This window comes from Perca flavescens, chromosome 9 (assembly GCF_004354835.1).
Source record: "Perca flavescens isolate YP-PL-M2 chromosome 9, PFLA_1.0, whole genome shotgun sequence".
Taxonomy (NCBI): Eukaryota; Metazoa; Chordata; class Actinopteri; order Perciformes; family Percidae; genus Perca; species Perca flavescens.
Window position 1 is genome coordinate 33020366 of NC_041339.1, and position 143976 is coordinate 33164341.

Here is a 143976-nt window from a genome sequence, read left to right on the forward strand (position 1 = left end):
CTGCTGTAAGGTCGTGTCAGAGGAAAAGGTTTTGGGGTAAACAAACACACACATTTTGCATAAACACAGAATGTAAAAAGAAAATTTGTGTTGCTCCTCAAAAACCACACTGATGGGGAGAATTGGGGGAAAATGATTAAAGGGTCAGTTCACTCGAATTACAAAGAAACATTATTCACACATACTTCAAGCAGTGTCTCGCCTTGTCTTTGAGATTTCTGCCTCTCAATGCAATGGAAGGGAATTTTTTAAGCAGTGCTCCCAGAATTGATAAATGTCATTAAAAAAATGTGCAGCGATTTTCTTTTTTCAGAAACAGTGACCTTGTTAGATAACCAAAAGAACATGCTGTTAAAAGTTTTAAAGGGGCCCTGTGGAGTTTTGTGGCAAACAAAGAAAAGCCAAGTGTTATATACAGTGTATACAAATGTATATAAATGTGTTGAAAGCGTTTCCTGCAGCAGATTTTTTTTATATTTTAAATCCTGCATTGTTTACATCCTTGTTTGCCAGCTTGCACTCTGGTTGTTCCTTCCCATATGTTAGCGCATTGCTGCGCTTCTTTAAGCGTAACTTCCACCAGGAGCGTGCCTATGTTCCCACAGCCCTATGGTCCCACAGCCCTATGTTCCCACAGCCCTATGTTCCCACAGCCCCATGGTCCCACAGCCCTATGTTCCCACAGCCCCATGGTCCCACAACCCTATGTTCCCACAGCCCCATGGTCCCACAGCCCTATGGTCCCACAGCCCTATGTTCCCACAGCCCCATGGTCCCACAGCCCTATGTTCCCACAGCCCTATGTTCCCACAGCCCCATGGTCCCGCAGCCCAATGTTCCCACAGCCCTATGTTCCCACAGCCCCATGGTCCCACAGCCCTATGTTCCCACAGCCCCATGGTCCCACAGCCCTATGTTCCCACAGCCCTATGTTCCCACATTCTTTTCAGAATTAGGCCCTATGTTCCCACAGTTCCCACATTTCTATGATTTTTTTTCCCAAAATTAGGCCCTAAGTTCCCACATTTCCTTTTTCATAAATTTGTATCAGATTTTATCCCCTTTCCCAATTTGGTAGCCACTTACACCCAACCTATTATCCAGTAGCAATGGACTACAGATGGAATGTAACCCTAACCCTAACCCTAAAATGTGGGAACATAGGGCTGTGGGACCATTGGGCTGTGGGAACATAGGGCTCTGAGACCATTGGGCTGTGGGACCATTGGGCTTGTGGGAACATAGGGCTGACCCCCTTCCACCAACTGTCAGTGGAACAGCATGAAACCAGCGGCAGGACTGTGTATTGCCTCACCTGTATGCAAGAGCAACCTCGTGTGTGTTCATCATACATAAATACAAACCAGGGACACATTTGTAAAAACATTGTTCTGTTACACAACTAGTGGTCAAAAACTCCACAGGGCTCTTTTAAAGGGATACGCCACCGTTTGTTGAAATAGGGCTTATCACGGTCTCCCCTAGCTATGATAGGTGGGCCAACGCATTTTTTTGTACATGCATTGTTTTGGTCCAGTGCAACACCATCAGCACCACCGCTAGTTAGCTTAGCGTAGTGAATGGAATCCTATGTTGCCGGTTAGCATGTTGCGAGTAAAAGTGAGCCAACAAAAGACAAAAAAACAACCTAATAACTTGAACTGAGACAAAAAATGCGTTGGCCCACCTATCGACAGCTAGGGGAGACCATGATAAGCCCTATTTCAACAATGACGTATTCCTTTAACTGTCAATGAAAGCTGTGGATTGTGTTCTGTGAATTATCTTGATTAAAGGTACGATGAAACATCCTTCCATCTAACAAAACTGCCTCCATAGGATGTCCTGATTCAGATGTGGGTAATAAATACATATTGAGCAGATTGGTCACAAGCTGTAAGAGCAATGCTGCACTTTGTAATCTGGTACAGTAATATTTTACCAAACAAATGCGCAAATTCACAGTTCAGAATTGAACAAAGCAGTTGAACAAGGAAGCACATCTTTGACATCATCAATCATGTACGCTTCGATAGGAGATGAAGCTAATATTTGCAGAATCTGGCATTAGTGTGACTGCAACTTGAGGCCCAATGTGTTGCTCATAGGTCACCATTTTTTTGTTTGACAGGTAGGGTTGGGCATCGTTTGGATATTAACGATTCTGATTCCAATTCCAATTCTTCTTTTCGATTCCGGTTCTTATCGATTCTCGATTCCGATTCTTTGAGGGGTGGAGTTGCTTATTTCACAAATAAGAGGAAAGTTTTATTTTGATTCAAAGGTGGGTTGCAGTTTGACGTGGCTTTTTCCAATGTAAAATAAAGCCACACTACAGCGCCGCTTACTGTGCTCCATGGCTGCAACACAACAAGCGCATGGCCGCTACAGAAACCAAAACTTGCGCATGTTAAATTTGGAACCCATGATCAGATTTGAAACCAAATCCTCCAAAAGATTCAAAACGATTCCAATAAAGAAACGATTCTGATGGAATCGTAATTTTTGAAACAATTCCAAGTAGGAATCGGTTCTCGATACCCAACCCTATTGACAGGTGATCTGCAGTGCGGCTCCTCAGAAGTTGAACCATTTTCAGATTTTTTTCAGGTGGACACCACAAAAAGACATATGTCCGCGTCACCACTCTCTCTCTCTCTCTCTCTCTCTCTCTCTCTCTCTCTCTCTCTCTCTCTCTCTCTCTCTCTCTCTCTCTCTCACTAAAATACATTACAATCAAAAGCCTTTCTTCTTCGTGACGTCTATCTGTTTGAACAGATCATAACGGGGATAGTGTTTCTGGAAAGAGATGTTGAATTTTCGAAGTTGGTCAGCACCAAAAACAATATGACAATCACCTCCATTGTATTGGGGTGGGTGCAGAAATCCTAGTGACAGATATCTCAAAAAGCTGCATAAATTAAACCAAAACTATTTGCATGGTTAGATACCACGAGAAGTAAATGCGAAAATATCATTTTGTAATGTGGGTGAACCAAGTCTTTAAATCGTATTGATTCCCAACCTCCAAGGAGGACATAAAAAGAAACAGACAAGGATTTATAAGCTTTGAAACATGAGATTTGAATCATATAAAAGATGCTGCAACCTAATATCAACAAGAAGCTTCTAATATTTAGCTCATTCAGAGTGTACACAACTGCACACAGTAGTTTTTGTTGTTGGAGTGCAACAATGCGCTCAGTCATTATAAGAAGGATGAAACTTTAATGATCCCCATGGGGGGAATTGGGGGAAATCATATTGTAAATATGAAAGGATGTTTTTCCGAGTTTATGAGGGTGCATCATGGCCGCGACATAAAGAGCAAGTTTTCCAGCCTTTGTCATTTTAATATGGCACAGCGGTGTGTAGGGGTTCGGAGTTTTTAGAACAAATTTCACTCCTTGTCCTCGCTGTTGTCTGTTTCCCCTCTCGCTGCTCCGTCGCCGGTGACTTCTGTTTATGCAGAGGTGGCGGCTCGGCTTCATCTGCATCCCTCACAAAGAAGAGCAGCTTGTATCGTTCTCTATGTTAATGGCCCCCTCTTTGTACGTGTGCTGCACATGTCGATAACTCCCCAGCTTTAATCCAAGCCAGTGTCTTGTGAGTGGCACAATCCCGGTGGCGTGCGTGCAAGGATTATCTGCAAGGGTCGCTGTAACGGTGTCTAATCTACAGCAAGCCTGTTCTTCAGTGACTCGCTGCTTTGAGTGCATCTGTATAGCACACACAATAAGGGCGCCAGACATCCTCGCTTTGCATATGCACGGCTTTATTACCTCTCACAATAAAGGGCAGGTTTTTGAGTGGCATGTAGCTTGTCGTGCATTTCCCAGAAACCAGCAGGTGTTTGCGTGTATCTCGCACAGTTAGCTGCATGTGTTCAGATGCTTTCTGGACTGCTGAGTGAGATATCAAATAAGTTTATTACATAATGTTTATCTGCGCAAACAATCCCTTGGTGACTGGGGTTCAGTGATATAATTAAACATTATAACACATTCTCCCACTAACAACAGCTAAGGTCAGCCCCCTTGTGTTCGCAGCAACACGCAGCCCTGAGTACAGATACACTTCATATAAGCAGTGGGTGTTACCTCCAGCCTTTGTTTACCCAGTCACTCAAACACTTCCAGGTTAAGTGGAGGTACATGTTAGTTTTGGTGCCCTGATCCCCCCCCTTTATTGACTGATCGACCCAGGACCAGAAGTTCACAGCTCCCCTGTCCTGCAGGTGAACCATGAGAGCTGCTCTTGTATAAGGGTGTTTTACATTGAGATATTAGGTGTGTCTGAGGGCATCTGGAGTGCAACAAACCTCAGACTGACAGATGGAGAAAGACAATATGACAGAACACGTCGTACCAAACCTTGTTTAGATCGGTAGTTCAGCAGGTTCATCCTTTACCCTCAGGCCCAGAGTGTGCCAAAACATGGAGGTCAAGAGAGCAGAGGAAGGACAGCAGGATCAGGAATGGAAAATTAAAATGCTTTGTTAATGCGTTGAAACATATGAATCGGTTTTGGAACGTTCTCAATTCCTTTTTTCCAAGTAGAAGTAGCAAGATTACTGTGAAAAAAGTACTCCCAATGATCAAATGTAACCACATATATTTACTCAAGTACTGTAAAGGAACTGAATATTTTCATTTTAAGGTTTGTACATCCTTGTACTTTTTACTACGTTTGTTTCACAGCTGGTGTCACTTGTTACTTTGCAGGCCAGGATTCAAATGAAGACGTCTTGCTTTTTTACTTGACTGTCTGAGAAATAGTCAGCAACCAAAATTTTCCGTTTTCTATAATAGAAGTCTGAAGAGTAGCAGCGAATCCTCAAATTTGAGAAACGAGTGAATTTTGGGCATTCAAAAATCCTCTATCTGTCAAACTAATCAACTGATCATTTGGGCTTGAATTGTGGTACTTTAATTTAAGTAAAGGATAGTTTTCTGCCAGCTATAACAAAAAGATTATATGAAATGAAATGACAGTATAAGAAGGAAATAAAGAACGTTGTGTTATAAAATCTTATCTAATGTTGAATGTAAAACCTGAAAGTTCCAAATCTGTCTGATACTGTGGTGGAGTAAAAGCAGAACGTTGAAAAAAAAAAATGGAAATAGTCAAGTAAAGTAATACTATGTAAGGTAGTATTACTTTGGAGATGGAGATTGAAAATAGAACAATGGAGGTAAACAGAGACACAGACAAGCTGGAGGGCAGGGACGGAGTAAAAACGAGTAGAGAGAGGTTTTCGACACCTCTTCAGCAGCTGGCTCTGCCAGACATGCCATCCTGCGTGGGTTTACTGACAGCCATTACTTCACCTCCCCTGTGGTTCCCCAGCCAGAGACCAAAAACACACACACACACACACACACACACACACACACACACACACACACACATGCATGGTAACACTTACAATAAGATACACCAAAATGTAGGTAGTGACTAAGGAACGAATGAGGAACTAACCTGTCCTCATTCATTAATACAGTAACTACTGGTCTGTTTACCAGTAACTACTCATTAGGCTCAGCCATGACGATAGTGTGAAAAACTCCATCGCTACCTTGATCTTATAGCGAGCCGGTTCCTGGATGGAGGGCGTGTACGTGTGCAGTGCCGTGAAGCAATTCGTTACATCGCGAGACCTGATATTGCGTGGTACTTCCTGACGCTGAGGCCGCCGGCAAGGGTGGTTTTTCGCCGACAAGGGTGGTTTTTCCGCTCACAGACCCTAGGGGGAAGCGAGACGACCACCATTCAACCCGAAAAAAAAGTCACATAACCATTCCAATGACTCCGAAGCTGTTCAGTTAAGGTAAAGCTTTGAATGTGACGACAGTCTTAAACAAAACATTGTGTCCACAAACTAAATTTGACAGGTTTGCTCCCCCATCACCTTGCACCATTTGGATTTCATGCTGGACTCTGTGATTGTAAATTAGCTTCATTTTATTTAATTAAAATGTTCTGTCGAGTTTAAATGCCTTCCAGAAGCAAAGCAGGTTTGTTACTAGTATCGTTAAAAGAAGCTTGAAAACACAAATTAGAAATGTGACATATCACATCAATTTAGGGCATTAACGTTCTTAAAATTCTTTATCTAGAAATGTTTCTAAATCTAACATGCTTCTAGTTGTGTAATGAATTAATTGCAACAACATGACACATTAATGGTTAGTTTATAAGTTTTTTGGAAACCTGACAATTTCAGTTCAGGGTTTTATTTTCATGTCCAAAAAAGCACTTAATTTTTTTTTTTGCCACAATGTCTCCCATGACCATACAGAAAAAAATGCATGCAGTTAACACACGTACAACAAAATATCAAATGAACTAACAGATTAAAATGTTTATTTTGTGACTGATTGATTTGAATTGAAATTGCATTACATAAATTTTTTGTTATGTGATGCCTGTTGGCTTTGTGGGGAAAGTGACAAAAATAGAAATGGTTATTTCACAGGTGAAGGCCTGAGGACATGTGGCAGTTATACAATATACAGACACACATACGCTCTCAGGAGACATTACAAACAAAGACAGCCTATGGGAACATGACAGTTTCACAAACCAGCTTCTGAGTGACTTCTGAGGTGTCTGTTACATGTCCTATTGTGAACACGGTTATATAAATTATCCACCATTACATAACAAGTAGAGTCAGTGTCATGTTTATCCTGTTCACATTTCTACCACAAACACTAGATTGGTAGTATACAGTAGGTGTCTGTCATGGAGATCACAAGGTTACAAACTGTGAAGTAACTGTATGTAATGTATTGACTTCAGGCCTTTGCAAACTTATGTCAAATAAGGTTTTTATGCTCCTGCTCTGAAACTGGCATCCATCATAAGGAATAAACAGTAGTTGTAGGAGTTTTTTTTTTATTTTAATTTTAAGATAATGTTTCTCCAACACGCAGTGTTGGCTGTGAATGTGCTTGTGTGTCTGTCATACTTCCAGCTGCTGTTTTGGATCAAGTAAGTCAAAATCAGTCCGGTTATTTTTGATGTGAGCTTCCAGCGTTTTCAGTCGTGTCAAAATGGTGTCCCGGCATCACACAGAAGATCTAAGATAAGATTAACATGTATTATCCCCATAGGGAGATTCAGGTATCATAGCAGTATCAGCTGAGTGACGAAATGCTTTACCGCTCCATTTTATTTTGTAATATGATTCTCTTTCTCAAACTCCCCCAAAAAAAAGTCATACTTGGTGTGCAAAACCTTTAAGGTGGTACGAGTTAAGGGTGTAGCATGCTTCTTCGTTTCAGGACCTTTTCTACCATAAATGCAACCAGATGATTGCGCGATAATATAAGCTGACTACTGTGTTTTTACCTTACATCTATAGGCTACCCTGTGTCCTTAGCTGCACTCCCAGTGTGTATCTGGCATCTGGGTGTAAACCAGTAAATGGGGAATTCCTCCAGCAGAAATATCATATAATGGGTGTGTGGCCTTAGGGTTAGGAGTAACCTTGGGAAAAAAAAGCCACAGCCGATACTGTGTAGGCTATCCACGCCTAAACATTGATGTGCATACAACGTGAATCTGATAAATAACAGGGTATGCAAGCCTATAGTATCCATCTGTCGATGCAGATACAATGAACAGTTATGTACATCCTAAAAACAGAGTGGTAAACACAGAACCGAGTTGTATTCGGGTTGGTATGTTCTATTGAGATCTTTGTGATTAATACAACACAGTTTGTGATCTGTGATAGATATAATTGTCATATGTTGCATGCTAAAAGCCTATTTGCAATACTACTTGTGTGTCTGAACAACTTTTACAAGTTACAGTGTATTTTGGGTATTTCTTAAGCTCTATGCTATGCCAGTTTTATTTGGGCAGTCAGTTAGCATTTTTTGATATATTAATGCAGAATAGACTTACATGCTCACTTTGATTGAATTGTACTTTACTTAAATCTAAATTTAATTGCCCTTCTAAATGTGTTAGGTTAGTCCAAACTCTAAATTTACAGTTTAAAAGTTGAACTTAGAGCCTTTTAATCAGCTGAGCTATATATATATATATAATTTGTTTTTCTTTCTTCATATTCTTTATTGAGTTACAGAGAATAATTACTGTATATGTGGATTTCAGAGGAGACAGTACACAAGTTAAATCTTGTGCATCTGCATGTATATCTAGGTGTGACTATGAGTCAAAAACAAGTCTTGTTTTTTGTTTCGTTAAGAATAGACACAAACGTAAGAGTTACAGACCAAATCCCTAAAAATAGTTGCCTTTTAAATTCCATCCATACCTGCTTATAACCTATGACAACATGCTTTGAGCAAGGCGTGGTACGTCCTGGAAAGGGCCCAAGTTAGCAAGGGGGTTTTTAAATTAGGATTATTTAAACACCTTGTCAAAAACTGAGGGGAAAATTCTTTGTTTGCTGAGGTTTAAAAGGTAAAATATAACAACTAAGGTGCACATAACTACCAAAGAACTAAGTTAAACAGGAACCCAACCAACAAATCTTGCTCTTACAAATGGTCAATCAATTATGACAGTTACACTTTGAATAGATATTCTTGTGAATATGCAAAGTACAGAGTTAAAAACACCTTAATGTAACACAGGAAAAAATTCTGTTTACTCCACGAATTCTAAATAAAATTCATAAACGATATCCTTGCATTCAGAAAATACACGTGAGTTTACTTCATTTGACATATTACAATGTTACAGTATTACAGTAGTGCAGTTATTTCTTTGTCCTATTTCATCATCTGTCAACATGTGATCATTACGGCTTATTTAAAATCTTTGCTCCTGGTAATTACATCTATTGGAATTGAGTTTTTTTTAATAAGTTTACAGAAGCAAAGACAAATTGAAAGCCCTCCGAAACAGAAGTGGGACCACTGAACGATGGTATTCAGTGTTTTTCTGGATAGCGTGACTGCAGACTACACAAGTGCTTTGACTGTAAACTGAGGTCATCATCTGTGTTCAAGGACCTGGGCTTTTCGCCAAGTAGTGGAGAATTCGGCAATACCTGTGGCCAACGGCGTTCGGGGCCATTAGCGCAGGGTGTGTCTGCGCACTGTCCAATTTTCTGCCTTGTGTGAATGACTAAGCATTCACATTAACCCAAATGAGATGACAGCTTTATGGCTGTTGAATGGAGAATAAAATATTGATGTAACGTGGCCAATAGGTAAAGAGTGACTTGGGTGAAATAGATGTGAGGAGACGTTCCAAAGATCACTCTTTTTTTGTTTGCTGTCATGAAGAACATAGCAAAGTATGAAGTTCTACAAAGAGTCATATTGCACAAGACTCTGATACTGAAACTGTATATGTATGTTGGTAAGGATTTGCTTTGAGATTTCTCAGGTTCCCCCCAATCTTTTATAACACAATGCAGAAAATAGTTTATATGTGCACATAGTTTGAGAGAACAATGGCAGCTAAGCTTTGGAGCAGTGTTGTTTCTTGTTTCTAGGTGTGAACATGCCGGCCTATCAACAATCCGAACTGTTTAAACGAGATAAAGCGAGTCCATTACCAGCTCAGGTGTGTAACCATTCAAAACCGAGGCTTTTGAGCAACACCTGTACTGATAAGTAGCTCAAATGTTTACCTACTAAAATCTTCAGACAAAGACTGAGAACCGATGAATATGACGTTCTTATCAGCATGTGAATTGACGGCCATTTTATTCCAGAGGCAGTTGATACAGTCTTTTCAATACAACCAGCCTTCTTTAAATCACCCCTTTGACCCTGACTAATGACTGCAGTACAGTTTTATCATTGCTTTGTTCCTACTGTATGGTTGCACATTTTAAAAGCTATTTACATTCCTTCCTTTTTACTTGACGTGCAGGGTAAGTGTGCGCTATATAGATCAAATAAGGACATGTCTCATTTAGGAATCAAGTATGCATATTTGTCTGTCCCCCCCAGACTGTCAGGGCCGTTACTAATTACACCCGTGTGTCATCTCATCAATCAACTTCTAGTTTCATTAACTCTGCGAGTTCATCTATGGTGAGGTGAACTTTTTACCTGGCAGTTGGCCGCAGTAAGCGTACGATTACTCATTTGTATACGATGCACACAAGCCCACTGTTCATGTCAGGCTTGTATTATCAGCACCAGACATCTCATTTTTACATAAAACAGTAAAAGCAGTTAGAAATTAATACAAAATTAAAAACAGATAGAATACAGGAATATAATTCACAATGCAGTACATTGAATTTAAAAAAGGCAACGTCAAAAACATAGCTCTTCGGCCTTGATTTAAAAGAGCTGAGAGTTGTTGCGGAGAGTTTGTTCCAGATATGTGGAACATAAAAACTGAACGCTGCTTCCCCCTTTTTGGTTCTGATTCTGGGGACAGCTAGCAGACCTGTCCCAGACGATCTGAGAGGTCTGGGTGTTTCATAGTTTACAAGCAGATCCGATATGTATTTAGGCCCTAAACCGTTTAGTGATTCATAAACCAGCAGAAGTATTTTGAAATCTATTCTTTGAGGCACAGGAAGCCAGTGTAAAGACATAAGAACTGGAGTGATATGAATCACTTTCTTGGTGTTAGTGAGGACTCGAGCAGCTGCATTTTGAATCAGCTGCAATTGATCTTTTAGGGAGACCTGTAAAGACACCGTTACAGTAGTAAAAGTACTAATACCTGACTGTGAAAACACACCACACAATGTAAAATGTCTGCATAAAAATGTCGATAAATGACCAGACCTGTGTTCTATGTTTGAGTTGTGTACTTGCATTATCCCAAATGTTCCCAACAATGTTCGAAACCCAGAGAAATCTGTCATTGTAATCAACAACACGGAGCGTGTCGTTTGGTCGCCTGTCAATGCCGTCTTAACCAGATGATTCGGTCGAGAGTATTTGTGTCATACAACGTCAGAGAATTATCCTCAGTAGCAGTAGTACAGTGTTTGCTCTGCCAGCATAATTTTTTATTAACCCTCTGAGGACAAAAGATGCACCGGCGAGTCCAAGCGATGCTTGACAACAGTCCTACTCAAAAAGCAATATGACAAAATTTCATTTTAAGACATTTATTTACAATTTTATTCATATAACATTATTACGCTACTTTTGTGAACCCAAGACTTTTGTAAACTCATTTCAAGCCATAAAACAATTGAGTTTAGGTTTGTTTTCACAAGAGATTTGAGAAATTTCAAAAAGCAAATCTCAACTTTTCACCTGTCGGGCCAAATTATCTCTTTACACATCGCTCTGGAACACATTTGGGCCTCACATTACAGAAAGCTGAGCTTGTTCTGAACATTTTGATATGAAACACACGTGTATCCGGTTATATGCAAACTTAAAATGGGAATTTAAAAAGAACATTACCTTAGAGGGTTAATTAAATGCCACTTAACACAGTAATACAGTAGAGATCTAATTTATTAATATGATATTTTCATATTGATCCAGCTTACTACAACGCGCTGCGCTGACAAGTGGCTCATGCTAATGCTTGGTGGCTAAACCGTATGCTCAACACGTTCATAAAGTTTTCCAGATGAGCTTTTTAAATACAAAAATTGTCTCAACACTTCATCCTTTAGCTAATCAGAAACACTTGAAATGAACAAATCTGGTCATAAATGCTCCAGACCACCATTTGTTCCCATGGCGAGGCCGTCATGTGTTTATGTTTGGCGGCGTGAAGAGATAATTGTGTGGGGAACAAAGTACTTCTGAAAATAGCAAGAAAAATAGCTGAAGAGGAGCTGTGTGCAGTGAAGAAGAGGGATGGACTCTGTCAGAAGAGAAACTGAAAAAAAAAAAAAAAAAAGTGGGCGTGCTGCTCTGTGCTGCGTGTTCGCGTTGTATTGAGAGACACAAGCGTTGCCGAGTGTGCCCGTGCATGCTGCTATGAGCCACTGTATTGGAATGCTGGCCCCGGGCACTCAGCAGCTCACAGCTTTAACTTCTGTAAACAAACTAATAGCAGGAGACTGGAGGACCACACAGCCTCTGCTGCCTGTCCTCCTACACTGCTGCTGCTGTGGACACAGACACCGATTTACATTACTGAAGGAGGCCTTGAGTGCTGGCTATAATTATACATCAGTTCAATACTTACATTTTAATACAAAGAGTAGAATCTGCTACCTGTTAATTTGTGCAACACTTCAATCCGTCATGGATCTTTGTCACAAAGTAAGTCAAAGGCAATCGGTATCTATTTTTAGAACCTAGACATACTCTTTGCTAGCCTGACATGGTCCTACTCAGATTCTATTCAGAATCTGAGTCAGATACTGCTCCTTTGGGCGGTGATTATGGGGCGTGTTTCAACCGAACCAGGAAAGAAAATGCCTCTGCACTCAATTACATAGACCTACCAATCCGAGCAACGGATAGACCTACAACCAATCAGTGCGCCCCATCTTCTTAGCGACCGTCAGGGCCAGCTGATAAATTAAACTTTTGCCGAATCCCGTAGGAAGGACGGCAAAAACATCTTTCCGATCGACAAATGCCTTGTTCTGGTTCTCTGTTCCTCTTTTAAAATGAATGCACTGTCGATATCTTCTACAACAGACGCGATGGCGGCCGTCTTTGTCGTAAACACATTCAACCCAAGCTCTCTTTGGTGTCGTGGTAGATTAGGTTACTGTTCATCATCTGTCCATCATCGTATAAAGCCCACCCTGACAATTTGATTGGTCCGAACAGCTCTTTTTCGAGCATAGTTGCTCCACAACGGATCAAGTCCAGACCGATCTTCCCGACCTCAAATGTTGTGGGTGGGGCTAAGTTCGGCTGGCATCCAGGCTAACTCTGTGCAAGTATGCAAGTGGAAATATTCCTGGTCTATCTAGTTGAACATATTCACTGTGCATGTATGTACTTGTGGAGATGATAAAGTCATGGGGTCAATATCAGAGCCTTTGCTTGCAAGGCAGGGTTGTTAACCAAGTAAGCAAACCAAAAGCATGCATGTATTTAGAGAACTGCATACAGTCTTCCAAGATTGCGCCTCAATCATTCCAGTGAAAGTGGCTCATCGGCCGCATATGCCAGGAAGAGAGCAAGCATCAGTGTCGTACTCTGTCTCAGCTCGCTGGTTTTCCTGCTGGCTCCCCACTAAGATGACCAGCACTGATATCATTTACTGATTTTCAATGTTTATTAGACACAATGGCTCAAATTGTGATAATACAAAGTCATGTTGGAGTGTTTGAGATGCCCAGAAAAAAGGATTCATCGATTCTTTTGTAATGATTGTACTTAGGGGAAAGTCTTCAGAGCCAGTTGGTTTTGCATGACTTACAGTTCTGACTGTGGCCAAAATCACCTCCCAGCCCGCCCGGTGCTGTTCCTGAAGGCTTGAGGTCAGCTTTGTCTTGATGTTTCATACTATAGCATCCCTATATCCAACTTCAGGACTGCAGCTCATGCTTGAGATGACCCATTATAAAACACAGCAAAGAGTAAATTTGAGCTCAGCTTGCTCTAAGAATCTATGTTTTTATTGTTCCATTGATTATGGTCAAGCCCTTCAAGGTAATTGGCTGTGACTTAAAGTGCTCATATTGTACTCATTTTCAGGTTCATAATTGTATTTAGAGGTTATATCAGAATAGGTTTACATGGTTTAATTTTCAAAAAGCGCCATATTTTTGTTGTACTGCACATTGCTACAGCTCCTCTTTTCACCCTGTGTGTTGAGCTCTCTGTTTTAGCTACAGAGTGAGGCATCTCACTTTTGTTCCATCTTTGTTGGGAGTCTCACATGCGCAGTACCTAGGTTAGGACTGCTAGCCAGTCAGAAGCAGAGTACGAGGGCGTGCCCCGCTAGCAGCTAGGCAAGTGTTACGAAGTGACGCACGTTTGTCTCTGAAGTAAAGGCTGGACTACAATAGAGCTGATTGGAGCAGTTGGTGAACAGTGTTTTCTGTTGGAGATGGTAAGTCCCTTTGGGGTGGACTTTGGGCTTTTTCACTTTGTAAACCTATAACGTGCACAAAAACGATATATAACACACTAAAGGAAAGGGAAAACGCCAAAACGCACTTTAAGTCAACCACAAGTTCATTAGCTACAAGTAGTGGAAACTATTTAAAAAACTCAATCAATTTTAAAGTATATCATGATCATATATTATGAACCATCATCAGGTAAACCCCCTTGGGAAAAATTGTTAAAAAGCATCAATGAAATAATAAGTTCAATCAAATGATACAGAAATCACCAGTTCTGGTTGTTGCCATTCAGCAGCAAACTCCAAAAAAGATACATCTGGAGGAACATATTAGAACAAACTGATACCAGACAACAACAAGCAAAAGAAACAAGGGAACCACATCACAAATATCTTTGCATGCGGAGAACCCTGTAAATTCCCCCTCCTCCCAGCTCACCCACCAGGCTTGAACCACTGGTCCACCAGTATAACAACAAAAGAGTAAGTGAGGATACCAGTTTCCATTTTTATAACCATCATTTTCAAAATAACAACAGCAGCAAACACATGTTGTAGCTTCTACTCCACTCACCATGGACTACACACGGTGGCATGCAGGTGTTCACATACGTTGGAGGTGGAATGTTGTATCGCCACAGCAAGACAAAGAAAATAAATGGAATGTTCATAGTGCGTTTAGACGTAAGTGTCAGGTATTTTAGATAAATGTGAAAATGAAACAATTACCGTTTGTGTGTTTTAGATAGATTAGTTTCAGTAACAATATCACTATGATCCTGTGTGTCTAAATAAGACAAGACATGATAAAATGATGAATGATAAAATGGGCATACTGGTACATGCCCATCAACCGACATTTAGATATGTATGTATTGTATGGCTGTTTCTGTATAATAGTATTTTGCATACAGTTTGTTAAATGTTGCGTTTAAATGATGTGCCTTAATCCCCCAGGTCAATGAGCAGCCCACTGAGGTGTCAGCCTGTCTCTATCCTGCCTTTGTTTGACTCCCTGATAACAATCCAACTGTCACCTCATTATGAGCTGAAACAGGTTGGATGACAGGTTAAACATCCAAGAAACCTCCCTGTGCACTCGCCTTCTGCACAGCAGTCACACGCGATGGGCAACCCTTGGCTGCAACATCGCTCTGCCTCTGCGTCACCGTGAGTGTGTGTGTGTGTGCGTAGGTGTGTTTGTGTAAACCAAATGACAGTTAGGCCTACGCAAAACAACGGAATTCTCCATCCCAGTTTCTAAATACTAACTTAACGTGTTTGATACGCGCATGTGCATGTAGAGCTTGAGCATTGTCTGCTGGCTGTAGACCCCGCATGACGGATGGGCGTTGAGGAAATCATTAATCTTTAATGATACTCTGAGTGTAATGCTTATGAAATGTATTAACCAATGCAAATACCTCGCATTCCATTTCCTGCTGCACACAAGTGGGTTGGGGGGGGGGGGGGGGGGGGGTGGGTTGTGTAGGGGAGCTGGAGGTAATTAGATATGGAGTGGGAGATTGGATTTTGGCGTTTCCTACCTTTCTTGTCCCATCTTACGGACACTTAAGTAGATATGAGTTTTCAAGGGTCTTGTTGGGCTCGGCATACATTGCAAAGCATCAAAGGATAGGAGCCTGCAAGTGAAGGAATGTATTCTACAATCTTGAAGTACTGCTTTACTTTAGTAGCACTGTTTATTCTACTTTGTACATCAATTCCATTACATTCGTATGGAAATATTGTACTTTTTACTCCACTGCATAATTATCATCATAACAAGATTGCTTTATATTGCATTTTTGTAAATATAGTGACAAAGTTTACAATTTAACAAACAGAGACAAACAGTAAAAACATGATGAGGTAAAACTGAGGAAAATTGATAGATTTAAAATATATATAAATATATATAAAGAACCCAGTAGAATTAGAAAAAATACCTTCCAGTAAAATGGATTTTAAGAAGTGAGTTAAAAGCATAGACTGTAACAAATATAGTCATTGGTTAAAATATAGCACTGATTTGGCTTGCTTGAGATGATCAGGCAAGTGAGTTTAAAAGCTGAGGGGAGTGAATAGGGGCTAGTCATCTGAGATTTGTTGGTATATGTCAAAATGTCTTCTGTGGAAAGGCCTATCAGTGTAATACATTCTCTTAGCCTGAATTGTATCCTGGAGGCCACAATTGAAGCATCTGAGAATTGCTGCAGTCTACATGAAAGAGAGGGAAAAACATGGAGTTTCTCAAGAGTTAGTTATAGTCTTTGTTACTTTGTAGATTAAGACTTTACAAGACTTTTCAAAGCTGATCATCTTATAAAATATGATACATTGTTGTAGATTTAAATGCCCAAACAGTATAAATATACTGTAAAGTCGATACAGTTGCCCAGCTCGTGTGTTAATGCATAATAAAATAAGTCTCTGACGGGCATTTCTGCATCTTCATGAGTACATTTTATTGACACATTTCCGTACTCATAAAATACAATTTAGAATGCATGACTTAAACTTGTAATGGAGTATTTTTCCAGTGATGTTTTATTCTTTAAAATACTTCTTACACTAAAGGATAACTGGCAACCTGTACGGTATGCACAACATCACAAACACCTGTAAATAACAACCTATTTCCTGTAAGTTTTAGGCTTGTGCCGTGCACTAATCCATTATAGAAGAACCTGTTTCTCAGTTCATTGAATAAGGTGCTTTTTCTGGCTGCGGTAAAGTTGTCAGGGATGATTAGTTTAGAAAGCCAGAGAGATCCCCAGCTGCTGGGACTTGTTTTATTATGCAATGTAGCCGGTGATTCCATCCGCATGCTAAGAAGCAAGATGTTTGAATGAAAAGGGTAATTCGTCAGTGGTTGTTGTTGTTGTTGTTGTTGTTGTTGTTGTTGTTGTTGTTGTTGTTGTTGTTGTGTTTCTCTTTAGGGCATATAATCATTTGGGTGTGAGATGTCAACCTGCCTATCAATCAAGGTTTAGCTCTATATTAGCAACCCTGTAAACCGCTCAGAACTATAAATCTTATTTGCTTTTGATTGTCATAATTGGATTGTTTATGCAAAGGTTAGTCATGCATAGTGATGGAAGCTTTTTCAAAATTGCATTCCTGTTGTGCATGTTTTCGTACCGTATGTGAGTCATCCTTACCTTGTGGATTTGTATTGTTATATAACCAGGTAATCTAACATCTGTTATGGTATTTACAAAGTTATCTTATGCATCCTCTTCTCAAAGGCTCTGTCACCAACACATTGTGAAGTTGATGTGAAGATACAACACACACACAGGGTCAAAGGGTTCAGGCTGAATGGGTGCCAGGTCAGTTCATTTATTACCACAATGTCACATTGCTGCAGATTATCTCTCAAGATTTGGTTGGAGCTCCGTTTTATTTTCACAGACATCATTTGCATCCTCCCACTTCTCTAATAGACCTCCACGCTAGCACGCACACTTCCCAGACTGTCCTAAAATGTTACTGTAGGTCTTCTTTTTTTATTCCGATCTGGACTTCTTTATTTCCAGAGGACTGTTTTCCTTGTTTACTCATTTGCAAGCTCTACTCTGTCAAGAACAAATAAATGAAGAACATACAGGACATTTATGTTCTACTGGTCCGACGTCAAACACAGGAAAGTGGCCCTCTATTAATCCTCTTTGATCCTGGGTTCTATTGTATTTGGACTTATAGTTCCATCCTGTCATTTATGTTCCATATGTGTGTGTTCTTCCAGTGTGAAGAAACACTTTGAAGTATTTCTGCTTCAGAGCATAAAGGTGACAACAAGGAGAGAACACAAAATCAAGAATGACAACAAGCAAAATGAAGATAAGGTGAGAGCTTGACCATTTGTCACAACTTATTCACCAAGTTGAAGGTATCCTGTGGAGTGTTTGACTACCAGTAGCACTTTTTGGGGGATTATTAGGCCTTTATTATGACAGGACAGCTTAGACATGAAAGGGAATGACATGCAACAAAGGACCGCAGGTCGGAGTGGAGCCTGCGGCCGCTGGGTCGAGGACTGAGCCTCTGTATATGGGCACGTGCTCTACCAGGTGAGCTACCTGGGGTCCCAATAGGTTTTTGTTTATAACTTGTCTGATTATCTGACTGCTTCTTGCCATGTTGGTTTTTGTGATGCTCCCGTGTTGCCTGATCTCATAGTTTCGCTTGGTGAGAACAATGTTATCGTAACCGATAGAAATTATGCTCAAAACCACAGACATAAGGCCCAATTTGTAATAAACTGAAATTATCCATTAATCAACCAGAATTCCCATAAAAATAATCCCACTGCCTGACTGGAAGCTGCTGCAATGAACCAAGGCATCCTCAATATGTTCACGCAAAGTTTTACATCACATTAGTCACACAGCGAGTCAAGTCCAAACACCAAAATCCCATTAAGTAATTATTTTTTGATCACACGCACAGCGATTGACATGAACTCGGATGCTTTTGCACCGGATTGTACACACAAGGCCCCACACACACACATGCAAACAGCGGATCGCTCCAGGCTTCGGGTCTGCTGTCTGACAGGTCGTGGGAGGATCAAAGTTCAGATTTTGAATGCACTGTAAAGGAAAACAACAGAAGGGAGGGAGGCATGGAAGAACAGATAGAGAGACAAAGCATTGATAAAGCCCATCAGGATTTATATTAGCAGGAAAAGAGGGGCTGAGTTACAGAACAGCGTGGGCGAGGACGCGAGTTATAGGCAGAGGAGAGGCGAAACAGATGAAAATAAAAGATTATCGGTGTAATAGAGGAAACAGTTTGTGCTGCATCAAGCCATATTTGTCAGGTAGAGGACTGAGGTCCTCCCCCTGCTCGCTCGCCTCCCTTTCCTCCCTCCTTGGCGAGGGAAGCAGGATGTCTTTCATCCAGTTCAGCTGAGGGATCAAAGCTAAAAGGCTACTCGGCTGAAACTGACCTCAATTTGCACTGCTGCGCACTCCGCACCTCTCCAACATACACAATCTTTTAGTTCTCCTTCCATCCCCTCCACCACCTCCCACTGAACTACACACATGCTATTTCCCTTTCTGTAGGCCACACTACCTCATCCACTTAAGACGGGAAATCTCTCGCCGTCTCCAACCCATTAATAGCCAAATTTATAGCCTCCACGACAAGTTACCTTTAATCTGGACTATTTATAGAATATATCACATATTATCAGATGTGCAGATGATCAGATATGTCCTCTGCTAACATATAACTTGTGTTTGTGTTGGTTAAATATCCTGCTCACAATAGCCTTACCCTGCTCTGTGCTTCAAAGAGCAGCCTGTGTTTAGCTTCCTCTTCTTTCTCACTGTTTTCACTACAAACAGCCTCTCTGCTTCAACTCCCTCCACACACCCACCCCCCCCTACACACACACACACACATGCATGCACGCACGCGCACACACTCACATGCACACACGTGCACACACGCACACACATACACACACAAACACTGTAATGTATACACACAGTATTTGTGTACATACACATACTTTTAATGTCATACATTTTTGCCCCCAAAATAAGTCAGAAATCCTTTTTTTTTGCTGATTTAAAGGCACGTGATTGGTTGACCAGCCCTGTAGTTTTTGTTTGATGTATTGTGTAGATATTCAGCTCTTCTTGCTCACCTTTTTTTTTTTTTTAATGTGCATGGATTTTGAAACCAAAATATAGGCACCTACCTACTTTATACACTGTTACCTGCCCGGTTACATGACCAGCTCCTCATCAATTAATGATTGCATAGAATGGACATAAATTACATACTTGTATACACCCTGTAATATAAACAACATCCACAAACTTTTAACCTCTAACATTTTTGCCCCCAAAATATATATAATTTTTTCTATGCGTATTTAAAGGCACGTGATTTGTTGACCACACCAGTAGTTTTTGTTTGATATACTGTGCAGATTCAGCTCTTCATGCTCACCTTTTTTGTGAGTAAATGTGCACGGATTCTGAAACCAAAATATAGGCACCTACCTACTTTATTGTTACATGCCTGGTTGCACGACTAGCTCCTGTTATGTGTCTTTTACATGACATCACATGTAACAAAATCAATTTATTAATGCATAGCATGGAGAATCAACAAAACATTATTTTAAGAGATTTCTTTTGCTTTTGTTTGTGTCTGAATTATTATTGATTTCTATCTCTATTTATTTTACTTTAATACTATTCTTCCTATAGTACCCTTTATCTTGTATTTGACTTTATTTTCCACTCCAAAGGAAAGCATGTTGCGCTCCTCGCAAAGTGTTTGATGAATAAAATTATTATTATTATTGTAAGGGCTGAATATTAAGGCTCAAGACTTTCGGCACCCACCAAAAATGTCTAAATACTGAATGACGTCTGGTCACATTTGTAATTTGTTTATTTGTTCTTTCATCAGATAGTTCTTGATTTAAATCAAAATGTTGCCAATTTTAGACAATTTTATTTACAGCATTCTGTAACAATTAACTATTTAGAACGTTGGCTTCTTTCGTAAATGAAAAAAAAGGTTTTGTAGAAAACATTAATATTTCTTAGTGTAAAGTATCAATAAAAGTAGTTTTTGGTATCATGAGGACTTGTATTGGCACTTATATCAAAACATTGCCAAAAATAACCACCAAATGGTTCATTTCTGGAGGTTTTTATGGTGCTGTTGTTACCGGCTTGCTTTGTTTTGTAAGGTGTTCTTATTATTTCGTCTATCCCCTGTGTAGGTTTGCTACAGTAACCGTGGAACTGGTGTATAGAGCCTCAATCAATGATATGGTTCTTGTAAGTTCACCCATCTCTCATTCACATTTTCCCACTTTTAAACAGAACTTTCTGTTTGTCTCATCTACTTTCTCTACATTCTCAGCCCTCCTCGGCAAACAAGACCACAGAGGCCAAGTTCATAAATGACATTCTTGGGCGCCCCCTTCTGGGCTGTAGCCACAATGTTTTTTATTCTAACACTTGGACTGTAAAGAAAGAGGGAAAATCCTTACACAGTGAGGCTGCCTGCCAAGGCCTGAATCCTTACTGTCATTGATTTAACAAAGGAAATGAAGACATATTATTAAATCATTTGTGAGCCAATATGCTGCACATTAAGTCCAGTTAATATTCACAGAGGCCAATTGAGTTCCTCCTGAGTGTGTTAAATCCTTACAGCCTGATCCGTGGGATAGAAGACCCATGTGTGGCATTAGAGGGCTGATTCAAGTTAAGACCCTCTCTTCCTTTCACACAGTGGAAAATAAGATACCATTTTATTTAAAGTTTGTGTCATGTGGTATTTGTAATCCCTGACGTCTCCTTTAATCCCCTCACTTGAAATAGGTCTGTTATTTTTCCCAACCGTACTGTATTGTATGGTTTACTTTAAGTTACTTATCACTTCTTGGCGTTTTATAACATTTTATTAAAATCCTTACCTTTTCCTGTCTATTTATGTCAGCATTTGATTCACATTTAAGTCAAATCAAAATTTGTTTCCTTTAAAGGAAATATGCTTATTATCTTTGCAGATGTGTTCCACCACAAAAACACAATACAAACTTAATAAAAACCTTGTGAAATTATTTAACAAAGACAATAAAAACACAATGGTTGGCATGAAATTAAAGTCACTAATCTTTGCTCAATTCAATTAAGTGACGTAACTACATGGGAATGTCCTAAAAAAAAAAAGATATAATCTTACAAATGAATATATGGCAGCATCTGAGCAATAAAAAAAAAAGATTTAAACATCTGACCAATGACGACAGAAAATAGAGCCTGAGTGTATAACTTCAGCCAGGTGAGTGTATGATTTTATGTTGCTCTCATCTTGATTGCAATTGGCGCGGGTTCATCCAGCACCCAAATAACCCCCAGCTGTAACCAAGTCCACCTGCTTATAAACACAAACAGTTATGAACACACTCCGACCTGTCACATCTCATCAAAGACGGAGCACACACACTGCTGCATGCATCGATGGCTTCAGCTGGCCCCTGTGGATGAAAGCTGTTTCCTCTCAAAGTTTTGTTACTCAAGAACATGTACCAGTAAAACATGAGGCGGTACTCCACAACAACCTTTTGGAAGACAATATGTGTCAGAGGAAGTCGTTCTGGCTCGATTCTACGTCCTCGGCACCCTTGTGGATCTTTCATTTAACTTCCTAGACTTTTCCCAGAGAGTGTTCCTCCACAGTTCTCAGGACCGATCCTGTCTGCGCCTCCTGAGACACAGTAGCCTGTTGTCTGGCCTGGGGGGTGCCGAAGGAGTAGTGTTATGAGAAGGCAAAGAACATGTTATGTTAACCTGGGTGGTAAAAGCCTGAACATATTTGGGAAAATGCCCCTTTATACCCTCTCACACCCACTCTTTTTCTTCGGCTTCTTACACCTAACTGCAGGAATTCTCCAGTCTTCCCCTGTGTCTTAATACTTAAAGGGCCAGTTCACCCAAATTAGAAAGAAAGACAAAATATTTGTTTTGATGCTCAAAACATTGAAGAATTCAACAGGAAAGGGTCATTCCATAAACAATGTCTCTGTTACTGTGTTGACAGTCCACATCAAGGCCATAACAAGAGTTTTTAGAACTACTGAGGTCACAATACTGAGTCCAAATTCTCCCAACTGCAACCCCATCGCTCCAAAAAAAATGTTTGACTGGTCATCAATAACTTTCATAGTCTCGCTTTGCCAGACCCTCCACCAAAGTGTGCTGAAGGAGGGTCTGGCTACTCCACATAGCATTCAGGGATGGGAGGAAAACATGCTCTGGTTTAATGTCATTTCTTTAAACCAATCCCAATCATCATGGGCGGCGCTAAGCTCCGCACAGAGCCATCTGCAAAATAGTCGTGCGAGAGAAAACTCAGATTGGACAGATAGTTTAGCTAGCTGTCTCAATTTACCCTGCAGAGATCTGAGGAGCAGTTAACCATAGTCCTCATTAATCCACCGAATTTAAAATTCCAACACAAAGAAAGCGGAAGGAAACGGAAAATACATGCATCCGTCGGAGTTTCCTGCGGCACCGGAGCAATCCCGGAAGTGAAGCGTCAAGGATATAGACTATAGCTTTCATAATACGCTGAGGATGTATTGGTTAGATTAGTCTCTAAATTGAATCCCCCCACAGAATGGTCTAATGCTGTTTCTGATCCCACTAATCTGCACAATCTGGGGATATACTGTAATTCAGGCAATCTCCTTATTACAATTTAAATTACTTTTAAATTAATTGATTTTTTTTTTTTTTTGGAAGAGCAACATTAGCATTCATTTAACGTGTTAATTTGTGTTCACCTGATGAATTTGGTTTCCATCAACTCCTGAGGGACAGGTGCTGTCCGAAATAAAATACTTCTCTTACTAATATCTCTTACTTTTCTAAGTAAAAGCTTTCCCCTGAGCTTCTACTTTTCTTGCGTCGACTATCATGCTAATTAATAAAATACTTAAAAATACCACCAGCTAGTTGTTAACTTTGTCTGTACATTTGGTTTGTAGAGCTTTTCTTTTGCTCAAAACAGCTGCCAGGTGGGAGGGAAAATACGTTGATGAGAGCTTGCAGCGAAAACAAAAGTAGCGGTCCGTAAAACAAAAATGATGCGCTGAAAGATGCCAAAACACGGTAAAGTTGAGGGGAACTGCAGAGTTGTGGGTTTGTCACTACTCCTTTCACATTACATGAAGTCATTTGATTCTTTGTAAATATGAAACCATTTGTTGGAACAACTTGAAAGATTCACCATGTGCACTGTGTAATTGTAGAATATAAACTTCCTCTCAGGTTGTTAAAGCCCCCAAATTCCCAGAGATAATACCTTGGGCATGTGTCCTCATACGTACTTGCTATGGTCCTTGTCCACAGTCCTCGCTATAAATAGTTTCTATTGAAATTTCTTTCTAGTGAAGAAATGGTTCCTGTGAAAACTGTTGACATAATGTTCTGTGGAATATCCAGAGGAACAAGGACAATAAAGAGTTGTTGCTGTTGAATTTTTACGAGGCTGTTGATGACGGCCTGATGGTTAGTCCACCACTTTGGTCCAGACAGAAATATCTCAACTTTGCTCATCGCCTGACTTTTCCTCCATGAGGTCAATAGACCTCAACAGTCCCGCCCACGGACGATTCCAGAAGTAAGAATACAATACAATTTCTCCACTGACAATTGGAGTATAGGTCATGAAATCGTAACCGTCAATGGTAGACTTAAAACCAGCTACGACATGACTAAGCGATTGTATATGCTCATATAGACGCCAAATGTTCATGTGGCTCCAACCTTGTTTTGAGATAAATGTCTTTTATTCGCGATGTCTTGGATAAGTACTTCATTACCCACAATCCTGAACAATCCCACAATCCCACAGTGATGCCTCTGATCCGTGGAACTCATGTCACGTGACTGTTTGGTTAAACCCTAAAACCTAAACCCTGCAAAAGTCCGTCTTGCTGTACTGTGGCTACTGTAACGTTACTCTCTACTGTACGATCTTTAATAAAAAAAAATAGTGTTGCGTTTCTGCACGGTAGACTTATCAGTGCAATCATGATCTCCTTGGCTGCCATGATGGCTTTTTTCAAGAACGAGGGGTGAAAACCACTTTAAATCGGGTCACGTTATTGAATGTAGTGTGTCCAAGGGTCAGCTTGTGGGTTTTGTAAGGGCCAGCGTGAGGGACAAGACCTGCAATGTTGTGGTGAGTTTTACAGGGAGGTTGGTAAGGTTAGTTAACATTATCCATTCACTTTAGCCAGGCTACTGTAGCCTTCATACTGTATGAGTCATATCAATCATTTTAAAATTCAATACACAATACATACAAAACACTATTATTTAATCGATTTCTACTGAAATAACTGCTATTAACTGTACAATCACTATATAAAAATCACTATGTTTGAAGGAAAAAGTGCTGTTGAAGTTGTTCAAGAGTCTCTTTCGCGGTTGTGTCTTTGACTATATTATTTAGTGGTGCGCGGTGGTTTATGGGATGAGTAGTTCCTTCGCTCGGAAATGAAAATATGTACACAGTTTTGTACCTTTGACTTTTTGGGGATTTTTCTGTTCGTTTTTTCACTCAAAAGGATATGTTTTATGCTTTTGAGTCACGTCGCAGCTGGTTAGCCTAAAACATGGTCTAAAACTCTTTATAAATGGATTTTTCCAGACGTCGATTGGAGAAATGAATGGGAAACTTACTTCCGGAAACTAAGCTCTCTCGGAGGAGGGGTGGGACTGTTGAGGTCTAATAGTTGTGTTTATAAATGAAATGTGTTGACAACCATTGGATGGACTGCCGTGACATTTTGTATAGATGTTCATGACCCCCTCAGGATGAACACTGCACACTGTTTAACTTGCAAAAATATATAAAGTGTAATGGTAGGGAGACTTCCGGTGTCATGGCGACGTGAGGAAGTCTTATCTCATCTCCTCCGCATTCGTTCTCTTTTTCTCGTTAATTTTACCACACCACTTTACTTGCAGACGTTCAGATAGACCACTAAGTCGCTTGAGTGTAACTTTTTTGCCTCATCCATTAACAAAATGAGCACAAAACCAGCTACCAGAACCAACAAAACTTCGTTGCACGCCGCACCGGCGCTAGCCAAGGCTAGCAGAAACAGCACTGATGCTAACGACGGCGCTGTCGGGCACGGTGATCACCTGAGGAGCCTCCTGGGTGACATCCGCTCTGATGTCGCATCAATGAAGGAAGAAATCCTGGCGGAGCTGCGCAACTCGGTGACTGCCTTGAATGCTGCTGTCTCTTCCAACAGTCAGAGAATTCAGGATATAGAAGACGGCCTATCCACTGTTGACGGAAAAGTTGGTCAACTGGAATCGGACTACTCCACGCTAAAGACTCAGTATGAGGCGCTGCAGTCCCGGCTGGATGATTTGGAGAACCGCTCACGCCGGCAAAATATCTGTGTGGTAGGAATCCCCGAGAAGGCTGAAGGGAGCCAACCCACCGCGTTTCTGGAGGCCTTCCTAGTTGAGATCTTTAGTGCCGAGAGCTTTCCTCGCAAACCCGAGGTGGATCGGGCCCACCGCGCACTTAGGCCGCCTAACCCCTCTGGCCCACCGCGAGTCATGATAGCTCGTTTGCACCATTTCCAGACTAAAGAATTACTACTTCGCCTCTCTTGGAAACGGACCGGCCACCTGAAGTATAAAGGAAACAAGATCAGTATTTATCTGGATTACAGCGCGGACTTGGCTCGCGGACGGGCTACTTTCACGCCACAAAAAATTACTCCACCAGGCGGGACTGAAGTTTTCACTGTTACACCCGGCCACTCTCCGCTTCACGTTCAACGGCGCCAGACAGGAGTTCAAGTCGCCACAAGATGCATGCTCTTTCATCAATAGAAACGTCCTGCCTGCCCTAAAGGACACCACCGAGGAGAAGGGGGCGGCTGGTGATAATGACTGATGAGACTAAATTGCCCACTTCTCCTTCTCGGCAGGAGGCCACATATTCGTCAGATGGGATCTGTGTATTATATGGTGTTTCTCTTGTGCTGAATTCACTGCTCCTGTCTAAATAAGTGAGTAACAGATGACTGATGTAAGGTGTCTGTGGACGAGCCCTCTGATGCAGTGCCTGTTCTAATGTTATCCTTATTTCTTTTTTTTTTTTTTTTTGCTCTCGCCACTTAATATAACCGTATTGTTGTTAGGCTTACTAGGTGGTCGCAGTCCTCTACCGTTGTTATTGTTGTCATTCAGGTTATTGTACTCTTTTCTTTCTTTTTTTTGTGGGTTACTATGTTTTGGAGGAGCTCCAAGATGTTAGAGTAGCAAGTTCAATGCACTCCAGGCATGCTCTAAGGTTTAGCTGGTTAGTGCACCTAGTTTGGGTAGGTGCCTATGGGGTGGGGGGGTGGGTTAACATTCCTTTTGGGTATTTTTTTTGCATAATGTTATTTGTTTGTACCTCTTTTTATTGTCTCCTTTTATGAGTAGTACTTGGGACAGGAAAATTCAGTTAACCACATGGAATGTGAAGGGCCTGAATAATCCCATCAAAAGGACTAGGGTCCTAGCCCATCTTGCTTTTCTCCAAACTGATATAGCCTTCGTTCAGGAGACACACTTACGTACAACGGATATAGCTAGGATGCGAAGAGGCTGGGTTGGAAATATTTTTCATTCTAAATTCAACACGAAAGCCAGAGGCGCTGCGATTTTTATTCATAAAAATATCCCTTTCGAAGCCAACAGAGTAGTTGCTGACACAAATGGCAGATTTATAATTGTTTCGGGCCAGCTCCTGAATAGGCGGCTTGTTCTTGCCTGTGTTTATGCTCCCAATTGGGATGATAATAACTTTATTAATAACTTTTTTGCCTCGCTCCCGAATGTTGACGACTATGCCCTGATAATCGGTGGAGACTTCAATTGTGTTGTTAAGCCTGAGTTGGACCGCTCCTCACCCAGACTTGTTCCCCTATCCAAAATGGCAACCTCTATTAATAGTTTCATTGAGCAATACAGCCTTTTCGACCCCTGGCACTTAAATTACCCAACTATGAAAGCCTTCTCATTCTTCTCTCCCGTACACCATTCCTATTCCCGTATTGACTTCTTTCTTCTTGATACCAAATTTATTCATCAGCCGACCAGTGTATCATGGTATAATAATTTCGGACCATGCCCCTTTCACTTTCTATTTGGCTTTTCCTGACAGTCCTACCCCATCCAGATCTTGGCGCCTTAACCCACTCCTCCTTTCAGAGGCTGATTTTGTAAAATTTATTGAGACTCAGATCATGTTTTTTGTCGAAACCAATGCGTCACCCACTGTCTCACACAGTACCTTTTGGGAAACTTTAAAGGCCTATTTAAGAGGGCAAATCATTAGTTATTCAGCGCAGAACAAAAAGAGACATCTGGCTAAAATTAAGGAGCTTTCTGAGGCCATTGCCAAGCTGGATGCTGAGTATGCGGCCTCTCCCACTCCAGAAATTTACCAGCAGCGACTCAGGCATACATAGGTTTGGATTTGGTGCTAACTTTATTTCATGGGTTAAGTTATTGTATTTGTCGCCGCTAGCCTCTGTCCGTACCAATGACGACTCCTCTGCCTATTTTTCTCTTTTCAGAGGAACTAGACAGGGGTGCCCACTGTCCCCGCTACTCTTTAACGTTGTTATTGAGGTCCTGGCTATCTCTCTTCGTCAGTGCTCAGCTTTTGAAGGAATACGCAGAGGGGGTATTACCCATAAAGTATCGCTATACGCGGACAACCTTCTTCTATTTCTATCTAATCCCAATATCTCTATACCCCCCATTCTAGCTATCCTGGGACAATTTGGAAAACTGTTGGGCTACAAACTCTACCTGAAAAAAGTGAACTTTTTCCAATCAATTCCCCAGCTCTTAGCATTCCATCTTCCGTATTCCCATTCAGGACAGTTGGTTCACATTTTAGATATTTAGGCATTACCGTCTCACGCTCTATCCAACAATTATTTAAGCTCAATTTTGCCCCCCTAATTGAGAAATGTAGATCGCATCTTGAACGTTGGTGCAGCCTGCCTTTGTCTGTGGTCGGTCGTATTAACCTGATAAAAATGAATATTGTGCCTCGATTCCTGTACTTTTTTCAGAACATCCCCATTTTTATTCCCCTGAGGGTGTTCTCTCAACTGGATAAGCATTTTTCTAACTTCATTTGGGGCGGTATGCCACCGCGCACTCGTAGAACAGTTATGCAAATGCCCAAGTGTTGCGGCGGTTTGGCTCTACCCAACCTACTCCATTACTATTGGGCTAGTAACATTCAGAGGGTTATTGAGTGGGTTCAGAGTCACTCTGACCCTACAGCTCAGGTCTGGGTGGGGATGGAGTCTCAGATGGCCCCTGTACATTCTCTGGCCACCTCTCCTATCCAGCGTGCAGTCTGACAACCCAGTAATTCTTCAAACTGTTAAAATATGGTACCAGTTCCGGAATAAATTCGGCTTGCAGAGCCCATCCCTGATGGCACCCATCTTAACCAACCACCTCTTCACTCCAGCTAAACTTGACCTGGCTTTCCGAGCTTGGCATTCGAATGGAATTCGTCTCATTAAGGACTTATACATTGATGGAGGGTTTGCCTCATTTAACCAGTCAAAATTTGCTCTGACCTCCACCAACTTCTTTCGCTACTTACAGATCAGAGACTTTGTTAGGAAGGGACATCCCCCCTTCCCCAACAAACCACCCTCCACCATCTTATATCAAATTCTGTCTTTGAATCCTAATCAGAAAGGCTCTATTTCTCAGATATACTCTTTAATAAACCACCCGGACGGGCAACCTTTGGATAATTTGAGAACCCTTTGGGAACAAGACTTTGGCAGCCCTCTCTCTGAAGATATGTGGGAGGCAATATTAAAACAAGTACATAAATCATCCCCATGCTGTAAACACGGTCTCATTCAGTTCAAAATAGTTCATCGCTCCCACCTTTGTAAAACTAAATTAGCGAGAATATATTCTAACGTCGATCCCACTTGTGAGAGGTGCGGGACAGCTCCAGCGACGTTGTTTCATATGTTCTGGGCTTGCCCCACCCTCCTCACTTTCTGGCAAGCTATATTTGGTTCCCTAAGTGAAGCGTATGATATCACTATGGATGTGCATCCCATGGTTGCCTTGTTTGGTGTTAATGCAAACTGGCCGTCCGACATTCACAGTGTGGTTGCTTTCACAACACTTCTGGCCCGCCGCCTCATTCTTCTAAACTGGAAGGGGTCTAGACCTCCTTGTCATGCTAGATGGCTGAGAGATGTATTGTATCACTTAAAATTGATCAAAATTAAGTACACTCTGCATGGAAGCAAGTCCAAGTTTTATGAGGTATGGGGTCCTTTTTTACGTTACTTTGATAACTTGAAGGATATAAGAGACTGGGATGACCAATCTTAGAAATTACACTGCTGGTTCAGTACGGTCTTCTGTATCTGTGACAGGATGATGACTTTAGGTGTGGCTCTTCTTTTTATTTCTTATTCTTTCTTTTTATTTACTCATTTTATTTTTATGTTTGATTTTTCTTTCTTCCCTTTTCTTTCTTTTGGATATGGTGTACTGTATACTGTTTGTCTATTTGTTTAATGGTTTTTAATCTATCTTATCCCTTTTTGTAACCACAAGAGGATGTTAGGGTGTGGGGGTGGGACATGTTTTTTTTGTGTAACGTCTGTCAAGGGGGTAAGCGAGCATCCAGAAATCGTACCTCCTATTGGGAGACTCAAGCCATCACCTTCCGTTAGCATTCCATTGACTGCCATTCATTTGGACGTCACTTTCACAGCGAATAACTTTACATCTGAAGCTTTTAAAGACTCTATTTGTCCATTGTTTATTTCTAAAGAAACACGACAATGGATAAAAGGCTCCATTACCTTGTATCTCACATTATGGCCCCGTAGCAGAGGTTTTTCTAAAAATAGGCTAACGATTGTGTCATAACCACGCGACTTTCTGTCGCACAGTAGAGGAATTACCGTATAGTCAGAAGACGCTTGCAGGCAGTTTGGACTCACATTAGCTGTTTAAATTGAATTACTAATGTTAACTAGCATTTTAGTTACAAATAATTTTTTTAGAGAAAATCCTGCACACTGATGTGCAAGCAATAATTTATTTAGAAAAATACAATGTTTTGGTCTCAGACCTTCATCAGGTAAATTAGTTACCAATAATTAGCATGTGCCTATGTTATCTCCTTACATATACCTACGCTCTCCGTCTCTGCAAGATTCTGAATGACTGAGATTTCTCTTGGCGCAGCTACCAGAAGACTTACAACTTTTCAGACAGGTTGCTCACGTCACTTCTACGTCGTCAAGCTAAGTTTGAGGCTGCGCAGTAACGCTCAACCATCACCGGAAAAGTGCTTCTAATATCCTTCACTGGTCTCCGTCGAAGTCTAAGGCGTCGCTTGTCCATTATTTTACTGTCTATGGCTAATCATCAGTATGTCATTGTGAGCATGTTAGCATGCTGATGTTAGCATTTAGCTCAAACCACCGCTGCTAATTACAGCCTCACTGTGCCACTTGAGTGGCTGTAGACTCTTGTTTTCATATCATCAAATGAAACCATGGCTAAAAGCATTTACGTGGCAATATAGCGCTGGAGGAAGGCTAAGTGAGATAATGTGTTTTGGTAATTTGGATGAACTAACCCTTAAAGTCACGGGAGAGATATCATCAGAGCTATATCAGATTATTTTTTGCCAACCTTTTGTAAAAACATTCCTTTACTCCCTCCCATATCTCTCCATCCATTTATTGGTTGTGTCATCCAATCACTGTGTCAAACAATGTGTCGGTCAGCACTCAGACTGAAAGGCTCTCTGTTCCCCTTAACTCTCCCTCTTGGAATTGTGTTCATTGGGATGCTTCTCCAAGATAAGCCTGGCACAGGCCTGAATTTCCGGAGCCCAAAATGTGAGCTCAGGGAACTGGACTCCTCCGGGAAAGGGCAGCAGCGGGAGATGGAGCGCCACTCGGAAGCAAAACAAACCCAAACATCAGGGGTTTATTTAAAATCTCTCTGTCTTATATTGACAGCAGTGCCACAGGCTAGTGATTAGCCACACATGGGTCAGGGGTTGCTAAGCCTAACTTAATTTCCCTTTGGAATCCATATTTTGTGCATGATGCAAAATACAGGCAGGGATTGGTTTCATGCTTAGTCATTATTAAGATATTATTGCTTATTTAACACTTACAGAGACTGACTGAAAGGCAGCTATTGGATATGTGTGGTGAACATTCTTATTATGAGAAAACATAAAAGTATTTCATGTGTACAGTCCAGTTTTCTTGATAGATAGCAGCTTTGTGATGAAACATGGAGCCACAAATGTAGATATTATGCTATCTGATCTTCTTCACAAAAAGCTGAGACCTGCCCAGGTTATTGTAATGTCAACACTGAGCATATGATCTCACTGCAGCGATCTGTGACATTGAGGGATTCATACTTGTTTGATGTCTTACAGTTGAAATGCCCTGCGCAGGAAGGAAGTGCTCACCCACTGGTCGCCTGTTCCATCTTCAGGAGCTCTATGGGAGGGAGGGAGGATTTCAGTGCAATATTTACAGTGACCTTTTCCTCTCACTGGCCAGGGGCCCATGGGAAAAAACTGGAGAGGACAAACAATGAACAATAGGGTTCAGGGATGAGCAATGGTGCCAGCGCAGCATGCACCATTACGGGATGTGGATTGCTCAGGGTTGGGGGGTCACAGCAAGGATCAAGGCACCAGCAGTGTCCCTCAGGAGCACACCTGGGACACCTGCTCAGAAAGCCTGCGCTATTTAAAAACACAACATGCAATAACGTGTTCCTCGCTAAATGAGAATATTGTCAGCAGTGGGTAAAGGAAAAGTTTGTCATTATGTTGAGTATGCTTATTTGCTTTCTTGCCGACAGTTATATGAGAAGATCGATACCATTCTCACATCTGTCCATTAAATATGAAGCCACAGCCAGCAGCTTAGCTTAGCTGAGCATAAAGACTGGAAACGGGAGGAAACATCTAGTCACTGCTACTAGCGCAGTCGAGAAAGTGTGCAGTACATAAACACAAGTAAAACCACGTGTCATTTTTACACTTTTTTTGCGCAGAACAAATAGGTATACAAAGGCTAGCTGTTTCCCCCCTGTTTCCTCTTTTTGCTCAGCTGCTAACCGTCTCTTGGCTCAACCTTCATATTAACAGATATGAGAGTGTTATCAATTGTCTCTCTCGGCAAGAAAGCGAATAGGTGTATTTCTTAAATGGTAAACTACTCCTTAAACTAAAAAAAAGGCTCTGCTGTACTGTAAAATGGCTTGGTCGGTAAATATAGATACAAATTAATAATAAAATATAAATATTCTCCTGGGATATTTTCCCATGGATAACATTAATACTTCAAAAAACATGACACATATAATGTGCCAAATAACTTATTGGTTTGTAGATTCACCAGTTGCTGTGTGTGATGTGCGACTGATGTTCTCATTAAATGGCAAAGGCCAGTACCACTGAGACGAAGATCAAAATCTCTCAGCGTCATTGCTGTAAATCTATGTTTATGTAGACAAACAGCCCCTGTGTTGCATCAGCATCTGTGCAAACTCTCAAGTCACAGTTTGATCCCTCAATTATCAGATTACCTCGTCTAATTGGACAATATGGTTTCCCCGGGGATTGGGCCTTGCCTTATCAAGGAATTCTTTCTGCCCTGCACAATTTGGTGAGATAAATGTAATGGTATCAGTGTTCTAGTGTGTGCCTGGGTGGTCTCTGTTGCATTTCTAATGATGCTGCGCCTTTCCCAGAACAAGTGGAAATACCTCAGTGATGCACCGTGAAAAGAGAGACGAAGAGAGAAGCAAAGCTCCAACTGGGCCTCAGAATTCTCACACAAAGGACATCCGACACTTCAGAGGAGCATGCAGGCTAATAATGCTGTTTCTGCTACATTTGATCTTACATCCACTCTCAGCACAAACAAGATGATCCATAGATCAAACTGCATATTAAATGTTGTTACAGCACATCAATATCTTCATTAATTCTTCAAAAGAACCTTCAAGACATAGGAGCAGAACCAACCACGGTCCAAATGGGGTCAATATTTCAAAGGCAGATAGAAAAAAGAGAAATTGGAGAAAGTCAGTTAGTTAGTATTATGTAATTGTATGATGTCTGCAGTGTAAGTATTCAGATCCAGAACACTACAATGTCACAAGTCACAAGTAAAAGTCCAGCATTAAAAATGTCACCTAAGTAACCATACAGAAGTATGCACTTTTATTATCAAAGGTAAAAGTACTCATTGTGTTCCTTTCAACACATCTTATTATACTAGGCTGTGTATTGTTGGGTTATTGTTGTTGGTGCATTAACATTTAAACAGCAATTTAATGTTGTTGCTGTTTGAGGTATTATTTTAACTGCTTTATACACTGTTGGGTAGTTTAATTGATGAGAATCATCAACTACATCGTCAACTACTTACAGATAAAATATAGTGTAGTAGAAAGTAGCTACACTATTTACCCCTGAAATGTCTTGGAGTAGAAGTATAACGCAAGGTAAAAATGGAAATAATAAAGTACAAGTACCACAACACTATACTTAAGTAGCCTACATTATTTGATATACTGTACCTAGTTACATTCCACCACTGATGGGCTGTATACTATACAGACTGAAATGTAGAGAATGTAAGAAAAAGGTAATACATGCAATGTATTAGTTTTCTTAAATAAATACTGGTATCATAATGTCCACCTTGTTTTTTTTACTTTGCAAAAAAATGTTAATGTATATATACTGTCATGATATTTTTCAGGAGGAGTAAATGTGTTCAGATATTTAATTTTTTCATTTTATTTTATTTTGAAGGCTGTGGCAGGGAACGGAAAGCCGGAAGTAGTCACATGATACAGGAAACGGTCGCCGCAGTCCAACCGCTGTAAATTGTAAGTTACCATATCTTTAACATATTTTTCTCTTAAATTCCTCGAGGTAGAGTCAAAGTCATTGTGGTAGGAAATGTGATAGTATAAGCGGTTTTTAAGATTACGACGAACACAAATGACAGCCACTCCAAGCCCTTCCGGACAGCATAACGAATAGCTTGCTAGCGAACACAGGTTAGCCTAAGCTAACGTTAACGTTAGATGTCAAATTTGTCAACAAAGCTGAGTTCCCTTTTCCTAATATCGCTGATGGGTTGTTTAGTATGTTGCACCGTACGTGTATGATAGCAGATACAGCGGACAGATGCGGCTGCTGTTGTCCTTTTTGAACCGCCTTAACGGCATTATGATTCGCTGAACCAAACTCCATTGAAATATCTATTTAAAGCTGATGTTGTGTTGTGTGTTTAGGTCAGTGGTTCTCAACCTTTTTTGGGGCCAGCGCCCCTTTATCCATAATCCAGGTCCCTTACCACCCCCCCCCAGCTATTTCTACCTTTTTCTGAATCAATATGCTGGAAATATCTTTATGTAAAGGGAAACATAGATTACAATCCAAATATAAAAACATAATGGAATATATTGCAGTGAGGCTGGCAGGCATTCTGTATTGCTTTCATCTATTTATTCTCCTTTGGATCAACTTTTCTAATTATATCTAAGTCAGCACACATGTAGCCTAGGCATAATGTACTCTTCCCTTCTCTTTTGCATCTTTTGTTGGGGAAGTAACCTCCTTAAATGTGCATAACCTCCATGATTGAATGAACATTATTCATTTTACTTTATTAATAAAGCCCTGGACTGTAATATTTCAGATGTTTGAGCAAGATTTCGGCTCATGTCCAAAACTTTGTGCACATTCAAAATATATCTCATCCCATCTGTGTTCTCTGAGATTTGAAGGAGTTGTGATATTTTGTGAAAAATAAAGTTATAATTGGCAATTACAAGAATAAAGTCACTATATTTCAGAAAATAATCTACTTGCACCATAGCCTGCTGTGCATTACGTGATTGCTCTACTGATACAGTAGATCTCAGACCTTCTGACAGACACAGAGCCCCATTTGGGTCTTTGGTCTCTGAATGAGACAAAGTTTAGGGAAGTGGCTGTACGCTGCTCTACATCAGAGGTGGAAACTCAAAACTACGGCTGAATTACACGGAGCTCAAACGCCACACATCTGCTGCAGCATGTTGACAGCAGAGCGTATCCATAAACCTGAAGCTGCACAGCTTTTCACAGCGAGAGTGGACACAAAGCAAAAAATCATATCATTGAATGAAAAATGTTCATAACGCTGCAGTACGGAGTTCATTTAAGATGATACTCTGATGTCCCGTTCCTGTGAAGGCAGCACGGAGCTGACAGAAACACAGAAGAGTTATGATCCATTGTCTCGTCCAGTCGCAGTGGCGTAAACTGGCAGGTTTTAATGTTGCAGACCAATGTTTTTTTGCGAATAGTTTAAAGTGTAAACTCGTATTGTTGTGAATTGTTGGTGTAACTCGCCTTAAAACCATAGACCCTTAATAATAATGGACAGAGCGTCACCCATGTGTGACGTCACCCATTGGTTTCTGGCATTGACATATATAAACTGGACCAACAGATCCGTTGCTCTGGATGGAAACCAGTGAAGGATATTAGAAGCACTTTTCCGGTGAGCGCTGAGCATTACTGAGCAGCCTCCAACTGAGCTCAAAGACGTAAATGTGACGCGGGCAAGCTGTCCGAAAGTTGGAAGTCTTCGGGTAGCTTTGCCAAGAGAAATCTCAGTCATTCCCAATCTTGCAGAGACGGTTAAACGCTTCAGATGTAAAGTTATTCGCTGTGAAAGTGGCGCCAAACTTAATGGTTGTCAATGGAATGCTAACTGGAAATGATGGGCGCTATCTGACTGTAACGTTAGCTGAGAGTTGGTAACGCTGCTTACACTCTACGTAACACACTTTCACTGGCAATCTGTATGCAACTGCTGCTGAAAGATATGCTAAGATTTAGCTTCCCTAGGTTTTAAAAATATCTTTGTCCCATAGTTATAGGCTATTACATATAAGACAGGCAGCGGCCTGTCAATCACATCATAGCCACGCCCTAAAACACCCCCTGCTTTGACGACTATTTTAATATCAACAAGACCATATTTTAAAAAAATGAACATCATTCTGTGTTGCAGAAGACTTGAAACTAGCGATTGAGACCATAAACTCATTATGAAGATGTTTACTCAGGTAATAAATCAAGTGAGAAGTGGCTCACTTTCTCATAGACTTCTACAGAAACCCACCTCCTTTTGCAACTGCATGTGTCACCCCCTGCAAAATATTGCTTCCAGCGCCCCCTGTCATCATCTGAACGCCCCCTGGGGGGCTATACCACCCCCGTTGAGAAGCACTGGTTTAGGCAAACGTGTCTTAGATTTGTTGATAGCCGGTTTCTAGATTCGGCGTCGTCGTGCCACATCAAGCGATACAGCTACTTATTTTCTTATTTAGCCGTGGTCACTTTTGTGTAACGTTAACTGCTTTATTTTGGAAACGTACCATGGATATCTCTCCATCTTTCTTTTTCAGTTTTTCTCCATCGTTTGCCTGTCTCAAAGTAAGTTAATACAGTCAATGAAATATATTTTTTTGGTAATGTAAAGGAAGGCATTCCCTGAAAATATACCAAGTTAAAACAAACAAATTTGTTTTGCTCCTCTTCAGTAACCTGCCTCTTTCACCCCTCCTTCCAAACCTTAAACGGCACCAGATTCTCTTTTTTTTTGGTCTTCAAAAAATTGTATTATTCAAGTACAGATATACATACTGTACATTGAAAACATTAAATGCATACATACATACATGAAAAAGGGGCGCATGAAATTTACATTAAATAGGTTGTAAGGCATTGTAAATGGTCAGAGTCCGGATGGCTTTCTTATTTGTCAGTCCTTAGTAAAGTTTCAAAATATAATTTCATGTCATTTTTAAATTGGTGAATATTTGGTTTTCTTTCAGACCATTTACATTTATCATACATACATCAAAATAAAATTAAAAGATTCAAAATGAAAACATGGCATTTATCCAAATCATTTCCTTCATAGTAAAAAATAATGTCTCTTCTTTGTAATTTTATCCTAGAGCCACACAATACATGAAATACATCCTCCACATCAATCCAGAACAATCTGACATAAAAACATTCACAAAAACAAATGTGCAGTCGTCTCTGTGAAAACACCACAAAATGCGCGGGATTCACAAAGATCAGATTTATATTTATTTAAGATTTAAACAGCACTAGATTAATCTCTCACGTCAAGTGAAGCAATTACATCACATTGTTGTGATTGCAATAAGTTGAAACAGCGCAAATCAGTTAAGGAGTATTGTATGAACCTGCAGTGGTTACTCATTGCCAGGTGGCACTATTTCTCTCCCAACTTCTATAAACACTGTGCAGTCCATTCCAATGTAAATAGATTAAGTATTTGCCTTCTAACACAGAAATAATGGTTGCCTATGAAGGGCTCTATAAAAACAAAGAAAATGTATTGGACGTATTAGCACCTTGCTTATACTTGGAAAAACGATTCATGTATACAGATGGGAATGAGCAAAAAGAAATAATTACACCATATGACCTCATATGACTCAGAAAGGCCACCTTCCATTGATTGGAATACACTTTGATGAGAATAAACATTACACTACTGTAAATGAGGTTTTAAAAACGCAAAAAAGTTGTTGACTCATCACTACTTCATTGATTGTAGATGACAAATTATTGGTTTTAATCTCCAATCACCTTAAAGTCCTATTAAGCAACTTGATTGCAAGCAAAACTGTTTTCAACGTTGTCTCACAGATTTTAGACTAGGGCTGAACGATTTTGGAAAATAATCCAACTGCGATTTTTTTTTTTTCCACCAATATTCCGATTTAATATGGGATTATTTTTTAAGCTCTTTGTCTTCTGTATTATTCAACAAAGACGAGCAATAAAGTATGAACAAAACACGATCAGATAGATTAAACAAACTGTTCTTTACTGGAGGCCAGGCCTGTATGTGATGATGAAATTAGGTGATACATGAATTTATATGAATGACATCTTTTATTTAACTACTTCAATCACACAGTAGTATATTGAGCACTGACCAAGCCTGGTGTAAACATTCATATGAAAGTCAGAAACAAATCACACAAACTAAAGATTGCAGAAATATAAAAACAAACATGTGGCTTTACCACACTTAGTGGTATTTAGATTATTTAATTATTATTCACTGTAATAAGCACATGTCAACATGTGGATTGCACTTTTTAAACACTGTCTTTGAACTTTACTAGACAGTTATTTAAGTAAAAATATAGTATATACTGTATCGTTACGTTAGCAGTAGCATGCTGCTGCTGGTCTTGCCGTGGGATTAACTGTACTAATAAAACCGTTGAAACAACGTGGCCATGCTGCTGTGAAAGCTCCCCGAACGTCATTTATCAGAGTCTGGTTGTTAGCCCTGGTTGGTACAGTCTCCTCCGCTCCATATCTTTATAACAAAGCTAGCTTGCTAACCGGAGCTAACCGCTAATTAGAGCTAATCGTTGCTAACCGAGCCTTCAGTTCCGCGTGCCTGTATCCATTGATACGAGCCCGATTAAAACCCTTCATTGTATTAAAATGGCTGTAAAAGTTTTCAACTTCAACTCCGAGTTGTTTGAATGACAGAGATCAGCTCAAGGTAAGGCGTAGCGTTAGCGTGCCAAGTTGATGCTTTCTCTGTGGAGTGTAGACTGATTTGCTCTCGCGAGTCACGTGACCAATTCGCAGCCTTTGCGTTTAGAAAATTGCGTTTTAACATATTGCGATATTATTGCAAATGCGATTAATTGTTCAGCCCTATTTTTAGAACTGCAACGATTAATCATTTAATCGATTAGTTGTCAACTCTTAAATTAATCGCCAACAAACAACGGTTTGAGCAATTTTTTTTAGACAAAAGTCAAAATTCTCTGATACCAGCCTCTTAAATGTGAATATTTTCTAGTTTCTTCACTAATGTGACAGTAAACTGAATATCTTTGAGTTGTGGACAAAACAAGACATTTAAGGACGACATCTTGGGCTTTTGGGAAACACTGATCCACATTTTTCACCATTTTCTGACATTTTGTAGACCAAACAACTAATCGATTAATCAAGAAAAAAATCAACAGATTAATCGACTATGAAAATAATTGTTAGTTGCAGCCCTACCTATTTTACACACTGTAATATCTAGGGTTGGGTACTGAAACGCTGTAAACGGTAACGAGACCGAATAAGAATGAAAATTTTGGTTCCTCACTTCGGTGCCTGCATCGCTGCACGGGACGCTACGTTACCGTTAGCTAGTAGCTGGATTAAACACAATGGTTAAAATGCTGACAGCTTACGTTAAGCGGTGTAAAGTGTGACTGTATTTCCGTGTAGAGGATTCCAGGCACCGGTTAGGCACCAGCACCGTTTTAAAAGTATTGTTTTAGCACCGGTATCGGAAAAACCCCAAACGATACCCAACCCTAGTAATATCTCAGTAGTTCTTGTGGTTTAAGCTGCCATTAAATCTGATTTCAGTTAATTGCCTCATCTGTAAGACTTGCAGAAGAGTCGGAGTTGCTACTTCTCTTCTCTATTTTGAAATATGCAATACGGTTTTGTCATATAAGACAAAAAAAAAAGAAACAAATCTTCACATTTGAGAAGGTGGGACCGATGAATGTTTGGCATTTTTGCTTGAAATAAATGGATTTTAACGTCTTACTTCCACTGTAGCTTTAAAACCTGCTTAAAACACAAATAATATTGTGGGATCAACTGAAGTGAGGGGGTTGCATTACGTAAAGCTGATGAGATTCAAATTTGGTGTTTGGTGCGAACAAGTATAGAAATCCAATTTAGTTAGTCAGGAGCGATAACATGAGCACAGCTTCTTTTGTTTTAGAAATGTTAGCTCAAGCTTATGTTACTCTAAAATCACGAAAGCACCGTTTCAGCTGTGGTTTCGCATACAGTTGTTTTCAATTCGCCTAGGTCTTAAGGTTAAGACATTATACTTAAAAAAAAAAAAAACTGAAGTCCTCCCCCATTTGGATATAGACACTTCTTCTCATTAAGGGATGTGTTTTTAAACAGAACAGAGTCTAAGCATCTATAATCCCTACTCTTGTGTACTTATGTCAATTATTGTTATAGGGATAATACCTTATTTAAATAAGCTTTTTCAGGGGAAAAAGAACCCTACCATGTGTGCTTGTTGAGCATACTAAATGAGTATATGAGAGGGAACGAGAGGAATTGATGGACAGATGTGTTGCAGGCAAGCGTCCCACGTCGCGGGAATAAGTTGTCATTGAGCCCCTCCATCATTTGTGTCGACGTCTACGCTAACGAGCCTACAGAGCACTGGCTCTCTCCTTCTCTTCTCCTAAGTCAGCACTGCTTAGCTGGGGGATGACGGGGGCAACGCTACACTGATCCATTTCCTGCCCCGCCCCGCCCCACCCCCCCCCCCCCACCTCCTGGGGCTCTAATTGAAAAATTTGGGTGGCCCTGCTTGTTTGCTTTGGTGGAATGCAGTGGGTTGTGTTATTATTTTTTATTTTTTGTTGAGGCCTTTCCTCAGTGCCGCTGCTCCATAGACCTCTGGGTTAATCGAGCGACAGGGGTCAGGCCGAGCCTTGTTTTGTGAAGCGACACTCTCTCTCTCTCTCTCTCTCTCTCTCTCTCTCTCCCTCTCTCTCCCCTGTCTGCTTTCTGCAGTCTGCCCCCCACCTGGTAGCCTCCTCCCTGCTGACAGGCTTGCTGGTCAGACCTATTGAACCAATTAGTTGATGAGTGACACAATTTGACAAAAAGTAATAAAAAAATCTATTGTTTTTTTTTTCCCCCTTAGCTTTCCTTGGTTTCAGCTAGGGCTGGGCAATATATCGATATCGTGATATGAGACTAGATCTCGTCGTTAGATTTTGGATCTCGTAATATATAAGTGGTGTCTTTTCCTGGTTTTAAAGGCTGCATTACAGTAAAGTGATGTACTTTTCTGAACTTACCAGACTGTTCTAGCTGTTCTATTATTTGCCTTTTCCCCACTTAGACATTATGTCCACATTACTGATGATTATTTATCTAAAATCTAAGTGTGAAGATATTTTCTTAAAGCACCAATTGTCAACAATCTAGAATATTGCTGAAATATCGATATTGAGGTATTTGGTCAAGAATATTGTGCTATCTGATTTTCTCCATATCGCCCAGGCCTAGTTTCAGCTTCTTAATTGCAAGCACTGGAAGCCCTTTGCTGTGATGGTAGAATGAATATTTTTGGTTTAGACTGTTGGTCTAAATAAAACCATTTTAAGACATTACATTAGGCCCTGACATGTTATAGACCAAATTATCATTTAATAAGTACAATTATTATATAATTAATGATCTAATTAGTCAATTTCCAGACTAGTAATCAACAACAATTCTGATAATTGATTATGGCTTTTAGTTATCAATTATGAACATAAACGTATTCACTTTTACTGGTTCCAGCTTCTAATGTGAGGGTTTGCTGCCTTTTATTTGTTTTATATTGTAGGTTTTGGACTGAACTGACTTTTTAAGGCGTCAACTTTCCACTTTTATTACCTTTTCCTGCTTTGTGACCTCCAATAATTGAGTACATTTTTAGAAAATTGTTCAACGGCAATTGTGCTATTCAGGTTATTGTTTAGTGCCAAAAAGTGACTGGTTTCAGCATCACAAATGTAACAAATGCCTTTTTTTCTTCTTCTTTTTTATTTTTTAAGCATTCTATCATAGCACATTGAATATTTGGGGCGTTCTTGACTATTGGCCAGACAAAACAAACCATCTAAAGAGCTCAGGCTCTGGGAAATTTTTATGAGCATTTGTCAATATTTCCTGCCGCTTTATTGAACAAACAATTAATGATTAATCCACAATGTAATTGGCAGACTATTTGCAGCCCAATAAACAATGAATGAATAGAACACGTAATAGATTCATTGATAATAGAAATGTTAATTATTAGTTTCAAGTCTATATATAAAGGTTGATTTTTATTGTAAGGTACAGTCTTTTTGTAATTCATGATAGTACGTGACTGAGGATGGTTCTCACGCTGGTGATGCAAGTTTTTTTTTTTTTCTTTTTCATGTAAAGCAGCAGTGTTATAACCTGGCTCATGAAGGTTCAAGTTTCTCCATTTCGCCATGTCATTGGGCAAAGCCGCCTGTCTCCAGTCTGTTAATCCTCTGAAAACATCTCCCCGCATCTGCAGGCCCATACTTCATATTTCTGTTTATTGTTCCAGGATTTTTAGATGGGAAATTGGGGACTTCGCTTTGTTAGGCCTAGCTCTGAAAGGCACTTGAGACTGACAAACAAACAAACAGACAGCCCTAAAGATAACAAAGCTTGTGGGCAGACATCATGATGGTCGGATAGCGAGCCAGAGGCACACATCTGATCACTCTGTCCTCCTTTCTCTGTCACGAAAGACTCTCGCGTCAACGCTGGGACCGTCTGCATGCGCAAGGACATGCTGACTCATTGTGGAGGAGTGGCGACTGGACAGCGGTCGCAGCATCTGGTTTTTTTAAACAGAACCTGCACGGTTCATGTTGATGTGATCCATATATTTGAAATAGGATACAGTTGACACACATTATGGTTCATTTGGCTACATGGCCCTCCCCACATCTTAGAGGCATGTGGCGGCCCGGGTGTGAGCGAACACTGCGGGGGATTGTTCAAAGCTTGGTCCAGCCTGTGTGATCGGACCAGTCGTCTCAGGCTGGGTGATGTTTGGCCCGCTCTGTCCATTCAGAGGAGTCGGGAGGGGGGATCTTTGAAGGAATCTGGTGTTTGTGTAATGTTGGGGAGCACGGAGTGAAGTGTGTGTGTGTGTGTGTGTGTGTGTGTGTGTGTGTGTGTGTGTGTGTGTGTGTGTGTGTGTGTGTGTGTGTGTGTGTGTGTGTGTGTGTGTGTGTGTGTGTGTGTGTGTGTGTGTGTGTGTGTGGTGAGTTAGCTGCTCTGATGGGAGACGGAGGGGGTGAGGGTGATGAGCTGTCTAAATGGGTCCCTTTGTGCCCCCTAAACCCATCACTCTCTCTTTCACACACACATCCACACACACACACTTGCCAATCACTGCCATATGCGAGTCACATTTGAGCTCAGAGCAGCATATGATCTAAGGTATGAACGCCTTATTCATGATGTAGTCGTGTGTGTGTGTGTGTGTGTGTGTGAGAGCTGATATGGTGGGTCAGGTAGATAGATCCCCATGTCCGAGGTGCTGCAGAGAGTTGGTCATGTTTTGAAGTTGAAATAGGGAGCAAGCCAAAGGTCAGAGTTTCTGAGTACCTGTGGTGTTTAAACCCCTGGCAATTAATTTTGGTGCATTATTTGGAAAACTAATAAGATTCTTTTAATCCAGACCAGATGTTTGTTCTTTGGTATACCTACTTCCTACTTCCCTTTATTTGATAGCACAGAGTGTAGACAGACAAGGAACAGGAAGAGAATAAGGGGTCATACATTCTTTAATGTATGAAATATCATAATAGTGAAATATGTCCATCGCAGTTTCTAAGATCCTAAAGTGATGTGTCAGATGTCTAAAATCCCCAAATAGGAGCAGAAAGGGAGAAAAGGGAAACCGTATTGTTAAACCATTCAGCATTCTTCCACAATGAGTTTAATGTTATTGTTCATTGACTGTTAGTGGAATTGTATCTTGTTAATTGTTTTTACAAGAGAATGATTTCAAGCAAATTGTAATTAAAATCCTTGAAAAAATTGTTCATGTTTTTGTTCATTTGTAAAGACTTGTCAGCATGTGCAATAAAGCACAGGTAATGGCATTCAACATAAATTCTGTTATGTTATGTGGTTTGTACCTTTTGTGATATATTTTAATATAATATTGCTTTTATATTGTAATATTGATTTCAAAAATATAAGTACATCTTTTTTTTTGCTGTTTGATTTTTTTAGTAGCAGCGAATACTGAACAACACTATTCATTCCAATAAACAACCAATTACAAATGATCTAATCCTGTATAGTTAGCTTTTCCCTGCAGGCCAGTAGTAACCCCAGTAGCAGGGGGGAAATCATGCTGTGTCCTAATCTGAATGACACAGCGTTTCCGCAGGGTCTTAAAAAGTCTAAAAAAAAGTATTGTGTTGTAGGTCTTAAGTAATTTTAAACAGGCCCTGATTTCCCCTCCCTCCAGTGCTCATTGAAATGTTCCTGCAGCGCTTTGAAATGTTCTATTTTAATTCTGTGGTGTTGCAGTTCTTTCTGTTGCAAGTCCAATTCTAATTAGCTGTAATATGACTACAAATTAGACCAATATGCAACTTATATTGCAGCCAATCTAGACCCCAGTCCTATAAGGAAATCTGGGAATTGTTTCGGACATTGTTTCCACACTATGACATCTGACTTTTGTTTTTGATTTTGCGATATATAGGTCTTACATTTTTATTCATAATGGTCTTAAAAAGTCTTAAATTTGACTTGGTGAAACCTGCAGAAACTCTGTGACATAAGTCACAAATATCTTTTAAATAAACTCAGTCTTTTTTTTTTTCCTGAAAAAGAAATATGTTGCTGCCCTCTAGCCCAGACCCACTGAGCACATATTTTTTGGGGTGTACTGCATGTGGCATTTTGATTTGTTTGGCGCTTTAATGAAACGTCTTTCCTTCGTGTCTGCGTACTCGAGCACAAGGTCAAGGAAGGGATGTCACTGGTTAGCAGCGCTTGCAAGAAGATCCCAAGCCTCAGCCTTCCACAGCTACCACACAGATTAGAGCCAACCCTGCTGTTTGTAATCCTCCAAGGAAAACAAACCTACCTTTTGAGCCCTATTACCAGAGAGAGAGGTTAGGGTTGGGGCTGACAGCATCATGGTTGGAATAGAATTGAGCGAAAGAAAAAGGGGCTAAATCTGGTTGTGTGTTGTCATTGATTAAATTTAGCCTTCACAGTATGACACGGCTTGACACATGTTGGAAGAGCATAGGGTATGCTCTTGTGGGGATCCTCTGATGCCCCCTAGAGGTTAATACCTTTATCCCTCTCGTGGAAAAGTGGAAAATGCTGCCTACCTTATAGGTTTCCAGTTGGAGCTTCAGAAACCTTTTGTTTTGTTTTCTTCTTCATGCTACTTTTAGGAAAAATTCCCTCAGTTTGTCCCTGGTCTGTATAAAGTTAGAGTTCTATTGCCCAGTTTACAGGGGTTTTAGGGTAGTGTGTGACATGAGACTTTTGCAAGAGTCCGCTTAGTGTGTGTGCGTGTGTGCGTGCGTGCGTGCGTGCGCGAGCACGCTGGTGTTACAGAGAGGGGTCTGGGCAGTGTTCCCGTGTCCATGCACAGCCCCCAGAGTAAAGTAAACACAGCGGCTCTTTTCTCATCCCAGCCGTCAGCAGGCTCTCCCCAGGCCCGCGCCAGAGACCACACACCCAGACCACACACACACACACACACACACACACACACACACACACACACACACACACACACACACACACACACACACACACACACTGCCCAGACCTTTCCGCAGATCCTTCCACATACTTGCATACACACAGACCACACAACACCAGCTTGGGCCCCTTGCACGCAACCTAGCTGAGCTGTCATTCTGCCCAGCGCGTGTGTGTGTGTGTGTTTGTGTGTGTGTGTGTGTGTGTGTTTGTGCACGTGTATTTCCAAGACTGGGGGGATAATCTAGAAACACTCCTGGAAGCAGACTCAGAATTATACAAAATAAAGATCCTCTGCCCCTTCGCAACTCCCACTTTAAACATATGGGATTGATGAAGGATACACCAAGCTCTTGTTTTAGGCCTGTTAACCTCTTATCTACTTCATGTCAGATCCATAGCCCCTCCATTTCCTCTGACAAGCGCCGGGTAGCAGCAACAACATGAGGTAAATCCCGTTGGAGTTTTCTCGTTAACTCCGGGATGTCAGGGCGATCGGGGTAGTGGGGCTGTGGCAGAAAGGTTTTACCAGAAAGGTTCCTACTCTTGGAGGTTTTCGACGTCACTACATGTGCTGCTGCTGTCCCTCTGTAGGTTTTTATGCTTCTGTGTTTTTGTTGTGCCATACGTTTCCCTATGACACTAATGAAAATCTGTGGTCGGAAGTAGGGTTGCACGATATTGACAAAATGTGATATTGCGATATTGATTATGAATATTGCGATATTGATTATGAATATTGCCATATCGATATAAATTTAGAATTACAAAAGTTACGGGAAAATGCATCAAAATAGATTCATAACAAATAAAACAAGTTTTCTTACAACACAAGGTTTATTTAAACTGACGGTCATATTGGACTGGTCCAACATGAATAAATAATTAATGACCATGTCTACAAGAACAGGACATGTTTTACTGGTTGGACAGTATAAAAACAATAAATAAAGAGCATGGCTACAGAACAGGACATATTAGAAACAATACAAAATAATATATGAAAAAAAAATTGCATACTTATCGCGACACTTTCAATATAATATTGCGCAACGTGATATCGTGATAACGATATTGAGTCAATATATCATGCATCCGTAGTCGGAAGTCTTGGGGAGTTTTACTTAGTGCCATGAGCCAAATATTCAGCAATTGATCAATTGTGAGCTGGTGGGACTTTAGTGTTATGGAGGTTTTCACACTATGTATTGAAATAATTCAACTCTTTTATTTGTCAAAGTCAGTCAATATAAAACCATAATGTTGGTAACTGATTACCCATACACGCCGGGGAAGAATATTACACACATCTCTCAATATATTGCAGTCCAGTTCAGCACCATCGCTACCCTCAATGCTAAAACATATAATTGAATTAACACCTCTATGACCGTGTCAACAAAAACTGAACATAAAAGTAGACTTAATGGCAGAATGTTGCATTGGGGTTTTTACAGGTGTACATAATAGAGTGTAAAGCACAACCTGTCACTGATGTTTATTTGAACTCACCAGGTCTAATGAGATAGTTGTCCCTATAGGGCACTAAAGTCAGAGGGCTTCATTATGAATGCAACTTTGCGAAATGCCAAATTGCATCAAAGTGCACCCCTGTGAAGTAGGGTCTCCACTAACAATTATGTTCATTACTGAATTAAGGAATGACTTGAATGAATGAATTATTTTGTCTATAAAATGTCATAAAATAGTGAAAGATCTCCATAAGTCCAAGTCCAAATTGACAACTTCAAATGTCTTGTTTCTTTCTGAAACGATCGGCAAAATAGTCAATTGATTAATCAACTAATTGTTTTAGCTTTACCAGTAAGATAAAGGTTGAAATAAAAATTAACATGATTTAAACTTAACTAACTTATTATGCACTATTAAAAATAAAAATTTTTTAATGTTTGCATATCAGGTGACCCCATAAGTTCTCGACCCCAGGGTTAGGGAAGCACAGACTAATCAAGAAGTCGTTTATTAAGCCACAATGCCAAACATTTTTTTTTGTTATATATCATTATAAACTTGAAATATGTTTGTTTGTTTGTTTTAGGCCGCGTGCCTCACCAAACTACCTATTTAAAGATAAATTTGGTCTCTGGAAGATTGTGATTTGCATTTTTGCACAATTGTTTTTAAATAATTTTATAGACTGATATGAATGTAATTTTAAACAATGATAGAAACCATTTGCAACCCTGGTTTATGGCTCTTGGTGCTTGAACTGGCTGCTGCAGGGGTTGGAACTTAGATTTTCTTTTTACAGGAAATCTCTCTAACAAGTAGACTAATCAATGTTGTGCTCTGTCAGTTTTGATTTCCTTTGATATAGGCGTCCCCATTGGTTCTTGGAATTCGCATTGCACCTCAGTTGTACGCCTACACCTAATTAGTGACCGTATAACTGTACAAAGGGTTACCACCATGAACTTTTTGCAGGTCCGGTCCGTGTGAACTCCTGCATTGTTTGTGGAGAACGTGTTTTGGCTGCGGAGCAAAAGGGCGGAAGCCTCGCTCAGGCCGCTTCGCAGAGTCTAGATTGGTCATCCTTTTGGAGAGCTGGCAGTAATTTATTAGCAAACATCTGTGCTGCTGAAATACATCCTTTCATTTTTTTATTTGGAATCTTTCCCTGTCTTCCTTTTGAACTGATTTGCATGGGCGCTCCTTCGTTGGTACCACAATCTGCACTGTATTGTGTGGGCTTATGTGGAATGATTGGGGAGGCCAGGTTTATTTATCCTTCGCTGTGAGGTTTACATTCTTCCTTTCCTCCTTGCTCTCTGTCTGCTCCTTCATTCTTGGCTCCCTTCTCTATTTTTCCTATTATCTGGGAGATAACTGCTGCAATGCATACATTGTTTGGAGACCTACAGGGTGGGAAATTAACACTAGCTGCCAGCCAAATGCTGCTCCAATTTTGCTGTCCCCATTCAGTTCTACAAATCTAAATATCTGGCTGCCTGGTAATTCACTAAAATTAAATTAAAACTAATAATGTATTGTATTTATTATCAGGAGAGGGTTGTGGGTTCACCAGCTACGCTTCCACGTTGACATAAAGATTATTTTTGATCCCCCTTTCAAGACATGGAGGGTCTATGGTTGACTGCAGATACTTCTAATACAGTTGGGTGTAAGTGTTTTGTGTGCGGTCATCTGGCAATGCTTTGTTTTTGCATTTTTAAAGCAATAATTTGCCTATTTTAGATCTTTATAAGCATTTTGAGCTTCCAGAGTTATCCCTGTTTATTTTCCCCATGCCTTGATATATAGATATCTAAATAGAAAATGTAAAGTGATTTTTATTATCGATTGCGTCATTAGAAGATGTTGTAACTTGTTCATATGTGTTACCTGAACTGTCGGTGTGTAGAGTTTTGTGTTACTCGCCATGTCCTCTAGTGCAGTGGTTCTCAAGCTTTTTTCAATATTGTACCCTCTTTGAACAGTTTTTTTAAAGCCATGTACCCCCTAACCAGTGTGAATAATTTTTGGTAGAAAAAAAAAAGTCTATATAAAGAGGAACAATGCAGCGATAGCGACGTCTGCGATAGATTTACTAAACAACAACCTTGTACCTGGACAACATTTAAATGCTAATGGAAAAAGGTGACAAAAACTTGGAATAAGACAGGTGAAAATAGATTGAAGATATTAACAAAAACAGAGACAAAAACTTCCAAAAAGCGACAAACTTCGAAAAAAGCAGAAAAAAAACTTGGAAGAAAAAAAGACAGTAGAAAAAAGTAAGGAAGAAAGACAAGAATAGGTCAAAACAAACGACAAACTTGGGGAAAAAAAGACAGAAGTAGCCTAAATACAGCCTTGTAACTGAAAAACATTTTTACAAAATATCTGCCTTTCTTTTTCCATGTCCAGGTGCTGATCGACCCAGTGTTCCCGTCTAACTCAGGCCACCATGTCTCGTGCCCGTCAGCCCCCGCTGGTCACGGGCATCTCGCCCAAGGAGGGTGCGGCTTGGACCAAAGTCACCATCCGCGGAGAGAACCTGGGCACGGGCCCAGCCGACCTCATCGGTAACGCACTTATAACCACATGACTAACCACACACGCAGCTCAGTCTTGGTAAAATGTTGTAGTTTCTATATTTGTTTATTTTTTTTAATGAATTGCTGTTCAGCGATATAGATTTTCATGGGGAATGAAGACATCCATTTTCAATCTTCACTGTCTTCCTCTTGATATTTTGTTCTTTGATGAATACGTCCAGATAAATAAACAGTGTATAGGTATTTCTTAGATCAGCACACAGCTCATTGACATTTATTTGTTTTATCGTAAATGATCATTCTTAGGTGATGATTTTTTTTTTTTTTTCTCTCTCTCTGTGGTAGTCGCTTTATTTGAGATAGAGGGACAGTAATGTTGAGTAAATATAGCTGCTTTATTGTTGTCATTTCATTTCTGCTCTGGTATGTAGAGTATTTTGTAACTTAAGTTGTATTAACTGACTTTATTAACTTATCCATCAACAAACCACAGCAGCCCCTTTTTTTAAACAGGCTGGTGTAAAGTTTGTTTTTGTTTATATGATACGTAAGTGGACTGGACGCCTCGTTCTTTTTCCCCTTTCCGAATAAGAATATCATCAGTTTTTCACTATTTATGTTTTACTCTTATGGCAATTTAGTAAGTTGTTTAAAAAAAACTGTCTAAATGCAACTTTTTCTTTGTACGCATATTTATACGTAGCAATAATTAACTGTTATTTTCAACTGGCTGTATACTTACATTTAAATATGTGTTGCATTATAACAAGTATTTTCTAAGTAATTTTCATTCTAAGTAAAATTCATTTGAAAATGTAAAATCTGTTTAACCATTTAATTTTGAAGTTATAATTTGAAATACATTCTTTGAGAATGTATTGTAGATGTGAAAACACTTCATTTGAAGTGTTCTTTTAAAGTTTTAGCAATAAAAGTGAAATCCTCCAAAAACGTGAGTAGAGAAAACAAACCAATAACTCCTGCACACCAACCAAATAAAACCTTAAGATATTATACTATTGTGTAATTCAGTTTTGCTTCTTCTGTGACAATTCTGCCAACTCTCACATTTTTGTTTCTGTAAATATTTAGATACCTTATGCCTAGTTTGAGAAACTTAGGAGCTTATCAACATGCATTAATGTGAAAATAGAGTTGTTGTTATTGGTGGCGTGTCTTTTTTTATGATTTTCTAGAGCCACACAGATGGACTACCTCCATCTTGTTCTCATTATGTGTTTGAACGTCACACTTTTTCTGTGCCGATATTTTCCCTCATGTTCGCCAATTCCTCCTCCTACCCTACTTCTTTGGTTTGAGTGGAGGTGGGGAAGAGGGGTGGTGGTGGGGGGGAGAGTCCAGAGGACTCACACACTGCTCCATGCTTGAAAAGCCGTGCTCTGGCCAGCGATACGGGTCTATTTCTGACCACGAACGTCCCTGGGGCCTGGAATTAGACAATTAGATATGCACAAATGTGTGTGACTGCTTACGTATTAAAACAAAGTGGCCATTCGAGAACAGAGGCAGGAAATGGGGCTCTAATTGCCATATTATTCACGGTTTTATGGGCTATTTGTTCATCAGCTTTCACAGGCTTTTATGATGTTTGATTATACACACGTGAAGCATTCGGAATCCCCTCGGCCGGAACTGTCACAGTAATCCCCGTGTCTATCTTCGAGTGTCCAAATAGTTTTCAAGAGGCTTTAAAAAGAGGACGACAGATGTAGGGGCAGAGTGCACATTGTGCCAGTAATGGGCCACTTAGCACTGAAGTGACACACGTTAGCTTAAAGGAGCTGAGTGAGAGGAAGGAAGGTCACGGCCACCCACACCCATCGTGACCCCAACTTGAACTTTGGCCCCCGGTGACAGTTTGACTAAACTTGCTGATAGATGCCAATTCTGTCTGAGTGAGCTCCTCTTGTTATATAGAGAGAGAGACTGTGTGTGTGTGTGTGTGTGCTACATGTAGTTTATTTGTGCTGTCACTGTGTGGCTGTATCGCTCACCCTTTTCACCTTTTCCCTCTCTCCCTTCCGTCCCAGGTCTGTCGATCTGCGGCCATAACTGCCTGCTGACAGCCGAGTGGATGTCAGCCAGCAAGATAGTGTGCCGCGTGGGTCCAGCCAAAGACGACAAGGGAGAGATCATTGTCACCACCAAGTCCGGGGGTCTCGGCACCTCCACAGTCTCATTCAAACTGCTCAGGCCAGAGAGGATTGGTAAGACTCACCAGACTCAACATTTGATTTGCTAGCCTGGAAAATAGGAGCAGATAAAAGTTGCAACTTACCCTGCAGCTAATAATTATTTATATTAGCGATTCACCACTTTTAAAAAAAGAAAAAAGAAATTGATAAACTGTTTAAACTGTAAATTTAAAAAAAAAAACATTAAAATAGACTAAACACAAGCACATAATTTTTTTTTATTTTTCACCGCTTTGGCAACACATACATCACATTGATAGAAAATGCTGCAAGTAAATAAAACACAGGCAAATTGAGAAACCCATTCGCCAAAAAAATTGATTACAGTAACACACCTGGTTGTGTGATCTGCAGAAATCAACCATACATCAATGATGTTGGAGAATGAGCTAATGTTTATTTAAATTTTAACAATATGTTTTTATGATTCCAATATTACTGGACTGTGTGTCTCCTGGTCGGTATTTGCAGCCCGTTTCTTTATACGCGTTGTCAAACCTGTGAACATGTTTCTCTGACGGCTTGTGTTTGACTTACTTCCAGGTTTTCCTAAATGCAATGCTTGTTGTCAAATTGAGATTTTATTGATTTATTTGTGTTGTGTTCTTTTGCATGTAGTTCTGAAGTTGCAGTGCGTTGAGATTTCTCGGGCCACTGTAGATCTCTTTACCAGAACATGTAAATGGTGGTGTATGCAGAGTAGAGACAGAATTTGCACTTGTTTAATTACAATGTTGAGAATATAAAGTAAATTCAAATTAAAATATAATACATGCGTTTTAATAGTGCGTGTTTGTAATTTTGAGTCTGTGTGTGTGATTGTGAGTGCACATCTGGGATGTGTTGTTGAGCTCCCTGACGTGTGTCACGCCATCTCCTGCCATGTCCTGTCCCGCAGGTATCCTGGACCAGTCTGCTGTGTGGGTGGATGAGATGAACTACTACGACATGCGGACCGACCGCAACAAAGGCATCTCCCCCCTCTCCCTGCGGCCCAGCAATCCACTGGGCATCGATATAGACAAGTATGGACGGAGAACACACAAACGCTCGCACACAAACATCGCTCAGCACAATCACACCGCCATAAACACACGCGCTCTGGTCATCGACTCATGGTTTACATCCCTAAACAGAAACAAACTCTCCCCATATGCAGCCGTTTGAAATATTATGCCAACACAGCAATGGCTGAACAGCCTCTAACGACTGCTTAGAGGGAGTGGAAACAGTATAATTGTGTATAAAGCAGAGAGGACGGCGGACGATAGAAAGGGATTTGGAAAGAACTAATGCAGCGACCCACACACATGGTTGTGTACCGCCTAGGAGCAGGCAGGCAGCGTGGCGCTCCCACGCGCCTGGCAGAGAGTGCAAACGTTGTGATGTATAGTTTGTGTTGTCAGGTTCTGGCATTTCTGGGTTAACGTTTGTTTGGTTTAGAGGGGCCGGGGGCAAGTGACCGCTCGTGGCCAGAGACGAGACCCCCATAAACAGGCTGTACCATTCACTCTCAGTCTCCCAGGGTTGCGTTAAACATCCAGCATAAAAAGTCTACACAATTCCCTTTGACAGTAACGTGTTGATATGACACAGGAAGAGTTGTAAAATAAAATACTAACTTAGTTTGTTAGTAAAAGAGCATCGCTCTTGTGCGCATCTTTGTGTCGGTGATGTCACTGGATAGTCATTCAGCTGTAGATGTTTGCACCAGCTGTTTGGAACGTCATACTTGGCCTTCATACTTGGCCTTGATATAATGTAGGTGATTCATAAATGTAGATTAAAAAGTTACTAGATGAAACTAAAAGTCTGTACGTAGACCTTAGTTGTTACTAAATATTTCCACACGATTTTTCCCTTACTCTGAACTTGAACAAACGCAAACAGTATAACCAAGTAAGCTTGCTTGTTACAGACAACGCTGCAGTTTAGAGTTAATATTGTTGATTGCTGTGTGATTGCACAGCTCTGCAGATGTTTCAGAGGTTTTAGCAGTGCCGCACACTTAAGTGAAATACTGCTAGAGATTACTAAGAACTTATTAAAGGAGCTAACACAAACTGGAGTGATACATGTAATATTAGATATGCATCACCAATCCAGGATTGTAGAGGAAACTGTCACATGTGATCAGAGAATCGGTTTCTGTCAGAGGTGTAATGCTTGGATAATGATGTAGTGCAACACTTGATGTCTGCTGAACTGCCAAGCTTGAAAAGCAAAAAGCTCCGTCTGCTTTGTATCTTCTGCACACGTGAGAGACTTGAAGTGTGTCACTTCCAGAGGCAAGTGAATGATATTAGGAAGTGGGAGAGTGCCTTCAGCTAGCCTCATTTGCTTTCATTCTAACACACTACTTGAAGTTCCAGAAAAGGACACCAATAATCTTTATCATTATATTAGAAAGAGCAAAAGTTGCACAGCTGTGGTATGGGACTGACAGTAGCCATCTTAGTTTGGTATCTCCTGAGCTAAATTAAAAATGACGACACCAGTAGCATTTTGAGTTGTCTTGTATTTCCCTCAATTACAATCACTTCTTGACCATTAAAAAACAATTTGACCACACAGAAATAACTGATGGGTTAAAAAAAAAAAAAAAAAAAAAAAAAAAACATAACACTTACCTCTGTCTATCTTTGATACAGATAATTTATACATTTGAAGCTTTTAATTTCACTTAGTTTCTCATCTTAACCATTGCAGCATCTCCACCTGTAATAATAATATTTAGTGCCCAAAATGTTGTATGTCCATTTGCACTTTCACTCTGTTGTGATATAGTCATTTGACCATTGCAACAACTCTGCAGAAATAATATTATGCCATATAAACGAATGAGTGTGTATGTGTTTGTACTAACTACTAAGTGCTGCTGTTTTTTTTGCATGTATTTGTGTTAGCATACGTCACCAAGTGTATGGATTTTCTGTTTAACAGACCTTAATACTGTACTGTCCGTCTGTTGGTTTTTCTACATATGCGTATGTAACTGCAGAGTGGGTGGGGGTTGGTTTGTGTAGGCCATGGGTCATTAGTAGAGATCAAGCTTCCCTAATGAGTGCTGGGTCCTCCAGGGGCACCCAGGCGTCACACACTGCACTTCCCACGCCAAGCTCTCCCAGCCTGGGTATTTTTTGGCTGCACACTGCCCCCTGCTGGACAACACTGCCCCCAACATCACATACAAATAAAATGATCTCACAATTTACACAATTATTTTTCCAAAACCTCTTCTTATTCACAATTTGATCTTTGGTGTTTTTCTAATGTTCATGTTATCTGTACATTGTACATCTTTCCATAAAGTCGAGTTCTTCTTTTATCCTGCTTTTCTTCTGTGATCATCTTTGTTAATCTGTTTTTTCCTCAGAGGCAAAATCCCACAGAAAGACATGGAGCTGACATTTCCAGGAATGAGTGGAGACTTCACCAGTGAGAACTTTTCTGCCACCTGGTACCTCATAGAAAACCACACAGGCTCCAGGTAATTAATGGATATTAACCATTAATCGAGAAAATAAATGATAGATTAAATGCAGCACTATAGTACAGATGGGGAGATGGCAGTGGCTACGTTGAAAAGAATACAAACAAAGAGTGGAGAGACAGTTTGTTATGCTTGGTTTTACGTACGTAAGTACATTTTATTTATATAGCGCCAAATCACAACAGAAGTTATCTCATGACGCATTTCATATAGAGCAGGTCTAGACAATACTTTTTTAACATACACTTTGATTGTATAGTGTCTTGGCTGAATCTTCACATGGTCATTTGGTCCGTTAGAGAGAGCAGTTAGGTATGTAGACGAGGCAGTCTGCTGACCCAAAAAGCCCCGAGCCTCGTTGACTCGTCGACTGTCATGTCAGGGCAGAGGAGAGTTATTTTGGACTCTCCTGGCTTCCTCTCCCCCAGCTTAGCCTTCCAGTAACCCAGACCCCAGGATCCAGCATGACCAGGGGCCTCTGTTTGGACCTCGCTGGGTGACTGTTTCTTCCTGCGGAGGAAACCTCACTCAGTCAGGACACTCACACAGACACACAAATACTCACATTTGCCGCATGTTTGTGTGTGGTTGTGTTTCTGAGATAGATGCTTGTGTGCAAATGCCTTTTGAAATCAAATGGCTAAATATTCTCAATATAATGTAAACGATTAGTTGACCAATCAATTAGAAAAGTCAAAACAATCCATTGCTTGTAATCAAGCAAAAATACCAAACATTTGTTGGTTCTGGCTTTTTTGGAGCAATTCAAATACATCATCTTGGACTCTTGAAATGGGCATTTTACAATTACCTAGACAAATGAATGAAAGTAATAAGTTGCAGGCCTAATATAATGGCATGACCATTTTGTTTCCTCAGTTTTGAGCAGTTGAAGATTGGGGCCAATAATCTGAAGAAGCAGGCTACTAAGAAGAATGAGGGGAGTCTGGCCTATGTGAAAGGAGGCCTCAGTACGTTCTTTGAGGCCCAGGACGCTCTGGCAGGTGAGAGGGATTAACACATTTTTGTGTGCTATGGAATCGCACCAAATGGCCCACAATTAATACACGGCCTTCAAAATCATCACTCTTCATCTCTGCTCAGAAAAAGAGCTTTTGATTTTTGGAAAGCGTGCAGGCGTGCGTGTCTCTGGAGTTTTTCCCTCCACATGCGGTTTAGCAGCGGTTGATTAAAGAGGCTCATTTGGACGCTGTGTGAAAACCCTCCTAGCCCTCGGTACTACAGTTACACACGCCAACCACAACACGGCTAATTCACCTTCATCAAAATGAGATCAGCTCTCACCTGTCTCACTCGAGTCTCCCTAGAGCTTGGAAGTGGACGCACAAACAAACACACACACACTTGGCCACATGAACCTCCCAGATGCCAAAAAGATTTCAAGGTAGCCAAGACTGACTGACTGCTGTCGCTCTGCCAGGTACTTCAAATCAATTGTTCGCTTCATCATTCATACTTTTGTCTGTTTACTCTCTCCTCCCGCCATAGCCGCTCAGTTACTTCCCCTTACTATTTATACGTATACTTTTCTGCCTCCATCATTATTATTATTGCTTTCCGTATGTTTGTGCCCCGGTTGGGAGAGAGGCAATGTTTTCATTGTTAGTGGCTGAATCTAAATAAACGGAGCAGCCCAACACAATGCAGGCCAGAGTATTAGGACTGATAGTGCTGATAACAGACCCAATATGACCAATGGGAACAATGCAGAGTCATTCTCACGTTCAGACTGAGCGTGCCTACTGTGTGCCCACTGGCCCAATGGGAAATGTACAGTCCCTACAGATGGAGGAAGCAATACACTATGGATGGACTCAAGTGACCTGTGAACGATTATGAAAGAGGGCATAATGATGCTTTATGACCTGTGTGACAGGATGGGAGTCACTCTATTGGCCTGATTATAAAATGCCCCACTTGCTTTGCAACACCTGTTGTTTTGTTTTAGGAACACATTGAATTCAACAAGGTAGGCAGATATAGCATGTTTAACACATTCTAAATGTATTGTCGAATTTATATAAAAATACAGTAAATAATTTGAGACAAAATAACAAAAGTGGTCTTTTTAGTTCTGTATCATTTCTAAGAGAAACAACGTTGCTCTCTGTCTGCTGGATGTGTATAAACGCAACTGTTTGGTAACAACTTGATAGTAAGGCGATAGTATGACAGTGTTTACTCTTTGTGCGGCCGGGTGACCAAGAAGTTATGAATCCTGCTTCAAAATATAAATCTCACGTCTGTGTAGCTTGTGCTTTCAAGTGCAGCTAACAGACACTCCTCTATGATCAGCCTTTTTGGAAGAGCTGGGAAAGATTGTTTTTAGCTGGTAGCAATTTTCCAGACTGTGCCTTTTGACCAAGATGTTCTATGCTTTCTACTAATTTCATTTGTTGTTAAGTTATTTTCTATTGTGGCAACTAAATATAATGTACAGGAGCCATTAGAATCCCTTGTAGGTTAAACTTGGCTCACTAACCACTTAGAGCTGACTAACTATAACCAATACGCTAATTATAAACATCAATAAACTTGCTAGCTCATTACCAGTAAGGCTACAATACAACATTATTATGAAGGAACAGGCTCACTCTGCAGGTACTCACTTTATCCTCGAAACTCCCACTTTTCAAATGTAATTTCCACAAAAAAAACATTGTCTCATATTTAGACCAGCAACTTCATTTTTCAAACTTCCTGACTCCTGCCTTCTCATCATGACTCATTACAGCACCACAACATCCTTTCTCGGCTTAGATTTGGCTCGGAGTCATAAAAAATGAAGTGGTAGCCCAGAATTGATAGCTCAAGTGGAGATATTCTCTACACTAGGTATGGTCAGCCAAACCGACATACCAGCCGACATGCTGCTAGCAGCCAGCTCTGCAACCGCTCGCTGCCAGGCCTAGTTAGCACAGCTGTCTGAGTAACTGTGAATCCTTTCTTTGTCTCTCAGCTGCGTTTTGGCAGGTCTCGGTTGTTCTTAGTCATTCTAAATGAACCTCACCTGAGATGTAGCTGAAAATTTAAAAGAAATTAGCTGTTAAAAAAGAAGAGAAATTAACAGGGTGCTTGTGTGTTCTCCTTGTTCAGAATTCGCTGTGTTAGAAGTTGCTGTAGTGCTTCCAGCCCTCTTAATCACCATCAAGACATTTTGGTCTGCTCTCCTGTTTATTTTCACTTCTGCTTGCATGTGAGATATTTATTGATGACTTTAATAGAAGTCTGGAGTTACTTTTTAATGCAAGTGTAATGCTGCCGGCAAGGTGGAAACGGGGAGGAGAAGCCAAATCTGGGAAATGAAATGAGGCGGATAGAAAATATTTAGAGCAAACGTAAGACTCTGACTTCAATATCCGTGGGGTTCCTCTCCCTCCCTCTATTTCTTGTCCCTGCTAATTGCTTCTTAATTGCTCTCCAGTATAGCTAACCATCTCCAACAGAAATAGCAAAACAAAATCCCATGTCTCTTTTTTTAATGAACTATGGACTCTGTGCTTAAGCACACAGTTTAGAGTTTTGCATCTGCAAACCACACATCTTGTTAATTACAGAGCTGTTTGGGTTAGTTAGCTAATGTCGGCTTTTGGCAAATGGAAAGAACAAGACTGGGAGCTCCAGCCAACTTTTTATGCGAGGGTTTTATTATTAAGAGCTTCCAAAGGGCAGATCAGAAGAGCATGGTCAAGTTGCATGGCCTCAAACTAATTTACAAATCTTTATGGTATAAGAAATAAGATGCACCCAGATTAACATCCATTCTTTTAGCAGAAGCATCTTTTCAAATGACACTAGTTGGGCTTTTTTTTAAAATTTAGACAAAATAACCCATCAATTATTAAGCAGATTTTTTATCCACCAGATTGACAAAACCACATGAAATACAGTTTATTTGTCAATGTCATTATACAATTAAATGTTTCTGCTTATTTTTTAATCACCACAGTAATACCTTCCCTTATGGTACATTTACATAAAAGTAGGTGGTATACTTTAAAATGTTGATTTTAAATTTGGAATCCGTATCAGCAGATATCCACAGATGAGGTATCGTAATGGTATCAGGAGAAAAAAAGTTGGATGGGTGCATGGCTGATTACATGAGAAAAAAAGAAAAAGCTTAAAACGTCAAGCCCTTAACTCATTGTGTAACAAAAAATAAAATATGAGACAAATATAAGAGACAAGAGAAAATTAATATTTGAATTAAAATGACAGTATGTATGAAGAATAGTGGACAACTCGGGACATAAATCAAGACAACACGCTATTTTCAAAATCCGAACTGCATGTATTTATTGCTCAGTAGGAATTGAAGCCTAAATCTGTGCAGATCAGACTAGTGTACATAGTGCTGTATCTGAGGCTTGACCCAGAGATGTATGGCAGCATCACTCACACAGCGTCTCAGGTTCGGATGGGTTTCACATGAAGTCACAGGGTCCTACATGTAAACTATTATTTTTTTTTTTTTTTTACCTTAGATGCTACTGGGTGTAGGAAGTTGGAAGAATGTTGTGAGGACAAATGGGCATTTCATTCAAATAATGTAGTCAAGCACCTAGGGCTTCACGATATGAGGAAAATATGCGATTTGCAATGCCGTTGTTGAAAATCGCAAAAAAACTATTTGCGATAGATGAACAGTAGTAAGTGTACTCAGTTCTGCATTTCTGCAGCTTTAAGTATTCTGCTAAAATACAACTAATTGCTTGTTGAACTTACAAATAAAACAATTTCACCATTTCCAACTTTCTTTTACTGAAGAAATTGAACATTGATTTGAATATAAAAGGCAGCACTTAAAAAAAGTTCCATTTTAAAGTGAAGTTTTCTACTGATATTTTCTTTCAACTAACACAAAAAATATGGTTATTGCGCCAGTGGATATGACAAGGATGATTTAAAAAAAAAAAAAAAATAAACTATATTGTGCAGCCCTACAAGCACCTATATGTCGAATTTCTGAAGTGTCACGGCTTGTATCGAGTCGTTACTAGTTTTGAGGACGGATGGTGTTTTGTAGTGGTCAGAGTTCTGTGCTAGTTTCCAGAAATCAGGCATTTTTGTTTACCCCATAGGCTTAATCTTTTGTTTGATGTAATATTTTAGTTATTTGCAAAGGGTAATTCTTGGCAGTGACGAAAAAAAGTGGCCCTGTAAACACTCCAGTGAACCACCACGGACTGGTGAAAGATTTTGGGCATGGTGACTGTTTGGTCGTGAAGCCTCATGTTTCTGAGACAGAGCTGCTCCGGCTCTGATTGACTGACTGACAGTCTGTCAGGGGAGACCAGGGTCGTTTCTACAAAAAAATGTTGAAATTTGAGGTTTTTCATTGTTGTGTGAACAGGAAGTCTCCCAGTGATGCAGGAAACGGAACGGCTACCGTGTTCCAAAAATGCCAGATTCCCAGGGCCTATTCCCCGAGCCCCTGGCCCCGGCAGGAGTCAAAACATCTCCAGCTTTAGAATCCAGGGACACTGTATTTTTATTCGTATTCATTTTTTTTCTTTTCTTCCCTAAACGGTTCCAGGAAGTGAAGTGGGAGCTGCAGCTCTTCCTCAGGTCCTGGCTGCGTCTGTTATCCGGACTCTGACCTGATGTTTAGGTTAGCCGTGACGTCACCAGCCCTTCAGTGTGTGACAGTTGCAGAGGACATACAGCTGGTAGCAAGGCGGGGGGTCGGGGGGAGACGTGAAGCAGCCCTGCTGTGTGTGTGTGTGTGTGTGTGTGTGTGTGTGTGTGTGTGTGTGTGTGTGTGTGTGTGTGTGTGTGTGTGTGTGTGTGTGTGTGTGTGTGTGTGTGTGTGTGTGTGTGTGTGTGTGTGTGTGTGTGTGTCTCAGTCTTCCTGTGTGTTCAGCCCTATCAATCCTGTGCTCTCCCGTATACACTCCCACGTCTACGTGCCTTTGTCCTAACCTGCATCTGGCCGCATTTTCTGCCGGTCGGCGAGCTGCGAGAGGTCCACCAAAGGGCCAGCGACGTCCGTACTGATTAGGGCAACGGCCTGTTTGAACAGCGTGTTTTGTAGGAATACCACGGTCTCTGCCTTGAGGCTTCTGTCTGTCAGAGTGGACCCACATATTTATTTACAGAACTCTCCCCCTTCACTTTGCCTCCGGCTCCCTCTGCCATCTCCAAGCTCCGCTAACAGCGAGCATTTGTAGTTGTGGGAGAAGATGGAAGGCAGGGAGAGTGGAGAGAACAGGAATGAGTGGATCGTTATAATTCCCCCCCCCCCCATGTTTCTGTCTCTTAACTTCATTCTTGAGATGTCTGCCTGTTGCATATTTGAATCGCTCCGCAAGTATGTATGAGAAGGTCTCTCCTAAGCCTTCTCCACCTCTCTTCCACTCTGTCAATAAACGCACCCAGCCCCTCTCAGCACCCGGCTGCCCACTACTGCACACCATTTATTTATTCACTGGGGTAGCCACACCGCTCGCTCTGCCTCTTTTGCTCTCTCTCTGTTTTCTCCCCTCATTCCCTCTTTTCAAATTCCCTCTCCCGCGTAAAGCTCTTCATGCTAAGTGATGGATACAAGCCATCAGAGATTTTCCGCCCACTTCCCCTGAGCAGTCATTTTTTGGCATCCAGACCTCCAGCGCTGCTCTCCCAAATGTTATTTTTCAGAGAGTTGAAACATTTTCGATTCACATTACCGCCAGGTCAAAGGGCTCAAAATGTCCCAAGACCACAAAACTGTGCGGTTAATGGCTTTGGTTAGGTGAATTGATCCAGTACAGTCGCTGCTGGTACAAAGTCCGGTCCTCAGTTGGCGTGGGAACAGGGAAAGGGGGGTTGCTGGGTTCAATAGCAACATCTGTGGGCGGAGAACCGGCGAGGTTATCTCCAATCTATCACTGGGGTAGGGCCTGTTTATTGTTTTACCTTCGGTTCCTGAAATTGAAAATGTTCCCGTCTCAGGGGATTACACGTTGGTTACTCTACAGTGGAGAGAACCGGTTTCTGCTTTTTTTTTTTTTTTTTTTTTTTTTTTTCACATTTCGTCCCACCTCAACGTTCATGCTAACATTTCTTATTTCTCTGATTTTCTCATTTCATTGTATTTTGTCCATCACAGTCCTTCTTCACAGTTCTTCCAACAATACAAATGAATTCTGGCTTTTGTGTTGCAGCGATCCACCAGAGGCTGGAGTCGGATGGTACAGAGAGAGTGGAGGGATCGATGACCCAACGACTAGAAAACATCCTCAACAGTAAGCATCTTTTAGAGTCCAGCCCCAAGAGAAATTGCAAATGTACAAGTTCAAGTTTTTGGGTCAAAAATATCTTTGCACATAAAGGCACTGTGTGTGCAGAGAGAGAGAGAGAGAGAGAGAGTTGGAGAGAGTGTGTGTGCAGAGAGAGAGAGGGAGTGTGTGTGTGTGTGTGTGTGTGTGTGCGCGCGCACAGAGAGAGAGACAGGCGGTGTTGTCTTGTGTCGTATGATTGTTACCGAATGTAACATTTCAGCAGAGGTGCTAATTTCCATACAGGTTTAGTGGCTTGACGGTTAACGGTGAAGTAGGGAATTTGATTTGCGGGGGTATTTTGGCGACGGTAATGTTAATAGTGTTGTAAATTAGCAGTAAACTTGATTAACCCGACCCAGGGTGAGTCTGATGAAAACTGCTGTGTCTGCCCGGTTGGCATTGCACAGCGCTGTGAAAGAATAACCTCAGAGATTACGTTATATTCTGCCTCTGGTTAGAAGTGGTGAATGTAGGCTACAGCTCACAGCAACTTAATACTATACAGTGTCTGGCTTATATCCAGCAATCATGTAGCTAACGTTGAAAGCGTTCTGCATGTGGCGTCTGCATGTGACGTGCAGGTTACCTTGCCCCTAAACACACCCCCAAACACGGACACACTTGCATACATACAGATACGTCTCGCTTTATTAGATAGTTTGTTGCTAATGACAATGACGTGTGTATTGTATCGCAAACTGGTTTGAGAAATCAGATTTGAATTTAGACGCAATGCTTAATTCCACAATCTTATCAGTTGTCGGACATCTTTCCAGTCGGCTTGAGATGCATGAAGAACCTAAAGTGTCCATCATTAATTAGGAGCACATTGATTACTGGTATGTCAGTAAAAATAACTTAATAATTTATTGATTTATCATTCTTTTTCTTTCATTCAATTGTATGAAATTGAAAAACTAAATCTATCGGTATAATTAGCAAAGTAAGTCACTTTCTGTACACCCTTTATCATTCTTTGATCTTGCTTTACCTTTCATACTGCCAGTTTAATTTTTATAGCAACCCGTCAGAAAATAAATTTTAATCCCAACCCCTTCAAATCCTCGCACCCTTTTGGCTCATTTATTTCGAAACCTCAACTTTTTACAGTTGATGTTTTCTTTTTTTTACGCAAGATAACAATTCAGAGAGGGAAATCTTCCAGGTCATTCATTCAAGCGACTTCACAGATGCACTCAGAGGTCAATTTTCAATAGGATACGGGGCTTTTATTACGTGGTGACAAAACAATCTCAACTCGAGGCTAATTTACTGGCTTTTTCAGACCAATAAAACTTCATTCGTCTTCCACAGCGATTGAAACTGGCCACATCATCATGGGAGGAGATTGTAACTCCCGTTCTCTGTTAAAAGATGATCTTGGTTGTCAGAAGTAAATAGCCTTGGTCTTTCTCCCAATATGTCTCCATTAGCTGGCGTTGGAAAAAGCTAATAAGTGGATTTTGAGTTGAGATTATTTAGTCACACATACATCAAGAATGAAGGCCCACCCTGAAATCCTACAATACATTTACAAAACCTTTAAACTATTTTCTTGTCTATTGTTGAATGGCTTTTTTTTTCCTAATATTTATTTCTAAATAACCTTTGTCTTTGTCTTCGTTTTATGTTTTCTTTTAAGCTTGAGGTAATAAAAAGAGCCCTTTTTGGGTTGTATTTCTCTCCCTGCACATTACTTTGACTTATCTTTACAGTGTATCCTTGGGTTGATTTGATGTTCTAATAAAACTCACAGAGCACAAGGGTCAAAGTCATTATGAGAAGAGACAGATGCTCTGCGCTGCCACACTTATCGCACACTGATACGCCGTCCATTAACCAAACGCATGCACACTGTGTATGTTCAGCCGCCTTTGTAGATCTTCCCCGTTTTAACAAGCAGATCACTCGGCAGATCCTGTGTTCCCACCCTCTCGTCTCGTACATGATAATGGGACTCCTCTAATGGAGGGTCAATAAGCAGGTCCTTTTCCCGGAGTCTAGAGAAAATAAACCTCCACACCGGACGTGGCTTTCAACCCCGCAGCCCCAGACTTGTGGGCCCTTGTGGCACCAGGCCACCGTTCACCCCCAAAACTGCGTCAAACACGCAGCACCAATAAGCCAATCACAAAATGGATACATATGTTAGTTTCATGACAACTCAGATTGGCATGTGAAAAATGTGAAATATTCCTCTGTTGGGTCCCATGCTGTTTTTTTTTTTTCTTTCTTCAGGGATTTTGTTTTGAGGGTGGGGGTTTGTTTTGATTAGAAGAACTATTTTTTTTTCTTCTATTTAACGGCACATCCGAGGCCACCCACGAAGCCCCTGAGTCGTGCAAAGGTTCCACTAAGCTGTCGGACTAAGAGATAGCTGTCACTTTCTCCTTAGCAAGCTCAGTCTCCACTGTGTCCGGTAGCTTACAGAGCAGGAAGAAAACCAGAGGCCGACATTAAAAAGGAAATGTGGTATGAACATTTATTTTTATAGTATCCCAGTTTCTCATTTGCTCCTGCTTCTCTCTTTTTTTTTTTCTCTCTCTCTCTCTCTCTCTGTGTGTTTCTTCTCGTAGGAGCGAGTAATACTGCAGACACTCTTTTCCAGGAGGTCTTGGGGCGGAAAGACAAAGCTGACTCCACACGCAATGCACTCAACGTCCTGCAACGTTTCAAGTTTCTCTTTAACCTGCCACTCAACATTGAACGCAATATCCAAAAGGTACTATATGCACATGCATGTATGTACAAAATAGAAACACCAGCACATGTATGAATATTAAGTGCCTCGTACAAAATATATACAGCCTCCCTCTGCCTCCACACCAGTGCACTTGTAATGCTGTCATCCGAGCTGTGTGCAGTGAGATATTGGATCATTCATCATCCCGTAGGGGAGAGCCTTCAGCTCTCTGAGTGATGGAGGGGGTGCAAATCTGTTTTACAGTCTGCACTTTCAGAACTTCCCTTTGCATGGAGTGTTTAGGTCTGGTTATTTGTGAGGCTGTTTTGTCTCAGTGTTCATGAAACCAATCTTGAGTTCGTTTAGCTGTCATAACAGGACATTGTCATCTGAAAATATGAGAACCGAGAAAAATGTCCTGTAGCTTAATATTCCTCACTTATTATAAAACCCAGCAGAGCAATCCTCATAAAACCTAATGTCTCCCATGAGAAGCTTCCCATGCCATTGAAAGTCCACCACCATGTGTAACTTCACCTCACTGCACTTTACTTCATTTTATTTTTATTATTATTCTTTTTTGGGGGCATTTAAGGCCTTTGTTTTTATAGGACAGATGGAGACATGAAAGGGGAGAGAGAGAGGAGGAATGACATGCAGTAAAGGGCCACAGGTCGGAGTCGAACCCGTGGCCACTGTGTCGAGGAGTAAACCTCTAAATATGGGCGCCTGCTCTAACAAGTGAGCTACCCAAGCGCCCGACTTCATTTTATTTTTATATTACAGGAAACTGGCCTTACAGTAGCAATTAAATACATAAATATATAAATATAAACATAATGCAAAAGAACAGCAAACAAACCAAGGACGTGTGGAACCATAAAAGCATAATTTATATATATATATATATATACACACACACACACTCATGATAAGAGATTTTTGTTCAAACCATCCATGTCACAGAGGCGTTTGAGTGTGCTTATTGTTGAGGCAGTAATTATTGTCATGATTTTAAAAACATTTAGTAAATTCAGTTATGAGTCAAATGCATTTGTTATATCAGGGTTTCCATGGGGTCTAAAAAAGTCTTAACTTATCTGAAGTATTGTGTTCTAGGTCTTAAATAATTTTAAACAGTTATTTATTTTCCTACGTCCATGCAAAGCTACCTCTAATGCTACGTTTTTTTTTGTAGTTTCTTTCGCTAGTCCAAATATAATTTCGCTGTATTCGACTACAAATCAGACCAACATGCAACTTACAGTATATTGCGGCCAATCAGCTTTTGTGTTATTGGCGCAAGTCTCTTTCGGATTGTACCACAGACATAAAACTGATTTTATTCTTCAGCTATGGGGAAGTGCAAGTTTAGCAATACTTGGCTTGAAAAAACTGAATTTAGGGCTTAGTTGGTAAAAGGTCTTAAAAGGTCTTACATTTGACTGCAGAAACTCTGTATATGGACTACAGGTTTTTTATAACTCCCTAGTTTTCCCGAGCTGCTTTGAGAACTCCCACAGTCCTATTAGAAAAAAGGGCACTCAACATTATGATTCTAAAGCAGTAGGAACTTTACAGCCTTCTTTTCCTTTCCAAAAAGTTATATTTTTTTATTGTAATATATCTATTCTGTATTTATGCTCTTGACCGTAGCAGTACTTTGCTTTATTGTATATTCCCTTTTTAATATGTTTATTGTTTACTGTATGCACCTAACACACCAAGGCAAATTTCTTGGAAGTGCAAACTTGCTCGGCAACAAATGGGATTGTTATTATGATTGTGAAGCTGCCTTTTAAATCATGAATTGTTACTTTTTTTAAATACAGTTTTTCCATTGCACGGTCTATCCCCAGTATGTACAGTGTGTCTATTTGTTTTAAATTGCAGCATGGATGGCTGTCATCCAGAGGGTGGAGCTACAGAGGCTTAAATACACAGTGACACACACACAGTGTGTGTGTCACGATTGCTAAATTGAAAAGAAAAAAAACCCCGTCCTGGGCTGAATTATTAACTGAACTGACTTTTCTCTCTCAGGGTGATTACGATGTGGTCATCAATGACTACGAGAAAGCCAAATCTCTCTTTGGCAATACAGAAGTCCCTGTTTTCAAAAAAAGGTAAACACATTTTTTTTTTTTTTTTTTTAATCTCAACAAATGAATGAAATTAAGTTTAAAAAAAAAAAGAAAATCACTCTTTGAATCCATTGTTTTTGCTGTTTCTCTGCTCTAGTGTATGCTGAGGTTGAGACGCGGATCTCGGCTCTGAGGAGTCTCCTATTGGAGAAACTGCTGCAGACCCCGTCAACGCTGCACGACCAGAAGAGATACATCAGGTCTTTAAACATTTTCATAACCATTTCATACCATCTGTCTGTATTTCTCCCAGTCGTCATGTTGTGGTCTTTATAGATCTCTTACTCTTTGATGTGTTTTCACATAACGGGTTCATTATCTACATGTGAAGCATTTCTTTTTTCCTTCATCACTATCCTGCAGTGTGTTTGTTTTTGACATTTCTCTGTCTTGACACGTTTCACACAATCTCTACACATTGCGAAACAGTCTGTGTACATGAATTATAAAGTCATGACATATCTCTTATACGCCTTCATTACACGTCGATTGGTTTCTTTGATGCCTGGCTGTGTCATTGTTTACCAGAACTTCATCCTCCGTCCACTTTCCTCTGTCCGCCTCTCACTTTTCTCTGAACGTTCACGGTGTCCTCTCAGCTTTCTGTTGTCCCATTCTCTTGTTTCTGTTTCTATTTTTCCCCTCTTCCATGCCTTTCTTTCCCTCTTTCCCCCCCCTCCCTCCTTCTGCCCATTCATACTTGTGGTCTCTCTCAATTTGTTATTGTTAAGACCGACCTGTCAGGATCACAGAGACCAGTTCTCAACCACACGGCAACATCTTTCATCCTGCTGCATTAGGCACGGCTCTGAACGCCCACTCAGCTCCTGTTTACTCTTGCCGTGGACGGTGGGAGCTGTCTGCATGTGTGCGTTTTGTGCCTGCGAGTCTGGCTCAATCCTTTTTGAAAGATGCCACCTAATGAGAAACAAATGAGCAGTTGGTTCATTGGATGACAGCAGAGGGAGCCAGGCCACAGCTCAGAGAGTCTTCTGAGAGCCCACAGGTCACTGAGTGATGCCCAGCAAATAAACTCCTGGGAGAGGGATGATTATGGAATTATGAAGGATGGATAAGAGGGTGAAGTGTTTGTGGATACAGTTCATAGAATTCGCCGTGATTGGTGTTTTGCTCACTCCTCCTTCCTTTTGATGTTTACTGTGCTTGCAAGCCAGCGCGTCTCACCAGAAGAGGTCTTCTTCTTCTTTGAATGCAAATGTTTCACACCTGTGTGTTTGTGCACGTGTAGGTACCTGTCTGACCTGCACGCTCCGGGCGACCCAGCATGGCAGTGCATCTACGCTCAGCACAAGTGGATCTTGCAGCTGATGCAAAGCTGCAGGGAGGAGTTCATCAGTGGCCAGAGAGGTGACTAACTAACTCGCACACACACGACTCGCTTCACACATGAAGTGAGAAGCCCCTATTTAGCGTTTCCAGTCGAGTGGCTGGTGGATGTCATGTGAGTCTGATGGTACTGGTAGCTGAGGGAAGAGAGGCGGCCAGCTGCCTCTCCCGTCGAACCAGCACTCCCCTCTCCGTCACCGCCCTCCCCTGCTCTGCTCGAGGCCCGCGTGTTTATTTTTTCATGAATGTATGAATAAGATGAAAGTGAGGGAGCATTGGCTTTGGATTTGGGTTTCAGGGCTTGCCATGTTACTGCACACGCACACATACAAACTCTCTCTCTCTCTCTCTCTCTCTCTCTCTCTCTCTCTCTCTCTCTCTCTCTCTCTCTCTCGCTCACACACAGCTTCACAGATGGATTGGAACAATTAACCCCAATTAAGCTGTTCCTCTGTTAAATCAGCCAGCAGAAAAATGTGAATGTGAAACCGTCCGCTCAGGAACAGCGATATGGCAACCACGCTTAGACACACACACACACACACACACACACACACACACACACACACACACACACACACACACACACACACACACACACACACACACACACACACACACACACACACACACACACACACACACACACACACACACACAAATACATTGTTAGTGGGTGGCTGCTTCACACAGTGCAGCTGGAACATAAACATGTCTAATGCTAAGGGTAACAGTGGTTTCCGGGGCTCAGGCTTGATGGATATGGGGTTTGGTGTGCTCCCTGCCTCTCTACAGTCGAATATCATCTTGATTATCATGTCAGGGATGGCCCCTTTTTCAGTTGCATTCCACAGCAGAGCAACATGTGGCAGGGAGTGAATCTGAAATTGCTTGCAAATCAAATGCAACCCAGCTATTCTAAAAAATAAAATTGCTGGTTTGCAAAAGTGCATACTTACACTTAGTTTATTTACTTGATATGTCAGTAAAATATATATTAAATAAACTTGAAGTGATTCAAGAGAAACGTTATATCCAAACAATACAATACTGACACCGTATAAATAGACAAACTTTTTTGCATAGTTTTTCATACCTAAAACACATAACCGGTCATTTGTCAGTGTCTTCCAAAATGACCTATATGACTTTTCCAAACAAGTCTCATGGATGTTTGCTGATCTGCCACATCTATGGTGAAGCTCTGTTTAAGTTAAGCTAACTAAATCTGCTTGGTTAAGAGATCCTTCATATTTAAGAAGAAACTAAACTTGGTTTGTTTCTAGGCAGGACATGAGTTGCCGTCATCACTGTCAAGGTCATGCATTTGTAAATCCACCCCGACCCCCGTGCTAAGACTTTTCTGCGGTGTTGTGAAAAACGTTGGGTAACCGCCACCGAGAGAGGACAGTCATTATTCACACAACCACACGAGGCTGCTTTTAAGGAAAATGTAAATGTAGGTTGTTTTTAAAGGTTCTCTCATAAATAAACACAATTTTGTTTACATACTGTTTCTCATCAAGACATTTGCAAAACCGAATTTTGGAATATTTTGAAACCTGCATTTACATCCACGTAAGCGGTTTTTTTCTACCCTGCCATTTGCTGGTGCATTGATAGTTTCTTGGTTCGTTAATGCCAATAATTGTCGTTGGGTCCTTGGAATAATGCAAACCCATCAGCGGGAATGTGCATTATGTCACCCGCGTGCTCGTGTACAGACTTGTGCGTCCTCATTTGGTACCTGGATTTATTAAAGGTCCCATGACATTGTGCTCTTTGGATGCTTTTATATAGACCTTAGTGGTCTCCTAATACTGTATCTGAAGTCTCTTTTATACTGTATCTGAAGTCTCTTTTTATATAGACCTTAGTGGTCCCCTAATACTGTATCTGAAGTCTCTTTTATATAGACCTTAGTGGTCCTCTAATACTGTATCTGAAGTCTCTTTTATATAGACCTTAGTGGTCCCCTAATACTGTATCTGAAGTCTCTTTTATATAGACCTTAGTGGTTCCCTAATACTGTATCTGAAGTCTCTTTTATATAGACCTTAGTGGTTCCCTAATACTGTATCTGAAGTCTCTTTTATATAGACCTTAGTGGTCCCCTAATACTGTATCTGAAGTCTCTTTTATATAGGCCTTAGTGGTCCCCTAATACTGTATCTGAAGTCTCTTTTATATAGACCTTAGTGGTCCCCTAATACTGTATCTGAAGTCTCTTTTATATAGACCTTAGTGGTCTCCTAATACTGTATCTGAAGTCTCTTTTATATAGGCCTTAGTGGTCAAGGGGGTCAAGGTGGAGGGTGGGGGTGTGGCCTTGACCAACTGGCACTTTGCTCGTTTGCAAGCCATGATGTCTCTCTGTCATGGGTGGGCCAAATTCTCTGGGCGGGCAAAGCAGAGAAAGGGGAGGTAACCTTGCTCCTTATGACCTCATAAGGAGAAGATTCCAGATCGGCCCATCTGAGCTTTCATTTTCTCAAAGGCAGAGCAGGATACCCAGGGCTCGGTTTACACCTATCACCATTTCTAGCCACTGGGGGACCATAGGCAGGCTGGGGGAACGCATATTAATGTTAAAAAACCTCATAAAGTGACATTTTTTTGCCATGGGACCTTGGGGACCTTGCCATGGGAGAGCTGGACGCCATACAGCAACAAACGGTTTTTCAAACTTTGAACTTTTTGGGCACATAGAGCATGCTCAGTTCTGTGGCTGAGTCAGCTGACTGAAGGGCATAAAAAAGGTTACGTATGCTAATGTTTGAAACCTATTAGTTTTTATTGTAAAACCCTCCTGATAACACAAAATGTCATGTCAGAGTGTTTGCGATGCTCGGCTCAGTGTTGTCCCTGGGGGGCCTTGGTTTGGGTGCTACCAGGGCACACAATAAAAACAAAACAGCACGACTACAAATCAAAAAACTCCACTGGGTGCCCTTAAGTGGTAAAACAATGAATTGACCAACGCTGTCATTTTTCTGGTGAGGCCAGTATCTAAAAAATGACACAAGCATACACGCATACTGAAAGGTGCACAGTGTTCATTTCTACTCTTGTAGTTTGCAGCAACCAGCTGTCTCCTGTCCCCTCTGCTGTCACACTTTACAGCGAGCCCCTTCATCCCCACCTCTTCCCCTCACACACACACACCTGGTAGCTATTTACCATCCCCTGCTCACCTCTCGCCCACGTACGAAACCTGTGCCTCTTGAAACACCCCTCCCTCCACCCAGGCAGCCCTTTAACAGCCACCATCATAAAACCACATCCACTACATTCTCCCGACCCGACTCTTCCTCCCCCTCCCTCCCACCCCTACCCCTCCTCTCCAATAGCCAGAAACCCCCCTAACTGGTACCTCACAGCCTACCCCTCTGCTGGCGGCCTCCTCTTCCTCCTTGTATCACATATACCAGCTCAGTGTATTTCTAAGCCATCTTTTATGCGATTGTCAGCATCACACGTGGCAAGGATTAGTCTACTGTGATGGATCAGCCATGTCTGCAGTAACTGATGTCATTTTTTTTTCTCTCTCTCTCTCCTGTGTTTCCGAGTCCAGAATATGAGGTCAGAGGCCGTTCTGATGGAGTTATGATTCCATTAATTACCCTATAAATTGCCATAAACGGGAAATGGACCCATCCATCTCTGTTGAAGCAAAAGCCTGAAGTTCCAGTTTTCCTGTGAGGAAGCATAGCAGCACAAGTTGCTTCCGTATGTCTAAACACTCCCATCATGCCCCGGTGCTGGCAATCTGACTCTGCCTGATTCAATTATAAACTTTGATACTTCTCATTTTCCGAGCAGCGCTTCTTCAGCCAATGTCAATACAATTAGCAGGACATTTTGCTAGTAGAAAAATAAGTTTGTCAGTGAACAATTAGAGGGATTGTAGCGTTTGTACATTTGACTGGGAAACATGCGGTTATGATTTTACACAAGTGTTTTCTTGTGTATCAGTGCAGGGTGGTGTATTGTTGAGGGTCACTTTTAAAGATTCCCCCCAACAAATCCAGAAACTATCCGTTTATTTTTATCTTTATTGTCCGTTTATCTGTTTAATCTGAAAAAGCTGGTGAAACTCGCATATACAAATTGAAATGAAGATACAAAAAATAAGCTGATTTAAAAAAAAAAAAAAAAAAAAAAACATTTGCAGAGCAAACCGGGTAGTTTTAACATTTGTTGCTTTTTTTTTTACGTTTTGAAGCTCATTTTCATTCCACCTCCATTTTTGTGTCTGGTTACTAGATGCATCTTTTGTCACTGCATCAAAATAACTGTGTTTACTATAAAATATCTTGGTCAATGTTTTCTCAAGAAGCATAACAACTTTTGGGTCTAAAGGACATAAAATGTGGGTGAAAATACAAAAAGAATATGTACTTTTCCGTGAAAATCTTACAATCTTTTATATTCTGTAACGTGGGAAAGGAACTACATTTAAACAGGAGTCAGTAAGGTGTGTGTGCTCGTTTAGAGAGAAAGCAGATGTGTGTGTGGTCAGGGTCAGTGACCCTTTGGGGAACAGGAACTCATCCGACCTGCAGAGAAGCATCAGACCTGTTAAGGAAGTGAGCAGAGACACATTGTCTCAGTGTCTTCAACACACATACACAGCGGTTCCTATATTTTAACCTAATAATTAACAGTTTGAATGCTTAAAGCAGCCTGGCACACACACGCACACTCTCTCTCTCTCTCACTCGCGCGCCTAAACTGTCTCACACACACGTACACTTGTGCATTCTGAGGACGCCGGGGGTTCAGCTGACACCTGGATCAACAGCAGCTCTCATCCCTGTAAAAAGAGAGGAAAACATCACAGAGACAGACTCTGCACAGCCCCATATGGGCTGTGTCAGTGTGTGTGTATGTGTGTGTGTGTGTGTGTGTGTGTGTGTGTGTGAGAGAACGTGAGAAAGCTCCGTGTGTTTACAGATAATCTGACTCAATCGAGAATTTCCTTACATTTTCTAGACTGGATGGCTGTCTTGTGTTGTGTGCACGGCCGGCTCAACCACATTTGCTCCTTTTGCTTGGGGATTTCTCAATACTTGCTTACACGTTACATTCAGTCTGTGACTCACCAGTACACTTTTCTCTGTGTGTGTCAGAGACATGTTTTGGAAATGTGGCCATCCGTCTCCCTTCGTTTAGACAAACTACATGTAGGCGTATTGCAGTTTTGCACGAACTCGTCTCCCAAGTTTCATTTTCATTGTAGTAAGTTTGATCCCCTCTCATCACTGCAGTGTTTCACTTTCATTCCCGTCAACTTTCGCCCATTCTGTTATCCTAAAGATATCTCATAGATCCATTGCACTGAAGTTATCTCACTAGCCGAGATAAGTGTGTTGGTGTGTGGTTGTGTGGTTGCAGAAGGACTTTCTCATTTGTCGCTGCTGCAAAGCTCCCTGTCGCCATCTAGTGGAGCTCTGGTGCTCGCCTAAGGATCAGACGCAACTGATCCCAGTGTGGCCGACGTAAACTCACTTCACCCCAGTGCTCACGAAAGCCCACAGATATTTTTTCCTTACCCTGGAAACAAGGGTGCATTCTCTCAGCTGTGGGCCACGGCAGAGATGGATCAGAACACAAATAAAGAAAGGCCAAGCGGGGCGAGGGAGGATTGTTTGGTGTGAAAGCCTGCTGAGCTTTTTGAGGAATGTGGAATTATGAAAATGGCTTATTTTATATCTGAAGTATGTTGTTTCTTTTCCCTCCAAGTTCATTTCTCATCTCTCCCCCTCCCCTCCCCTCCCCTCCCCTCTCCCCTTCTCGTCCTTTTGTTATGTCTGTCAGTGGGTGTCTGCGCTCTGGACCCAGAGGGGGATACCCGTCCGTCGGCCCTCGGCAGGCTCAGCCATACGGCGTCTCTGAAGAGAGGGGGCAGCCTGCGAACACCACGACCCAGCAGTGAGCACCGCAGTCACATTACGGCTCACCCACACGCTCTGTGCTGGAGAGGGGCTTCCCTGTCTGAGGCACACTCTGAGTGTGCATTTTTTTTTTTTTTTGTGTGTGTGTACAGTGTTTAGGGGAATAACATTATATAAGAGTTATGCGACTGAACTGAAGCCTGGTGTGCCTGGAAGTTAAAGATGATTTGATTCTTTGAATTACAGAAGCACCCTTGACATTTCTAAGTCAGTGTGGTTTGCTACTTTATTCTTTTTAAGTCCCCCATCACCTCCCAGCACAGAATAGATAAGTATTGTGTGCCAGTTAATGTGTGTGTGTGTGTGTGTGTGTGTGTGTGTGTGTGTGTGTGTGTGTGTGTGTGTGTGTGTGTGTCTTTGTTCCAGCCTGGCGCTTTGAAACCCCGCAGCAGGTGCAGTTTGTGGAGAAGCTGTCAGATGTGGTGATCGGTCAGTTGCCCAACTTCTGGAAGCTTTGGATCTCATATGTTAATGGAAGTCTTTTCAGTGAGGTAAATACCTGAAAAGCTTTTACAGTGACAGGTAAAAAAAAGATACGGTGTACAACACACAACAGATGGTTTCACCCTTATCACAAAAACATTTTGTCCCGCTTACCTCTCGTGGAAACCAGCCATTCAGATACCTTGATATCCTTCTTTGAGGTTTCTCCTTCCTTCCCAAAACAATGGAGGTGATTGGGATTTCCTTTGTGATGCTCAGAGTATCTTTTCAAATCCTCACCAACACATCTGTCCAGTAGTGTCCATATTACTCTTGAGAATCCACAGAACACACTGTCACACAAAGAACAGTATACAAATATTGCCTATGAAAGAAAATAGTTTTTTGAGTGGAGTGGCTCTTTAACTTTATGGTAAAAATAAAAGAAAAAACATTGTTGTGACAAACCTGACAAGAAAAAAATCTTGTTTCACTGCAGCTTTACATTACAGACCTTTATTGATTATTTTATTTGAGGGGTTTCCTTTTGGGGGCCTAATACAACCACATTACTCTGTGTTTATAACATACGATGGATTGAAATTTTATTTTATTTGCCCAACAAAAGTACTACAACTTAACCTCAACACATGCTATTTAGGATGATATGGTTCTCTATGGGATCTTTTGACAACAAAAAAAAATCCTAAATTGTTCATGTTAAAAAAAGTTATAAAAGTTTTATTTCTGCAGGCTTTGATATAAATGGGAGAATAATGAAAAATGTTAAAAAATGAAAAAATTTGTGTTTCGTTTTTCTTTCTGCAGACTGGAGAGAAATCTGGGCAGGTGGAAAAATCCAAGAAGAATGCCAGACAGAGACAGAATGACTTTAAAGTATGCTTCGTTGTGACTGTTTACACAAAAAAATTTATTTTGAGATTCTTACTCATCGCTGTTTTGCCACCTAAACAACCTTGTTTGTACGTCTCACTGTGTTTTATAGAAAATGATCGAGGAGATGACCAACCGGCTGGTGAAGCTGGTTCGCGGGGCTCTCCTCCCCACCACCCTGCCCCACGGGGAGCTGAGTTTCTACGGAGGCTGGGAGAACAAGACGGAGCTCACTGGAGCCTGGCTCACACAAATCATACACACCGTCAGGTTTGAATAGGTCTCATTGATTATGTGCAGTTCTGACATGGTTAGATGCAGGATTTTTTTTTTTTACTTTATGCCTGCCATACCATTTAATGACCTCCCTCTCTCTCTCTTACTTTCTCTGTTTTTATTTTATTTTTTATTTCACCTTTATTTTTTCAGGTAAGTCATTGAGAACAGGTTCTTATTTACAATGGCGTCCTGACACTCAGGAAAAGGGAAAGAGGGCTAGAAAAAGAAAATACATTAGAAATACATACTGTTTAAATAACATAAAATACAATTTGAAGTACAACACAGACAGCAGTATACACATATACCTAGAGGAACACACCGGTACATGGGTGAGTAAGAGAGGGAGAAACCATACAAATATTTAGCTGGAAAATGATGATGTGGAAAAGCAAAAGCGTATGTTGGTTAACTAGGATGATATGGCGGTTTTGAAGGATGAAATGGAAATTAGTTTGTCCAGTTTGAGAATCTGGAGCGGTTTCTGTAAAGGAAGCCGAGCTTGGCCTTGAACTTAGATTGCAGCTTTGACATATGGATGAAGAATGAAAGTGACGTTTCCTTTGTTGTCTCTTGTCCAGGGCTTGTCACGAGGCTCTGTCTGCTCTGGAGATCCCAAACGATTTGCTGCAGGTGATCCAGGATCTGCTGCTGGAGCTGAGAGTTCACTGCCTCATGGTGACTCTGCTGCACGCTACCGAAGGTGAGCAGGAACACTAACGGATGGCAGAGGTCATAGCTAGGGCTCGTCCTTTTAGATTGCAAGTGATCATCGAAAGCTTTTCAAAAGATTCGTTTTGTCCCTAGGCACATGTTATGTTCTAAACAAAATGCTGATTATGCAGCAATGTCATCTCAGTTGGTGAAAAATACTGAAACACTGACTGGAAAACAATATAATTTGTGCCGCAAATGTTTATAATTCTGTTTTAACCTGGATTTTGGTATATTTGATTTTTAAATACATTTTTTTTTCAAGCTTATAAAAAAAAAGATTTGTCAAATTCTGAACAACCTACTAATTCAAAGCAGTTTTTATTGAGGTGTGTTCACACTGGAAAACTAAGTAGAAGTGTTAAGTATACTAAACCCAGTCATTACTGTACTGTGTATATATCAAGAGCTCCAGACCAAGAGGATCTTAGAAAACTATTCACTAATTCATTTTGTATCTTTAGAAACACACTTGTTAAGTTTATTTGACATTTGATTTGTCATACTGAAGCAGTTTGATGTGTGCATGTATTGTATCATTTCCTGTAAAAAAAAAAAAAAAAAAAAAAAAGGTAAAAATATACTGGTGTTTGTGTGATAACCGCAAAATCAGTATACTATAACAATAAGCATATATTACCTACTGTATACAAGTAGTATGATGTATTGAATTAGGACAAGCTGAAAGATCTTTTTTTTTTATAAATCAACTTAAGATTTATAATATTGTCTTTTGTACAAACCCCAACACAGACAGTAAAGACACCTCTGTTTTTGCTGCATTCCTCCATTGAGTATTTAGTGGTCAGTGTCCTCAACTGCCACATTTTACCTTGTACAACTCTAGGGTAGTAATGGAGAAAGTGTTATGAGACTAAAACCAGACATGTTTGGTTTCACTTGTGGTTAGGCATGGTCATTTTGAGAAGAGTGACTGGTTTTCAGTTAACTCCCCCCCCACTCGCATCAAATTGTGGTCTTGTCGGCAAGGGTTCGATTTGATATCATGTTGTGGTTTTCCCTCGGAAACTCTTAATTCTGTTCATATTTTCATTTGTAACGACCCTGTGTGAAAGTGATGACACTTCATATATAGATAGGCTTTTTTCTTTTTTTGTCTGAGTTCAATAAACTGTAGAGAGGTTTCTAGTAATTGCCCTTTCGGTTCATATTTGTGCTTTTTGTACACTCAGATGTCAAGAGGCTCGCCGAGAAGGAGGACTGGGTCGTGGATAATGAGGGAATCACCAGCCTGGTAAGGATGTGCTGTTGCATCAAGCAGGATGTCCTATCATAATGAGGAATCAGAGACGCCACGTGGCAGTCAGATACACATTCAAAAGATACAGACCAATATCAGTATTGCACTTTGAATTGCAATTTCACACTTTCTAGTCAGCGTAGGTAGGCCGCCTTCTGTTTTAAAAGAAGAAAGAAATTGTTTTTACTAACAATGTCAAATGTATTTATATAGTACATTTACAGTAAACAACTTTGGTTGACCAAAGTGCTGAACAAGACAGAATACAGTGGCACTCATAAGTTTATGAACCCATGCTAAAGTTGACTAAAAAGAGGAATAAAAAAACATCTTTTGGAAGTTGATCTTAATGCCTTAATTAAACAAATGAGGAAAAATCCAACCTTTAAAGACACCAATTTTTTTTCACCAATCTTTGTGACTGTATTGTAAATAAATACATAAATGTTCTTCCTTAAAATACAGGGAGCATAAGTAAGTACAACCCTATGTTAAATTCCCATAGAGGCAGGCAGATTTTTATTGTTAAAGGAAAGTACCCCATGCCAGTCTCTAGGTATGGTGAAGGGTATGTGATGATGTGGGGCTATTTTAATTCCAAAGGCCAAGGGAACTTTATCAGGATGCATAGTATCCTGGATCCATGAAATAACTGGCCTTTAAAAATAAAAATCTGCCTTCCTCTATGGGAATTTAACATAGGGGTGTGTATAGTTATGCCCCCTGTATTTTAAGGAAGAACATTTATTTATTCACAATACATTAGTCATTCACAAAGAAAATTGGTGTCCTTAAAGGTTGGATTTTTCCTAATTTTTTTAATTAAGGCATTAAGATAAATTTCCAAAAGATGATTTTCTTTTTTTTTATTCCTCTTTTTAGTCAACTTTAACATGGGTGTGTAAACTTATGAGTGCCACTGTATCAAATACAGAAATGATCACGTAAAAATACATAGTTACAAATATGAAACATTAAACAACCTACACAGTGAAAGAGATTTGATGCCCACACTCAGCTAGGACCAAAGGCCAGAGTAAAAAGGTGCGTCTTTAGCAAGGACTTAACCCTCCTGGTGTCCTCGGGTCAAATTTGACCCATTTTCAAAAGGTTTCTATATCAGAAATTTGGGTTTCTTTTAACCAAATTTTCAGAAACAAAAAAAAGTAACGTGGATGGTTTGCTACAGCGTTCTTCACAAGTAAAATAAACGGAGTGTCTATCTGCACCCCCGAATAGCCTCGGCCACACAGCTGAGCTATTCACACCCTGTGACGTAACAACAAAAACACGTTTTCGCGTGCACCGAAATCATGGCGGACGTTCATCTTCCATGACAGCAGAAACATATTGGCATATTAGGAAGGTTTTGTCTCTAAAGTTTATAACAATTGAATTTCTAGCGGAAAATGGATACTACAGTTGCACTTTCTGTCTTCAGTGAAAGCATACAACCGTTGGTTTGTTAGTAACAATTTTTTGTATACAGTACGGTTACCTAGCAACCGAGGATTGAAGCCCGCAAGTGGTAAAGAGTTATTCAACATTCTGTAAGAACTGCTAGGTGAGTGGTTAGAATGCTTACCTTTGGTATGGGGGTTAGGAGTTCGATTCCCCTGTGATGCGATCTTGATTTTGTAATTTTGGATTGGATAATTTGCATGCAATTGCGCAAGTCAGGGCTCGCGAATGCAAATTTTTTCGGAGTGGGATTGGTTATGGTTAGGGTAAAAATGTCAGAGCGATAATATTCCAAAAAGGTGTAATACATGAGTAGTATGGAACTGTGTGTAAATATATGCCAAGGTCCTGTAAATGCACAGGGGTGCAAATAGCATACATTGATATTTGTACCAGACGGGGTATTAATAGAACACATTGCTGTGTGCACCGGCGGGGTACAAATAGCATTCATTTCTAATTGCACCAGGGTACGAATAGCACTTCTAATTGCACCAGGGTACAAATAGCATACACTGCTAATTGTACCAGGGGTGCAAATAGCCTCACCCTAAAATAAATGATCAGTTCACTTCTTTCATTGAATGTGGGTGTTTTTATTCAATTTAATAGCATTTGGAGAAAAAAAATCATAGAAGAACGTTGAAAAAAGTGTCAAAAATGTCGGAAAAAGATTCACTAAATGTGGGAAGAAAAAATGTCAAAAGGCGCAGAAAGAAATCGACAACGACATCGGGAAAAGTGACAACATTTTGAAAAAAGTGACAAAAATTTTGAAAAACGTGACAAAAACTTTGGGGTCAAAGCGACAAAAGTTTTGAAAAAGACGACCAAAACAAGACAAAAAGTTTCACGGTCGACGGGAAGACAACACAAGGGTTAAAAGTGTATATATATATATAAGTCTGCGCCTCTCGAATATACAATGGAAGGCTATTCCAGAGGATGGGAGCACCCACGGCAAAAGCTCGATCCCCTCTACTTTTAAGCCTAGCTTTTGGGACATCCAAAAGCAAGTGGTTGGTTGATCTCAGTGTTCTCACTGGTGTATCGCGATGTAAGAGTTCAGCCAGATACAAAGGGGCCAAACCATTTAAAGCCTTGAAGACAAGCAATAAGATCTTAAAATGGCTCCTGAAACGTACAGGAAGCCAATGAAGGGAGGCCAGGACAGGTGTTATATGTTCCCGTTTTCTTGTACCGGTTAAAAGGCGAGCGGCTACATTCTGTACTAACTGGAGCCGATTTAGTAATGAATGATCGATCCCCAAGTATAAAGAGTTGCAGTAGTCAAACCGAGACGTAATAAAAGCATGAATAACTTTCTCCAAGTCTTTAGGAGAAAGGTAGGCCTTCATCTTTGCCAACAGTCTCAACTGGAAAAGGCTGGATTTGACCACTAGACTGATTTGCTTATCAAATTTGAATAAGCAAATTACATTACTTTCTGTATGTTTGTTTGTCACTTTCTTCACCCATAATGTGTTTGCATCCTTGCTCAGGAAACAGATAAAAATGTTAGCCTATTTTCAGGAGCCAGTTTTTTGTAATCTACGTGTTTTCTCCCTTGTTTTTTTTTTTTTTTTTTTTGCAGCCTTCACAGTTTGAACAGTGCGTTGTCCAGATGCTGCAGTCACTCAAAGAGCCCCTGGAGATCAAACCTGGAGAAATGAATGTGAGATTCTTACCTGCAATCATCAATGCAAATTAGGATTGCCTCCTTAGTATCGAGTATCGAAAAATACCTTGTCATTCAATACCAAATTTCAATACGTAATGAGTAAATCTCATCAGTTTAAGTGAGCCAACAAGCATGCAGCATGGCTTCTACCAATATCTAATAGTGTTGGTGATTGGCTGTCTAGCGTTACAAAACTCTCCTTTACACACAGAGACAGGGCTTACATAGTAGGAGCTGAAAAAAAAGAAAAAGATTTGTGCCGTAATGTAATTTCAATTTGGTAAAATGGATTTTATAAAATTGGTATTGTTTAGGAACCGGTATCGAAGTCACTGTATTGGTATCATTGCTGGATTTGAAAATTTAGCACAATACCCTAATGCAAATACAGTAGCGGAAGTATTCATATGATGATCATATCCACAACTTTGGCCTCCTCAATTCCCTTATTGGTTACCACTTTGTGTTTTGGTACATCAATGTAATCTGTTTGGCCAGTCAGAGACATTTGTTTCGAACACTCTTTGAATATGTCATACTTGAGCTTGTGGGTGTTTCACTGTCGCAGCACACTGTTCAACAGTTGCAGCTGTAGTTAAGAACATTTTCAGTGCACAGGGAACCCTGACAGTTTTTCAATCATAACTGCCTCATCATTGAGCAAAGCAGTCCTGATCACGTTTTTAGCAACAATCATCCAATCCTAATAAATAAAGAAAGCAGTCGTATGAGACTGTGCTCACACAAAGAAACCATTCATTATATTATATGCTCTGTTTTTAGGATTAATTATTAAATTGAATTCATCCTTAAAGGGACACTTTAAAATAGGAATAGCGGAGCCCAGATACACAACATATCATGGCAATAAAAACACACAAAACAGAGTAACACAATGTCTGATTTGATGTAACTTGAACAGGATAGGAAGACTAGTCTGATGTGTCTTATTGCCTTTTCTTCAGGTGCTGCAGTTGGACCAGGTCCAGGACCAGGCCACAGAGCTCAGTATGGGCATCATGAAGGTAAGAGCTGTCAGCCTGCAGCCACAATGACAGATATGGTTACATTATGGATGTTTTGACCGACACACAAAAAGCACAGAAATTTGTATTTAACTTAACTGTATTTATAAATAGAAATTCTGAAAATATTAGACATCTCAAACCCATTTAACATGCAGTAGACCCCCAATTCTAGCTCTTAATTTTTAAATGTGTGTGTGTGTGTGTGTGTGTGTGTGTGTTGTGTACGCTAATTAACGCACAGGTGCATGCACGTACATGGTCGCAGCTATCGCAAATTTGCACTTGTTTTATTCTATTTACATCGTACAGCTTAACCGATATCATTCAGTCTGACACAGATTATCACCAAGAATGTATTTGTGCCATCTCACATGAATTGAGATGCAGTGAACTTTCAACACTGTTTTTTTCTTTGTTTCGTTTAGTGTGTATAGGCGCCATCGAAATGATAACCTATTGCACCTTATGGTATAAATACTGTCCACTTTATGACCCACCTTATGTTAATGTACCTAAGATCTAGGCTAAATCTGTTGTGAACTGAGCCAGTTTATCATGTAGAGTAAGATATGAGGATGGCACCTCTGTTGTGTTACGAGCCATGCCTCACAAGTGTGTTCATGTGTTCAACGCAGGTTTTCATAAACTCCTTGGAGCATCTGAGCACTAAAACTGATGCAGACATTAATGTACCTCAGTAAGTATTTGGATGACTTTTTCATATCTTTGATTATAGTGTGCTTGACTCTGAAAACGTCTTACAATCTCTCCTCTGTGTGCAGCAACATTTCAGTGGACCTGTGCTCCCCAGATCGGTTTACTGCAGTTCACGAGGGCTTCAGTCCAACATCTGTAAGCGTGCCGTTTTTTTTTTTTCGTTGTTGTTGTTTATTTTTTTTTTTTATTATTTCCGTTAAACTGTTTGGGGTTACACCTGAAATCACACATTGCCAGCGTCACCAAAGCGTGGGCTCTGTCCTTTACACAACAGGACAAACACGTGGCATACTCATTCAAACCACAAAATGTTATCAGGCTGTTTCCTGGTTGTGGACAAGAAGCAGATACGTCCTCATTTCCTGTAACTAGTTTGATATGTTAGTGAAGGGGGTTAAGCACAGGGGAGGAGGAGGACGAGGAGGAGGAAGAGCAGGGTGTAGAGTGCTTCTGGTAAAGGGAAATGGAGCAAGGTGCGGACGGGGTTTCCCCAGACCGAATGTGCGTAGCAGAGGTTAGGCAGCAAAACTCGAGGGCATCGAGTGATATGAAAATATCATGATATGAAATCTAGTGTTTGGCAAGTTGACAAACTATAAAACCACCACATACAAACAAGGATGGTACCTGGCTACCATTTACTTGATAGATATATGGCTACATCAGCCCACTGAAGTCTCCTATAACCTATTTTGTCTGCAGTCAACATCAACCATTCATCAACCATCATTTGTGGTTGTCAAAATGTAGGCTAACCATTCATATCCCTCCTGTCATTGTTTGTGTGCTTGTGTTTTGATCATTTGTATGCATTACTGTGCGTTTGTGCTGTTGTACTAATTTATTTGTGAGCACCGAGTTGAGTTTTAGACCTTGCAAGTGAGGACATTTCCGCAAAGCGAAGACGATTTTGGGAAGACACCCACGCATATTAGAAAAATGAGGACAAGTTAGAAAAGTAAGGACGTTTTTGTGAAAGGCAGAACATTTTAGGAGATAAGGACATTTTGCAAAGTGTGTCATTGTTTAAGGAAAGAGGGGAATGTGTGAGGAAAGTGAAGAGATTTTAGGATGTAAGAACAGGGAAGTATGTTTGAAAAGTGAGGAATTTTTGGCAAGTTGAACATTGATCCAAAGCGAAAAGATTTCTCCAAGTGAGGACATTTTAGAAATGTAAGGACGTTTTTGCAAAGTAAGGACATTTAAGTTAGCTAAGAACACTTAAAAAAGAGAAGATATTTGAGGAAAGCAAGGACATTTTTGAAAGGTGAAGACATTTTAGTTCAATGGGAACATTTGGAAAAGCTGGTACATTTTGTTTGGTACTCGCTTCTTCAAAGAGCTGTTTGAGGATTAAGACTTTGTTTAAGGGTTAGGGTAAGGGTTGGGTTAGGCATGTAGTTCTGATTTTTTTTAAGGTCAGGGGCTTGGGAATGCATAATGCCTATGAGAAGCATAAAAGTATAAATGTTTGTTTTTCTGTGTATAGGAGCAGCGTCTACTGATCATCCTCAGTAACTGCCAATACCTGGAGAGACGCACCTTCCTGAACCTGGCCAATCACTTTGAGAAACACGGCCTCACGGGGACCGAGAAAATAACACGGGTCAGTTTAACACTCCAGGTCTTACCATTTCTTACCAAAGGAGTACTCAGCTCTGCCTCATACTGCTGATGAGAAGTGTGTTGAGTTGTCATTAACAACCAGGCTGATCAGACAGATGCTAAAGATATGACTCTTTTTCTTAACAAAGAAAAGTAAAGGTCATTCTCTTGGAAGCTCAGTTCCACATTTGGTCCCCTTTCTGTTCTTCACACATACTTACACACACTCACAATGACTAATGGCTGATTCACAAAGCAAAGAAGTGTTCGGTTGGTTTTCCTGTAAAAACTGGAGAACATCATTTTCTTTGAAAGATTGATTTAGACGTTTACTTTTCTCGTCTTAATAGCGTTTAGAGAGCAAGCTATGGGCGACAGTTTGTCCAGAAATATTAGTTATTAATATCGCTTTGAAAAAAGTGTCTAACCCACAGCTGCCTCATTGTGTGGCACAGCTGTACCGTTTACACTGGAAAAAGTCAAATTCCCCTCACCTTTCATTTGAAGGAGTAAATCAGTTACAAACTGTGCATGCATGCGTGATGAAATTGTAAAGCTTTTTATGTGCTAAGGTAGAAAAGTTCTGTAAGTGCAGTCTTAACCATTTTCACCAATCGATGACCTATATCACTACTGAAAATATACTCTTATTTCTATCATGGCCCATCCCTATATACCAGGGTTTGCACAGGTCTTAAAAAGTCTAAAATTTCAAAATCAAAATTTCAGACCTTAAAAAGTCTTTAATTAACTGAAGTATTGTGTTCTAGGTCTTAACATTTTTTAAACAGGTCTTAATTTTCCTACGTCCAATGTAACGTTACCTTTTAATGATCTTTTTTTTTTTTTATTCTGTGGTCTTTTTGTCGTTCTTTCTTTGGCTAGTCCAAATATAATTTTCGCTGTCACACTTTTATTGCAGCCAATCAGCCTTCGTGTTATTGGTGCGAGTCTCTTTCAGATTGTACCACCGACATAAAATGGATTTTATTCTTCAGCTATGGGGAAGTGCAAGTTTAGCGATACTTGGCTTGAAAACAAATGAATTTAGGGCTTAGTTGATGTTGTGATAAATGTCTTAAATAACATTCATAATGTTCTTAAAAAGTCTTAAATTTGACTTGGTGAAACTCTGCATACAGATTGTATGTTGTATGTTGACACATGCAAAGATTTTGACTCTGGTTGTCAGAAGCTCTCACCGTACAAATGTAGACGTGCAGTTTAAGAAAGACAACAATAAATAGACCATGGATTATGTGTATCTATTGATAGATGGATTTATTTATAAAAATGTACTGTATTGTATGCTCATAATGCATTTCTCCATTTTGTTGCGGTAATGTTGCGTGTCCTTGGCCTGCCAGGTGAGTGTGGACGCGGTTCGAGAGCTGGATAGAAAACTCTTTGAGGCCTACATCGAGAGACGAGCTGACCCGATCGCAGGCTCTCTGGAGCCCGGCATCTGCGCTGGATACTTTGACTGGAGAGACTGTCAATCACCTACAGGTACTGTACAGCGCGGGGGAAATCACCCACAGCCACCACTAACTGACCCCGTTAATATCCGAAATTAGCCCCAAACAGTCCTGTGGGATGAGAATCTGACATCTCTGGTTTGATCTGTGTTTTTGTGGTTCGTATGTGTCATGTGTAAAGTACGGCTCTTTGATGGCTTACTGTAAACACCGCTATTGGTGCCCCTAAAGGTCTCATGGCCTTTGTGTTGTGCTGTGGGTGTGCAGCGATGTCTGTGAACCACCAGTTTGACTGTTTTCTCACCAGATGCACCAAAACCCAGGTGAAACTTAAATGTGTATATGTGGTTTACCTTAGCAGAGGATGTGAGGCAACATGTTGGGGTGTGTGTTAGAGCTCTGGGTGAATTTTCAGATTTACACAGTTTTAGAAAGGCAGTATTGATCGAAAGTTGGGCCTTGCTCTGGTGTGTTCCTGCCGGTGTGTGTTTGTGTGTTTGGGCTGCCTGTGAAAGAGGAACATTTTGGACACAAAACCGCAGTTCTAGGATATGATACTTTCACTTGTTGCCCTTTTGTTGGTGTGAGGGTGTGTGTTTGTGTGTGTGTGCGTGTGCGTGTGCGTGTGTGCGTGCGCGCACTGCAAGGCATTAACAATCCAGTTTCAGTACTTTGAGTCTGTTGTGGTCTCTGGTTGTTTCGCTGTTAGAGTTCATTAAATGTTAGAGTTAAAACTTACACATTAACTATGATCTCTCCTGTTTCTTTTTCTCCTCACTGAGCAGTGTAAAGTTTAAATAATACACTTCCAGCTCCATGTATTTGCATTATTTTGAAATTTGCATGCATCTTTTCACTTTTTTCTTCTTAAGAGTCAAACATATCATGAAGCAATAACGATCAATGGAAAATGAAGTCCTCTCACTTAGTCACATTTCTTGCACAAATGACGTTGGTTTCCGATAAATTTTTAATCGCTTAAACAATGACAATTTCACTGAAAAGCCACTTACATTCACCTTTTACCTAGATTTCTGTCTAGGTAAATAACACATGATGACACCTCACTGGTGTGGGCGGAGCTGTGCCTCTTAAGACCTACAGTTTACAACCTAAGCAACAACTCCCAAACATTCTCCCTGGATCAAATCTTCATCATTAAAAATCACAAATTATGAGCTGCTATTTTAATCCAGTGATTTTGACATGGCTATAGAAATCTCCCTTATGCAAATTATCTATACTAGTGCCAATACAACTCCTGAGTTTTGGTATTAATACTAAAAATGATACTTTCTTTTAACCCCAAATTTCCCCTTAGGGGATGAACGAAGTATCTATCTGTCTATCTTTCATTTAGAGATATACAATTGTCTACAAAATCCAACAAAAGGCCATAAAAACAGAAGTTACACTGTTAACACCCAGCTACCCATCATTTAATTTGGCCTTAGCAATAAACAAGCCGTTCTTTAATGTCGCCAACAGTTGTTTAGTACCCTTCAGGTTCAGGCACAGTTTAGGCACCGGCACCGTTTTAAAAGTATCGCTTTAGCACCTACATCGGGCGGAAAAAAAACAACGATACCCAACCCTAGTCAGCGCCAACAAGGTCAAAGTTGAAATGATTTCAACTTTGAGCACACAGGGGCAAATCCTAGCGCTGTGCCTGGTTGGGTGGCACCGCTCTCCCCACAGGAAAACAATGGAACGGCCAGCGCAGAGCAGTTTTACCGCGGATCATGCGTAGGTGGCTTTAGAGAAGCAAAACTGGAAGAGCAGCTTCGGAGCTGCAGCGTTTTTTTTCCAGCTGAGACACCTTTAGTTGACTCTGGTTGCTATGACGTTTACAAATGTGAATAATTAATGTCTTTGTTTCCTTAATAATATCTTGGTTTCTTTTCCCTTTTTGGTTTTCAAGGAAATTGTTTGTAATGCAATTTTTGAGGGTTACAAATGTGATTAAATAATTTCTTTACTTATATCTTGTCCCTCTTATCCCTTTTCCTTTTGAGGTGGGTAGATGTAACCGACAAGAACATAGGATAGGCATATAGAAGCTTTTGCTTCGGCCTAAGCCTGTACAGTCACCAGTTACTGTTTAAGTTTACACTGTGATATTTTTACAATTATTGTCTTATGATGACTGACCGGTGGTGTAGTCTACGTGATACGCAGATATACGCAGTATACCCACTAAGAAAGCTTCAGGATTTCCATATACCCTCTTAAAAAATGCCCAATGACACGCAACAACATACTTTCCATTATATTTTTGATATATTGTTGAATTGTCATCTGTGTTTTTCTTCTTCGCTAAATAAAGGCATTTCCACCATAAATTGGTGAATAAAAGTTATCCGAATGCAGGAAATAAAGTCTTTGATGCTCAAAATAACCCGGGGGAAGGACACCCTGACCCCCCCACTATAATATGCCCCCCTCCCCCAAAGACAGATTCTGGCCCATATATATAGGCCAATATATTTATATACAGTACAGTATACCCATCATAATACATTAGACTACACCACTGCGGCTGACTGAATTAACAACTGCTATGATACAGAATAATCACAAAAGTCAAATTGCCGGCGGCTATACGTCCGTGGTCAAAGCTCGGCACCATGTGGGTCGGGTCAGAGTACATGCTCTGGATGAAGGGACAGGCTGAAGCACGCACATAGAGATGAAAATGTATGCAGTCCCGCAGTATTAATTTAGTATTAATTTCTCCTCCTATGTTGTTGCTGGTCAGCACTTGTACATGTAGAATGTGACGGTTGGTCTTTGTGGTATTTGTCCCGCCCCGCCTCCACCGTGAGTAGACGGCTGGGTAAAAAGTGACAGTAACCCAACTTGAACATTCTTCATCACCGCGATAGGGCTGCATCATATGAGGAAAATATCCAATCACACTTATTTTGACTGATATTGCGATTGCGATATGATTCACAATATTGGAGGGAATGATAATTTTTTGTATCATTATTTCTCATTTTCATTGAAAATGATTAACATTGAAAGAAATTAAAATGATTCTAGTTTTTTTTTTTTTGCGAGGATCTGTACCAAACTGATTTTCTTCTTTAGTCTGTAGGATAGGATTTGTAGGCCGGGACGTCTCTGCAGCACCACAATACTTCATTCACAACGGTTTGACACATATTTTGCCATTACCAAATATTGCTGCCCCCTGCGATTTGGATATTGCACTAGTCCATATTGCGGTTTCGATGCAATTGCGGTTAATTGCGCAGCCCTACTCTGCGACCAAAAAAAACTTCCAAACATTCAGCACACAGAACAGACGCTCATCGGCTCGTCACGCTGCTGGTGTTTGTAGCATTGAGTGAATACGCAGCGCTGGCTTTGCAAAACATTCAAAACGTATAGTGGCCTCAGGAAAAACCGCTTCCATGGACGCACAACACTATCAGGTAGAGTGCACTCGGTGCGCTGTGGACAATTTAGTTGATATTAAAAAATAAATTTCCCCAATGACCAATCGATTGGTTGAAGAGTAGGTAGGATTTCAGTTTGACCAAGATTTTCTCTGGTTTAAGACAGCCCTACAAGTGATGCAAGCACTTTGCAATGCAGCTGTTCTCTGACAAAAGTTTGATTTATCTCTGTGCATAATGATAGAAACTTTGACTTTGTCAGACACATTCTTACTTCTGGAAATACTCAATGTGATCTCTAAAATGTTATTTGTTAGCATCTCAACCTCCCGTCTACCTGGACTTAATGTTCATGCTGTGCCTTCTTCTCCCTCAGGTGTAAGGAACTACCTGAAGGAAGCTCTGGTCAACATCATCACAGTTCACGCCGAGGTAAAAACAACCGACACTCTTCCCACACACCATGAACTCTTCTCTTGTTCTTTGGACAAACGTTGCCTTTAACTAGCTGTTTTTTGTCTTATGATTTCATCACCAACTTTGTCTGTGTCAGGTCTTCACAGTGTCTAAGGACCTGGTCCCTCGGGTTTTGTCTCGAATTGTTGAGTCAGTTGCGGACGAGATGTGTCGTCTTATGCAATGTGTGTCCTCCTTCAGCAAGAACGGAGCGCTGCAGGTACACACTGGCACGCACTCACACAGTTATAGACCACTTTCTCACTCATAGTAAGACCCTGACTCATAAGTCGACCCTCACACTTGTTGGGGGATTTCTGGTCGTTTCTGTTAACGCCATATTTGAACTGCTGACAGTTGAAGATGTTCCTTTTATTTCATCTTCTCTGTTGCCTTTTTGTTTTGTTTTTTATAAAACCCGACCCCCATCCCCCCCTCCCTCCTACCATCCTCAGGCTCGACTTGAACTCTGTGCTCTGAGAGACGCCATAGCCGCTTACCTAAACTCTGAAAGCAAGTAAGTGCAACACGCACACACACACGGTCACACACGGTCACACAATGGCACAGACGGGAACTTGCATTATGCGCCGAGTGATTTATGGTAGTGAATGTCACAAACATAAATCTTAGCAGTCGCACATCCCTCACTACAATCCCTATTTATGTTACTTGGTGGGTTATGGAAAGGAAGTGAAAGTAATCTGGTTCTGCTGTGCGCACCCACTGTGGTGTGCGCGTGTGTGTGCGTACATGTAAAGTATGTGTTCATGTGTGGAGGTCAGCGTGTGCGCCTTCAGACTTATTCGGAACCAAGTTTTTCTCGTTTCCAGTGTTAATAAAGTTCAACAAGTTGTAACCGAGCGTCTTTGTTTCTAGCGCCAGCTTCAAACTGGCTTTGGACGCCCTTCCTCAGCTACACAGCGGAGCCGATAAGAAGTGAGTCTCATACTGGGTACTTAGAAAATAGATCTTTTTCTTTCGGTGTTTGCTTCATGCTTTAATGATGAATTTCACATGATTCATTGTTTCATCCGCCAGGTTATTGGAAGAGCTGTTGAACAAGTTTAAAAGCAGCATGCAGCTCCAGCTCACCTGCTTCCAGCCCTCCTGCATCCAGCCTGTCAAGAGATAAACGTCATCCACTCTAACCTACCACTATACTGCACTCTTTGTTTCTTATCTATGCGCAATCAGCAAATGAACCGTACCCGTATCCTTTCAGTTATCGCCTCACTTGCTAACTCATCGCTGTTTTTTAGTGTCACTTTCAACTTCTGCTTCACCAGATTGGGCACAAATGTCTGTTTATCTAATCTCAAAGCCACTAAATGAGTTGATTTCATTGTTACTGTGTAGGGCAGTCCCAGTTATGTTGGTTATGCTAATCACACACGGCCACTCATGTAGCTTACAGGCAGTGTGCAAGTGGCTAACTGGAATAGCTGCTGTCAGACTGAAATATCTGTCTTTATCAAGATTTAAAGTTGGTGCTGATGCTTTGTACTGTGCCATCTCTGCTGCCCAATAAAGTAAGAAACATACTGTTTAAAGTGGTTTCATTCAGTGGTTGTTTTGTCAAAAACGGCAACAATTTCAACTCAAGGTCCCCTTACTGTACTTGTTTGTTCTGGTGCTTCTGACCACCTCACACGTTCTTCAATCAGCAGATCAAGTTCGCTTGGTTGTCCTGGAACTGTAAGCGTTGAATCTTTCCATTATTCTGATTACGTTTTTAGGACTTCCTGTCCGTCTTGGCTTAAAAATTGAGCCCGACAGTTCATTTTATAATTTATTTTATGTTTTCAGCAACGACATGTTTTCAGCAATGATTGGCGACTATCTGACTTTCTACAAATGGCTACTTCATTTACAGTAGCTCTTGAGGGATGTGTGACAGACACTCCGGCATACCTATGCAAAAGGCATCACAGGTCGTGCACGTGCACCTACGTAGATCTGCAACAAAATGGACATACCGGAGTGATAGACGGTCATTAGCCCCGCCCACAACATTTGAGGTCAGGAAGTTCGGTCTGGACTTGATCCGTTGTGGAGCAACTGTGCTCGAACCAGAGCTTTTCGGACCAATCAAATTGTCAGGGCGGGCATTATACGATGACGGACAGATGATGAACAGTAACATAACCAAACACATCACCAAAGAGCGCCTGGGTTGAAATTCGTTTACAACAAAGATGGCTGCCATTGTGTCTGTTGTAGAAGATATCAACAGCGCATTCATTTTAAAAGAGGAACAGAGAACCGCGATCACGTCCGTCCGCACGACACGGAAACTGCCGCCTCTGCTCTGTCGAAGCCTGCCTTTGACTCGCAGCTTCTGGGACGTCTGTCTCCGTTGCTCTGATTGGTTGTAGGTCTATCCAGTTGTTCTAATTGGTTGTAGGTCTATCCGTTGTTCTGATTGGTTGTAGGTCTATCCAGTTAAGTGCAGAGGCATTTTCTTTCCAGGTTCGGTTGAAACGCCCCATAATTACAGCCCAGCGGAGCAGTATCTGACTCATATTCAGACTAGAATCTGAGTATGACCACGTCAGGCTACATTTTTGTTACAATCTTTGTATAAATCACCCTTCAATCTCGGGCGTTTGTTTTCTTGCGCTTTTCACGCAAGCTGCATGATACAAACATCAGCATGAATTCTCCGCTCAGTGAGCAGCTCTATTCATACATTGGCTCAATCAGACATTACATGGAGTTTGTGCTAGGGAGCTGGTGGGTAAAGACTGATTTAAGTCCAATTTAAGAGAGGGCTTGAGAGAGAACCTAATCTCCTTGGTGGAGATCACTACAATGTGATCTCTAACTTAAGCCTCTCCTTATTCCAGTACACTCAGTTGTCCTTAGGTTATCAACACAAATTCTACATAATTGCATCAGTGTGTTCTTTTGACTTTATAATGAAAGACAGTGCAGTAGAAATGGTATGGTATTACATCATTATTTTTTTCCGCACTTTATCTTTTATCACGTACATATCCGAACCTAGAATGTATCAAATGCAACCTTGAATAAGCATTTATGTCAAAGAAGTGCTAATTAGGTTTAACGGTATAATTTGCGGTGTTCTTGTACTGGATTACGTTGTATTGTGACGATTTACGTAAATAATGCTCCATGTAGGCTAGTGTAGTCCCAATCTCTTGTCAGTCATCCACATGCAAGTGTACAGTTCAGCAAAATGTTGCTGGTGCCAACGTCCAGAAACAAGTATGACCTGCATGTTTACACCAATGCAGACCCACGTAAACTACTCTTTGTACATACAGAGGTGTTAATGACCATGTGGCCAAACCTGTGAAGCCTCTGCAAACCGATCCCTTATCTTGTCTTTACACATATCAGATCCGTACGTCACACTCAAGTGACCCATTTTGCATCAGTGCACATTTGCAGGCAGTTGGTCTGTGTGCGCCACGGTTCAAACCAGCGGGGTTTAGGCCATTCATCTCTGGAGCTCCAGCTCACCAGTTCACTCATGCTGTCTGGCACGACGGTGTCTAAGCTTTCTGGAAAGAGGGTGAGCCCAGGGCGTGTGCAGGGTGTGGAGGGTGGGGGGGGGAGGGGGGGCAGTGTAGGCCGTTATTCAGGGCAGCGAGCAGAACAGGCTGTCATTGGATCCCAGAGGAACACGGCAAGAACAGAAAGTGTGATTGTGTGATTATGGTCGTGGGCGTAGGGACTCACAGTGCGAGCAGTACGGTTGTGGTAGGTCTAGTCACTCAGGCAGAGACAGACAGACAGCAACACACCCACAGCTGACGTGAGAAAGTTTGACAGAGACGCGAGGTTATCTGGGGACAAAGGTGGACTCGCTGTTGAGTTGTGGCAGAAGTTGAAACCCCACACTTTTGAACAACTTTTGAAGAAACCCAAAGTGCTTTACATTGAAAACAGCAAACACGTTAGCATAAACAAAGCATAAACCGAAATAAGAATACAGTATAAGCATCAACACAAAAGACAATTCATAAAAGCAAACAAAATGCAAATTCACGCCCCACACATGCATGCACGTGCACACACACACACACACACACACACACACACACACACACAAATACTGTAGTTAATTAAATGCCTGAGAAAATAAGGTTTTTTTTTGTTTACTTTTGAATGTGGACACAGTTGTGATGGATCTCAGGTCATCAGGCAGCTTGTTCCAGAGAGCAGGACCACAGCTTCTGGCTACAACTTTCTGTTATTTTCTACATTCATGGCTCTCAGAGCTTTTTTCTGTCTTGGTTTGCCATCTACGTTTAGGGGAAAGCCATGCAGGGCACGCAGGAGTTGTTTTGATTCTCTGAGTTCTAAACTTAGCTCTCTGCCCTCCCACGGATTCATTCACAAAAGTAATTTCAAAGCCTAAACCCTTATCCGCTCTCTGTTTACAGTAACAGAGGTGAGAAGGGGGAGTTTTTTTTTCAATATTTTTTTTTTTTGTTCTCCTGCACTCTGTTCCATTCGGATGACGAGACCCGCAAAACATTTAGACATTTAGACTTTGATCTGACTTATTCAGCGCGAGTGGGTAATTAAAAGGAATGGAGACATTTGACACACCAGAGGAAATTTAGATTGAGCTCACCTGGACTGTTTTTATGACAGTTTACTTTCAGTATTCACGCAGATGGACTTGCAAAAACACAGCAGACATTACCAAGATCATCAAGAAACAGAAGTCACACCGGAAATGTCTATGTCTATCGCTTGCTTGTTTAACACTTCAAGTGTTAAACATCATATGATTAAGGGAACCTACCCTTCCATTCTGGTGCAGTGTAAAGTCACCCTCATGCATTACCATATTTAAAATTAAAAAAACAGAGCACTTGTGTTTTTACAATGTGAAAAGTTGTATTTAGGTGTTTTGGAGCTCCATGTGACATTACAGCCATGTATTGGATAGTAGACAACAATAATACATTTTGTTGCTGTCTTTATATGTTGGTCGATATCACGTGAGAATTAAAGTGTTACATATCATTGGAATAAAATGACAACCCAGTCTGTCTATATCAGGGGTCTTCGATGTTTTTTGGTCTAAGGGACCCCCTACTAAAATTGTAAAAAAATTTAGCTGAAAATTAAACTAGGCCTACAATAACGTGTAGGGCGGCCTAAAGCCTTTACACATACCTTTTATATGGTGCATACAATACTACGGTATTACAATATATTCAATATACATATTCATATATTTATACACCATGTTTTCACCATGTTGAAAAAGTTTGTAGCAGAGCAACTCACCCTTTTCTTAGAGAAGCACAAGCTGTTTGAAAAATTCCAGTCTGGTTTCCGTAAAAGGCATTCTACGGAAACTGCACTTCTTAAAGTTTCTAGTGATATTATGATGTCAGCTGATTCAAAGGATTTTACAGTTTTGGTCCTATTGGACTTTTCTTCTGCGTTTGACACTATCGATTATAACATTATGATAAATAGACTTTTTGATCTGGTTGGGGTATCTGGATCAGTTTTAAGATGGTTCTCATCCTGCCTTTCTGGTAGAAGTTTTAGTGTTTATGTGAATCAGATATTGTCTGAAACTGCAGAGTTGTTGTGTGGGGTACCTCAGGGTTCTGTCTTGGGACCTATTCTGTTCCTCTTGTACATATTTCCTTTAGGACAGATAATTAGTCAATTTAGTGACTGATATCGTACCATCTGTATGCGGATGATATCCAACTGTACTGCTTGTTTAAGGAAACTGAGTTCTCTAAACTGTCATCTTTAATAAACTGTTTGACTAATATCAAACAGTGGTTATGTGACAACTTTCTGCTTCTGAACTCAGATAAAACAGAAACTCTCTTTTTACCTGTCTGAGTAAGAATCAGCTTTATCGTCTCCAGACTGTTCAGAACTCTGCTGCAAGGCTTTTAATGCACATTAACAAAAGAGCACACATCACACCTGTTTTAGCAGCACTTCACTGGTTACCAGTCCAGTATAGAATTCAATTTAAAATCCTGGTCATTACTTTCAGAGCCTTGCACGGTCAAGTTCCTTCCTACATCTCTGATTTGATACAGCTACAAACCCCTACCCGTAGTCTGAGATCATTAGGTCAGATGCTTTTAGTGGTTCCCCGCACTAATTTAGTTTAAAAACTAGAGGGGATCGGTCATTCCAAGCAGTGGCTCCTAGGCTGTGGAATGGCTTGCCTCTCTCGCTACGTTGTGTGGATTCTGTCGAATCTTTTAAAAAGCAGCTGAAAACTCTGCTGTTCAAGCAGGCTTTTACTTAGTCGAGGGGTTTTAATGGTTGTTTATGTTTTCTATTTGTATTTCAATTTGCTTGTATTGTGACTTCTTGTGTTGTATTGCATTTTATTGTGAAGCACTTTGTGATTTTTATCTGTGAAAGGTGCTATACAAATTAACTTACTTACTTTAATGTTAAACATACATGTAGCACAGTGAAACCTTAATTTTAACTGTGGATGGCTACCTTACCTACAGGCCAGTAAAGCCTGTCATCAATGTTGTGTGAATAAAATAAAACCACAAATAGGCCGATTTCTCTTTGCTATTAATATGTTGGTGGCCACCCTGCAGTAACTCTGAGGACCCCCTAAAGGTCCTGGACCCACTGGATTAGAAGGCAGTTTTCTTTTTTTAAAATAACATTTTTATTCCCCACCGCAAACCCTAAAACACACACACACACACACACTCTCATCTCTAGCGTAGCATGGTTTTTAAGGGATAAGGATAAGGCCGGCAATATTCTGCACACTTTACTGCTTTTCTGCTTTATATCATAATAAATTTGATATCTTTGAGTTTTTTCGTGAAAACAAGCAATTTGAAGACGTAACCTTCGGCTGGGAGAAGTTGTGAATCTTTTGACTTTTATCTTACATTTTACGGACTTAACAATGAATCTGTTAATTAAAACCAAAATGAGCACGTTAATCGATAATGAAAACAGTCATTAGTTGCAGCTCTGTCAGCTGTGTTAAGGGGTCATATTCAACTTTCAATTAGTCAGTGGATTTCAAAGTATAACAATTTGTTTTTCACAGGCAACCCTATCAAGTGATGGCATCTTCCCTGCTCTTCTTGTAAATCATTTTATGGCAGTGACAGATGTTTTTGTGGGTTTTTTCGCGATTGTTTTCCGTGGAAGTGGAAACAGACTCTAATCTGTGAGCAGAAGCCAGGAAGGCTTTCTCTCCGGCGTAGCGCGGAAAGCGTGGCCAACCTCTACCCCCCCACCCCCCCTCCCCCCCGTGATGTCATCACATTTGTTTGTGATAACGAAGTGCTTGATTAACCCGCCTCATCCTGCATCTGAGCCACACTTCCTGTTCAGCACACAGTACTGATGTTACCCAAAGAGCTCGCACAGATATGAACAGAGGCCGTCACTCTTTTGCACTTATATGCCTTTTATTATTTTTTAAAACAGAAATGTGCTTCTTTTTAAGGCAAAAAAAAAAGCTCCAAACATTGACTCCTACTCTTTCTCAGATTTGATTTCTGACACATTTATAAAATATATCATGTAAGTGAAATATTTGATACAAAAGTTGAAAAAGCTTATCTAAAAACAGCTCCCTGAGAGTTTCTTACACAAACACAGCCGGGCACAAGACTTCATTCATAATTTACCAAACGGTGGTGATAGTGTCTCCTAGTAACAAAAATTGATTTAGAAGACGTGTTACAAGAGAAAATCCATACCACTCTCATGTCTGTACAGCAAATATGAAGCTAAGCTTAGCTTAGCATAACGACTGCAAACAGCTAGCCTGGCTCATTCCAGAGGTAAAATATCTGCCTCCCAGCACCTTTTAAACACATTATATATTGTTAGATTTTTGTATGAATTAAAACAGTGTGAAAATGACAGTAAGGCTTATGGCTCCTATAAAATGGTGAATCTGATGTTTTTACACTTCCGTTTTGTGTTAAATTGTGAGCTTTAGTCGTGCTGGTGGGTGGATTTTGTCAACTTTGGACAAAGCCAGGCTAGCAGTTTCCCCGTTTCCAGTCTGTTGTGCTAAGCTAACTGCACGTAGGCTCCAGCTTCATGTTTACTGTACAGCCTTGAGACTGTTATGTCTAACAATCAGTTAGTCAGTTGGCTCCAGCTTCATGTTTACTGTACAGCCTTGAGACTGGTATGTCTAACAATCACCTTAAAGTGCTCATATTGTGCTCATATTTTCAGGTTCATAATTGTATTTGGAGGTTATATCAGAATAGGTTTACATGGTTTCATTTTCAAAAAACAAAATATTTTTGTTGTACTGCACATTGCTGTAGCTCCTCTTTTCACCCTGTGTGTTGAGCTCTCTGTTTTAGCTACAGAGTGAGGCATCTCACTTCTGTACCATCTTTGTTGAGAGTCGCACATGCACAGTACCTAGGTAAGGACTACTAGCCAGTCAGAAGCAGAGTATGAGTGCGTGCCACGCTACCAGCTAGGCGAGCATTATGACGTGTGTTACAAAGTGACCACGTTTGTCTCTGAAGTAAAGGCTGGACTACAATAGAGCTGTTTGGAGCAGTTTGTGAACAGTGTTTTCTGTTGGAGATTGTTGCTAAGTCCCTTTGGGGTGGACTTTGGGCTTTTTCACTTTGTAAACTTATAACGTGCACAAAAAAACACAATAAAGGAAAGGGAAAAAGTCAAAAAGCATAATATGAGCACTTTCAGGCACTAAAATTCACCACACAGTTTTCTACAGTACAATCACCTAAGCTGTCAGTTTTCTTTGCATAGTCGGTATGAAATGGAAAAATATTCTTGTTGTCATAAAAATATAGTAAGGAGAGAATAAAATAACACTGCAACTTTTGTTCCCGCTACACACACACACACACACACACACACACACACACACACACACACACACACACACACAGCCCTACAGGGCAAACTGCATACTGTCACTAAATGTCCTTCACTTTTATGTATAATACATTGTCCTCCTGTCTCTGAGTTTTCCGGTCTCTTGGGTCAAAAGTCACTGCTGCATCTTGAAGTTTTCAACAGTCACTTGAACCTACTGAGATCACTCCTGCAGGCTGCTGCTGTGGTGGTGTGTGATGGTCCTCTGGTAGTCCTCAGAGGTGTTTATGTGCTCCGTGACCCCCGGGTGCTCGTAGCTACGGTAGTAGTGGCTGCCCATCTGCTGGGCGTAGTACTGGAGCTGCCTGGCAAACAGCGGCTCCACCTGAAACACAGGAAGGCCACGTAGGTCAGTGAAGGGCTTCCAACTGTCACTTCTATGAGCTCAGATCAGTATAAAAAAAAAATATCAAAAACTCATATTTGAAAACCTAAAAAGTAAGTTTTGAAAAAGTTACATCTGCGCCGGATGTCCCTCACTTTTTCCGTTGGTTAAGCTATCAAAAAGTTACGCACTAAAGCTTTAAAATAGCAGCTTGCTGCAAAGAAAAGCAGCGAATTATCTTAATAGAGAAACTTTTGAATGTTTGCAATTTTCACTGTTGATTGACTAATTCCTCCCAAACAGAAATCAGCAAACGTTACCACGATTTTAGACTAAACAATGGAGTGAAAATACACTTTCTATTCAGGCCGATTATCAGGCTGTAACACTTAACACTAACTGCCAAGAAAGGCTGGAGCACCATTGGTTGAACCTCCACTTTTTGGGTTTGTCAGATCTTCAGAAAGTCTGTTTAATTCTTCCAAAGGTAAAATAAGGCTGGTAATTAGACTGAATTGCTTCTTCATTTTCACTTTAAATCACTAGAAAGAAAAAAAGTTCAGATGTGGGCTGTGATCCAGAGGGCTGGAACCGAGTTAGTGCTGAATCTCTGCAAGACTCGTTCAGAAACTGAATTTAAAGTTTTGAAACACTTTGACTATGAAGAAGTTCTTACAGACTTTCAAATCCTCAAATCTCATTTTAAAAGTGCAAAATGACAAAACTAAAAGTAATCTATAGGTGCATGGAAGTGCAATGTGGAGATGTGAGTCATGGCTAATCAAACATTACTTTAATATGAGTGTTAGGCCTGTAACAGTTATTACATTAACATTATCGCGGTTTCTTTGTTTAACTGCAATTAATTGCTCACATTAGCTAAGGTCTTAAGGGGTAGGACTGTTGATGGTAATTGTTGAGTTTGTTTAGATATGCCAAATAGTAATTATATAAGTAATTATTGGTAGGACTGTTGAGCTAAAGCTATGCTAGTTGTTGGCACTTAACCCAATACACGTTCATTGCAACAAAAATGAGTCAAATATATTTTTAATAGATTATGTATTTAGGCCTGTAACAATTATTGTCTAATTGACAATTTCTTTGTCTAACCGCAATTAATTGCTAACATTAGCTAAGGCGTATAACTGGTAATTGTTGATTTTCTTTAGATTTGCCAAATTGTAATTTTATAAGTTATTATTCGTCGGACTATATTTTTTTGTTATTATTACAATTGTTAGTTGTTGGCAGTAGACCCTTTTTGAAAAGGGGGGGTACAGTCAGAAAATGTTTTAGGATAAGAGGCGTTGTTTACTTTGTGTTATTCCATTACATGGATCACATAACAGTCATATATAACCAAAAGATGTATTCGGGGATTCATTCAAAACTTTACATTTGTTTTAAAAAGTAATACATAAATAAATATTTAGAAGTTTGACCGAAAGAGACAATTATATGGTTAATCGCAATTATTTCCGAGACAATTAATTGCACGGCAACTTTTGGAGTCGTTACAGCTCTATATGAGCGCAGCAGCTGGTACTACAATATGGGCAGTCACCTGGACTGTGAGGGTCCGTCTCTGTCTCTGCGGGTCCAGACACTCGTCTCCAAAATGAAGCACGACCTGGAAGCGAGGCAGCGGCCGACCGTGGAGCCCACAGCTCTGGATCTCTGATAGTATGGAAAGAGATGAGGTCAGATCATTTTTTTTCCGCTATTAATATCTAAAACACATTTGAACAAATTCAAACGAATTCAGGAGAATTTCACTTGAAGTGACATGACATTTGGGGTGATTCAAATGGAAAGTCCTGGTCACACCATGTATGCAAATACAATTAGCTGTCAGGCTTTTTACACAGCTGGGGCTGGCTTAGCATGTGGGCGGGGATGATGTGACTGCTCCCTCATCATGAAGTACTACTTAAAAGAGTTGGTCTACCACGGTTGTTATGGTTGACACAGGGATTTGGACTTTTTTGGGGGTTTAAGTTTTGTTCTGAGATAGCTTTTGTCTTAAGTGACTTACAGTAAATGAGCTGTAGTTTTTCTCAAAGTCGGTTCAGAGAAACACAAACTTCATTTTTAAAGAATTCAAATCTGCACTGCTGACTGTTAAGTGTATCCTTAGCCCCAGTGTTTGCCTCTTAAGTACTCTTATACCATTACATAGGAGTCACAGAGTACACTTTGAATAACTCAGAAGGTTGATTAACAACACACTCCACTTTTTTGGAGGCGTTTCCAGAGCTCTCAAAGAGGAGAAAGAGGAGTTGTCCAACATGCTTTCAGTTTCAATAACTAATCGACAAACATTTATGATAATCAATTGTTCATCATTTATAAAACCAATATGCCAAACGTTTGCTGGTTCCAGCTTCTTAAAAGGTGAATATTTCCTATTTTTTGTCGTTAAATGTGAACTGAATATCTTTGGATGTGGACTGTTGAGTTGACAATGCCACTTCGGTGGCATTTGCCACCACGTTTTGATACTTCGTAGACTTATCGATCATAGACAATCAAATACAAATCTCCAGATTCAATGATTAGGAAATTAGCTGCAGCCCTTTTCTGCTGTCTCACCTGTCAGGTAGTCCTGTGTGTGGAGGAGTTTACAGGTGACCTCCCTCTCCAGTTTGTTGAGCTTGTCCCCGTACTGGGGCAGTCCTCCCTGCCAGTACACTCGGCTCTGACACAGCCGCCGAGCGTACAGTCCGTCTTGGCCCATCCACAGTAACACTCCCCTCTCCAGGCTGGACGGGGGACTCGGGGGACACTCCTCTGCCATCCTGTGGGCCGAGAGACTGTCCACAGGCAGGGGGATCACCTCGGGACCTCCGGGCGGCAGGTAGTGCTTCTCTTCTGGGGTGATGTGGCAGCCCTCCAGACTGGAGGTGGTCACCTCCCTCACAAGAGTTTCCCGGAAATACACAGACACATGCAGGCGGAAGTCTGATAGGAGGAGAAGAGGACACAGGTAGAGTTCACGTTAGTCTGGATCAACGGCGCCGGATGTCCCTCGCTTTCCGCTCTCTCTGTGTGTTGCCTTTGTCTAACTCCGTTCTCCTCAACAACACACTTCGAGCCGGCGAGCTACATGCTAAAAAATTTCAGGTTTTAAAGAAAATTTGGATCGTGAAACAAGGCAGGCCTGCTTGGTTCTTTTCGGGGCAATGATTGTAGAGATTTACAAAGAATATGTTCCTGGCATTTCCTCTCTAACTGGGACGTCTTGGGACCGATATGTGGGATTGCTGTGGACGAAGTGCACGGCAATACACTGGTAAGAGCAAATGAGGTTGAACCATGTGTCCAGCTAATTGAAATAGCTCACGTCACAGTATTGTGTGAACAGTTAACTTCATTTAACATTGTGGCGTTTTCTTTTGCTGGGCGCAAATGTTCCACCAACACGAGTTCCTTCCCCGAGACTATTTAGCAGAGTCACCGCCGCCGCGTCCGGAGCTTAGCGACGCCCAAGGCGATTGCGGTTGGTTTAAAGAAATGCACAACAACAACCCAGAGCGTTTTTTTTCTCCTATCCCAGAACGTATGTGTAGTGTAGCCAGACCTTACAGCGCTGCGGAGATACTGTAGGTCTGGCAACGCAAGACTGAGTTCCCCCTTCTCAGTGTAGTGTTGAACGGAGGGGAGCAGTGTGTTGTCTTAGTGAACTTATCTGCAACGTCACATATGTCAGACACTGATGTTTGTGCACGTTACATCCGCCAATCAGGGTCAAGACTTTAAATGAATTTGAATTGAATCACAGAGTAACCGTCAGCTACTGTATGCTTGGCTGAAAATGAATATATTTAAGATGAAGGGAATAATGGATTAATCAGCTCGCAGAAAATTACTTAACAAAAGTGTTGATAACTGTTTCAAGTTTCTCTATTTTATGTAACGACTTTAGTATCTACCAAACTAAATTATTGTGTTGCCCCATACGCCGCTGCTAAGGTTTGTAGTTCTCTGGGAGACAGGTAAACGGTGAAGTGAACAAACACATGGCGTCAGCTGGGTGGAGCCATCGTGTTAGTACTTGGACTCTCTGATCTTGATCTGTGTTGCAAGATCTGTGTCCGACTTCAAACTGTGAAATGTTAAACTTTTATTATAGTGCCACCATCACTCCACTCAGTGTTTTGAAGCACTTTCTAAAAAATATGTCATCCCTTCAAATGTCATAAAAAGTAGGTCAGCTATGTCTGAAGTATCACAAAAAAAATCTTAGATCTTAAATTGAAGCTAGCCTAGAAATGTGGACGCATCCTAGTGGCAGTAAATTTAATTTGCAGCCAGGGGGGTCTAGGCACTCACTGTTGACTTGCGAGCTGGAAAAACCAAACTCTGGTCAGGCCAATCACATCGTGTATAGAGTCGGTGGGCGGGGCTTATGGCTGCTGCTGCTGGTGAACAGCGGTCTTCTGGAAGACTTGGAGTTAAGCTTTTCTTTGAGAAAAGAACAAAGAACGGCACAGAAATCATTCTTAAAAAAGGAAGATGTGTTCGGAGTTTTGCCGACCGGATACGGCAAAAGTTTAATCTATCATCTAGCTTCGCTAACTTCTTCGTTGCTCTGCCTGGTTGTAGCGCTGTAGCGGTTGTAACCGTTTATTCCTACCCCTTGGATTGAGTCCTGTCAATGGTGAGTTCCCAGACCCAACATCTGGATGTGGGTCTGGCTGGTCAGGCTAAGCTAGTGCCTCCATCAGACTTATTGTATTTTCTTAATGTCAAAACACTGCGATCCCTCAGAGTTTCATTAAAGCTGCATTCATTCATTTCGTGTCACTAGGGGGCAGTAAATAAGTTCCGTGGCCACTAGGTAAGGGGGCAGTACATAACAAAATCTAACTGACAGATACACAGCCATTACAAGTCCCAGGCACTGGTGATGTGCAGGTATCGAAACGCCAGCCTATGTGGGTTTAAACTTCAATTATAGCGCCCTCATCAGGGCAATTATTATATTTGTTAAGCTTAGCAAAACATTGTGCAGTTGGATTAATCTTCCCAATATCATAGCAGAGTTATCCAAATCCTTTCTGCAGTTTTGCGTTAGCCGTTTTATAGATGTCTGAGTGGATGTAGGCTACAATTAGGCTACATACTGTAGATTAAAAGTTAAACAAACAGGTGTCTGTATCTTTAGCTACGTAATATATATGGTCATAAACAAAGCAGAGTCTTGTACATATAGACTTGCATGTTGCATGTTATATTTCCAGGCAGGTATTATGTAAAGATGTTTTCACTGTTTGGTCCTAATTTATGGTTTTGTTTAAAGGATTCTGAGGCCGAACAAGAGCTGCAGCCACGACGAAACCGCATCTGAAGCTCAGCTGAGGACATCACTGGACCAACAGTACCCTCCCTCCCTCCCTCCCTCCCTTCCTTCCTCCCTCCCTTCCTTCTGATTTTATAGCGTGCAGAGAGAAAAAAAGGTGAAATGGAAGTGTTTACCTGAGAGCGCCTCCGCTGATCTGATGCTGGCGTCCAGCGAGAAAGGCGAGGGCTGGCTGTCAGCAGGACCGTACGAGTAAATAGAGGCTCGGAGCTGGTATCCTGCACACACAGAGGGGCAGACAGTCTCAACACACGCATAGAAAAGGCACTGCCTAGGATGCTAATGCTTATATTTTATGATTACAATTTTTTATATCTTTTTTTTAACACAAAACATACACGTCACAACATGGACACATCACCTCCCCATCTGAGCCCCTTTGCCATCACCCCCTCCCTATACAAAATTTAAGACAAGATGAAATAATAGCCATAAAATTCTATACAATAAAATAACAACAAAATAAACAACAAACTGTAAACCAAATAAACATATTATGTATATATGTTAACGCCGTAAGCACATTGCAGACGTCTATCCCCAGTCCATGGCATCCCAGGAGCCCTCCAATGTATTCTGCATACTGAGTACCGTACCATTCTCCATGGACGGGCCCTGCCATGGCAGGCTGCGGGGGGGACAGGGACACTGAGTGTAGGGCAGCTCAGGCAGGGCGGCCGGTTCCTGACAGTAATCTCTCCAGCCACACTCTGGTGTGGGCACGTACTGTGGCATCTACAGACAGACACACAAACAATCAAGTTTACATAATAATAAAGTTAACATAATCCGACTTTACTGGACACATGCACGCTCCAGCTTCCAAATTTAAATGGTAATTATGACAATGTAACTTCTGTCATTGATTTTGTTTTGAGTCTTTGTGCTGCCATGGAAAATCCTTTTCTCAAAGAGGATTAAGGGAATAATAATGCATTTTCAAACCTATTTCATATACAGTATATTTACATTATTAGTACTTAGTTTTTGTTAGTGATTACTAGTAAAGTTAGTAGTTTGCATTCCACAATTATACACGGCATCCTTTTTTCATTATCGTTAGACTACTTTAAGACAAATAGTTGAGTTGAATAAAGGAATTTATTATTTGTCTACCAGAATTAAAACTCTGGACACTGTGTAATACTGTAAGGTGATGTACAAAAAAATATGATTTAACAGTTAAATGTATAAATATTTTACTTTTTTGGTGTCTAGTCAAGAAATTTGGATAGTGGCATCAAGCTGGAAACTCAAAGTATTTCTAAATTCCTCGTTAGGCACAAACATACATGACATACTGTCTAACAAATGAACAACACCTGTTATTGACATGGTTTTTACATGATTTGCGCCAAATAAAATGTCACATCATTGGAACTTGGACAACGCAGACAAATTGGACACTGTCCTCGTCCCGTGTGAGGATTTTGTGATAATTTCAGCATTTCCAAAAGCACTTGAAGTCAGCGTCAGTAAGACTTTGTGATGCAACTCATAAAACCTGTGACCTGGCATCTGGTGCATCCGAGGTCATTCAAGCATGCACGGTATGCTTTCTCATCCACTGTTTCTGTTAAGCATCCAACCTCTCTCTCTCTCTCTCTCTCTCTCTCTCTCTCTCTCTCTCTCTCTCTCTCTCTCAAGCACACTCATTTCCGTGTGTATGCAAATCACCTGAGTCTGCAGTGCAGGATATGGGGAGTGCACTTGATAGCTCATTGGACTCAGAGGACTGTCGTCCTGTCGGGGTCCTAAACGCAAGACAGAAGGAAGAAAAAACAATCTTAACACGTACAGAAGTCTGCACAGAAAAAGTCCACAGCTGTTGACATCAAGCAGCATGACCTTCTCTAGTGGTTTGGCTTTGTGACTCTTCAAAAGTGTATTACTGCACTGAGGAGTCAGTGACCTTTATCAGTCATGGCAGAAAATTTCCAACTTTGTGTCATTATAACCCGTTTAGCATAACAACATCTAACAACCATAATACCTTAAACACACAAATTTCAACCTATGTCGGATTGCAGGGACCCAGGTTCCATTCAGCCTAAGATTATTTGTAGATGGGTCAATCCTAAACGGAATAGGTAAGCACATAAGAAGCTGGGTCCAGACTAGTTTAATGATAGCCAGACAGATTCTTTTGAGAGGATGGAAGAATGAAGTGGGGGCCGTCAATTCAAGAGTGATATGTGTGATATATGATTTGGGACTGACTTTTCTTGGCGCCCTCAGGGATGACGCGGTACACTTTGTACGGGTCTGAGATGTCCAGTTGGCTCCTCTCCACCAGCTCCTCGAAGTCATTGCTCTTGTTGAGGGCGCAGCGGAGGCGAGTCTTCCAGGTCGGCGGGTCCGCCTTGTCGATCCCCTCCCGAAACTTGCCTTTAAACAGCGCCCAGGCCTGCAGACCAACAACCGGAAAAACTTCAAAAAAAAACTTTACCAAAGTTTAGCCTGAGAGGATGAGACAAGTAGGCTACCACACTGTCTCCAGCATGTGGGGAAAGTGAATAGAGAGCTAAAACAATTAGGATATGTCGATTAACTGATTGGTACATCAACAGAAAATGAATCAGCAACAATGCTCAACTTCTTAAATGTTTTTGATATGTCCTGTTTTTCATTCCTAACAGTAAATTGATTAGATTTAGATTTAGATTTATTGTTCAGACACAACAAGCATTTTAAAGAAGTCCCATTTGTCCCTGGAAACCTGTGTCGAACACTTGTTTTCAACTATTTTCTGACATTTATTAGACCAAATAACAATCAACAAAGTAGTCAGCAGACTAATCGATCATGAACAGAATCGATGCAGCCCTTTTTTATATTTATTGCACATTTCATACACAAAGGCGTGCTTTACATTAAATATTAAAAACATGAAATGTGCAAGACAAACTGGTTAATGTTCCTTTGATTACCCTAAGTGATTAAGCCTCAAATACTTTGTGAAAAGCACCATTAGGTACGATTAAAAAATCTACTGTAGCCTAAGAGAGAAATGAGAGAAATAATCAGTCTCCCTTTATATCACTTTGAACGATGGGTTTTGTCAGTTTGTATCTTAGACTGTATGCTATATATATATATATATATATATATATATATATATATATATATATATATATATATATATATATATATATATATATATAAAAAGTTTGCACACCAGTTTTTCTACTTTTATTCTGAAAGTCATTTTTCATTCTGCCTGGATTAAACAGCGGAGGGTGCGAGTCTCTTACCTTGAAAAGCGCGGCATCCTCATCGCGGTTGTAGTCCTGTTTCCCGGCGTGTTTCCACGGTATCCTGAAGATGTTCTTCTCGTCGTTCTCCCACACCAGCCCGGGATATTTGCCGGAGTCCACCTGCTCGATTAGCCACTGGCGCAGCTTCCCGTTCCCGCTGCTCCCGGAGCCTCCGTAATCCACCTCTGCGTTCATCTCTGTCCAAACACACACGCACACCACAACTCCACTTAGCCCCTGTATCAGTGCGCCGTAGTGTGCTGCTGATTATGTGTTTTGAAAGTAGTGCAAGTTTAGCAGAGAGAGGGATGAGTCTATCCACGTTCAGTATAGGGCTAAAACTCGCTAACCCCGCAGCACCCACGCAGGCTAACGTGGCTTTTAATGTGCTCTAGTTTTTTAGTGTGCTAATGGCGTGCTGAGCTGCTCTTACCTGTGAAACTCGAAACCCGTCAAGTTTTGAAATCAATCAGTCTCAGAAAGCCCTCATCATTACGGCGGGCCCGCTTAAATCCTCCAGAGCCTATAGCGAGCAGCGGGAGGGCGGAGACACGGAGCCGGGGATGCTGAGGAGGACGCACCTGCTGCCGCTCTCTCTCTCTCTCTCTCTCTCTCTCTCTCTCTCTCTCTCTCTCTCTCTCTCTCTCTCTCTCTCTCTCTCTCTCTCTATCTCTCTCTCTCTCCTGCGAAGCTTATCAGCGCGCACAGCGGCCGGTCTCCAGTAACACACACCGGGGGAAACCCTGCCGGCGTCAGTCTAAAGTGTCACAAACACCCGCACACGTGGAAACTCATATAGGACGGAGACGAAAACAATTCTTTGAAATGATAAAGCTTTACGATAGATCGGTCCTGCAGCAGAAGTGATGCGCATAAAAAAACTTGAGCTTGTTGCCGTTGGAATATTATAAAAAAAAACTGCAATGATACCGCAGACAATTAGACAACAACAGTCTACCGGCTGGGATTATTATAAACGGTGTGTCATATAGGCTACCGTATTATATAGCCTCGGCTACAAATACCAAATAGCCTACGTTATTGGGTGAGCACAATGTCTACAGTCCATCAAGGTGTCTTAGAAATAGCAGTAAAGGTTCCATACAAAATACAAAACAATTAAAAACCCTCACTGTAGGCTAACGCTCTAAATCAGCTCTACATTTACATGTATTACTTTACTTACAATATGAAATATAAAAATATTCAAATCCTGCATTTAAATAGTCTACTTTAAAAGTAACCGTACAATTAGACAGAACTAAGTCTCAAAATTAAAAGTATTCATTCTGCTGAATTGGCTCCTGTCAGTGTTGTCATAAAGGATGTAATATGATATGCTACATCATTTGATTATCATTACTGATATTAAATTAGAAACATGGTCGAGGTGGAGCTGTTTTAACTATTTCATACACTGTCGGGTAGTTTAATCAATAATGTAGCCTGCAATGCATCACATTTTATAAAAAATCAGCTTATGTTTTACATAAAATCTTAATCTGTAAAGTAATTGGTCACTATAGCAGATAAGTCAAGTGTACAATACAACACACAAAATTTCCCTCTGAAAAGTAGTGAAATATCCTATAAAATAGTAGTTCTAGAGAGAGATTCCTAACTCCAAATTGTAATTAATAACAGTATTTAAGTAAATTAAGCACTTACTATTAATATTGTACCACTGCCTTTGGGCACACACACACACACACACACATACACTCAAGTTTTAAAAGATACCATTTTTTTAGTAGAGAACTAGATCCAAAACAAATAAAATGTGTTATAACAATAACCCTAATATTAAGAAGAAAAAAAAAGTTAATGATCAATTTAAAAAAATATAATGAATGTTGTATAGATTAAACTACATCACAGAATATCAAGTAGTTAAAATACCACATCAAACCAACTTTCAAATTCTGCTCACACAATGCATCAGGATGTTTACTTGTAATGGAGTATTTTTATATTCTATGTTGCTACTTTTACTTAAGTAAAGGATCTAAATATGTCTTCCACCACTGCCCAGTTCCACCAAAGACTCTTGTTTTATTTTAATATTTTGTAAAAGGCCTGAAATGTCTCAAATTATGCTTTAATTTGTGTTGCAGAAATTGGTTTTAACATGTTTTATGCCTTCCCGATTCTTATTGGGGTTCCAGCCTCCAGGTTAGTAACCACTGCTTTAAATAGATAAATAAATATTCACTTGATGAAAAGTTGAAAGTTAGCCATAATCTCTCTCTCTCTCTCTCTCTCTCTCTCTCTCTCTCTCTCTCTCTCTCTCTCGTTTGCATGCCCTTTGATGGAACTATGTTGAATTGCTTCATCCCTATCAAATAAAATTCAAACTCAATTAATGGATTTTATTAAATAAAATGCAAATTCATGTGTAAATGCCTATATCATCTGGAGCAGAAATGTAGTTGTCAATCATTAACTCCACAAGATGTCATAATTGAGAGTCTAATTTAGACCATGAACACATTTTTACAACACAAACAAAAATACATATTAAGGAATAAAACAGAGTTATAAATAAATACTGCTTCTGATACTGTTTTACTGGATACTGATACAGTATTCTTCAGCCTCCACACGGTCTACAAAAAGTAATACTCATATTTCAAGTCAACACAACATAACATAACTAACCGGGGGAGGGAATGCTGCTAAATGTGTGATCACACTGTGGACTGTATGTACATATTTCCTTGGTGTCACGCTTGACTGCCCTTGCATGTGTTTTTGACAGTTAGAGGCGAGGACATGACATGACGAGGGAGGGGCTGAGATAATGGCATAAAAAAATCCCCCCCACCACCACCACCACATGACTCCTCAGCCTTTCTGCAAACATGAGACTCAAGGTAATATGGATACAGAACAGGTTCCTGCTGTAGCTTTACTCCGCAGGGTTGACGATGAAGAAAAACAGCTGAGAATAATTCTAATAATGATAATAATAGCAGTCCTTCAGCTGCTTGATTTCAGGAAAGACGAGACTCTTAGAAGACATTTCTTTCAGGTGCCACTTGTGCCCAGCTCAGGTGTGATGCTGGTTGTTATGCTATTGCTGCTGCTGTCGCTGTTGGATTTCCGAGTTAAAAGGTTTTCAATCTCCTCGTCATCGTTGAACGAGTTCTTCCCATACCGTTCCTTCCACCAGGACTGATACTGCGGGGGTGAGGAGTGTAAAAGTGAGTCAGATGAATAGATGACAGCTGAGACAGAATCAAAGCGATGGAGGGTGTGACAGGAAATAAAGACAAATAGGAGGGTAGTTCAAGTTGGATTTCAGTCCTAGTTGTTTTAGGCAACACCATTTGTTACTGGTAACTGGTACTGTCAAAGGTAAGGGTAAGTGTGTTTCATGGGTCAGTAGGCTTCCAGTCTATAACCACGACGTTCCACTTCCAGGATTGTTCCGGTGCAGTGGGATGTCCCCTCTTTTCGCCCGGATATCCGTCACCTTCCGCTTTCTTTGTGTTGGAATTCTAATCTCTGGTGGATTTATGAGGACTATGGTTAACTGCTCCTTAGATCTTTGCAGATTTTCTGTTGCGCGACTAAAACAACTTCTGAACGTACACTTGTTCCACCAAAACAAGTTCCTTCCCGAGGCTATTTTGCAGAGGCACAGTGGCTCTGTCCGGCGCTTAGCACCGCCCAAGACGATTGTGATTGGTTTAAAGAAATGCCAATAAACCTGTGCTGTGGAGGAAGGTCTGGTAATGCGGGACTAGTTAGGCTTAAAATGACTTGCTCGTCAGATCGTCAAACAGCGTCTGAAACACCCTCCCAAGTCCCCCTTTTCATCTGACCATTTTTGTAACTTTCCCAAGCCGACAATCATTTACTCATTCAACCTTTATATAAACTCGAGAGATCATTGAGGGGCAGCCCTGATTTACAACACAGAAAAGAAGGGACACCATCATAAGCAAACTGGAAAGACTTTTTGAATTGAAAAATTATTTGCTAAATAAATTAGAATGATAAGGATGCAAAAGAGAGTACAATTATCTAAAGCAATTAAAAGTAAAAGTTTGCAGGTTTACAACCAAATTTCTAAATTGTCCAAAAGGCACAAGTGAGTTGATTTTTAAGGAAGTGTTGTAATTTGTTCTATGAGTCAGGTGCACTGAGTCAGGTGTTTTTCCAAATTCAGACTGAGCTCTTGGAACAGAAAGCTAAAGCCAGTCAGCAGAGCGAGTCTGATAATGCCCTTCTGAGAAACAGAGAAGTTCTGTAGGGTTATGGTTGGCCATCGTTTGGACTTTAACGATTCTGATTCCAATTGCGATTCTTCTTTTCGATTCCGGTTCTTATCGATTCTTGATTCCGATTCTTTGAGGAGTGGAGTTGAAACGGGACACATGCTTATTTCACAAATAAGAGGAAAGTTTTATTTTGATTCAAAGGTGGGTTGCAGTTTTACCGGGCTTTTTCAATGTAAAATAAAGCCACACTAGAGCGCTGCTTACTGTGCTCCAAGGCTGCAACACAGCAAGCGCCTGGCCGCTACGGAAACCAAAACTTGCGCATGTTAAATTTGCAACCCATGATCAGATTTGAAACCAAATCCTCCAAAAGATTCCAAACAATTCCAATAAAGAAACGATTCTACTGGAATTGTAATTTTTTAAACGATTCCATGTAGGAATCAGTTCTCGATGCCCAACCCTATGTAAAGTAGTATAAAGTTTTCCAACAAGAGCCTTATAGATAAAGAGATACCAGTGAGATTTACACTGTTGTTTGTAACAGTTGTTAACTTTAAAGTAGCCATATTATGCTCATTTTCAGGTTCATAATTGTAATTTGAAATTGTACCAGAATAGGTTTACATGGTTTCATTTTCAAAAAACACCATCTTTTTGTTTTACTGCACATTGCTGCAGCTCCTCTTTTCACCCTTTGTGTTGAGCTATCTGTTTTAGCCACAGAGTGAGACATCTCAACTTCTGTAACATCTTTGTTGTCAGTCGCACATGCTCAGTAGCTAGGTAAGGATTACATGAGCTAGCTAGCTGTTTCTCCAACTTCGGCCTGTACAAGGCAGGATTTGCCGGGAGACTCCTTCTAAACGAGGGCGCACTTCCAACTTTGCGTGGAATACCTGCAGAACAGGGACATGTAAGTAGTTCTATACAATTTATTTTGTAGATTAGGGTGAATTTGTGTGTGTTGTAGCAGTGTTTTGCCATTGAGAACGAGCTAGCTAACGGTAAGCCACCTAGGCCCCTCGTTTTGGCTAGTGACGTAGAAAGCCATGCAGATTTTGAACAGCTCACCCGGAGACTTAAGGCAGGAGATATTCAGAAACCGCATCTCACTCAAAACTGCATGGATGTTTTTTTTCCAAGTTTGTATGCATGTGGAAGCACAAGAGACACAAAATAACACCCCGAATCGTAGGAGCGTACCTCCTATGGGAAGATTCTGAGGCTAACAAGCCATCACCTTCCGCTAGCATTCCATTGACTCCCATTCATTTTGGCATCACTTTGACAGCGAATAACTTTACATCTGAAGCGTTTAAAGACTCTATTTGTCCATTGTTTATTTCTAAAGAAACACGACAATGTATAAAAGGCTTCATTACCTTGTGTCTCACTTTATGGCCCTGTAGCAGCAGTTTTTGTAAAAATAGGCTAACGATTGTGTCATAACCACGCGACTTTCTGTCGCAGGCAATTGGGGGGACGTGAGGCATACAGTCAAGGGAGGGCACAGCTACCAGAAGATTTACAACTTTCAGACAGGTTGCTCACGTCACATCTAGTGAGTAGCTTTAGCTTCTCACCTTGCTGCTGTGACGTAGAAGTGTACTCCTCGGTGACGGCGCACAGTGACATCACTGTCGGGTGTGTTTACAGATGCTGTTACAGCGCACACTTCTGACCAAAACTGGGTGAATCCAGGAGGTGTGTGGTGTTGTACTGTACATGTGAAACAGGCGGTGGCACCCTGTTAGCCGAATGGTTACAACGCATGCCACGTACTGTGACCGCAACGTCCACGGTTCAATTCCAACCGCGGACCTTCTCTCCCACCACTTCCTGTCTGCCGCTTTACTTTCAAATAAAAAAAGCAACAAAATAATCATCTTGAAAAAAAAATGAAGAAAGAAGTGGCACAGGCTTGAAACTTTCAACCACAGAGGGTAATAACTGCTTTTCATCCTGGTGTTGAGTTTCTCTTCAAGCAGCTACTCTGTCTGTGAGCAATACAGAGCACCTGAACAAACCACTGGCCAAGAGCCTTCATCACGTCACATTTTTAATTAGTTTTAATCTAGGAAGCAGTCAACAATGTCGACACAGTCATACTGAACTCTTAAAAAAAAGTCCAATGCATGTTTGCATCATTTCTCTTTTAGTCTCGCACTGCCAGACCTGTCTCCAAAGTGCTGTGGAGTAAGCTCTGGCTATAGCAGACATACATTCAAGGATAGGAGAAAAAAACGCTCTGGGTTGTTTGCATTTCTTTAATCGTCTTGGGTGGCGCTATGCTCCAGACACAGCAACGGTGCTTCTGCAAAATAGTCTTAGGAAGGAACTAGTTTTGGTGGAACATTTGCATCCAGCAAAAAGAAAATGCCACATACGTTCATGCAATACAGTAAGGTGAGCTATTTCAATTAACTGGATACATGGTTAAACATCAATTGCGTTCATCCACAGCAATTCCACCAATCAGTCCCCAAACATCCCAGTTAGATAGTAAATGCCGTAAACATATTCTTTGTAAATCTTTACAATAATTCCCTAAAAGAACCAAGCAGGCCTGCCTTGTTGTACGATCCAAATTTTCGTCAAAACTTGCCATTTTCAGCGTGTAGCTTGTTAGATCTAAGTTTGTTGTTGTTTCCTGAACCTAACAGAGTTTGAGAATGCAACACACAGAGAGCGGAAGGTGAGGGACATCCAGCGTGTGAGCCACCCACGGGATGTTACACAATTATCCTGGAAACGTACTTCCGTTGATCCAGACTATTTCCCTTTTAATCCCTTGTGCATGGATACACAATTTGAATCCCACGTAGGAATGGCGGACTCTGCCAGTAACAACTAAAACTAACATATAGGAAGTCAACTACAGAAACCCTGATGAATTCCACAGGCCAAAGTTGTTCAATAATGTATTGTATTAAGTGTTGCTGGAGATTTGACCTATTTAGACCTCTTTCCCCTCTCCATGCACCTTGGAAGTATGTGAAGTTGTGCCTAGTCTCGCATTGCCAGACCTTCCTCCACAGCACTGCAGAGGAGGGTCTGGCTAGTCCACACAGCATTCCGGGATGGGAGAGAAACGTGCTCTGGTTTATTGGCATTTCTTTAAACCAATCACAATAGTTTTGGGCGGCGCTGAGCTCCGCACGGAGCAAAGGTGCCGCTGCAAAATTGCCTCGGGAAGGAACTTGTTTTGGTGGAACATGTGTACGTTCAAAAGTAGTTTTAGTCGTGCAACAGAAAACTCAGATTGGACAGATAGTCTAGCTAGCTGTCTGGATTTACCCTGCAGAGATCTGAGGAGCAGTTAACCATAGTCCTCACAAATCCACCGGAGTTTAGAACGCCAACACAAAGGAAGAAGAAGGTGACGGACATCCGGCCGAATTGAGGGACATCCAGCAGAATTTCCGGCAGCACCAACGTCATTGATATAGAGTAAGTTGTACCAGAAAACCCCCCACTCTGCTTCTAGGTCATTACAGAAATACATTGAATGACTACTGCTGGAAAAAAATAGACAAACGAAATGAAATCTTAATGATCATAACTTTATATTGAGATCAGCGGGGTGTCACTCACTTCTGTCAGTTCTGTGTTCTCAAACTCCTCCAGCTGCCGGAGGAAGCCCAGGTTGGGCCCCGCACACGGCCGCGCGGCCCTCACCGCCGCCAGAGACTCCACCCAGCCGCGACCCGTCACCGTCATGATGTAAGCCACCACCAGAGTCACACTGCGGGACACTCCTGCCACACTGAGAGCACACAGCATCACAGCTTGATGCCAGGTGTAGTAATCAACACATATTCACATTCCATCTAATGTAAATATGAACACACATGTGAACACACACACACATTTTTTTTTTAGCAGATGTAGATTTGTCCCCCTCAAAAAATATAAATGACAAGCCACTCCCCAAAAGAGGTACAAATAACCATTCAGGGGGCTCAAAACATGTATAGAAAACAATAACTGTGTCTACACTGTTAGAAATAAGGGCCAATAAACTAACCCTAATCCTATGAAGGAATATTCTGTAATCATTTTTCATGTTTTTCCGTATTTTGATTTTTGGATAAACAGAAATGTCTGTTAAAGGTACCAAGGATATACTGTACATCTACAGAATCTTCTGTTTTGGGATTAACAGAAAAGGTAGGCTACTGGTAATATTCTGCCAGGACATTATCCGTTTTTCTCCGGATTTGTTTCTTACAGTGTACTTGTGCTACATTGGGGCCGTTAAAGAACACAACATGACCGGGAAAAATAAAGATGTGTTTTCTTGTGAATTTGACTGTCATGCCTTTTATACAGATTTAAACTTTGGAGCTTTAACAAGGTCTCATTCTCTAATAGATATGTTGTTGAGATGTACATGATTCCAAAAACAAAACATCCCAAAACACGTGTGATGTTTCAAATATACAGAAAGTTTTGAACAATAATTTCCTTTACATCAATAAAGACATTTGAACCATAAATTGATGCAGAAAAGGCACAAATTGTTGCAATAAAAGTTCACTGGAATGCAGGAAATTAAGTGTTTGACACTCAAACTTTTATGGGGAAGACCCCCTTGCCCCTCTGGTTATAATGTCCCCCCGCATGTTAAAACAAAACCTACGCCCTTGACAGATTCCCTTCTTTAGTGTACAAAGAAGTGAAACTCTGCTGTGGTTAAATGCTTGATTTTGTCCTGTTTGATATGAGAAAAGATTAAAGGTGCTGACATTTACTATGAGAGCATTAACCCAAGTGTTGTTGTTTGGTCACAGTGATGTGGTTGAAAAAGGAGAATTGGGTCAATAACATATGAAGACATCCAGTCAGTAATCACCTAAAGAGAAAAGCATGTTCAGTTGCAGACTTCTGTCCCCAGGGCCATCCAACTCTTCAATACAACACAAAGGGGGGAAATTGACATTTCAGCATGAGCCTGTCTCTCTCAGCTCCTACCATTATATCACCATTATATCACTTCTGTCTACTGTACACCTGACTGTCTATATTAAAATAAAGGCTATATTAGCCCTCCTACACAATCTGGACTGTGGTCATAACGTCTACATCTTATAACGTATTCCCTGTTATATATTGTTCTGTTAATATTTAATAATAAGCTATTGCACTGTTCAGTAACTGCACTGTTCACTTTTGCACTACCACCATTGCACACGCTCTATCATAGCACCCTATCATAGTCATTTCATCACATGGTCAGTCCATACCAGACCTTTGTAATCACTTCACAAATTGTTAACTATTTAAATTTCTGTGAGTGATTTTTATGTATGTGAGATATATGTGTGTGTATGTGTGTTTGTTGTGTTATGTTTGTATAAGCTACTGGATGGCTAAAATATCCCTTGGGATGAATAAAGTATCTATCTATCTATCTATCTATCTATCTATCTACCTCGAGGCAAATGCTCATCATAATGAACCAAAACCAACTAAATCTGAATATGTGTGCGTCTTCCTCTCAACATCCTCGTATGCAAATGCAACCAGTTTCGTACCATTAATTCTGATGTAAAGAATATTATGATTTTATGATCTTTAAATCAAAATATAAATGGAGAGCACTATGCATTAACAATTCAGACAAGACATGCAAGGAATATATTGGGATTAAATAATATATTTAATCCCTTTAAATCCTGTTTGAGCAATCAAATTGAATTATTGTTTTAGCATTTAATTTGTTTAAGATTAAGTACATGAATAAGGATTTTTAGTATTCTTTATGATTTATTTTCACTCACCAGTGAACGAGGCAACCCTCTCCTTTCAGTCGGGACTCGTGGATAAACATGATGCTGTCTCTGAAGAACTGAATCCTGGTCAAATTATCAGAATAAACACACTGGATTAAAATGGATTTAAACATCCTGATAATACAGACTTGTATTAGTCATTTTTTTTATGTTTTATTCATTTATTTGCAAATCAAATCCACAAAACAAAATACATTACATACAGCACAGTTCATCAAAGTCATGAGCTCCTTCTTGTGAAATCATTTTAGTGAAAACACAACCGAGGGCTCGGCCCAGATTATTTAATGCATCTATCAATCAATCAATTCCACATAATTCAACTTGCGAAAGTACTGATTTTTGTATTCTGTTTTTTTATTTTATTACATCAAATATTAACTGCTGAACATGCCCTACCCTCCAACCAGAAGACACTGTGGATTGTATGATTTATTGATAATTGTAAACTTTTGGTTTACAGTACTCAATCAGTAATGGCACTGTGTATGTGATTCTTTTCAAATGAACATCCTGAATAAGAATACTTTTATTAAAAATGCTTTCATATACATATAATAACATGTTTGTAATGCTGTGGGTAAAACATTTGTTGGACTTTTAGTTTCTTGTTATTTACACAATGCCACAGATCAACAGATGGTAGATACATCAGATCCAATATTGAGGACCTTTCAAAAGAAGTGGACCTATACATACATACTGTGTATATATATATCTCATATAAGTACTCACAGGTTTTGCTTAGAGTGGTCAGCAGCAGATATACACAGGTACGTCATGTCCTGGAGGAAAATAGAGGGGAGAAGTTTTGACTAAAGTGACACAATAGAGTGTATTTTCTGCAGATAAAGCCAGTAAATTAATGAAAGTGCAACATTTAACAAAATGTAAAAAGGGTTTTCATTCTGTCAGGTCATCTGTTCGAACACCGGGTCTAACACACTTCCTGTGTCTCGGTGTACGGGGCGGCCCCTGAAACTTTGCCCCTCTGACCCTGCTGTTATGGTAGGTCACGACATAACGATATTCGCCTGTGTGTGTGTGTGTGTGTGTGTGTGTGTGTGTGTGTGTGTGTGTGTGTGTGTGTGTGTTTTTGTACTGTGCACCTGGCAGCTGATGGAACATACCGTACAGTGGACAGAAACTACCTTGTCCCGTTATGACTGCACCGCCGCAAAAACCCCTGAGCCCTCTGGGACACACCGAGCTCTGGAAGTGCTCCAGACAGGTTAGCGTGCACATACTTAAACACAGTCTCATACACACACGCCTAAAGACTAACACACATGCACATAGTATATATCTTTTGCACTCTGCACTCAACCCATTCAGCCTTGTTTTTCTTGTGCTGGACAGCTATTTTGTATATCTTTGTTTCTGTATTTATTATTTATTTCTTATCAAAGTTTAATATGTTAGTGTGTGTGTGTGTGTATGCACCAATCACCAAGGCAAATTCCACCTAGGTGTCACTTACTGTGTGAATAAACCCTTTTCTGATTCAGATTCGGCACATATTGACAGAGAATGTAACTCTCGTGTTGTGAAAATTGTAATTATTGACAGTCAAAGTCACGTTATGCAAACAAATGCTGAGATATCTTCTTATATCTTTGCAACATCGCTCTTAAAACTCATCATGACCATGATACAGTGTTTGTAAAATCAAACCCAGGCAGACAGAAAGCACGAATAAACTCCCAAACAGTGTGCATGCAAGTGGATATGGATAAGTTCAGAAATGAATTTTCTTTACTTGCAAAATGCAAGTTGCATAAAACCAGTCATTTTATTTTGTGGCATGTTAATTTGAGCCACAAACTGTACAGTAAAGGGTATTCAGAGACTTGGTGGTTGCAAATTCTACCTTCCTCTCTCAGAAACCATGACGCTGTCTTCCAAGAAATCAATCAGTCAGCAGTTTTGACTGTTAGGTATGCAAATACACCATCCCATCTGGCCATTTGGGCTACACTGGTAAAAACAGACCTGAGTCATTCTTATGTCAGAGTTCAAAACGTTGCGTCATTCGTATAAATGTGAGAGAACGATCCAACAATCAAGATCAAAGATTTGCACAGCAGCTGGGATTAAAGAGCTGCTGAATGAAGGGCAGCACAGTTCAGCGAGTCAGACATCATTCCAAGCCCAAAATCTTTGTTTTGGTGGTTGACCAGTTTGGGTAGTGATACTGTAATACAAGTTGCTGTTTCTCTTCAGAGTTCTATGAAACATACTAGCATGGATGGAGAAAGTGTACAGAAATCTCATGAGCACTTTTCATGCTCGCTTTCAACAAGAAAAGATGAAAGTTGTGAAAGCGGACACTGAAGATCAAGATTGTCAAAAACGAGTCAAACGCAGACAGAGAGAGAATGAAATATCAAATCTCAAAACTCAAATATCATGACAATTCAATTCAATTTCAAATCAGATCATTAGCTATTATTCTGAGGGGATAATGTCTCTAATTTCAACTTTATTCCTCCAAAAACAGATCTTGCACATTTTGCGGACGATGTATTCTTACATCTGTTGCCGAATGGAAATCAGTGAGAGCAATTTTCTACTTTCAAACTACCAGGTTCTCACAGTAGAATCACCTCTTTCTCTTCTTCTCACACTCATATGCTCACGTACACAGATGAGAAAAAAAAAGAATCCTTTTTTTTTTTTATGCAGTTGCACTTTCAAGACTTTATGAACTTCAAGCTGCTGAGCTAAAAGCATCTTGTGTGAAAAACATCTACCAGTTTGAGGGCTTGCATCTGCATCACAGCTGCATCACAGACTGAAAATGGCATACAAATTTTCAAAAATCCACCGGGATCCCACACAATATTGAAGTCAATCAGAACACTGCTTATTTAGTGAAACCTGGTGAATTCCAGCTCTTGTGACTGAAAAAAGAACTTTCTGTGCAAAATTGGAAGAAAAAAAAAGGACATCTGACTGTCACACCAGTTGAAGTGGTCTATTTCAACAGCCTTTGGTAAAAATCTGACTTTTGTCTAAATTATGTTACTTTACACCCTCTTTTCTTCATATTTATCCTTTCAAAATGCAACAACAATGGCCACATATTATTAATAGACTGCTGAAGACAATACCTCAGAGGAAATAGATAGAAAATTGACATTGTGATAAATGTTTAAGTCAGTTTTTTAAGCATAAAACGCTAAGAAATGTATGGGTTTCAGCTTCAGGTTCAAGTAAGTTTTAGGAAATTGAGACATTTTTCAGACTAAGCAATTGGAAAATGAACTGACAGATTAATAGAAAGTATTTGTTAGCTGGAGCCCTAATGAAGATCTAATCAGAAAAAAAGACAAAAGACTGAGAGTGGCATCTCAGGTCTGCTGCCAACTTTTAAAAACTTTCAGAATGAGTAACAGGGGCGCTGAGGTGGGAAAAACTGCCCTGGTGAGTTTAGGCGAGGTTGTGTACTTTACGGTCGGATTAATGTTGGGGTCAGGGGTGTCACACAGGCCGATATAAGACGCAGAGACGACAGTTCACCTCCAGGATGGGTGCAGCTGTGTCATGGATGGATAGAATGTGGGTGATGTTGTGCTGCGCCAACAGCTCCCTGTCTCGGGCATCTGCGGAACGCAAAGAAAATCAATCGTCAACAAATATTCCTTTCCATCCGATCACAAATCACCCCATGTAAAGTCCAACCTAAATTAAGCATTTTCTGCCCAACAACAAACCCCCCCTCCTCTAATGTCTCCCAAGCAAATGTGGCCTTAGGTTTTGCTCTTGTTTTGAACTGAAAGAAAAACCGGAAAACCAATGTTTCTAAAACAGTCCAACAGCTTGTCCCAGAAGCAAGAATCAGTAATTGTTCTAATCAAATTTTGTTCTTCAAAAGGAAGCCAAATGTTTTCTACCTTGGACAGATGTGCCTTGAGCACGATTTTCTCATGCTTTGCAAGTTTGCAGGATGCTGATGCCACCCATACAAGACCAAGATGAGTGTGTGCTGAGCCCTCCTGCCACACAAATCAACTCAACTAACCCAAATATCACACAACATGAGTTTGTATAAACTGTAAGACATACATTCGATATACATTGGAAAATAAATATATGTACTTAATACTCAATATAAATCCTTAAAGGGTAATTTCGTTTTTGTTTTTATCAAACTGGACCCCATTTTCCTATGTTTTGGTGTGTAAGTGACTGATAGGTAGCCTGGAAATCCAGACCCAAATCCGAAAGATTAGGGGTCTGGCAATGGGTAATGAAAATGGCCCAACTCGAGGGGCGGCACCAAGAATGCATTTGAAAATATCACTGCACACAATTGGATAACACTCCAACCAATGTTTACTGACTGATTCCAGACTTCAAAGTCACAGCGCTGTTGTCATCTGTTTAGCTCGCCTCTGGCCCGCCTATATCAGATACACCGATGTGATTGGTGCAACTCGGCTCCAAGGGCATAGTTAATGAGCATCGTTGCTCATTGCCAGAGTGACTCGCTGAGCAAAGTCAAATTGTGTTCTCGTGAGAACTCTGGATTTCCAGGGTAGCTGATAGGAACGACAATATTTGAAAGTGATCCAGTATTAGGCGCGAACGCTGTAACCGGCAGCCACAGACCAAGCTGCGATGTGACACTATGGAGCAAATGTGCATCGTCAATTTGGCCCACTACTGTTAATTTACATGGAGTCTGGTGGCTTCAGCGAACGAAATCTCGCAGATGATTTTATGTTTTAAAAAAAAAGTATGGTATTCTTTAACAGAAAGATCGACCTCCTTAGAAATCCTTTCCATAATGTTGTCAGACACTTAAAATATTAATCTGAGGGTGCCAGGATAGCTCACTTGGTTGAGCGGGCGCCCATATATAGAGGTTTACTCCTCAACACAGCGGGCCCGGTTTTGACTCCGACCTGCGGCCCTTTGCTGAATGTCATTCCCCCCCTCTCTCTCCCCTTTCATGTCTTCAGCTGTCCTGTCAAATTCAGCTGTCTAAAAATGTCCTAAAAAATGATCTTTAATTAAAAAAAAGAATATTAATCTGAGCCTTGTCAGTGGCAAAACAAGCACTTTTGTGAAGGTAAATACAAGCTGCACAATGGCCCCATTAACTTCCATTGCTTGTTTTGCCACTGCTGACTGCAGTGGTCTCACTTAATACTGGACCAATGTCAAAGATTGCTGTTCCCATCAGTCACTTAGACACAAAAACAATTTACACTGTCTGCCAGTGACTTGAAGGTCATAGTCCACAAGTGTGTTGGTCATGAGATAAATATTTGTGACAGCTTAGGCAACAGATAAAGACAGTGCCACACACTTCTGGGACCGTCAGTGATGATTGACAGGGATTATTTTTGTATCAGTCTATACACAGATTTTTAGTAAATCCTACTCATTGTGCCTTTAAACTCTTTTTTCCCTAGACTTTACTGCTTCTGTAGCTACTGTTGTTCCTTTGGAGGACAGGTCAGGGGTCTTCTTACACTGTAAAAGTCTTTCGTACTTGCTCACACTTGTTACTGTATAAAGACAAGAGCAAAGTGGGTACAAAAGAAGGCCTTGATAACATGAAACATGTCAGATTTCCTATTTAGCAGTGGTTCCCTGAACATGTCATGTTTACAAAAAGTGATACACGTTTTAAGACATTTCCTCTGCAATCACCATTACACGTGTGCACCGATTGTTTTTTTTAATATAAAAAATAAAATAAAAAAGCATGTGATTGCACCTAATGATTGCATTTGCTGCTTTATGGAAAGATGTGGAATACAGTTTATACCAGGGACACCCCCATGCCGCGGGGCATCCCCTCCCACACCAACCCTCAACTCAGCAGCCCTCAAAATAATTTGTTTCCTCCAGCTGCCGACAGAGAGTAACACACCAACCCCCCCACGCACACACAGAGGCAAAAACACAGTGTAATAGTTTTTTTTTTCCAATCATCAAAATATACTTCAATCATTCTGCTCGACACTGTGACCTCTTCACTCTATAGAAACTGAGCTCAGTGTAGAATCTCACCACATGCCCCTCCGTATGAGGAACTGAAACATACTCTGCTACTTTATCCAGATAATAAATCAATTGTTTTACTCGACAAAAGGCAGGACATCTTACCTTTGATGTTTCCGAGATACAGATCAGGCAGGATCTAAAGAACATTAGAAATTGTGTCAAAGGAAGGAAGAAGAGGCTGTGAAAGTACAACAAGGTGATTCATGTTTGAATGTTTTTTTGAATCCTTTTCAGGTAGAGATTTCATACCGTACCTTATTTATTCCATTACCCATGTCAGCGAAACGTCTCGAGGAAAGCACACAAAGGACACACTAGGGATTAAAAGAAAAAGAAAGTTGTGTATCATGTAGTGCCCCACAAAGGACACCCTAGGGATTTTTTTTTTTTTTTTTTTTAAGTTGTGTATCATGTAGTGTCCCAGGAGTGATTAGCGCCGCCGGTCAGGCCCTCTCACTCGTTGTTACTGCGTCCAATCGTTTTCGAGCCGCCCCTAATGACCCAGGATATCATAAAGCCTTTCGGCGCCTTCAGAGCTCATGCACCGAGTGCTACTTGATTGAGAGTGTGCTGCTTGGGATGACGTAATGTGACCCTAGCAGCGCTGCTTGGGTATTTATATTTAGACAAGGAGTCGGGTCACGGCACCGTCCATAGGCACATACCAGGCAGACAAAGATGGTTGAGGGCCAGAGGACAGATGAGACCAGATCCGACATGCATGCCACTATCTGCTGTGGTGTAATACCGTACAAGGAGCCCTTCTGACGAGGCTCAAAAAACATGCCACTTGCAATAGATCTCAATTTAGATAATATTCCTCAGGTACATATATGAGTTGTCTTAGAACTGTGAAAAACACTTTCCAAAAGCAGCTTGTGGTCGATGTGTCCTACATGAACAAACAATGTTCTGCAAAAGTTCCGTTTCTGTTTTCTCTTTGAAAGATGTTCTATATGTTTCATTATGTCTGTGCTCTCCTTGCTGGTTTGAAGTGGGTGGAAACTTATGCTATACATCCATGGGCGGGAAGAGGTTGAAAAAAAGGTGATACACTTTTTATTTATTTTTTGGGAGGCATTTTTAGGCCTTTATTTTCACGGGACAGATGAAGACATGAAAGGGGAGAGAGAGGAGGAATGACCAGGGCCGCAGGTCGGGGTTGAACCTGCAGCCGCTGCGCTGAGGAGTAAACCTCTATATACTGTACGTGCGCCTGCTCTACCAACTGAGCCAGCCATGTGATACACTTTTTTGTGCGCCAATCAGGTTTTAGCAACATTTCAAAATGCAATGAAAGTTGAGGGGATGATTGTATAGGCAATCACATCCAAACTTTAACATTTATTGATGAACATTTTATTTTATAGAGAAATACTTGAGATTTGTGACCATCATTTTACGAGCTTAAACATGGTGTCCAGTTCTCAGTTGAAATTTAGATACTGTATTTCCATTAAACCAAATGTTAACCATGTTGTAGATTTATTAAAATCAGTAAATGAATTAGTGAAAACTTTGATCAGCGCATAATTATTCCCTATAAGTTTAGTTAAAGAGTGAACCGGCCACTAAGCAAACCACCACGGTGGCTCCAGAGGAAAGGGTCAGGGGATCACCAAAGTCAAAGCAATCAACCTGAAAGCTGTCACTGTATTTTACTCCAAAACTAAAATGTCAACCTGTTGGTGGATTGTGAAGATCCAGGACTTAGCCAAAAAAATGTGAACATCAACAACTTCTCAGTCCCTCCCCCCTTTCCGCTGAAGCCCAAAGCGGTCTCCTAAGCCCCTCCCCCCACAAGGGAGAATGAATGCATGTGCATGAACAGTGATTGACACGCAGTTAGACACCCCTCCTGGCCTTGATTGGTGCATCCGAACAGGGAGCCGTGGATTTTTGCAAATCGGACTACAGGCTGGAGGTGGGGCCGGAGGAGTCGGATTTTTTTTTTATTACCGTCTTCATGTAGTTCTACTGGAACATAGGGTCAGTTTCAGCAAATATGACAGAAAGTTAGTTTTAAAAGGCTTATCAACTGCATCTTTAAAGAAAAGTAAGGGCATCAACAAAGTCAGTGGGATTATTCATCCTCTGGGGACCATGAATATATGTACCAGATTTCATGGAAATCCATCCAATAGTTGCCGATGTATAGTCTGGACCAAAGTGGTGGACTGACCAGCTGGCATACTAACAATTGCTGCTAGCATGGCTTAAAACTCTACCAGGCCTCGAAATCAGCTTGATAGCATACTTCATGACTTTTGTTTAATCTCATGAGAATTGCTTATAGACTTTGTAAATGTTATCTCTAAAGATCCTCCTTCACACACACACACTATTTATTTGAAATCATGTCTCAGTGGACATCTACTTCAGTCACTTCATTTCCAGTAAATTCTGCTACATCTTTAACACATCGAGGTATTTTTAGCCCGGCTTTGTCATCTTTGTGTTGTGTTCCTGTGTGTGGTTCAGTGCGTGGCACACAGCTCAGACGTGCTGACAGGCAGAGGGGAGTGGAGGCGTTTACAAAAAAGCTGCCTGCCACAGAGAAATTAGGTCTGATCAGCTCATCTAGATAGCAGCGGGTCCCCCCCATTCATAAACAAACACAAACATCTCACATTAAACGTGTGTGTGTGTGTGTGTGTGTGTGTGTGTGTGTGTGAGGAGGGGTGGATGGTGTGTTGCATACATATTAGAGCATGTGATATGGTAATGATGAAAACATTAAAAAAACACCATCACTGTGTGTGTGTGTGTGTGTGTGTGTGTGTGTGTGTGTGTGTGTGTGTGTGTCTGTGCGTGCGTGTGTGTATGTGTGTGGGAGGAGGGGGTGGGGGCTGCGTTGCACACACAATAGAGGATGTGATATGTTAATGATTAAAAGTGTTTTTTAAGAGGAAGAGGAGACATTACCTCAGGAGTTACTTTCAAGTCGGATGCCAGATTATGTGGGACACCCAGCAGATCATCCATAGGATATAGGTGCTATTTTTGGCAAACAAAAGTAATATTTATACAGGTATTTTACAGACAAACAGCTTAAAATATGCGAAGAATTAGGTTTACAATATTAAATTAGTCTAAACTAGCCTAGTCTCCCTGCACCCTTTACATCTAAGTATGTCAAGGAAAGTTATCTGGAAATTATTAGAAAATCTATCAAATATAGGCCTATTAGTGTTACTGAAATATTCCCCAAGGGGTGTAGCCTATTTAACTTCCCCGTGACAGTTGCCCTTCGGTTCGTTTTCGTACTTTCGCTTTAATTTCTTTTGTCAATAAAGACGACGTGGAAAGTGCCAAACGGACTACAGCTTCCTGGATTCCCTAGGGGGAAAAAACAAACTAGGGACTTTGTTTAAGCACTAAAGAAGAAGAGCCGCAGGCGGCAGCGGAGGAGTGCGGCTCGGTGTGCGCGGAGCGGACCGCGGAGGAATGGCGTTGTTTTTACTCGGAGGACGGTTCTTTAAATGCAGAACTGACATTAAGAGAGTCGCGAAAGAGTCATTCCAGTCGTACTGGTAACTGTTTTCTGTTTGATATTTGCATGTTTATATGCACGTTGAAATGTGGACTTTAACCACGGAGTGCTGCCGCCAGAAAACAGGAAATGCTTGCCCCCGTTCTTTAGTCTGAAGCCTAGTTTGATTTCTAAAGCCACTAGATGGCGGAGCATGTCCAGGCCATAGACTGTTAAATATACAGTCTAAGGTCCAGGCAGACAGCGCACCATCACCCTTCTGTTGTCCTCGGCTCATATTTCACCCGTTTTAAATGTTTTTATTTCGGAAATATAGGTCTCTTTTAGGGCAGCACGATGTGAGGAAAATATCTAATTGCGATTGTTTTATCTGATATTACGATTGCGATATGAGCCACGATATTGGAGGGAATTTTATTTTTGTATCATTATTCTTATTTTCCTTGAAAAATATTAAAGGTCCCATGGCATGAAAATTTCACTTTTATGAGTTTTTTTAACATTAATATGCGTTCCCCCAGCCTGCCTATGGTCCCCCAGTGGCTAGAAATGGTGATACCGAGTCCTGGGTATCCTGCTCTGCCTTTGAGAAAATGAAAACTCGATCTGGAATCTTGCTCCTCATGACGTCATAGAAATGGCACATCCTAAGGAAAGCTCATTGTGGGACTGGCTCTAGTGGCTGTAATTCTGCACCAAGGCTGAATTTTGGGAAAGAGACTTCAGATACAGTATTAGGGGACCTCTAAGGTCTATATAAAATAGACTTCAGATACAGTATTAGGGGACCACTAAGGTCTATATAAAAGCATCCAAAGAGCACCATGTCATGGGACCTTTAAAATAAAAAAATTAAATGATTATAATGTGTTTTTTTTTTTTTTCTCCCCTTGCGATATCCCCCCCCTCCCTCCTGCGATTTGGGTATTGCAGTAGTCCATATTGCGATTTGGATAATATTGCGCTTAATTGTGCAGCCTTAGTTTCTTTCAACCAAATTGCCCCAAAAAACCACGGCTGGTTCAATAATCAGCTCACAATTTTAATTGAAGTTTTGGTGTTTTATTCAAATTCATAGCATTTGAAATTTTTTTTTTAAATGGTTTCAAAACCGTATCCTGACTAAACTTTGATCATAAACTAGTCTGTGATTATCCATTAACATCCTCTGATCTTAACTATTAGTCAAAATTACTCATAATTTGTGCTTTTTTTTTTACTTAAAAAGGGGGTGTAATTTCACATAAATGAGGTTTGTTGACCATGAATTCCAAGAATATAGGCTACTGGTGGTAGTTGGGAAAAGATTTTCAATTTTGACCCAGGAGGACAACAAGTTCATGGTCGACGTCAAGGGCCTATAGGTTTTGTTTAAACATTGGCGGGACGCAGAAAAGTTTCAGTGTCAAACACTTAATTCCTGCACTCTAAGAAATAAATCTGTAAAATAACAGAAAAAGTATTGGCAGCTTGTTACCCGGACTTTAGTCTATATCCATGACGTTCTACTTCTGGGATTGCTCCGTTGCCGCTGGAAATTCCGCCGGATTTCACTCATTTAGGCTGGATATCCGTTACCTTGGGCTTCCTTTGTGTTGGCATTTTAAACTCTGGTGGATTTCTGAGGACTATGGTTAACTGCTCCTCAGATCTCTGCGGGGTAAATCCAGACAGCTAGCTAGACTATCTGTCCAATCTGAGTTTTCTGTTGCACGACTAAAACTACTTTTGAACGTACACACGTTCCACCAAAACAAGTTCCTTCCCGAGGCTATTTTGCAGAGGCGCTGTTGCTCCGTATGGAGCTTAGCACCACCCATGACGATTGTGATTGGTTTAAAGAAATGCCAATAAACCAAAGCACATTTTTCTCCCATCCCGGAATGCTGCGTGGACTAGCCAGACCTGACCAGAAAGTCTGGCAATGCTTGACAATCCGGACTTAATTAAAAAACATAATTTAAAAAAATGGAAATTATGTTTGTACCCACAGTTAAAATACAGAACATCTGTTAGGCCTATAAATAAAAGGGACAACATGGATTTAATCTCCCAAAACCAATCATATTTTTTGAGGGGGACAAATCTACCTATCCAGTATTAGATAGTCATGTAAAGATGACTATTTAAACTGAAACCATATGCCAACATTCACACTATAATGAGGTAATTCTACAAGTCCTCATGCCTTGAAATCTTCAAAATATTTAAGAACAATGGCTTAAAAATATAGGTGTTCCAATACCAATACCAGTATCGGTATCGGAACATCTCTATTTTTGAGCCACTTTTCTCTATTTTTTTTAGTATACTGCCTAAAATGCTGGTATCGGTATCGGGACGTACTGGAGTTTATGCACCGATCTGATACCATGTAATAAAGCCCTAAAGAAAATCTATGTTAAAGTAGTTTATTTATGTTCTTTTTCCGTTATAACTGACGGTAAAACTGGAGAATAAAAGAAAGTTCTGTGGCATTCATTGTTTGTGTTTGTTCATGTTTCACAAAGAGTTTAACCTGAGCCAGACAGACAACAAAGATAGAAATTATATTACATCCATACAGGGATAGTAGTATACAGTTGTTAAAACATAATAAAATATATGACACACTGGTGTCAGATCGGTACTCAGTATTGGCGCAAGTTCAGGTATCGGAATTGGTATCGGGAAGCAAAAAGTGGTATCGGACCATCTCGACCCAAAAATATTTAAAAATACTTTAAAATACTGCTTTGTTCTAGTAGTAACAGATGTCGTGATTATTGATCATGCATAGTCTTAAATGTTGAGGAGCTTTCCCCTCCAAAGTAAAAAAATTAAAAACATTTCTTAGCGAAAATAATTGTTATTCCTACTCTACGTTTTCTATTAACTAGAATAAGGCATGGGCACGTTATTTTCAATGTTAAAACTCAGCTGAACCGACCAAATAACAACCCTGTGGAGCAGAAATCAGTGTTGATGTGTCGTGCCGAAATCTCGCACAAGTCCACAAGACTTCTTCTCAACTGAGTCATTTTCCTATGTGACATTTTTGTGATTTCATGACACTCCATCAGAGCAGTCATCGTCTGTGCAGCTTCATGTTTTATTCAAGTATCCTTGTTGACATGTTCAGCTCGGAGGTGAATGTTTAAAACGGAAGCTGCTATCACTTTTCTGTTTAAAACCAATGTTGTACATTGTTGTCGTGTTAATGTGGCTGTAATCTTTGTCATATTTGATTTTGCTGTGACAAATGAAAGAAAATGTTTTTCAGAGCTATTCTATTCTTTTCCACCACCGTGACCATTACTGCCACAGTCTACCTGTCTGTGTCCCTGCAGCTCTTCGCTGGCCTCGGGCAGGCAGCATGTTAACGGAGTGGATCTGTACTATGAGCAGACAGGCACAGGGAAACATGCCGTGCTGTTGATTCCTGGTGCTCTGGGTAAATACAACAATAACATCTCTTAGTCTTTCTGACAAGATCTCTCTCTCACACACACACACACACACACACAGAGTATCTCTGCCTCATGTCCGTCTACATCAGGGGTGTCAAACTCATTTTCACTAAGGGCCACACTGGAAAAAGAGAATCACACCAAGGGCCAGACATGTAGAGTTTATTGACACGCTTTTGTTACCGCGTGTCACTTTTTTTTTTTTTTACATTTTGGTAGCTTTTTTCCTCATTTTTTGTTGTTTTTGTTCCAACTTTTTTGTGGCTTTCTCAGACATTTGTCACCTTTTTTGTAACTTTGTTGCTTTTTTCCGACATTTTTGTACGCTTTTTGTCGCATTTTTGTTGAGATGAAGCCCTACAAAAGTCATCAAAAGAGTTCCTTAGCCATCATAGAATTTAGCAAATCAAGCAAAACAATGATACATTTTTTTTAACAACAACCTCTTTCACAGCCTGAATATGAAAAAACTCTGCTTCTGGGGGGATTTCTGAGTCTCAGAGTCGGAAAATCTGACATATTTTGCTTTTAATGTCATATAATTGCTGTTTAAAAAAACACTTTCCTGTGTTTGTGGTTTGGCGCACAAATAGGTGGGCCAAAATTTATTGTGAACCCAAATTGATATACGGGCCAGATCTAAATCAGCAAGGGGCTGGATTTGGCCCCTGGGCCTTGAGTTTGACACATGGTCTACATGTACTGTATGTCTTCTAAGCTTGTGAAAACCTCTCCTTCCACAGGGTGCATTTGGACTGATTTTGGACCTCAGCTGAAGTCTCTGAATAAGGAACGCTTCACTGTAGTGGGCTGGGATCCCCGTGGTTACGGACAATCCCGCCCCCCAGACAGAGACTTCCCCCCTGACTTCTTTGAGAGGGATGCAAAGGACGCAGTGGATCTTATGAAGGTCTTATCCGGCTGTTGATCAGCTAAATGAAAAGCACAGGCTAATACATGGTTTCAGAAGAATAGAGAAAACACTGAAATGTCCTTTGTGATGCACTTAATAGATTTACAATGAGCAAATCAAAGCATTTGCTGTTGCAGAATTAATCTTTACATGTTAAAGCACAAATCCCACCTCAAAATACCTCCTCTGATCTGTACTTTATCTAAGAAAATAAGCTTTAACAGTCAAATAGTGTCTAATTTACACTCTGCTCTGAGTGGCTGATTGTCACTCCATTATGTGCTGCATAGAGGAAGCATGTTATAGCATCCTCACTGTTTTTCTTTTTTACACTGATGATAGTCCTGATTGCTAAATCTATGCTCTCGCTTAGTCTGTGCACACAAATGTCCACATCAGTATTTTCCATAGTTTACTGTGATTTAATACAAATAATAAAATAATAATAATTTCCCTGAGGGGATTGATGATTCTGATTCTGAAAAGATGTCATTCATCTTTAACCCTCTGAGGACAAAAGACGCACCGGCGAGACCAAGCGATGTTTCATTATATACATGATGTATATACTATTTTATTCATAAATGACGCTACCATCGTGAACCCAAGACTTTTTTAAACTCATTTCAAGAACCAAAACAATTGAGTTTAGGTTTGTGTTCACAAGAGATTTGAGAAATTTCAAAAAGCGAACTTCAACTTTTCAGCTGTAGGGCCAAATTATCCCTTTACACATTGCTCTGGAACAAATTTGGGCCTGACATTACAGAAAGCTGAGTCTGTTCTGAACATTTTGATGTGGAAGACATGGGGATCAGGTTATATGCAAATATCCTTAAAATGTAAATTTAAAAAGAAATGCAAAAATGACCTTAGACCTCAGAGCGTTAAGCAAATATGTGCTTTGATCACATACTTTTGCAATAGGACGAATGAAAGCTAGTTAATAGTATTTTCCATTTCATTGGCAGGCATTGGGCTTTGGTAAGTTCTCTCTGCTGGGGTGGAGTGACGGAGGGATCACCGCTCTGATCGCAGCAGCGAAGAACCCCGACCTGATCAGCAAGATGGTTGTATGGGGAAGCAATGCCTTCGTTTCCCAGCAGGACCTCAAGCTTTACAATGGTAATGTGCCCACGTAGTCCCAAACTGTGTGAACTGTGCATGGTGCCATCTTTCTTAACTGTGTATGTTGTGTGTCGATGGCAACACATAGCGGTGCGTGATGTCTCCAAGTGGAGTGCGAGGATGAGGCAGCCCATGGAGGAGGTGTATGGAGCACAAGTCTTTGCTAAAACCTGGGAGGCCTGGGGGGATGGGATCACACAGTTTGCCAAAAGACCAGAAGGTACTGAATCCATTTTTGATTTGATTTATTTAGCACATTTTAAAAAACAACAGTGTTACATATACGACAAAATAAGTAAAAAAGACATGCAAAAGAAACCCAGAAAACCCTCAAGGGGCTTGACATGTTGGGTTCCCTAAAAAAATTCAACGTAAGGTAGCATATAGAAAATAACATGCAAAATACAGTGTATGCAAAAAGGGACAGAAGAAAGGAACATTTAAATGAGGATGGAAAGTAAAGATTGAAGAAAGAGAGAAAAGGAAAAGTAAAGAGACAAGAGACATGTTAGGCTACTGTTAGAGTAAAATATTTTGGGGGCAGGCTGGGCTGCTTTTTCGAGTGGGATCATTTTGAAATTGATTATGAAGGGTAAAAAGATTGCAAAAAAATAGGAGGTAGTGTTTTGTTTAATGAACCATGAAGAAATTGGGCAACTTAGATTGCTGTTACAGACTCATTACACAAGTGGAGTTGAAACTGAAAACCATCAGAAATAACAAAATCGAGAGATGGAAGGGAAATGCTTTATAGTCATAATGCAATTATCAGAGGTGTCAAAAGTATTCACATTCATTCAAGTATAGATACTGGGGTTTGAAAAGACTTCTGTAGAAGTTGAAGTATCGACTCAAGCTTTTTACTCAAGTAAAAGTGTACAAGTACTGGTTTCCAAACTACTTAAAGTATAAAAGTAAAAGTAATGCAAGGGGAAAAAAATGGCATTAAGGACAAAAGCTTAGCCCGCCCCACAGGGGCCTATAGTGCACTACCCCTTCTCCACAAAAAAAACATTTTTCTAAAGGCCATAATGACTATAATAATGTTACATTAAACTCATATGTGCAAACTCAGAAGGGCTGAAAAAGGTGACACATCTCTTCTGTGTTTTTCAGACAACGGCAGCTACAGTCTCACCAGACAATCCTCTCCAGTGAAATACAGACACACTTTTACACCGTTTAGCTGTCATAGTAACCGTGTTTACTCCAGCTGCTAGCTAACGTTACCTGCTGCCAGGTGTAGTGTTAACTAGCGTCCCATGCAGCGATGTTTCAGTTCCCTCTAACGTCCATTTTCAGAGCATCAGAGAGAAGCGCAGGCATTTAAGTAGCACCTAAATAAGGTACCGAATATTCGGTCGATAAAGGTCATTAAGGCACCGGTGCCGTATTAGCACCGGGTCTGTGCAGGTGCGATGGATCGCGTACAAACCAATAGGGTGTCGGAATGGTATATGTTTATACTTCTCATCCAACCACAATCAAATTCACTCTATCCGGATGGCGCGATTTATCTGGATAGGTTTTTGGTTGTTTTTGTGGGGGGGGGGGGGTTTGGACGATGACAAGCCGGAATGAAAACAAGCCGAACTGAAATAGGAGTAACGAGGCTATTTTTTAAATGTAAAGAGTAGAAAATACAGGTAATTGCGTGAAAATGTAAGGAGTAGTAGTAAAAAGTCTGCTGTAAAATAATTACTCCAGTAATGTATAGATACCCAAAATTTCTACTTAAGCAAGGTAACAGAGTATTTGTACTTCGTTATTTGACACCTCTGGCAATTATGAAGGAAGTTTTTATGATTATGATTGTAAATTTCTGATAATATATAGTTACTGTGAGTTTGCAGTGTTTTGCATAGCGGATGTGTCGCAAGAAACACAAAACTGATGGAATTTAGGACGGAAGATATTTATTTTTGCCACAAGATCTCTACTACTTTTCATACACAAGGAACATATGGAGAAGTAGAAGGGCAGTTGGACAGTACAGACATCCTCCAAGGCATGCCCTATCTCATAATGTTAATGCAGTGGGAATTTTCCCAGTCGGGAACAAATCTTGCTGATTATTCCGACATGACATGAATGCCGCAATAAAGCCCTATCTCGCAATGGTAACGAAAGCGACAAATAATTTGTGTACCCACCCTTGGATTCGTATCCACTGCAGAATTAATTGGCTTCTTCCTTGGCCCATGCTACAGCCTTCCACCAAGTGTCCTAACTTGGCCGGTCGTTTTTTACACAATCCTGTTGAAAGACAAACAGATAACCCAACAACCATGAGCCGAAAACATGACCTCCTTGGAGGCGGAGATACATTTAAGATGCTCCTTAATTTTGTTACGTTCCAATAAAAGTCAGCTGAAAATATGATTGATTGAAAAATGTTTCTTAAATGTCATTTGGTCAGGGAGTATCTGCTTGGAGCTTCTGCCCCGAATCAGCTGTCCAACCCTCATCATCCACGGAGAGAAAGACCCCATGGTGCCCAGCTTCCACCCACAGTGCCTCCTCAAACACATCAAGGGATCACGGTGAGATGAGATCACACACACACACACACACACACACACACACATACACACACACAGACACACACCCACACACATTATGAGCATACAATGTATTTTTATTGTCATTTGTAAGTCTAAGGAAACTTTAAAACTGTACAAATGTATCCATCCATCCATCCATCAATGGATACATATAATCCATCTTGGTCTACTTATTGTTGTTTGGCTTTCTTTAACTGCATGTCTACATTTGTATGTGTCGACATACAACACATCCGTATGTAGGGCTGGGCCATGATAGAAATAAGAGTATATTTCCAGTAGTGATATAGGTCATTGATTGGTGAAAATGGTTAAGACAGCACTTACAGAGCTTTTCTTCCTTAGCAGACAATAAGCTTTACAATTTAATCTCATTCACCTACACACACACACACACACACACACACACACACACACACACACACACACACTTAAACAACAACTTTTTTTGTTCCAAATCTAGATTACACCTGATGCCAGAGGGTAAACACAATCTCCACCTGAGGTACGCTGATGAATTCAACCGACTGGTGGAAGACTTTCTGGGACACTGATCGATCAATTAACACTGTGAAATGACGACTGGTCGCCTTGTGGCGAAGTCGCCAGGGTAACTAGCAAATATGTACACTTAATGACTTAAATTTTGTTATTGATTATTTAATTTGTACTCTGTTTTCATGAAGCATCCATTGTAAAGTAACTGTATATTTAAATTTCAAATTTCAATGTTCATTTTTTCTTGTTTACGCTAATGTTGCTCTGCAGTTATTAAAAAAAATGAAGAAAAAAAAATACCTGTGACATTAGCTCCTAACGAGGTTTCGATTAAGTTAAAGTAAGATGTCTGCAGCTTACTTTGGAAAACAAACACGTATACAAAGCTAAACCTTACAACAGTGTCAATAGCTGTAATATAACAAAACTGAAATTAAGATTTGGCAAATTGTCAGTAACAGTTATTCATTTTGGTGATTACAGGAGTGATGTTAATGATTTCATATTGAAAATTATTTTTGAGCATTAATAAAGCTATTTCATACCATTTAAAAGCCCTTTGTTTAAGTGTTACCTATGCTACTTAACATGAGCATTTATATTTAAGTTACACAGTAAGCAGTGGTGGAACATAACTTGAGTACATTTACTCAAGAACTGTATGCTACATCATTACAATTTTGATGTACTTGTTATTTATTTGAGTATTTACATTTTCATGCTACTTTATACTTCTGCTACACTACATCTCAGAGGGAAATGTTGTGCTTTTTACTCCTCTACATTTATTTAACAACTTTGGTTACTTTGCACATTCTGATTATTGATACAAAATATAATCAACTAATACATTATGATGTAGGCTAAAATTATGGATTTAGCCACCCAGCATAAATTTAATGTAGTTAAAATGAGCTTCACATTTCCCAGTTGCAATATTAAAGTGATGATTAAAGAATTAATGCATCGATAATTATAATCATAAATGGTTCTGAAATTGACTATTCTGCATAATGTACATTTTTATGCTAATACTTTTGTACTCATTTAAAATACAAGGACTTTTACTTGTAACAGTATTTCTACACTGTGTTATTATTGTTACTTTTAAGTAAAAAATTTTAGTACGTCTTCCACCACTGACAGGTGTCTTTTTGTGGCGTTTTTTTATGGTCAAGATCAGTTGCTCTGGTGCTGCACATCGCATTGACGATCGATTGCTTTGGGCTTCCGTCTTCCTTTCACCAGGAAGTAGCTCTTTCTGTTTCTGTTCGCAGCTATATATGTCAATGGTTCGCAGCCGGCCCGTAGCTAGCACGAGTTCAAATGGTTGCTAGCTTGAGTTAAACAACAACAACAACAACCAAAATGAACGACACACAAAACGGAGCGGTGTTTGAGGCCATTACGGTACACAACTTTTCGGAGAAGATTTTGGAGCAGGTCATACACTTCCATGTGATGAAGCTGAGCGGAGGGTTCTTCCTGTGGGTCGGTTCGAGTCCGGTTCTGTCCAACCTGGCGGTGTCAATGAGCAGCAGATATGTAAGGAAATACAACCAAATGTATAACTACTAGTTACTAACACTAGTACTTTTATTTAAGTACTGTACTTGAGTACACATTTGAGGTACTTGTACTTGAGTCTTTTCCTGTCACTGACTCTGTTATTCTACTAGCTAGATAGATAGATAGATAGATAGCTACATCTTGAGATGTTTATCAAAGGAATGCTAACGTTATTAGGCTAATGTTACTTTTTTGATATTTATGGGAAGGCTGTTCAGTCACAGTTTCAGTCCACACTGTTATAAAAGATATTTTATCCCACTCGTGTATGATACAGAAGTGAACAGAAGTTTCAGTGATAAAACCAGGGGTCTGCCCCATGTTCTCACAGCCCCATGTTCCCACAACCCCATGGTCCCACAGCCAAATGTTCCCTAAGCCCTATGTTTTTAAATTTCAAAGATTTTTCTTAAAATTAGGCCCTATGTTAGGGTTAGGGTTACATTCCATCTGTAGTCCACATTGCTATTGGATAATAGGTTGGGTGTAATTGGTTACCAAATTGGGAGAAAGGGGGATAAAATCTGATACAAATTAATGAAAAAGGAAATATGGGAAGATAGGGCCTAATTTTGGAAAAAAAAATTCTTAGAACTGTTGGAACATAGGGACTCATTTTGAAAAAAGTCTTAGAAATGTGGGTACATAGGGCTGCATAGGCACGCTCCCATAAAGCCGAAACGATGTTACGATGTACAGAGCTTGGGATGATCTTTTCGGTACCGATACTGTTGTACATTTATCTCCTTCCGGTGCAGTGGCTATCTGGGGGGGATATTAAAATATTGTGGGCAGTATTGTTAATCAAAAAGTAGGACTGATGTTTAAGTAAGAATGGATTTTTATATGATTTTTGCATCAGTGTATTAACCTGACATATAAAAAATAGACATGCTTATTAGATACATTAACACCTAATTGAGTCTATATATTAGATTAGATTATATCATACATTGCTCACTTCTAGCTTTCATGGTTAAATACCACAAGGGAAAGGTGGGAAAACATGTTTGTGATCTGGATGAGTTGATCCTCTAAGGCAAGGCAAGGCAGCTTTATTTATATAGCACATTTCAGCAACAGGGCAATTCAAAGTGCTTTACATAAAACATTAAAGAGCAGTTAGAAAACAATTAAAAAACAATAATAAACAAATTAAAAACATTAAAAGACAAGAATAAAATTGATAGTGCAAGAGGAAGAGGAAGGCACTGTCGCTCTGTTGCATAGTGGTGACCTGGAATTAGAATGTTGAAGTCCCTATGATTCATTATTATACCAGCACAGTGCCACTGGTTGGGTAATGGGTCCTTAGCAGGCAAAATACAATACATCTTTTCCTTGACATCTTCTGACATTACCACAAACCACAGAGACAACAAAGCTGAACCCAATTGGGAGCACTTGGCCTGACAAACCGATATTAAAGTGAAAGATTTTGGATGTCAGAGAGCTAATTTCTGTCCTGGAAGAAAGACCAACCGCTGTTGTCATCATTTGTTTTGTCTGCAGGATTCGATGCCTTTATCTACATTAGTCATGGGGGACCCATCCAATACTGCTTCAAATTCCTTGGCAGAGAGATTAGGTAATGATGTACGACTTTGCATTTAAATGTATGTGTTTTATTATTGCTGCTAATGTAGAAAGTTATAATAAGTTAATAAAAAGCTGTCGTGTCGTTATACTTTGTGGATATTAAAATGTTTTTGTATGGGGGGGTGACCTCTAGCTCACCCAGTATGAGCGTGCGCCCCACGTGGGCTGAGTCCTTTGCAGCGGCCTGGGTTCGAATCCGACCTGCTGCCCTTTTGCTGCGTGTCATCCCCTTTCTTTCTCTCCCCATTTCTTGTCTATCCACTGTCACTGTTGATTAAAGGGAAAAAAAACCAAAAATAATCTTAAAAAAAATTAAAATGTTTTTGTATGTTTTAGCTCATTTGCTAGAATCCACTTATAATCAACTTTGCTGCGAACAGTTCTTCAAATCCTGCTGTTGCTAGGTCATTCTTCACCGTAACCGTTTTTAGTGTTGTCCAACATGGCATCATGACTTTGCGTAAACCTACACGCCACTTTCCTAAATCCAAATGACGTGTTATCTGTACGCATTTTGAGCTATCCACGTGTATGACTACAGTTGTATACAGCGGATGTAAACATACTCGCGAGAACAACATCACACGCGTGTAAAAAGAAGAAAAAAAAAGGTTGGGTTTAGGAAAAGGAACATTGGGAAAGGCTTTAGTTAAACACGAAAAAAAGAGAAAAACACGAAAAAAAAGACAAAAACATGCTTAGGAAAACAAACGGTTGGGTTTAGAAAGAAACATTGGGGAAGGCTTAAAAAAATTTAAATAAACCAAAACATTCACACATAATGTAGGTCAAGGGCGGCCGAACTGCGTTGATAAACACGCTAAAAAGCGATTATGCGTCTTGATAACACGCCAAAATGGCATACGTCATACATACGTATCACAAGTAAAAGTACTCATTATGCAGAATATCTCCTTCCACAGTTTTGTTAGTCGTTATTATAGAATATTATTTTATTCCCCGTTCATCATTAACAAATACATGGAAGAGCATTTAAATGTTGTAGTTTGTCAATGTGGAGCCATTTTTAGATAAACAAGTATGTCAAAATTGTTCTTAAGTGCAGTACTTAAGTAAATGTACATTCCACCACTGCCACAAAATCGATAACACAGGTTTTCCAAAAATAAAGCGATAATAATGTTCACTATGATATGTTGAAGATGTCTTCACATGTTGATTTTTATACCACCCCAAATGTAACTAAAACCAGAGGCTTCTTGAAATGTGTGAAAAACACACAAACATCCTTTGGAACGCTCATATTGTATTGAAAAATAGACACTGTAGTGAACAGGCTAAAACATCCAAAAACACTGACAAGGTTTATTAATTAACCAAAAAAATAATTTGGAGTCTCCACGACTTCCAAGACTGAGAACTTTGGCGTAACTGTATACTGTAGCAAATCATTTAGTGCTCCTGCTAAACTAAAAGTGAAATAAATGTCTTGTTTCTGTCTGTTTTTGCAGCAAAGAAGACCAAAAAGCAAGTATTTGTGAGTTACAGTCTTCCGATGACAGACTCCAACCTCAGTCTTTCGGTGGAGAACCGGATCAAAAAGGAGCTGGAGCTTCACCCGGAACACTTTTGATTGGTTATTGAACTCTTGTTCTGTGTAGAACTGAGGTGCCGTGTAGGAAGCAGAGCATCGATCAAGCAGCAGGTGCTCCTCCTTCTTTTTCTTTGGACTGACATAACTCATTCTAATACTGTAATCGAACTCCCACACAACGACCACACACAGTCACATCAACGTGTTCTTTTATTGACATAATAAATTAAGTGGTTTATTATCAAAACATGTAGAGGCCTATGGCTTTTTGTACAAATGCATCATATTAAAAAAATAGAAAACGGCATTAGTGGGAATTTTTTTTCCTCCAAGTGTTTTAACTGTTGAAAACATACAAACTAGTAAACCATACAGGGTGTTCAAAATACGTGCTGTGTACTAAATATGATTTTTAAAAATGTAGGATGTTTGGATTCAGGTATATATGAATGAAAAATGGGATGTGTTATCTATTCAATGTGCTTATCATCCTATGAATGAATGGTACATGGATACATACCTTACGTTTTTTATGCAGTCCTAAGGGAAACGTACGTAGTAAAGTGTATAAATGTACGCTAATCACAACTAGGCCAGGTCTGCGCAGACTACGCTGCTCTATTCTAATCTTCACAAACGTTTATTTCCAAAAAATATTGTGCTTTTCGGCTAGAGTTACACATCCTAGGAGCAGGATTACAACATTACCACAGTACAGAGAATAAGGAAGTGAGAGTTGGAGTGGAAATATTTGCTAATTAAGGAGGTATTTCAAGCAACAAAATTGCCCTTCGGCAGCATGACAAAATAAATACTGATTTCCTTGAATTACATTCTGTGTTTTGTTAAAAAGAACAGAGCCGTTGCGATAAAGTCATTTTAAATCCCGAGATGCGTCATAGGACATCACTGTCCGTTCAACTCTCGGATTTGTTCAGCATTACCCCCCCCACCCCAGTCTCTGCAGGCTACACGTACAGTCTGCCAAGGTCTCCGGCTGTTCATCGCATCAGACAACCATCATGCACCCACACTAGTAGCAGGAATGCTTTCCTTTAAAAAAGAAAATCAGCGTCTACACTAACCTCATCTCTGAGGATAAAGTGCCACATTGGACTTCTAGCAGAGGGACCACAAAAAGGAAGAAAATACATGTAAAAGTATTTGTGCCCTTTCATGCAAAAAAAAAAAAAGAGTGGTAGTGGTTTAGCCAAATCCCTGGAACTCCGTGTTGGCTGAAAATCACAAGCACTTTGATTGTGTCTCTGACATTTAGTGCAAAATAACTTAGAAGATGCAGTGAAATCCTCTCTCAACAAGTCAAAACTACAAACCGAAAACTCACAGAGCACACGTTATTCAAAGCCAGTCTGCTCTCCTCTCCCTCCTCACTTGCCTGCATCTTTCACCTGCAAATCGTTCTCGACGGAGCGGACGGCAGTGCAAGAAAATCACCAACGCCACCGAAGACTTTCATATTATTTAACACACGCTGACTTCGGATAAACTTAGTCAAGTACAATATTTTTGGCAACTCCTGAATGAATCATATTCACTACAAACTACACAAATGAATTATCGTCACCATCCCGAACCTCGGCGTTAAATGAGTTCATCTGGTTCATCCGAAAGATTCCCCCTTCAAAGTTTATTATTTTATTTTTTTTTGCAGAGGTTCATTGACCATTCTGTTCAGGTTAAAATTCTTGAGCAATAATTAGCACGGTAGTAGATTATTGCTATGGTGTTCACACCCCATTGGCTATGGCATGGTTTCCAATCACCTCCCCGCCGGTGGCCAGGGCGTACGAGGCAGGCACCGCTGCCAGAGCGGTCGCCGCCGCCACTGTCGCGCCCCCAGTGGTCGTGAGGTGCAGCGGCGTGTCGTGGACGCGGGAGTAGTCGCCGTCAGTCTTGGCGAGAAGGAGGTGCTGCTCTCCTGGATGGAGCAGCGTCTGACGGGTGAAGGTCTCTCCGTCAGCCAGGCTCTCCGGCAGCGGCTGGCCCCGCGGCTCGGGCAGCAGCAGCAGGCAGATGATGCACAGCAGGGTGCAGCAGGCGAAGATCACGTGGTGCAGGAAGTAGCCCTTCTGGTTGTGGAGCTCCATGATGGGCGCGGTGAGCATGCCGAAGCCGGCGCTGGCCAGGACCAGGCCCAGCCCTCCACCCCTGCGCAGAGAGAGAGAGAGAAAGTGTAACTGATCTGTTACCAAAAGTAATCGGAGGTGACTAAAACTAGAGCTGGGCAATATATCGATATTGTGATATGAGTATAGAATAGATATCGTCTTAGATTTTGGATATCGTAATATTGTAATACAGCATAAGTGTTGTCTTTCCCTAGTTTTAAAGGCTGCATTACAGTAAAGTGATTTTTTTTTTTTAACTTACCAGACTATTGTAACTGTTTATGTAATTATTTGCCTTTTCCCCACTTAGTCATTATATCCACGTTACTGATGATTATTTATCAAAAATCTCATTGTGTAAATATTTTGTGAACATCCTCGCCAGAAAGGGCTAAGACGCGAGGAAGAGACGCGATTGAGGGAAGAGTCACATTAGCATAATGAAAAGCACCCCATGAATGCCTTTGAGGAGAGACTGTCTGAATATTTGCACCTTTACCCCCATCTGTACCGTTCATCCTGTCTCGTCCTTCGCAATGACGGCAGATGTTTTGGCCCCGCCTTCAAGTGTGGCCACACAGCAGGTATAAGCACTCGTGCTTATAGACAACTTT

At 40.6% G+C, this 143976-nt stretch overlaps 6 protein-coding genes across 7 annotated transcripts in view; 3 read left to right on the forward strand and 3 right to left on the reverse strand.

Annotated features, from left to right (window-relative positions):
* The first annotated feature begins 34410 nt into the window (after nt 1-34410).
* Nucleotides 34411-92137, forward strand: exoc2 (exocyst complex component 2). Its single transcript, XM_028588178.1, has 28 exons — nt 34411-34487; nt 49930-50087; nt 52112-52288; nt 53175-53301; nt 55653-55766; nt 56649-56773; nt 62936-63016; nt 65629-65774; nt 67779-67858; nt 67975-68079; nt 69129-69247; nt 75047-75160; nt 75550-75674; nt 76435-76503; nt 76613-76770; nt 77361-77482; nt 78687-78748; nt 81810-81890; nt 82862-82921; nt 83560-83621; nt 83707-83776; nt 85131-85247; nt 86614-86755; nt 90505-90560; nt 90682-90804; nt 91040-91101; nt 91464-91523; nt 91626-92137. The coding sequence occupies exons 2-28, from the start codon at nt 49970-49972 to the stop codon at nt 91717-91719; spliced, it is 2769 nt and encodes a 922-aa protein (XP_028443979.1). The 5' UTR covers nt 34411-34487; nt 49930-49969; the 3' UTR covers nt 91720-92137.
* Nucleotides 92138-99222: 7085 nt separating this feature from the next.
* On the reverse strand, nt 99223-108938 carry LOC114561457 (interferon regulatory factor 4). Its single transcript, XM_028587487.1, has 9 exons — nt 108854-108938; nt 108418-108617; nt 107384-107570; nt 106841-106917; nt 105760-105898; nt 105280-105381; nt 102394-102762; nt 101366-101478; nt 99223-99798 (listed from the first exon to the last, which is right to left on the reverse strand). The coding sequence occupies exons 2-9, from the start codon at nt 108613-108615 to the stop codon at nt 99637-99639; spliced, it is 1347 nt and encodes a 448-aa protein (XP_028443288.1). The 5' UTR covers nt 108616-108617; nt 108854-108938; the 3' UTR covers nt 99223-99636.
* Nucleotides 108939-110966: 2028 nt separating this feature from the next.
* LOC114561808 (dual specificity protein phosphatase 22-B) lies at nt 110967-127787 on the reverse strand. The gene is made up of 9 exons (XM_028587913.1): nt 127733-127787; nt 127391-127462; nt 124720-124779; nt 124568-124601; nt 121967-122049; nt 119180-119229; nt 118433-118507; nt 116244-116415; nt 110967-111600 (listed from the first exon to the last, which is right to left on the reverse strand). The coding sequence occupies exons 2-9, from the start codon at nt 127448-127450 to the stop codon at nt 111448-111450; spliced, it is 687 nt and encodes a 228-aa protein (XP_028443714.1). The 5' UTR covers nt 127451-127462; nt 127733-127787; the 3' UTR covers nt 110967-111447.
* On the forward strand, nt 127695-136570 carry bphl (biphenyl hydrolase like). Its single transcript, XM_028587912.1, has 7 exons — nt 127695-127998; nt 131288-131391; nt 132151-132317; nt 133292-133445; nt 133537-133668; nt 135868-135991; nt 136476-136570. Exons 1-7 carry the CDS (start codon nt 127913-127915, stop codon nt 136564-136566), a joined length of 858 nt encoding a protein of 285 aa, XP_028443713.1. The 5' UTR covers nt 127695-127912; the 3' UTR covers nt 136567-136570.
* Nucleotides 136571-137718: 1148 nt separating this feature from the next.
* On the forward strand, nt 137719-141537 carry psmg4 (proteasome (prosome, macropain) assembly chaperone 4). The gene is made up of 3 exons (XM_028588244.1): nt 137719-138055; nt 139592-139667; nt 141151-141537. The coding sequence occupies exons 1-3, from the start codon at nt 137879-137881 to the stop codon at nt 141270-141272; spliced, it is 375 nt and encodes a 124-aa protein (XP_028444045.1). The 5' UTR covers nt 137719-137878; the 3' UTR covers nt 141273-141537.
* The window catches only part of slc22a23 (solute carrier family 22 member 23), a 23588-nt gene continuing 21037 nt past the window's right edge, over nt 141426-143976 (reverse strand). For both annotated transcript variants that reach the window (XM_028588242.1, XM_028588243.1), the window contains exon 10: nt 141426-143402. In XM_028588242.1, coding sequence (XP_028444043.1) covers nt 142982-143402 — 421 coding nt within the window. In that variant the 3' untranslated portion in view covers nt 141426-142981. The remainder of the gene's footprint in view (nt 143403-143976) is intronic.

Coding starts and splice junctions, on each gene's coding strand:
- bphl (XM_028587912.1), top strand. CDS start 127,913: ATGGCGTTGTTTTTACTCGGAGGACGGTTCTTTAAATGCAGAACTGAC. Junction 132,318..133,291: donor ACGCAGTGGATCTTATGAAG/GTCTTATCCGGC, acceptor TTTCATTGGCAG/GCATTGGGCTTTGGTAAGTT. Junction 133,446..133,536: donor GGACCTCAAGCTTTACAATG/GTAATGTGCCCA, acceptor GGCAACACATAG/CGGTGCGTGATGTCTCCAAG.
- LOC114561457 (XM_028587487.1), bottom strand. CDS start 108,615: ATGAACGCAGAGGTGGATTACGGAGGCTCCGGGAGCAGCGGGAACGGG. Junction 106,918..107,383: donor CCCTGAGGGCGCCAAGAAAA/GTCAGTCCCAAA, acceptor TCTTGCGTTTAG/GACCCCGACAGGACGACAGT. Junction 101,479..102,393: donor CACACAGGACTACCTGACAG/GTGAGACAGCAG, acceptor CCATACTATCAG/AGATCCAGAGCTGTGGGCTC.
- psmg4 (XM_028588244.1), top strand. CDS start 137,879: ATGAACGACACACAAAACGGAGCGGTGTTTGAGGCCATTACGGTACAC. Junction 138,056..139,591: donor TGTCAATGAGCAGCAGATAT/GTAAGGAAATAC, acceptor TTTTGTCTGCAG/GATTCGATGCCTTTATCTAC. Junction 139,668..141,150: donor TTCCTTGGCAGAGAGATTAG/GTAATGATGTAC, acceptor CTGTTTTTGCAG/CAAAGAAGACCAAAAAGCAA.
- LOC114561808 (XM_028587913.1), bottom strand. CDS start 127,450: ATGGATGATCTGCTGGGTGTCCCACATAATCTGGCATCCGACTTGAAA. Junction 119,230..121,966: donor CAGCTGCACCCATCCTGGAG/GTGAACTGTCGT, acceptor ATTTTCCTCCAG/GACATGACGTACCTGTGTAT. Junction 118,508..119,179: donor GACCACTCTAAGCAAAACCT/GTGAGTACTTAT, acceptor TAATTTGACCAG/GATTCAGTTCTTCAGAGACA.
- exoc2 (XM_028588178.1), top strand. CDS start 49,970: ATGTCTCGTGCCCGTCAGCCCCCGCTGGTCACGGGCATCTCGCCCAAG. Junction 68,080..69,128: donor GACCAGAAGAGATACATCAG/GTCTTTAAACAT, acceptor GTGCACGTGTAG/GTACCTGTCTGACCTGCACG. Junction 91,524..91,625: donor CACAGCGGAGCCGATAAGAA/GTGAGTCTCATA, acceptor TTCATCCGCCAG/GTTATTGGAAGAGCTGTTGA.